The sequence below is a fragment of the Barbus barbus genome (assembly GCF_936440315.1).
Source record: "Barbus barbus genome assembly, chromosome: 13".
Lineage (NCBI taxonomy): Eukaryota > Metazoa > Chordata > Actinopteri > Cypriniformes > Cyprinidae > Barbus > Barbus barbus.
Genome location: NC_136741.1, coordinates 13,615,012 through 13,736,907, shown reverse-complemented (window position 1 = coordinate 13,736,907; position 121,896 = coordinate 13,615,012). Strand labels below are relative to the sequence as shown.

Sequence of the window (121,896 nt, the reverse complement as noted above, 5' to 3'; positions counted from 1 at the left end):
GGGAGATCGCTGGAGATCGCTGGGAAGCGTGGATAGCATTAGCACGTAAGTGTCTCCACCCTTCTCTTGAATGTTTATGTGTGTTTATCATGTATTTGCAGCTTTTGTTTCATGTTAGCTGTTTTAGATTCTAAAAATGACAACGGAGAGGGATAATATGAGGGGATTACATGAGTTTTGTTCGTGTGTGTGTGTGTGTGTGTGTGTGTGTGTGTGTGTGTGTGTGTGTGTGTGTGTGTCTGTGTGTGTGTTCAAAATGTAAACAGTGTTGCAAGTTTGATTTGTTTTGCTTACACACTTTCTCACTCTTTTTCTCTCACTCTTTCCTGTCTTTCAGAGGTCTGGTGAATCCAGATGGTCAGAAAAAAAAACATTTTAGTGGCTGCTTGAGCGTCTTCCTCCACTGTAAATACTGTAAATAGTTTGTTTTTTGTTATTTAGTAATATTAGTAATAGTAATCTATTACTATATTAGTAAAATAGTAATATTCATAATATTTACCATATAAAATTAAAAAAAATTACAAATGTTGTAAAAAAATGTATTTTGCATGTTTTGTGTTTTCACTAGTTCAAAAATGATCAAATCTGTTTTGGTTCACTGTTTTCATTATTGGAATTGTTCAGAATAAAGACTGTTTAGTTATGTTCAAATTCTGAAATAGTTTTGTGTTTTTTTTTGTGGTTTCATTGCTAGAGCAGTTCTGAATTGATATACATATGTAGTATGCAGTGTCTTATGGAGTCTCTAAATAGCATTTTTGAAAGGATTCCTAGACTTTTCTTGAAATAAAATATCCAGATGACTTTTCCAAAGCTTTTCTTGAAATGAAATACCATAAAGATGTACTTTCTGTAAGTCTTTACCTATAAAAAATGTATTATTTCATATTTTATTTCAGGAAATATTTAGGCGTTTTTTTTCCAAAAATGCCATTTGTAGACAGTAACCAAATGACTAAATGAGTCAGCACTACAAATGCTGTTCAGAAATAGTTTTTTATTGTGTGTTTTGGTGGGCAGAGCAGTTCTGAATTGATATACATATATGTATTATGTAGTTTTGACTCATTTGGACATTTGTTTACAAAGTGTCTATTTGGGGTCTCCAAATGGCTTTTTTGAAAGAACGCCTAGATTTTTTTTAAATAAAAGCTTACAGAAACTACATTTTTGGGAGTATCATCCTCAAATTTGAATCAAAACATGGTCAGATGTTCAGCTTTATCTTTATGGTGTTTTCAGGCCTTTGGCATGAAAGTCTCATCCATTTTTCCCTTAGTGAGCTTCATTAAAACATATCGCGAGTCAATTTCATGTATATTTTACCTTGTTTTACTCTATTGCTATACTAATTTTGAGTTATTATGACTCTAGAGTAACAAAGGTTCAAGTGTCTAGTTTCAAACAACACCAGATTTTTAAATATAGACCTTAGGGTTCAAGAGCTACAGACATTTTTATTTGGTTATATCGTTTTTCACAAAATGCTCAAAAATAGGGGCGCAGGTTAACAGGTTAAGATCAGTCAGTGCAAGTTTATTTCTGCTGAAACAGCTAAGACTTACATTTTAGTCTAGGACTAGGCTTAAGCCTTGTCTGTGAAACCGGGGGTAAATGTATTAAAATAATATCTAATGTATTTTATAAACATTATAGGCCTAAAAATATTTTTTATTATAAAATTATTGCTAGCTACAGTATATTTGACAGAGTTTTAAAAGTTCTGTTTTAAAGGTTTTGTGTTTTTCTTGACAAATTCTCTTCGACATTTTTACAACATTTTTTAAACACAATATTTCCTTTATTTCCACTAATTTTCACACATAGCATATTCCATGAAGTCCTTTTCATGTAGCATATTCCTCTTCAATAGAGGATTATTATGAGGTCATACAATTATGATAAAGCTAATTGTTAGAACAATGGCGTTTTACACACATCTTGTTCTGTTTGACACAATAAACACTTGCCATAAACAGTATGACCTCAATCACAATCTAAAATGTCTCAATGTCATCTACACCAAGTACCATACAAGAGACCTACATTCATCTGAATATGTGGTTCCACAACCCGAAGCATCTACAGGGGGCAAAAAAATTATAATAATTTGGATTCTATAATTCTAAAACACCTCGTCTGCATTTTTCCTTCTTATACATTTAAATCAGCATTTTCCTGATGTGAAGCAATTTAAGACATGGAAATTTGTCATGATTCAAAATAATTAAGGGTGAAATCGTAAGTGAAATTTTTATAATTTCTCTGATATTATAGATATACAGTAGTAGTAAATCAGATCTTCTGTAGTGTGTGTCTTATCTGTTAAATGTTTTAGCGATAGCAGTATCAGTTTGTCATTGCCAACTGATTTGATTCAAGGCAAAGAGCATGCCGACCTGATTTTAGACTGGCCTTTCCTTAGACACTAACCTCTTTCTGGACCAAAAACTGGCTTTTGGGCCGTAAACATTTGCTTACAAGAATTTGATTGTGGGATTAACTAATTAATAATCCACTGGCAATAAATAATTAATTTATTGCAATTGCAATGTTTTGACCCAAGCAAGGTCTTGTTGTTGTTTGCACTGCCTGACAAAGGCATTGTTTGAGTCGTAGTATATTAAAGTTACATGAGAGCAGATAAAACAGTGTGCTGTTTTTTATTTCTTTAATTTTGATTCTTTTCGACTGAGCACCTGTTCTAGTTACGTTGGGATATGTGCACACTACTTTAAATACTTTAAATAATTCACTGCCCTAAAGGAAGTGGCCAACGAGGTAGTCTAAAATATATACGCAAGCATTGGTTCTGATATTTTCCATTTGCAATTGCATTTGGTCAGACATGCTTAGTTTAGTTCAAAACACAAGCGAAGAAAAAATGCAACATCCTTTGTATGGTTGTTTGTGAGTTAAACTCATGCACAGATGTTTGTGTCTGTTTGTTTTTGCAGGATATATTTGTTTACTTTTGATTAGCATTTTCATTTTTTTTTTTTTTTTTATTAGGAGCCTCTGCCTCCTCTCCTGGCTTGTTTTCTCGAACAAACAGACTTATGTTGTTTGACTGAAATGTTCCGCTCCGTTCTAAAAGAAATGGAAATGCTTTACCACTGCTTACAGTGTAAATGTCAGAGTCGTGATTTGCCACTAATGAGACAGCACCCTTGCAAGATAGAAAACTTTGTTTTGGAGCTTCTTGCTGTCTTGAAAACATTGATATGCTGCTTTTGAGTGTCAATGAAGATGTACTCAGAGGCTTCATGTCATTTTTCACTTCTCATGCATATGTATGCCTCAGAACCAGGCCTACTCAAAGCATCGGCACAGACGGGGAGAAAGATGCAACAAAATCTAGTCCTGAATGTGAATCCCCGCCTGCCCTAATTCTTTGATTTCCTTTGTTTTGCTCACATTTATGATCTTTGTCAAACCCTTTGAATTAAATTGTTTTTCTTTAAAGCATGAAGGAAATTGGTAAAATTATAAAGAAAACCATCTGTAAAATAACAGAGAATTTGGCAACACTTAACAAAAAGGTCCCATTTGTTAACATTAGATAACCACATTAGTTAACATAAACAATGAAAAATACTTCTAAAGCATTTGTTAATCTTAGTCAATGTTAATTTCAGCTTTTACTAATACATTATTTTAAAAAATTTGTATCTATTAAAATGATTTAATGGCCCTAATTGTAAATGTTAGCTAATGCATTCATTAACCTTAACTAATGTGACCTTATTGTAAAGTGTTACCAAGATTATTAATTGCAATACATCTAATAGAGCTTAGTAGTGCTTAACAATATATACTCTGGTGATGATACTGCATTTAATAATGAAAGGGCTCACCGTATCTTCTACATACATAACAGCTGCATGAATACATATATCTCTTCTCCCATCATGACCATATCTCTCTCTTTCCATAGATGTGAAAGTGTTTTCCTAAACAACACTTTCACAAATTTGAGAAGTGACCCTGTGGAATGTCGGGTTCTGAACACTTGACCTTGGAGCCACATGGCGTAATGAAGCCTTTCATCTGATGTAAGAGCAAATATAGGGGATGTTTATGTACGGCTCCTTAGAGGTTCCCTTAAAGTTGCCTTAAAGACAAAAATGAGAATAAAAAACAAACATGACAACGTGAATCAACATGAATGACATAAGCTATGTCATATAGCTCTCTCTAAATATTTATAAAAGCAAAGTTAAGCTGAGGACACTGCTAATCCATTCCTTTTAGTAAATGTGCAATTACAAGTGTAAGCCTATTTAAAAATACATGTGGTTATTTTGTAAGTTTCGTATAGCAGCACTGCAAGGTAGAAAACATTAGTAAAAGCGTTTTCCATTCAAAATAGGGCTGATGATGCCCTCTTGTGGAAAGTGTCTCAAATGTTGTTGCTGAATAAGTGAAACGGAATAAAGGGATAGATTGACCAAAATGAAAATGGTCATCACCTTTGTGTTGTTCGAAATCCGTATTATTTTTATTTCTATCGTAGAATATAATAGGAAATGTTAGTTAGAGTGACTCAGTCACCATTTCCTTTCGTTGTACGGATAAAATATAAATGAAAGTGAATGGTGACTGAGGACGTCATACTAGCTAAAATCCCCTGTTGTATTTCACAGAAGACAAAAAGGAAACCGGATTGCAGCAACACGGATAAATGATAACAAAATTTTCATTTTGGAGAAAACTTATATTTTATATAGTTTTATTACAAAACGCGTATTTTCAATCAGAAAGTATAATGCACATAGATTTCCTTGCTCCACGTTTCGATTAAAAAATGTTAAATTTATTTTGTTATATTGTCTCCCTCTTTCTATGTCTTGGGATGTGTTTAACAGTTACTGATGAAGCTTGCTTGAAGAGGTTTAATGAAGGTTGTACGGCGTTTCAACACAAAAGATGAGTACGGCGTCAATTGAGCGTCAACTGAGAAGCCAATCGCTGTCAAGAAAGTGCGCATGCGCATAAGTTTGCGTTCGCCTCCTTTCAGCATTGCTCAGTGCTCTATCATATCATAGTTCTCTTTGTGAGATTTTTCAAGCTGCAGGGATGACCGGTGTCCAAGCTGAGAACCAAAGCCACGGAAAAGAGCCACAATGTAATCATTTAACAGACACTAAAGAGGGGATTCGAGCTATAGCGATGGACAGAATGTTCTAGAATGGTCATGTGATGTCCGGAGACCAGTTATGTCGCACTTTTAAAAAAATACTCTGACGTACGTGTCTGTTTCTTATAGGAGCTCGTCCGCCGTCGTAAAAAATAAACAGGTATAATTGTAAAACAGCGTTTCGGGGTTATTTAGGCTATAAAATAGAGGGAGGTTTCGATGCGATACGTTTTAAGGGAATATTTTCTCGGTGTTGAAGCAGAGAGGGGGAAGAAGGGAGCACGTGAGGGGTCTTGTCCAATGGGATCGGGCGCTTTCAGCAGGAGGGTATAAATACCAGGCGGTTACCGTGAGAGACGCCCGCCATTGATGACTAACCTTTCAAAGAAACCGCGTTATTTCATACGTATTCATGTATATGATGTTAATTTGTTCTGTTGGCGTTGAAAACTAAGCTCAAAAATCTTTAAGTCGTTTTCAAAGAGGGTTTTTCGGGCGCAAAGCATCAACAAGATCCTTCGGTCGGTGAAGTTTTCCAGCAGAGCTCATCCTGCACTGCATCGTCTGTCTCAGTTCGGCAGTTTAAACTTTCATTGTTGTTCCCGAGACGGAAAGGTAAAATTTTGGATCCAGGTTGAGCTAGCTTCATTTAGCTGGCGGAATGGTTAGGGGAGGGACTGCTAACTGAGCTCAATGTCAGCATCTGACGGGGCGGGGTAATGTGTGGCTAGCTGTGCTAAAGCTAGCCGGCGCCATTTTGTGGCTCGAGGCTTGCTAGCACGATTATTCATGGGATTCATTTAAACCAGTCTCTAATTATCTGTATTGTGTTTTATGCTTGTATAAGTTAACGTTTGTCCCTAAAACTGGTTATTTAAGCAGAGGCAACACTAAAATGGCAGTAATATTGTGCCGGAAGTTCGTGTTGCGTCATCCATAGGAGGTCGTCGGGTTTATATAACGCATGGCCCTGGATTATGTAACTAAAGAAACAAATATTTCTTGCATATACACGCAATAAGTATAGGGAGCGTTTTCTAGTTCAGTATTAAATTGCTCGTCTGTTTTATTGACCTACAAAGCTTCTCTTTGTTCTGAGTAACGTTAGATAAACGTCTTTCTCCCATGTGCAGTCTGTAATTTGACAAATTGGCACGTGTTTGTCCACAACAAACGAGAAAAAATTGTCCCAACGTGGCTATGTTTGTATAGACAAATTGTGTACCTGTTAAACTTGTAGGTGTAAAAAAAAAACATGAATCTTCATCTTTGAAGGGGACTTCATCGATGATGGACAATACTTCCTTATCCCCTCCAAAAACAAAAATATTCCCTTCCCAATCATAAGCAAACCAGTGTGAAACTAAGTGTTTTATATAGCTTGCAAAAATAAAACAGTAACATTTTAACTTTTTTTCGAATTGTTTTTCTTGTGTAAATAAATTTTGTAAGTTCATAGGCTTCTTGTACAGTGATTCTTTTACATTTATTTAAATAAAGTACACATAATGATCAATATAATTTGTAAATGTTTTTGAGTATGAGAAAAATACAATTTTACCGAGCAGGACGATGACCTTTTAGTTTGGGGTAAGTGTGATGAAGGATAACCTCTGTAGCAGAGCTAAATAAAGCTCGAGAGCTTCAGAGACAATTGAAAGGAATTCTTTGACTTTTTAAGCATGTTTTCACTGTCCAAAGTTTTGAAAGTAATTATTGCTTTTATTGATCTGAGTAACTTGCACCTACAGTAGTTTAAATCAGTGTTACGCATATAAATTAGGGCTACATTTAAAGTTTTACCTTGAAACAAATGGTTGGAAGAAACCAAGTAATATAAATTTCTGCTTTTTGTTTTTATTTTAAGATTTAATTTTAGATTAGTCTGTTGAAAAAATGTCACATTGGCAGTTTTCATCTAGACAGCAATGATAAAAAAAATTTTGGAAGAAAAGAAAGGTCAGCATATTCAGACTTTTAAGCGGGCAAGTTTGCTTCCACATACCTGTTTTTGTTTTTTTAAGGTTGTTTTGGGTGGGGTATTTCAGATACTGTATTTTCAATTTATAAAGATGCCTTTTATCGGGAATGGAGCTGAAACGCGTTGTAGTTTTCATTTATTAGGCAGTAGAGGGCGGTGCATACTGCATGAAACCTGCAGTAGTCCTGAGGACTACAGTGCAGTATGTCATAAACTAGGAATTTACACAGCATGTGTGTATTACTAAAAAGCTATTACTCTTGCATTTAAATTTGTCATAAAAGGACTGTTTGTGCTCTAATCTGCTTTTTCTGATTTGCCTAAAAATAAACAGCAGTGCAGAATGGCACGAGTACGCTGACACTGCTCTCCCTGTTTACAGTGGCACAGACAGTGGATGTGTAATGCTCACTGAGCTGCCTAGGCGTAGTTGCAAAAGCCCTTTCCATACTGGTCACCACTCCCTGGATCGGCTCAGACTATGTCTGATGTGAAACCCCTACAGAACTTCACCATGAATGGGAATCCCCCTCCCCCTGAGTTCAAGAACCCCAAAAGGCCTGGGCGCCTCACCAATCAGTTGCAGTATCTAGAAAAAGTGGTGATTAAGTCCCTGTGGAGACATCATTTCTCCTGGCCTTTCAGACAGCCTGTGGATGCAGCCCGACTCAATTTGCCAGTAAGTCTCGGCGTGCTTTGTCATTTAAAGCTATTACACAGTTTGTAGGTGCGAACCATTATTAATTTTGTTTTAAAATGTGCTTGCTCAAGGTTATTTATCAATATTTCCACTTAATTTAGGATTATTATAAAATCATCAAGAACCCTATGGACTTGAGCACGCTTAAAAAGCGTCTTGAAAACAATTACTACTGGAAGGCAATGGAGTGTATTGAAGACTTTAACACCATGTTCACAAACTGTTACGTGTACAATCGGGTGAGGACTCTGCTGTTTTATGTAATGTTGCTAAAAAATTGAAGATTTGATGCGCAACATTTGGTTTCAAACTTTTTGTGTGTGTGGTTTCAGCCAGGAGATGACATTGTTCAGATGGCTCAAGCCCTTGAGAAGATGTTTTTGGAGAAGGTGGCAAAGATGCCTCAAGATGAGTTTGAGATCTCTTCTCTGACAACTAAAGCTCCTGTGAAAGGAGGAAGGAAGTCAACTGCAGGTATTCAGGCCATTTAAATTAATGACAAATTACTACATGTTTCAGGTTCCTGTGTTGTGTATGGCAGTGTTGAGTGAAAATCAAGTTAATATTTGCTGCTTCTTTTTTTTGCAGTGTTAAAGAGGCCACCGTCTCCTGTGTCTGAGGTGGTTTTCCAGCAAACAGTGACCGTCATCCCTCCGGATGCTCTCCACACAATTCCCTCTGCTCCCCTGTCTGCACAACTCACAGCCAAAGTCAGTTCCTCTTAAACCACCTGCACTTGCACTTTTGACATGAGTCTCAGCAGTATCGTAAGTCTCTAGTACCACGTGAACTTGGTTATTACTCATTGTACGCCTGGTAATTACAGTGATTTGATAGGAACATTTATTTATTTATTTTTTCCTGAATTTCACAATCAGTACGTTTACATGGGCATACCTTTAATGTATAAAGAATCTACCATGTAAACAGATTTTGAATGACCGTAATCCAGCTAAAGTCATACTCGAAGTAAACCGAAATCAAATTAAGATGTGGAGTATTTCTATTTTAGTCGCATTATCGAAGTGCAGTATAGACATGTACTCACCTTAATCACAGTATTACCGTGGTGTAGGACTTTTCGCTGCGTATTGCGACAGAATACAAACAGTAGTGGTCAAACGTTTGATGGCAAATAAAAAATTCCATGAAAACAACTCTCTCCCACCAGTCCTTACTTCATATCCTCATCCAGTAGCTCTGAGTTTGTCATGGGGTTATGAACAAAACGTTGCTGAATGAAAGAGTAGAGGAGTACTGTTGCTGGAGAATTTGTATCTGAAGTCATCTGTTTGCGCACAGCGTGACAATAACTGCACTTGAACTGTAAGTTGATACGTGAAATTCTGGAGGGAACATCGGAAGGCATCATGTGGGGCCGTAATGACGTGTGCCATTAATCGATATGTACTATAACATGGGGAACAATGGGAACATGAAAGGAATATTCTAAAAGCAACTCATGTAAACACCTTAATCATAATATTGTCTTATTCAGAAAAAGGTAAATAGGTTTCCGGTTACGCCACCAAGAGGATGGCAGCCTAATTTTCGAGCTCCCTGACGGTTTTCTAAAATAACCTCCAAAAATCAGTTTTTGTGAAACCTTGTAAATATTTTACACAATAATGGAGAAAGGGGTTACTACTAGAAGTAGGACAACGGCAAATGTAGTAGAAAATTACCCAGAAACAAGGCAAGGTAGCAGAAGCAGCTCACCAACATAATCTCCACATGGCGAAGACAGTTCTGAAGTTAGCCTGCGACGCATCCTCAACAAACTCAGAGAATTCAGAAGGTATAATAAGGTACAGCTTTCTGACATTAAACAAGAACTGAAGAGAACAAACGACAGACTGGGGGAGGTAGAGGAAAGAATTGAGTTGCGCTTCAAGCAGCATCAACGCTAATCAAGCGGCTAACACAGCACCAAGCTAATCTGGAAGCCAGACTCAGGAAGGCTGAGCTCGCAGAGATAATTTAAGGATTTACGGAATACCTGAAGATAAAGAAGGAATGGACATGGTTGACTTCACTAGATGACTTGTTAAAAAGCACATTAGACCGAGAGCTCGGGATTGAACGAGCACACTGTGCATTAGTACCGAAACCCAACAATCCGCACGCAAAGCCACGGTCTATTGTGGTAAAATTCGGCAGTTACCGGACAAAGGAGGAGGTGTTCCAAGAGCTTTGCAGAAAAAAGAAGTATTCTGCAACGACGCTCTCTTCTTCGTTGACCATGGTTTCCCTCCTGAAGTGCTTAAAGGTGCCATAGAATGAAAAACTGTCTTTACCCTGGCATATTTAAATAATAACAGTTCTGTACATGGAAATGACATACAGTGAGCCTCAAACACCATAGTTTTCTCCTTCATATGTAAATCTCGTGATTAAAAAAGACCACTGAAAAACAGGCGAATCAGAACATAACACCGACTGTGACGCAACAGTCAGGATCACTACGCCCCCAACATTTGCATAAACCCGTCCTTGTTCTAAGCCGGCCGAACCATCAGAAGCTCTGCAGGTATTGTAAATAAACAAGCGCGGACAACAGCGGAAATAACAAAATAAATGTTATGTTCCAGGCCGTGCAGGGGGTGTGAAGTGCACGGATGGGTTGGTGTCTGTATTCAGAAAGGCACAGAAAGCAAATAACGCGAGCCACTAAAGGGACATGGTTAGCTCCTTGCTAGCGGTAGCCTGTTACAGTACATAAGATTTCACTCTCAGTAAGGAGAGATGAGGATGATGGCGAATGACTTACAGATCCTGAGCACCACTGACAAGCATCTGATCTTGTGAAATGTGTGGTAAGTACTGTTGCTCCATAATGTAAACATAGTTTGTGTGATCGCGTCTCTTGAAAGTGAACTATAACGTGATCGATGGATCGTTCAAAAGCAGTTTCAATGCCTCGCATATTAATAACGGCTCCCTGATGCCCGCGTTTTATATACAGTATAATTACCTGACGATATAACTGCGAGAGAAAGTATTTAAATATATATTTTCCTCCCTGTGCGTCCTTCTTGCTGATGAGCCGTACTGTGAAACAGCCAATCAGAGCAGAGCTCAACATCGAGCAGCACTGTGAAACAGCCAATCAGAGCAGAGCTCATTATTATTCATGACCCTGCCAAATAAGCCAATAACAGACCGTTTCATTCTAGGCAGAAATCCTAGGGTTGTAAATGGACATGTAAAATCGTTTCTGGATATTTTTTGCCCTTACCTAAGCCACATACCTTCTGTGTAGATATCAGAGAACAATTTAAAATACTGTATCAAATGCATTCTATGGCACCTTTAAGAGACGAGGGGAGTACACCAAGGTCAAGAAAGCTTTAAAAGAAAAACAAATAAAGTTCCAGACACCGTACCCGGCAAGGATGCACGTATTTTGCGATGACTGCACTCAAATGTACCAGGATGCTGCAGAGGCAACGAGAGACATGGCTTCACGAGGATTCTCCGTTACCGTGGTGAGGCCACCCACTACTACGGACCAGGAGGAAATCGGACAACTATCTACTTGGCAAGTAGCGAGGAGAAGACGAAACCGGGGCGGAGATTAGGAGTCTGGAACGTTGGGCGGTTACACACAACCCAAGAAAACTCCTCACCCACAATACAAAGAAAAACTAAAGTATAGCCATATAGTAGGGCCCCACCTGTGGCTCTCAAGGCTCTTTTGAACAAAGCCTCAACACCGGAAACAACCGCTCCTATTTGTTACGGTGGCATTTTTTTGTTTGAAGTTGTTCTACTTTGGTTCTTGTTTAATGTTTGTAATTTGGGAGAGGCACTGTCAATGTATAAATTGAACAACAACAGAGTGTGGTTAAGCTTGTTAGCCAACAATGACAAATACGAATATGAAGAAACGCATCCTTAAAGTTATTACATTTAATGTAAATGGGATTTTGAACCCAGCTAAGAGAAGTCAAATTCTATTAAAAATGAAACGGGGAAAATGCAGATTGTGCTCCTACAAGAGACGCATCTCACTCCAGAAGAACATGAAAAACTAAAGAGAATGGGATTCACTAAGGTGTACTATTCATCTTATAAGTCAGGCCACAGAAGGGGTGTAGCAATTTTAATATCACAAATCTTATTTGAGCACCTCTCCGAGATCTCAGATAAGGAAGGAAGGAAGATACATAATAGTTTCAGGGAAAATAGACCATGCTATCGTAACAATATGTAATATTTATGCCCCCCTGGAAGTGATTTCGCTTTTTATAGGAAAATATTTGATTTTATGATAGGAGCCAAAGGAATTGTCATAAGTGACGGAGACTTGAACATTCGTCTTGATCCAAAATTAGATTAATCAAGAAACTCAAATGTTACATCATTACATAGAAAAATTAATGTTCTAATGATAGAGCTGGGTAAACTAGATCTCTGGAGAGATTTTTATCCATCAGGTCGTGACAATACTTTTTATTCATGCCCGCATGACGTATCCTCAAGGATAGACTTTTTTTGTTTTAAAGAAAGATCGCCGTAGAATTCAAAGCTGTGATATTGGATCTATTGATTTGTCTGCTCATGCACCCCTCTCTTGTACTATACATATTAGAGATAACCCGGGAAGAACGCTTTGGAGGTTAAATACAAGCATTCTAAATAACCAACCATTTCAAACTCGAAGGAGGATATAGAGGATAATAAAGAATAAAGAAAATTAGAAATGAAATTAATATAATGTATTCACAAGAAATTGAAAGAAAGTTTATATTTACGGCAGAAATATTATGAATTGTGCTCTAAATCAACTAAACTTTTGGCAAGGAAGCTAGAAAAACAACAAACGGGTAATACAATACATAAAATAAGGGTTTTGAATTCTAAAATCAGACAATACAAAAAACGAAAATACAAAAAACATTTAAAAAATATTACAAATTACTATATACACAACCACCCTTAGAAGATGAGCAACAGATTGGACAATTCCTTGACTCCCTCAATTTACCAGTTATAACGGAGGAACAAAATCAAACATTATCAGCTGCGATAACTGAGACAGAACTAAATAACACCATCTCCAGACTCAAGACAAAAGTCTCCCGGCCTGAAGACTTTTCGTTCTGAATTAATACCAAGTCTTCTTCTGGCTTGCAATACATCGTTAAAGGAGTCCAAAATGCCTCCATCATGGACTGAGGCGTGATCTCAGTTATCCCAAAAGAGGGAAAAGATAAATTAGAATGTAGTTCATATAGAACAAATTCGATCCTGAACGTTGATAACAAATTATGTACAAGCAGCATCCTTGTCAAAAGACTGGAAAAGATTCTCCCCCAACTAATACATAACGATCAGACTGGGTTTATCTCTCAAAGACAAACGCATGATAATATTAAACGATCTCTACATATATTAAACCGAATTCAACAGGACAAACTTGAAGCTCTTAATTAGTTTAGATGCGGAAAAGGCTTTTGATTCCATTAGTTGGCCTTTCTTATAAAAAGCCCTTGAAAGATTTGGCATGCACAAAATTTTTGTTAGGGGCATCCGTAAGCTATATAATAAACCATCCGCCCGGATAAAAATAAATGGGTACCTTTCAGATACCATTATATTAGAACGTGGATCAAGACAAGGATGTCCAGTCTCAGCACTGCTTTTTGTGCTTTATATAGAACCTCTCGCACAGTGGATAAGGCAGACTGGAAACATCAAAGGCATCTGTATAAATGGAGAAGATCACACATTGGCATAAACATACAAAAAACACAAATGTTGACTTAATTATACACCGCCAAAATATATTAAAGATAAATTCAACCTTAATTTGAATCTGAATTCGCTGAAATATTTAGGAATATACTTAACGAAAGAAACTTCGACACTAGCAGAGGCTAATTTTGACCCACTTTTAATAAAAAATTAAAGATGATATACACGGGTGGAATGCCGTCTCTTTCCTTGGCCTTAGTCATAGAATTGACTCGATAAAGATGAACATTCTTCCACGATATCTCTATTTATTTCAAGCACTACCTGTAGAAATTCCCCTAAAAATTGGTCTGAATTAAATGAGATAATTTCCAGATTTATTTGGCAAAGGAAAAAACCCAGGATTAAATTCAAAACATTACAGCTCCCAATGGAGGAAGGAGGTATGGCATTACCCCATATTAGGGATTAATTATATGCAGCCTACATATGAAACCCAACGTACCAAGCTATGGCTGACCCCACAATTCAAGCATTATTAGTACATAAAAGTTTGGGAAGATTTATAGAAAAGGTGCAAAACCCATGGATTAAAGCCCAATAAAAAATCTGGAATACAATAAAAGAGGAATATAAATTGGATCGTAAATTACAAAAAATTCAATGGTGTGCCTATGACCCTGAATTTAAGCCATTAATTATAGATTCAAATCATGAATTTCCACGGCAGTTTAACATGTGACTGAAATTTATTACTCTTGTATTACTTTTGTACTGTATAATGTGCGTCTTGAGATATTCCATTTACTGTCAAATTTAAATAAATCAATTAGATTATGAAAATTATTATTATAACCACATTAAAAATTTAATTGTAGAAAAAATTATTTTTTAAGAGCCCTTACACAGAGATTTAGGCATGTTACTAACTTTGGGTATGCGGTTGCTCATTTGGAATACTCCAAATTCATTAACATTACAACATGGTTAGGAATAAATGTATGTGCATATCCATGTGTTGGGGTTTAGGCAAAAAAAAAATTCTCCTGTTTGTATAAATGTGAGTAATCTGTGTAATTATTAGTAAATGAGACCTAGTGTTTGCCAAGGATTAATAAATATAGTTTTGCCTTTTTGACAAAGATAAGGGCTGTTTGGTTGTCTCATACTGAATTATGGAGATAGTATTTTCTGAAGGTGGAATAGTATGGGATAAAACATGGTTTGCATATAATTTTTTGTTTAACTGTAATCTACATTTTCTTTCAGTTGAAAAATGGTGTGAAAAGAAAAGCAGACACTACGACCCCTTCTGCCTCTTCCATCACCAGCTGTGAGTCATCCCCATGTGTAAAAGAACCAAAAGTCCTTAAATTATTCTCCAGGCGAGGCAGCGGCCGACCCATCAAACCTCCCTGTAAAGACCTTCCTGAATCACCACCACAGCATCAGGTGGGAAGAAGGACCAAACTCTCAGAGAGACTCAAATACTGCAATGCCATCCTGAAAGAGATGTTTGCCAAAAAGCATTCTTCTTACGCCTGGCCCTTTTATAAGCCTGTGGATGCTAAGGCACTGGGCCTTCTTGATTATCATGAAATCATTCACCAACCTATGGATATGAGTTCCATCAAAGTGAGTACCATGGTTGTTAATTTTACTGGATAAGCTTTGCTCACTGTTATTGTTTTATATGTAATGGGCTTATTTTTTTTCTAATAGAAAAAGATGGAAGCTCGTGAGTACACCGATGCATTGCAATTTGCTGCAGATGTGCGACTCATGTTCTCAAACTGCTACAAATACAATCCACCCAGCCATGAGGTAGTGGCCATGGCAAGAAAACTTCAGGTGTGTCTTTAGGTGGTTTGATCATCTTTCAAAATCCATTGTTTTTCTTATTTTCCTATGGGTAAATGCGGAATATTTAAATTTTTTACCCAGGATGTTTTTGAGTTTCGCTTCTCCAAGATTCCCGACGAGCCGAGAAATTCAGCCCCATCCTCTAGTCAGAACAGAGTAAAGAAGGAGAGAGCACACAGTCCATCCAGTTCTGAGAGCAGTGACAACGAATCATCGTCTCCATCAGAAAACTCCTCAGACACAGAAGAGGATGAAGAGGAGAGAGTGCAGAGGCTTGCCAGCCTGGAGGAACAGGTAGGACTTGCATATAGACGTTTGAGTCCTTTCACAGATACACACATCCTCTGTTCCAAAACCGTCACGACATCATAGTCACACCCAATGTGATGACTCTTCCTCCTTCTGCAAATTCTATGGCAGTATTGCATGTGTTCTTGCAGCGAAAACAATTCCAGAATGTTCTTTGCCAAGAAGCGAGAGGGGCCTCGTTTATTAACATACTTGGGAGGACTTAAGTCTGAGCAATTACAAATTGATTTTACTTGGGTGTCATTGTAGTCTTTTGCTTAAGCATGTTAACATGTTGCCAAGTCGAATCTTCTATGAGTATTTAAAATCAGCCTGCTGCGAGGGTTTGGATACTCCCGTTTGTACACTATGCAGTAAAAAAAAAAAAATAGCTTGCTAAGTTTTGAGCTATAGATTGACAGTATTAATATGTGTACTCTTATATAATGTAATTTCTGTCTTTACTCACCAGCTGAAAGCAGTACGAGATCAACTGCAGTTACTGACCCAAACACCTCTCTTGAAACCAAAGAAAAGGGAAAAGTCCAAGAAAAAGAGGAAGAAAGAGAGGGAGTCCAGTAAGCAAAAAGGTGAAGAAATGAAGAAACCGGCAAAAATACAGAGGAGGTCCAACAGCAAGTCATCAGGGTAAGAAAATGTGTGGCGCTTGTGAGTGCACATCATGCCCATTTCTACCCTAAGTATCCACCTTATTTTTACTGTAAGAGCGGTCACAGCCATTTTTAAATTTAATGTCTGGCTTCTGGTCTCATCCACTTCCAGCTATATTTAGCAGTACAACAGAGCTCGTTTTGCTGACTGATATTGCAAACTGGTGTGTCTTACCATATTATTTTAATGTACTAGCCCTATCTTAACTATGCACACACTGGTTTGTAGTACAAACACATTTACCATTTACTGGACTTTGTTATTCTTACCATTATTTCCCTGCAGCGGCTAATGAACCGCAAGTAGGGCTGCACAATTAATTGAATTTCTAATCGCGACTATGATTATGGATGCCACGATTACATAATCGTTCAAAGCCGCAATTACAAAAATAAATAAACAATTAAAAATGCTCATTTGCATTATTCTGTGTGTTTAAGAGGTGTTTGCGGGTCGTTAGTCGTTGTCATAGTCGTTGTCACTCTGTTGTGCGTGATAGATATGCTAAACGTGTCAAAAGCGGAACAAAATAGCGGTACTCGTTTGAACTGCGCGCCACACACAGACCTTTTATCTACGCGCCTCAAAAGAAAACAGCGCAGCGTGAGCTTAGAGTGTATGCCTTTATTACAGTGGCCAGTCGCGATCATGCGCTAAACAACGCTGTGAAATCCAGTAAGAAGCACTCGAGTTCAGCGCAGAGCTCTCCAATACAAATCATGTCTCTTTCATGTAAACTAGTTTAAAGCCAAATAAATCAGAGCTGTCATTCTCATCAACACTGATGCAGAAAGTATGGTAATGAGGTGCTGTACTTTTGGTTATGTATAAAAGATGAGGCTGTTACAGTTTTCACAACGGTACTGTCACTAGAGATCGACCGATTTATCGATTTACCGATATTTTTCCCGATATTTAAGCATTTTTTCATAATCGAATATCGGTTTTGTAATATCGGATTCCCCGATAAACACCGCCATCTTGTGGACGTTTTCAGAATTGCGCGCAGGATCGCAATTGCAGCGCATCTGAGGGGAGACAAGACAGCAACGGCGTGCAGGTACTTGATTTGCTGTAGTTAGTAAACTATTTAATATTACAGGCACAAATAATATTAATTACACAAATTAGATGTATTACATAAATGCCTGATATATAGTTTAAATGCAACTTGGCTCTAAGAAATATGATAAATAAGATACTCTGTCAAGCCCTGTCCCTATAAAGATAGGCTATAACTTTGCCTGAAATAACCCAGCCATGAATTAGCACATGGTGGAAATAAAAGCGCTGAATTTAATTCTCTCTGTGGTCTATTAGTCTCGTGAAGTCGGAGTCACATAGATAATCAGTCAAGTCCTCTCCCAATAAAGACGTAACTTTGCATGAATTAAATAATACAGCCATGAATGATTGCATGTTGGAAAGAAAAGCATTGAATGTAATTCTCTCTCTGTTGTCTATATGCTCATCATTAGTCTCGTGAAGCCGCTTTCATATTGCAGTTCACTCAGCGTGTTGATGCTCAAGAAATGCTCCAGCTCGGACACCGCATGTATCTTTTAACAAGATTAACTTTTTTGAAGCACCCTAAATTGTATTAACACTTACTATATAACCATTATTTCGTTTATAAACATCTAAATTAATACAACTCTATGGAAATTAATTATTTATTATCTCCGCGATCGATCGCAGTTTGAGTAGCCTATAGTTCTGTGTAAATGCATAGATAAACTGCGCTATCAGCAGCATAATTTAGAGCATGCCAGTTGAGAAATGCAATAAAATACAATGCTTGTTATATTCCAATATTCCAGAGAATATTATTCCGTGAATTAACATTATCCAGTGAATTATTCTTCACTCTTTATCCTATTAAACAGCTTAAAAAACTGCTTTTAAAAATGAAGTTAAAAATGAAGTTGATATGACTCCTTTCCTTTATTTTCTCCATTTGAAAACATTAGACTTTCTATGTTCATTTTGCTTACTGCTAATATTAGTGTTGCTGCTAAAGCTTTTTATAAATAAAATGTTTTTCATTGTTGTAATACGAAGATTACATTTAACATGATAGGGCTCTAGACTGCGACCAAAATGGTAATTGTTTGCGAGTTAAAATTTGACGTGGTCGCATTTGTACGAGTGCCAGGTCTGCGCTACTCCAAAGCGTCTGCTTCATACAGCGCGCGCTGCCAGCCGCAGCACATTATAGCAGGAGTCAGATTTCACTGATCACGTGAAGAGAGGTGCTTTCAGCACTAGCGCTTAGTGGGTAGAGCCTGGTTTATACTCGCCGCGTCAGCACGAGCGTGAAGGTGCGCGTCGCGGATGGAGCGCAACGGATGGATTTGTTTTCAAACTAAAGTAAAAGACCGCTTCTTAAACCAGAGAAGGTGAACGTGGTGGTATTCTTGTAGAAAAAACATGCAAGTCCTGTCAGCTACAGCCAGTTTAGTTTTACTTTTCTTTTTGTTTTCGTTTTGAGAAGCTTGTTATCTTTGCTGTTTACCTCAGGTTATACTGCTTTCCTTAAAAAAATATATATATATATATATTAATATTTATTTGCTTCCTCAGAGTTTGCTAAACATTCTGTAATATACTAGGTATATAGTACAGCATGTGGTGTGTCCTATGCCATGCCTAGTCTTATTCGTTTTTGTTAATAAATGTTATGTAAGAGTTTGTCATTGTCAACTTACTGTTTTATTGTTGTTGCGCTTTTTAATTAAGAATAACAATGAATCCATCTTTTGTTTTAGTCTTAAAAAGTTAAAGGTGTATAGATATAAGCAAAACAGACAATGATCTTTTCTTGTAAAATGTGACACCAAGATCGCAAATTTGAAAGTAAAAAGCGCACGAAAAAAGGAATTCCTGTTCACAAAATTTAAATCACAAATAATACAGATGAAAAAGAACGAGTTGAATGTTTCGTTACCATATAACTATAAACTATGCTAAAAGTTCATCAGCATGCATTGATTAATCAAATGTTGTAGCAAAAACAAATTGCAACCAAATTATGTGCTCGTGCGCAAAAGTGAGATCAGTGGGAAGAATGAGTCTAGAGCCCTGCATGAAAGACTGCTAATTCTCAAAACATTTTTTGTTAAGATGACTGAAAGGAGGAAAAACCAAAGTGAAGTATGGACTTACTTCACGCAGTAATTTATTTACTTTATAAAAGTAAATAAATATCGGTTCTGCATATCGGTTATCGGGCACATAGACATGCCAATAATTGGTATCGGTATCGGTTATAAAAAATCAATATCGGTCGATCACTAACTGTCACATGTACATCTGCATCCCAACTCAAGCTCCTGCTACTCTGAAATCAAGCTCCTGTTAATGTGCATTTCTAAGAGACAAAACTTGTAATATTACATGTTCAGTGCTACCAAATCAGGAGCTGTTGCCACTGCTCTCCAATGTTAGTCTGGAACCCTGATAATATAAATTGTATTGTAAAATGTTACTGTAACTTTGAAATTTCGTCTGTTTAATTGTAAACTAAATATATAGCTTTCTATTTTTTTTCTTTTAATTTTAGTATAACATTATTATACCATGCATAATTTTACCTTTTTTTTGTTTAAAGAAGAAACCAAACCAATGTACAATTGACATTTGAGGCTCAATGCTATAGAAAACCAATAAAAGTTCAGGAAGAGTGGTTTCAGCCTTTTTTTAAATATATATTTTATATAAAAATATGGCATGCAGCTTCAAACAATGGCATAAATCTGTTCAAAATCGTTATTAATAATCGCAATTATAATCTCAAGGGAATAATCGACAATTATGATTTTTGTCATAATCATCCAGCCCTAACTGTAAGTCTCGCACATTCACATAAAACGACTTGCTTTCGCATTGAAAAATAAGGTGAATAATAGGGCTGTCATAAAAATTGAATTCTGAATATCTGTCGAATTTAAAATAAAAATCCACAATTTTAGGTGTGCGTCAGGCAGCCTTATCAGTGGTGCACAAGATGCAATGATTATGTAGGTGTCATTGCATTTTAATGTTTTTTTTTTTTAGCCTATCCTGTTGAACCCACTCGATGCGGCGCTGCTATGTTGTTTATTCAAAATATTGCAGAAAAAGAGAACATCAGTGCGGAGATGATGCTGTTTATGGCGAAACTGAAACCAAGCCATTCACACAGAACACATATTTATCGCATTTTCTACAGGGACATCTATCACCGTTGCACTTGCGTCTTGCACGAGAGCTGCTTGTTTAGAAAGCCATGTAAAATTAATGTAAGTTCAACTTTAAAAAAAAAAAAAAATGTCTCGAATTTATGGAAGTTTTTTCCTCATCCCACTGCATCTCATGTTTTTAAATAGAAAAAGTGCTCTTTGTGACTGGTCTTCGGTCCTTTGTATTAAACTATACATACATGTATACATGATGCAGTTTTGTTTCTAATTATTTAAGCAACTTAATTATATATGGTTTATAAACATTATTTTAAATTTTTTTTATTTTTTTTAAAGATAGTCAGTCATTTTATTTTATTGCTTTGAAGAAACGTGCATTAGTAATCAGGGCTCGCAAAATTTCTAAATCCCTGGTAGCCCTTCGGGCAAGTACTCTTCAGATTGTGGTAGCCCGAAAATTAATTTAACTAGCCCAAATAAAATAAAGACCATAAATGTCAATCAAAAACATTTTCAATACACAAATATCAACGAATATCAAGGAAAGAGTTTTATTTTACTATTTACAAGGTATCTTCAGAATTCTTAAATATCTATTTAAGGCAATTTGAAAAAATATTTCTTAGACAGTTTTAAATACGTTAAATGGTATAAGGCCTTAAACTCTTCAATATATTTGTATCAAATTTAAGGACCCGTGGGAGCAAAACCTTTCTCTATTGGGCGGACATTTCGGGCACCTGAGCAAAAGCATTCTTTATACCAGACCTGTACAGCATTCACACAAATAAAGTGTGTAACTTAACTTTAATGTGCTATTTATATTTGATTTGACCCTTGATGTAACTAAATGATGTACATTTTAGGTTACCTGAAAACACATTTTTACTGTACAATACACTGCAGTTCAAAAGTTTGTATCAATAAAGTTTTTTAAAGAAGTTTCTTTTGCTCATCAAGGCTGTATCTATTTGATAAAAAATACTGAATATTATTTCACAAAATTATATCGTGAAATATTATTGCAATTTAAAATGTGTTTTCTATTTTAATATACTTTAAAATGTAATTAATTCCTGTGAAGCAAAGCAGTATTTTCAGAGTCACATGATCCTTTAGAAATCATTCTAATACGCTGATTTTTTAATCAATGTTGGAAACAGTTGTACTGCTTTTTTATTTATTTTTTTATACTGTATTTTTTGGGACCTCTGATATTTATAAAAAAAAAAGTTAAAAAGAACAGTGTTTAGTCAAAATAGAGATTTTGTAAATCAAAAGATTTTGATTTATTCAAAAGTTTGGGGTCAGAATTTTTTTTTTTTTTTTTTTTTTTTTTAAAGAAAGTTAAATAAACTTTATTCAGCAAAGGATGTGTTAAATGGATAAAATTGATAGTAAAGACTTCTATTTTTAGAAAATATTTCTATTTTGAATAAATGCTGTTCTTTTAAACTTTTTATTAAATCAAAAATTCAAAGAAAAAAGTAACAGGTTCCAAAAAAATATTAAGCAGCACAACAGTTTCAACACTGATAATAAATCAGCGTATTGGAATGATTTCTGAAGGATCTCGGGACACTGAAGACTGGAGTTATGATGCTGAAAATTCAGCTTTGATCACAGGAATAAATGCTATTTTAAAGTATAGGTATTAAAATGGGAAACCAATTTTAGAAATTGCAATAATATTTCACTATCACTGTTTTTTTCTGTATTTTTGAAATGAATTGATGAGCCAGAGACTCAAAAACAAGGGCAATTACTTATCAGGTTTATAATATAGCCCTAACATAATATATTATCAAAACAAACTATTTAAACTGATAGAATGGAATAGAATAGAAACTGAAGCAAAACTTAAGCTGAGATCTGTAATTTAAATATAAAAAATATTCGTCAACATATGAATTCTTCTATAGCTGTCTAAACATCGTTATGAAGTACAGTTTGTACAATACTCTTGTGTGGGACTGTACATGTCTCAGAGTTTTGTTACCGTTCTTTGCCCGTTCATCCTCCGCTATTTCCAGCACTTAGTCAAGCCACTCTTCTTTACTACATGAGGACGTTTTATTTCACATGTCATTGCGTTTGTGTTGTCTCTCGTGTTGAGCGCACTGCAACCATTGAAGTATTGAGTTTCTACACCGACTCATTTGGTGCATATCGTTCTCTTTCTATGAAACCTGTAAACCGCATTCACCGGCTCTAAATCTGTCGTGACATCAGCTCTATAACGGTTTGCCCGAGCATTGCTATTCTTTCCCTTTTTACTTGCGGCATTCAATCAAATGGCTTCCCAACTCATTTTTGTGTGCGCGAGGCACATTATTTCTTCTGCGCGGCCGCGGTGGAAGAAGAGCGCGGTCACGCACGCGCTCAGCTTAGAGGGAACATTGTGTGGGAGCCCTGTATTTAAGATAGCCCGTCGGGCAGGGCAGTGATACATTTTGGTAGCCCCACTGGAAAACACAATAGCCCCGGGACGTCGGGCTAGCGATTTTGCGAGCCCTGGTAATATTTTGCTCGATGCGCCCACTTGTGGCCTCAGGAGTGAAGCCAAAAGCTTTTTCCCCCCTAACTGAAATTATGCCTTTTAAATTAGAATATAATTTGAATATTGATAATATTTTAAGTACAAAATTCGAATTTAGTTTTTCAGCCATTTTGACAGCCCTAGTGGATAATGTATAGAGTTTTTATGGCAAGACAAATTCTCAATGAAATCAAAATTGTCAACTTTGTTCTCAGGCGGAAGGAGAGCAGAGCATATGACTCCGAGGAAGAGATGAATACATTACCCATGTCTTATGAGGAGAAACGGCAACTGAGTCTGGACATTAACAAGCTTCCTGGAGACAAGCTTGGCAAAGTAGTGAGCATCATCAAGGCGCGAGAACCCTTGCTTAGGGACACCGACCCTGAGGAGATCGAGATCGACTTTGAGACTCTCAAACCTTCAACTCTTCGAGCTCTCGAGTGTTATGTTGTCGCTTGCCTCCAAAAGAAGCCAAAAGAAACTGACAGTAAGTACTGTTTTGTCAATATTAAGAGCTTTTCGTGTTGAGATACAGTATATATGAAAGATGGTACTAAAAGCTTTTCACACCACGTGCAATACAACAATGGCATGCAAATCTGAAATATGTTTTTCATATTACAACTACATACACCAAGTCAGGGGACACTTTTCATCATTATCTGGAAAAAATAGAATACCTGCAGTATAGCAGTACATTATTTTTGCTTCGGTGTGAAGGTGTTCATAAAGTGTTATTTTTTTTTTAATTTTTTTTTTTAAGGGTATGCTTTACCTAAAAGACTAGTTGAATATTCTTATTCATATTATTTATTATTTAGAGCTTCAACACGATTAGTGCTTAAAATTGCCATTTTCTAAACAAAAGATACATGCTCTACAACTCTTTTTAAAAAAAAATCGGCGTGTAAAATAATTTTTATCTTATATTTATTGTGACCTTTTTACATTATTAGAAAAGAAGCCCCAGAAGAAGTCTAAAATCAAGGAAATGGACAAAGAGCTGCAACACACAAATGGAGAATCAAATAATAAAAAGGCCAAAAGTATAGGTATTTATTTGTTCATTCCTCTTTTTTTTATATGTAGTCATATAAATGCAGTATGTTTCCCCTTCTGTGTGCAGTTGAAGCGGAAGGGGAGTTTAAAGACATGAGCCGTCCGTCTCGTCTGAGTGACAGCAGTAGCTCGTCCAGCTCTGACAGCAGTAGTAGTGACTCTAGCTCCTCTGATAGCTGTGACTCTGATTCAGGTTAGCTGCTTCACACCTACCCACCAACCCTTTTATTCACTCACTGTCTCAGGCCAGTCTGTTCCCCCTGCTATCAATCTGGCCACTGATGCAGAAAACAAATAGAAAATTGTAAAGCTTACTCGGACATGTCCCCAGCATTACAAAATTTTGCTTATTTCATCTTAACACCTTCTGGACAACAAATATTTGAAACATTACACTGTTCAACTTTTTTTCCCAATTAAAAAAATGGTGTAAAAATGTTTTATTCGTGTTCACTTCTTGTCTTTTACACTTTTTCACTTTTGTAATTGTGCACTTTTGGCTCTAAATTAGTAAAAGACCAAGTCATCTCATTTTCTCTCTCAGACTCTTTCTGTAGTTTTTGTTGGGTGCTATTATTTATTTGTTGTTTTCCAATGTTTGATATTTTGTTCTTGTTTCATCACAATCACTTATGTTGTTGCTGTAGTTTAAGACCAGTTGGCTCTTGGTGTGGGGTTTTCTTTGTTTTATACACCATCAGCACTTTCAAGTTCAAAATAGTGGTAAGGGCTTAGAAAAAACGCCGTTTTCCTTTGGACCTTCACCAAACATACCTGAGAGCACAACAGTTTGTGTCATATGCTATTGTCCCTGTTAAGAGTTACAGCTGGTCTGTTTTAAACTGCTGCTTTGAATCATTACTATGTGGTTCCCCTGTTGCATTACATTGTATTTCCACCTTTTGTACTTGTGTGAGGTTATGCAGAGATGTATATGTAATGATAATCTAAAGTAGATTGTATAAGCATACATCGATATGTTGTATGTGAGATACTTAGATTGTAAACTATAGTTGTAACATGGAAGCTAGGACCAAAAGAAGCTGTCATAAGAGGCAACCACTTGTCCTGCTTAAAGTCTGTTGCATATTTTGTAGTTGTGTGAATTTTATTGACCTAAACGGGTATGAAGCTTATCCTTTGAGCTTGGTGTTTAAAACCCAGAGATTTAAATAAAACACATTTTCATAGACAACTGTTATATGTTAAGATAAGTGTTGTGTTTTTCTTTCCCTTTGATTTGTCATTTCACATTGTTTTTTTTAATTTTTTTTATTTTCAAATTGTTTACTCTCGTCACAAAACACTTTCACAATTTGTGCACACTATTTAGGGGAAAAAAATTGACCACTTGTAATGAAACTTGATTTTTTTTTTTTATAGTACTTAAATTGCATACACAGTTCATATTGTATTACTGGAGTTCAGATAAACTGAGTAAATCAGCAGGAATGCCCACGGGATGGGGTTGGCCTTTTCCGCAGTCATGGCTGAAGTGAAATGACCTCAGTGTGCATTGTGCGTGTCTTACAGAACAGAAAGCTAAGAGGAAGCAAAGCAAAGCCCCTGGCCATGCCCACAAAATTAAAAACAAGGTAAAAAAAAAAACACACAAGCCAATAAGAGACAACCAATATTAAATGGCCTACTCCCACTCCTTTAATGTTTGGCACATGGAGCATTTCACTTCATGTAGTGCCAGATTTTTCCTGAGTGAAATATTGCCCCCTTGTCACCCTCCCCAAACAGGCATCGCGGCAGGCCGTTGCTGAGGTAAAGGACTCTTCTGCCTCAGTCGTGACGTGCCAGTCTCGTCCATTGTCACTAGTCTCAGAGGCAGACTCTAAAGACCTGTTTGCATCACAACGAGCAAAGCATCCTGCCGAGGACGACATCATGGCAATCCCAGGTTAGGCTTGGTGCCATTGTTCATACTTCTGTTCACGTTGATGTGTTTTCTGTGGCCACATCATGATGTACAAAACAAATGAAGTGACCTCCAAAAATGATAAAGATTTCTTTATTACACATCAAAATCTGCATTTGGAGAACAGATTGCAGCTTTTGATTTATCACCTAAACCCTTTTCTGTCCATCCCTCTACCCTCCTCCTGTAACAGCGTTACACAGCCGGCTGCCTCCTCAGCCTACCAGACCTAGTGGCAAAGCTGCCCCACTACTTCGTAAAACCTGGACTGCCCCTTTACCGCTCAGCCTACCTCCAGACCAGGCCATCAACCCTTTATGTAACACTTCTTCCACCTCCCCCTGTAAAGACAACACAACCACCCCACTCAAATCTTCCCATGTGTCGATCCCCCCACACACACCAACCTCACTCCTTTCAGACCCGTCGTTCCCCCATAGTCCCTCACTTGACCCGCAGGCCTCTCAGGTTGGCCCTCCATCGCCTGCTGCTGCAGAGAAGCCTCCGCTTAAATCGGAGCAGGAAGGTAAGAGGTCTCTTGATGTGACTCCTCCAACCACCCGCCGATCTCCGTCCCTCGCTCGCTCCCCTCGCTCTGTTAACATTGTGCATCTGCAACTTTTCTTTTCCATTGTGGTTTAACATTGTATGTTCATCATAACTGGTGGTTTGTTATTGATTTTTGATGATCTCTTCCCAGCTGCATGTCATTGCTGTCTCTCACATATAGTGCCGCTTTAATTCATGTGTTAAACAGGATATCAATTCAAAGTGAACTCCATCTTTCTCTTCCTCCCCTCAATCTTGCAGGTGTTCCTCCTCTTCTGTCACCACTGAACTCACCTTCTGCAGCCATGCCTGTCACAGGATGCCAGCCTACCTCCAGCTCTCAGTTTGAGGTAACTTATATTTCTGTTAAACTTGTCTTCGTATGGAGAAAAAACTATACAAAAGACTTGAACTTGTTAATTTTATTCGATTAAGTTTTCGATTAATTTAAAATGGATTGTTAGAATAGTTTGTTGCAAAAACATTCTTTCAGCAAAGAAACACTGCAGTGTTGCTCTGAGATGCACAAATGTTCTTCTCCACCTTTTTTTGTGGAACTGTTTTTAAACAGAAAAAAAGACAATTGTGTCTAAACTCACTCAATGTTAACTTCTTGTGTTAAACTCCTTTAAAAATGTATATAAAGTTTGTGACAGAAGTTCAGTGAAGTAGGGCTGCCTCCTAATAGTCGACTAATCGTTATTTGACCAGAAGAGGCTTGGTCGACCAAAATTGTATTAGTCGCTTAGTCGTTAAAAAAACGTAAACGGCAGCGTGCTTACTGCAGGACAGATGGCGGTGCGGTTATTTGCTCTTAAAATACTCCATCATTTTTGGTCATACAGATAAGAGTAATACATCTTCCAAATCTGTAAAGACCGTTTATTTGTGCACTCACAACAAAACACGCTTTTGTAAAATAATGAAAGCAAACTAGGGGTGCAAGAAAATATCAATACACGTGAGTATCGCAATATTTTGTTTGGCGATACTGTATCAATTCTCAAACTGAATATCGATATAAAAAAAAAAAAATTATAATAATCATACAGGATTCATGGTAGTTGTTTCGTTTTGAGTTCATATCCCGACCGCTAGATAGCAGTCTTCAACTCTGAACTTAAACAGTGACAGGAAATACTAGCATTAGAGCACACCACTAATGTTAGCGTTAATATAGTTCGCTGCCAGTAATGGAGGATGAAAGAATTGTTCCAGCTCTCGTTTCGGTGTACAAAGCTAAAGTGTGGCACCATTTGGGCTTTTGTGGTAACGTCCGCTCCGGGAACGCGGCGCGGGTGCCACCTCGGTCCCGCCACGTCCCATGTGAAAAGCCTTCGCAGGCGACAGGGTTGCTGCGCGGCTGCACCTTTCTCTCGTGTTGGGGGTGTTTTGTACAGTTGGGTTGTTCGCGTCGCGGTCTCGGCGATTCCACGCAGAACATAGATACAAACTGAAAAACCTGTGAAATTCGAGTTAAAAGGTTCTGAGAATGTTCAACATCTGTATTTGTTTTATTGTTTTACAATTGTTTTATTTTAAGAATCCAGCAAGCACTTTATTTTTCATTAATACTATGCAGATGTAATTTTTAGTTCAGATCAAAATGTTATGACATAGTATATTACAATTGTAAACTTAAACTGTGAACCTTTTAAAGCAAGTCTAAAAATATATATGGTCTTTTTTTATAAAATACATTTTATACATTTAACTAAAGAATACTGCAAGCACTTTAATTTTTCCCCCTTGACTCGTAGTACTGCACAAAAAGTGGTTCAATAGCGTTGAATGTTGCAGGGACTAATAATTGCAAATGCAGATCCCAGTGTGTTCTAGTTAAACAGTTTTTATTTATTTATTTATTGCTAAGGTTTGCATATAGTGGTGTGATCTTAATGACAGCTTTCCTAAAAATATATTCTATTCCTAAAATAAGAAATATCCCAATATATTGCCTTGCTTACAGTATGTCAATGTATCACAATATATCGTATCGCAACCCCTGTATTGTGATGCGTATCGTATCACCAGATTCTTGCAAATACACAGCCCTAAAGCAAACAGGATGTGCTTAAATTTCTGCCGTCTCTGTGAACTTGAGCGGGAAACTCCGTGTATGTCTTTGCCTTACAGACATTTAAAATTTATAGAGAGTGAAATGTCTACTTTCAAATGAACCAATTCAAATGGAAAACAAATATTCTCAGATTATGTAATCCGTATGAACCGTATGTGCGCTGTGGCAAGCTTTATGCGTGTGCTTGAGCGCGTATTAGGCTAGGCAATTCAAGGCTCATTATTATGATTTAAATGGTTTATTAAAAAACGTGCGATTAGTCGACTAATGCTTAAAATGAACGACTGCTGGTCGACCAGAAAAATCCTTAGTCGAGGGCAGCCCTACAGTGAAGAAACCGGGTTTAGATCCAGATGGATGGTGTTCGGCCTGGTTGTTGTTGGTGACACATCACTTTTTGTAATTGCTTTTTCTCTCTGCAGCAGTGTAAATTGTTGTCACCTCTGCATGAGAGTCCATTAACCAACATGACGGATGAGCAGAGCTGCCCAGAGACACTGGAAGAGCCCTCCGTTCAGCTGCAGAAAATGCATGGTCAGCATTTCTCCTGCTGTTTTCTTCCAGAGTCCTCTCCTTTTTCCTCAACGGTTTCTTGAAATTCTCTTGAAATGGGTTGTTCTTCACGTTTTCTAGGAACGAAGTACGATGGCAGTGAACTATGCAAGCCCATTCAAGATGCCAAATCCAATCTGCCTAAAAAGGTACCAATGCTTTATTTGGGGAGCAAATGAAAAATGCACTCTTTGGTGTTTTCTTCGATAACCTGAACCTGTTTGCGTGTGTTTAAAGGATATTGTATTAAAGCATGCAGACTCCTGGACAAGCTTGGGGAAGATGGCTACTCAAACTCCTTGCCCAATCAAATCATCCAAGGAAAGTTTCCAGCAGTTTCGCAGAGTTGCCATGGAGAAAGAGGAACGAGAGAGAGCTCGTAAACTGCAGATGGAAGCTGGTCGAGAGAAGAGCAGCACAGACCAAAGCGGGTATAAAAATAATCTTATTTTTAAGGCAACAGTATATAAAGCTGTTATGTAAGTTTCATTTTGGAGAAGTTTCAATCTCTGCATGGCTGAAGACGTGATTCCAGCTGACCACAGCTTCCCATGGCTCCATTTCAAAACCTAGTGCGTTTGACAAATGCATTCGAAGTTTCTACTCTATTAATTTGCAGTTATATCCCTTTGGCCCACATGTGATGATTATATGACTCTTCTCGCTGATCTAGCTAACAGTGTGGCCTTTTAATGATTTCTAGCCTGACGCAGCAGCTTCAAAAAACCAAGCTGGACAGCCCACCTTCAAAGCCAGAAGTGGAGTTAGCAGAGCTGCCTCTGATGGCAGCCATCTTCGATACCCCCAAAGCTCCTGAGCCCTCCTCTCTTACACAGAGCTCTGTAGACAGAGAACGAGAGATGGCCCGCAAGAGAGAGCAGGAGCGCCGCAGGAGAGAGGCTGTAAGTACTTTGCACACCCAAGTATTTTAGAAATTAACTTTAAAATGTTGATATTTAAAGGGATAGATCACCCAAAAAATAACAATTCTGTCATTACTTTGATTATATTTCATTATTGTACATTATTATGACCCTCTTTTCGTTACAAACCCTCAAGTTCATCTAACAAACACAAATTAAGATTTTTTTTTGTTGAAATCCGAAAGCTTTCTGACACTGCATAGACAGCAACGCAACTACCACATTCAAGACCCAGAAAGGTAGTAAGGACAACTAACAGTTTTTTGAAGCAACGAGAATACTTTGTGTGCAAAGAAAACCAAAATAACTTGCGTCAACTGGCACAGAAGAGAAGAAATTGTTGAATAAAGTCGTTAATCGAACCATCAAGATTCAAGATTTGTATTCGTCACATACACAAGTATACAGAGTATAACCAGCAGTGAAATGTCCCAGTGTGTTTAAAACATTTAATCCAAATTAGTGATGTTCTTCTGGAGTTATAATAACTATAAACATTGTTACTTATTTATTAGATAATTAGATAATAATATTTATTATAATGTTTAATAACATATCTGTTATGCTGTTTATTAGCATTAATATATGTTGTGGTTTTACTAAAATCAACAGTTAACATTGTTACTTTTGTTGTTCTTACCATGTAATTGTTGATTTTTGATGATGATGATGATAATAATAATAATAATAATAATTATTATTGTTGTAAACATAACTGATATTTAATTATTTTTGTTATTTTACTATTGTTATTATTATTAATAATAATAGTTATTATTATTAATAGTAAAACAACAAAAATAATTAACAAATATCAGTTATGTTTACAACCAGTAATAATATACCTTATGGTTTTTTATTATTATCATTAATAACCACAAACAACATAACTGTTAGTATTACAATATAAAGATGATTTACTAATCAGGTTTATTATTATATTATACTATAAATTATTCATATAAAACAAATACAATTATAATAACGTTATATAGTTTATTAACATTCATAACAAATATTATACTTTATGGTTTTATTAATAACCACAATAAATATTACTCATGTTATTATTGTTGCTGCTGTTGTTGTTAAAATGTTTTGTTACTAGTCTAGTAGTATTCATAATAATAATAATAATAATAATATAAAGAATGTTTTTATGATGTTGTTAATATTTGTTTTTTGTTATTTTTCTTAGATGTCCGGAATCATTGATATGACCATGCAGAGTGACATAATGGCAACCTTTGAGAAGAACTTGGACTGAGATTAACAAACAAATAAAAAATACGTTTGCTTGTGTTTATTGCGCTACTGTTCGTTGAACAGTGGAGGCCGTCTTTTCCCTTCCCCTACTTGCTCCATGAGTCCTAGCGACTGAAACGGGTCTTTAGTCTTTTGATGGGCAAAAATACTGCAATACAGCTGCATCACTTTACATTTGTACTAAGTTGGCTCTTGTAAAAATAAGAAAACCGTTGTTGACAGCATATGATGTTGTAATACCAATATTTGCACCAATAATAGTGAGTGTATATTCTTGAGTTTTTGTTATTTTGATACGTTTGATGCTTGGATTCAGAAATGCCTGCACTGAAACGCTGTCAATTGTCTGTAGCAGTTTGGAAAAAGAAACATGTCTGTCATTTCACAACAGTTTTTGTTCCTTAAGTTTTTTTTGTTTGTTTTTTAATCCTGAAGAATGTTTGCTTCTCTCATTATTGCAATCAGATTCTTTGACACATTCCATCATCTCTTCTGCTGTATGAATATTGCATAGCTGGTCATCTTGCGCTAGCTGTTGTCAGTACTGTAAGGGATATTCCTGTGCAGGGCCCCGACCCTGTTTATCCTACTAGCTGGTATTTCATGTATTTGACGTAAAGCAGCAATTTAAACACAAAATATGCTGGCTGCGTTAAACTTGTCCTGTTTAATTTGTATATATCAAAAATATATTTCCGTAGTGTCAGAAATGAAACCTAAGCATGCGTATATAAATATTTAGCATTTTGTTACAGGACAGCCTTTTTTTTTCTTTTTTTTTTTTTCTTTTTAAGTGTCCGCCTATGAAGAATCAGACTTATTTAGAGCAGTTATTGCTCTTCCTGTATTTCTATTTGTATCCATTTGGAAGTGCAGTGCCATAAAGTTTCTCTCTTGGCGATGATAGGCAGTTCTCTGTGCCTAAAGTCAGTGGCTTCTCCAGAGCCGTGTTGATTCCAAGGTGTGGTCTGGTGATTGTACTGCACTGAAGATATGTTCAAAATCCTTTCTGACTATATTGTGTGGCAGTTTTCATCACAAGCACTTTATTCATTACACCACCATGCTGAGGTGTCACATGCTATTGAGGGGAGGAATAATATATTATTTCAAAGAAATCGCATTCTAAAAGTTAAATCAATAAATAAGTATTTTCAGTAAAGTTTGTGCATTGTGGTCCCTTTCATTTAAACTAAATGGGTCAGTACATAGTGATGTCACCATTTATATGCTTAACTTTAGGGTGTTGTTAAAATTAATACTTTTAGCACATTAAATTGATCAAAAATGACATTGAAGGCATTACTGTAACTCTTGTTACAAAAAATATATATATGTCAAATCGTTGTTTTTCGGACCATTTATAATATTAAGAATCACGCTTTCCACAAAAAAATAAAAATATGAAATATTTTTTGAGCACCAAATCAGCATATTACAGTTTCCGAAGGATCATGTGACACTGAAGACTGCAGTAATGATACTGTAATTAGCTTTGCCATCACAGGAATAAATTACGTTTTACTATTTAGGCTATAAATTGTATTTTCCCACAATATTGCCGTTTTTATACTTTAATGAAATAAATGCAGTCTTGGTAAGAGACCGTATTAAAAACCCCACCCAAATTTCTGAGCTGTATATGGAGTAAATGTTAAATGGAAATCATTTTAGTTTTCAAGGCTATGCTATATTCTTTTTGTATTTCAAGTTTGTCTGACGTGTAAGGTTTTGTCCATTCTGTGAAGTTTTGTGCCATTATTAGGTGGTTTGGTTCATTTAAAGCATTATATTAGATTAATTGAAATCACAAACGTTGGTATATTCGTTTTTGAAATAGTTGAGAAATTTCTAAATCAATGTTAAGTGACGCCTTCATAAACGCACCCTTATTATAATATTAGGTTCCATCCTATTTATTTAAATAATCATCGAGCTGTAATGAATAAAACGTAAATACCTATGCCCGAAAGTTATTTGAATCTCTTTGTCTTTAATGATCATTTATGTTTCCCAGTTATGAGTTAGTAAATCTGTAGCCTACATTATGAATATCGCATGAGCTCTAGGCGGAGCTTAAGGTCTCGGAAATCATTATTTTAATGCGCCATGATGAGGCACAGTATTTTTTATTGTTGTATCCAAGGTAAACTGTCCAATATCAGCTACACCTCACCTACACTGCGATCGCGACAGAAACCCGAGCTCTCCCGTGATCGATGTTATTACCGGACGCGTTCGCGAGAGTGCGGTCTGTGAGTACGCGGTGGGCCCAGACAGCTGCCTGGACTATAATGGGAGGGAGCCTTCTAGTTGTGTCAGTGTAGATGGGGCGTAATGGTTCAGTCCGAGGTGCGAACACCTTTGGGACTGAGCATCTCTTCAGTGACTGTCATGCATAAGCGTGACTCCGTAGCGTCTACACAGGGATGAGGGATCCTCCCCGGTCAGGATGCGCTCGTTGACGGCGCGACGGAGCTATTAAGATGCGCTGAGTAAACAAATCAATACAAGCCGCGATCAACAAGCGTATTCCCGCAGTAATGTAAAGATGGCGAGACTGCTTCATAACTTGCTGTTGTTGACAGTCGGGCTGACGCTGAAGATCAGAGTTATGGGATACTGGTCTCTCATCTATGGATATTGCGCGCTATGCACGGGCGTAGCGCTGCTCAAACTTGGCTGGAATATCATCCTTAGACCGTCAACAACCTTTCAGTGGACGGTTCGTGAGACACCCCCTGCGTGCCTGAATGACACGTCCTTGGGAACCCACTGTTATGTTAGAATCAAGGTAAGAGATCGGTGGAAGATGGATGGATGGTTGACAGTAGCCTATATGAAAGCATATAGGCTACTTAAATATAACTCTGCTTTTTTTAATGCTCAGATGTTACTCTTTCACTTTTTTTCTTTGAAATGTGAACTTTGCATCAGCTGTTTCTCTCAGATTCTTGAGAAACAAAGGAGACGATTGCTGAGTGACTATAAACATAAATGCAGGTAGCTCACATAGCCTAATTTCATCTTGAAAGAATTTGATGACAAATAGCCTATTAGTGCACTAAGATGTTATCTCGCCAAACCTGAGAACAATGTTGAGATTGTTGAGGAGATGCATTAAATCACTTGGTGTTTCACTAGAAGCAGAAGATCAAGTAAAAGTAGGCGATCAATTTGAACTCATTTTAGCCTCATTGGTGTCTAAGAGAAAAATGAAATGCATAGATCACCCAAAATGAAAATTCTCTCATAATTTTACTCTTCCTCGTGCCATTCCAAACGTTCTTGCTTGCTTTCTGTAAAAGAAGATTTACATTTATGCTTTGGCAGATGTTTTTATTCAAAGCGACTTACATTGCTTTCCCTGGGAATTGAACCCATGACCTTGGTAGCATAACACAATGCTTTATAGGAATGGGAAAGCCCTAAAGATATTTAAGGAAATGTTTTTTGGAGGAATGCAAGCCAGCGGTAACTCCTTTGTGTTCAGCACAAGAAAGAAAGTCATACAGATTTGAAACGTGAGGGTAATATGATTTTGTTTGGGTGAGCTATGTTTTTTCTTAAGGGAACTACCCCTTTAAAGAGGTCTCATTTGTGATTTTTCTTTCCCATGGGGTTGCTCCCAGAAGCAAGTAGTTTCCATCAATGAGCATGAACTGAGCAATGTCCTGCAGCAGACAGAGTAATCAGTTTCCCTCAAAATCATAGTTATTGCCTGGACTTCGCTGTCCACTTGAGTGGTGCTGAAAACAGCTTAGGCAATCTCAGGATAGATGTGATGTGTATATACCTGCAGAGTTTTGAACATAACGTTCAAACATTAGGTATTCTGAATCTACACTTTTTCTGTAGCATCCTTCGAAGTCTCAGACTTGAAAACAGCCACTTTAAGTTTTGTTCCTGAGTATATAACTGTTTTGTGACGTGGGATATACAAATGTTTCTAAAGAAAAATATCGTAAAAGTCTCTGCAACTGCTGGAATTGAGGGATTTGGTAAAAAGAAAAAAAAACTGGCATCAACTGTGATCTGAAAGTAAAATAGCAAGTGACCTTGAGGAAATAAACTCATCTTTTCACGCCTAGTGAAAAACATTACATATTATTAGATATTTTTTGAGGTGAGATGTTTTCCACCCCTACAACTTGTTTGTATTCAAAAGGAAAATTTTGCATTGCAAACAATGTTCTCGAAATATCCAGACAACCCGAGGATACTATCACATGCAATTTGATGCAGGCTGTCTTTTAACAGGGTATGAATTTTCCCATAAATGTCAATGGAAGATATGGCTTCAATATTAGCTGAAGCCTGCAGACACGACTCCCTCTCTCTGGTGCATTTTATAGCTCTATCAAGCAGAGAGTGATGTGAGAAGGGATTTTACATCAGGATGGACAGGCCCTTGTGATTAAAGAGAACGGACTGCTTTTATCATATCCCCTGTTTATGGTGAAGAATAACTGCTTCTGGTCTCTGTATGGTTTTAGGAGTCTGGACTCAGATTTCACTATGTTGCTGCTGGAGAACGAGGAAAGCCACTTATGCTGTTTCTGCATGGATTCCCTGAGTTTTGGTAAGACTCAAACACACTCGCACACACAAGGGAAACACTTCTCTACTGGGATGCTGCCAGGCACAGATCGGAAATATGTTGTTGTGGAATCAGTCCACAAATTTACACATGGAGTCATAGATAATATTTGAGACTCAAACCTTCCCCATCAACACAACTCTTCAGTCAGAGTCAGAGATGTGTGTATTATTGTTATGAAATGTAAAATGGGCGATATAATGTATCACACAGTTCTGAAATGTGATATGGAGTGTCGTGACATTCGGACTGTCTTGGGACCAGTGAAGCTGTCGTTTCAGTGAGCTGCCAGACTGCAGAACTGCGATCAGGACAGGACTGTGCCTAATTAATGTGGCATGGCTCCTTTCTGCTTCACTGGCCAATCTACTGCTCCAGAATCAGTGATGAACTCTTGGACAAGTAGAGGAGACCTGGAGGACGCTCTTTTCTTCTGGCTTCTGCTCCACTTTAGTTTGGTGCATTCAAAAAGTGCAAGTCAAAGATTTCTCTGACTGCTGAGCAATAGAGAAACGTGGAGGATGTGTGTGTGTGTGTGTGTGTGTGTGTGCTAATTTAATGCTCATCTATATTCTAACATATTGGGTTTGGGTCCTTAGAGCCTCTGCTGCACTGACTCATCAGAATCATATTAGGCTTCCTTCTGCTTGTCCTCAACTTTCTTTCTCTCTCTTTCTTCTCATTCTTTAAAGACACAATCGCTAGTTAGGAAATACTATCACTGTGGTAGAGTTTACTAATACAATTCAACTAAAATGCATATGTCGAATCATTGGGTACTCCATAAAAGTGTTTTTTCCTTTTCAGTTAAAGCGCTAGCCAGTGGCACAATCAGATTTTTGCCAAAATATATTTCAGTGCAAATCATTATAATTTGTATCATTATTGTAGATAAAAAATTGTTGCAGAAATCATCCATTCCGGTGTCTAAATTTTGTCAGTCCAAAAAGAATAGTAAAAAAAAAGTCCTTCATTCATTCATTTTTATTGACTTTTCCATGGTTTTCAACCTTGCCATGGTTCTATACCATCTTAGGAATAAAATAAAAAAAGGTAACACTTTATTTTAAGGTGTCCTTGTTACACGTTACATGTACTTACTATTATAATAAATAATAAATAAATAATGCATAATTACATGCAAGTAACCCTAAACCAAACCCTAATCATAACCGTACCCATATAGTAAGTGCATGTAGTTAATTAATATTACTCAGTTCTTAAATGTGTAACCAAAAAAATAAAAAAACAATGTAGAACAGAGCTGATCTAAATTGAACAAAAATGTGTTCCATGTGTAACCTGTAGAATTAATTTGAAATATTTATCAAAGATCTACCCCTTGTTTTGCCAGGTTCTCCTGGCGTCACCAGCTGAGGGAATTTAAGAGCGAGTTCCGTGTTGTTGCTGTGGATATGCGAGGCTACGGGGAATCTGACCTGCCCTCCTCCACTGAAAGCTACAGACTAGACTACCTTGTCGCTGACATCAAGGACATTGTGGAGTATCTGGGTAAGAACAGACTGCCTCTATTATCTCAACCCTATTTCCATTTCACATTCCAGCCTGTCTAGAGGTTTTGATAAGGCTGTTGTAGTGGTGAATGCTAATGTAGCACTTTTCCCAATAGTCTGTAATGTGAAGGTGACCCCTTCACAGATGCCCTTGGCTTTTTAGATTTGTATTGTCAGTTTAGGCTGCTTGAAATGAAGTCTAATTGTCTGCCTCTAGATTTCAAATGAGACACAATCACTAGTTGAGCTATGCTACAATGTGACTCAAGGACAAGTGTAGATGAACACTGTATATCATGTCGTAGTTAAAATCATCTGCCTGCTTGCACAGAGTGGCATGTGTGTAAGCGGCTGGCGGTGTATTGTGACAGGCCGTCAATGACACATTATTAGGATTCATGATGGTGTCTTGCTCCAGGGTCTCAGCTCCTTGACATTGGAATCACTCTATTGCAGACGGTGGAAACTTCCACCCTGGCTCACAGCAATGGTGTCATTCATCCTGAGTCAGTCCTTGATATGACACTAAATGAACTGCAGCATGATATTATTATTGCAAAAGAAGACGACTTACACTCAAACCAGTGTAAACAGTAGTTACTGTGCAGTAAAATGCAAGGCTCAACATAATATAATTATTTTCTGTTATATATTGTTGAATAAAATTAATTCTTGAGATTAAACAGAAACAGTTCTGATTTTGAAGTTTACTTAAGTGGCTTTCTGTACCATTTTTTATATTATTTTATTTGTTTTGTATGGCACCCTGAACATGACATGCAGGGACAAGATGAACAAGATAAAGTGGCCATGAATTAATAATTAGTTTATTAATAGGATTGGAAAATGACGCAAGTCAAACTCAAACTCATATTGTCCAAATGTGTCTAACTACTATGCCACAGTTCCAACTTAAAACTTAATGTTGAATGTGAATTAAAAATTCTGACATTTAAATGGAAAATTATGGAGCTCTGCACATGACGGGAAAAAGTAATTTGTGTTTTAAAAATATGTTTAAATAGTGGCTACATCGTACTCATAAATTTCCTCATTTTAATTTAGTTAAAACATGGCAGTGTTTGAACTAATATGAGGAAACAAATTCATAAAAAGTGGCCATGGATTAATAAGTGGGAACTAATTTCTTTTTTTTTTTCTTCGCATGTCATATGCGAATTAAAGGTCAAAATTTTACCTCAACTCTTCCCTGCCATTGACAGAATTTTCCATTATTTACGAGATGGAATTGTTCAGTTTTCCATGTTCTGGCTTTCCAGTTTCCATCACATCTGAAAGATTACTGAATGTCTGGATCAAAACACAGTGGAAAAAGCAAAGACAGGAGTTTGCATATGTAAGCAGCTGCATATGTAAAATAACGTGATCATCAACTGCTGGCTTTTAAAGTACCCTTATTATAGATTTTTGAAAATGACCTTTTCATGCAGTGTGTAACACAGCTCTAAGTGAATGAAAATATCCAGCAAAGGTTTAAATCTGAAAGTGCACTGTGTATAAAGTTATTGTCTCTCAAAAGAAAGAGTCGACTCTGAATCATTGAAAAACAAATCCCAAACCGTTTCATGTTGACGTCAGCATGAAACATTAACATATTGCCCGCCCACTTGTTGCGCGCGTAGACCTGGGAAAACTTGATTTTCGCGTTGGTCTGAATGAAAATGCAAATTCATTCTTTGCCACTAGGTGCCGCTTTTGGAGCAAAATAGCTGCTTTAAATGAAATCGACCAAAGGGACCAATCACCGCAGATAAGCGTCATGCAAAGGAGGGGTTTAGAAAAAATAAATCATTGAGCGAATCGTTTGGGAGTCGTTGAGCAAATAAGGTAAAAATAAATGCATATTATAAGAAAATGAAAGTGTTCTTTTGACCTTGCATGCATGTTAACCTGTTGTTGGGGACTCCCAGAACCAAAATATGAACCTTTCATAACCCATAATAGGGGCACTTTAAAAAAATACATAAAAAAATAAACGGTTGGAACAGTGGTTAGACACATTGTGCTATGGTGCTTATTTGGAAAATATGAGTTTGAGTTTGGCTTGCGTCATTTCTTGATCCTGTTCCCTCTGTATTTGCTACAATTTTACTGTCTTGTCTCTCACTTTCCCTATTAATTGTGTAGCATGCATACATAGCACAACAAACACAAACATGCCAGCTTCCTCCTTCTGATCCTCTCCTCAGGATACAACAGATGTTTTCTCGTGGGGCATGACTGGGGTGGCATCATCGCATGGCTCTGTGCAATTCACTACCCTGAAATGGTGACAAAACTCATAGTGCTGAACAGCCCTCACCCCTGTGTGTTCACTGGTAAGTGCCCTAAACATCTGACAACCAAATTTCCTGTTCTATCATGCCTGCCCCAGAGACTCTGTTTTGGTTTTAGGGATCATTAGTATTATCTGCATCATTCACAATGACATATTGTGGTTAGGCCCAGGGAATCATGGGGCTTTGCCCTCCATCTGTCTCGTGCGCTCCAGCCTGGAGGAGGAGGTAATTACAGGCAGACTTCTGGCAGAGACACGGGACCCTCTTCTAATAACACCTGACGAGAGTGACACGTACACGACTACACCTTTTGCTTTTCCTGTTCTTTTGAAATGTATCTCTGCTTAATGGGCTGTCTTCCGTTTTAACCCTCTATCGCATGTGTTATGAAACATGTTTTGATTCAATTTTCTTACATAACATGGATCTCATTACTGAAATCAAAAAGGTATGTTGCCTGGAAACAACACTGTGAAAAAAAAAATATCAAACACTGATAATAAAACTAAGATTGGGGAGAAAAACTGTAATACAAGGAAAGTAGACATTCTTTATATTCATTGCAATCATGTCCTATCCAGTGTTGCACATTTTCTTATAGGCAACAAACACATTTATTAGCATGCAGATAATGTATAAGACTATAAATGTTTTAGAGTTAGGTTTATTGACTTAAAAGTGAATCAATCAATAAAATCAACAAAATTAGCTTTTCTGAGGGCAGTTCTCCTGAACAAAAATGTGTCCCATGCTAGATTTTAAATGACTTTAAAACGACTGCCAGGATGTACAGTAGTGTGACCAAAAAATCTTTATCTCTTCATTATTAACCATTTTATTGCCAATTTATATGTGAGTCATGTGCTTAAAAGTGAAGCAAATAGGTTTGTTACCTTGGGGCCACACCGTACAATGTTGGGTTAAGTTTCCTTTTGCTGTCTCCCTTCTCTGTCCAGATTATGCCCTTCATCACCCCAGTCAGATGCTCAAGTCAAGTTACTTCTTTTTTTTCCAGTTGCCATATTTCCCAGAGCTAATGCTCTCCATCAATGATTTCAAGGTGAGCTTGACTCAATATACTACAATTTTTAAAGAAATTAGTACTTTTATTCAGTGAAGATGCAAGAAATTGATCAGAAGTGACAGTCTAGGCTTTTACATTGTTACTAAAAAATAAAAAAATAAATTATGTTCTTTTGAATTTTCTATTCATTAAACATCAACAACACACATGATAATAAAAAGAAATGTTTCTCCAAATCAACATATTAGAATGATTTCTGAAAATTGGAGTAATGGCTGCTAAAAATTCAGTTTTCAGGAATTACATTTTAAAATCTATTAAAATAGAAAAGAGTTATTTTAAATAGTAATATTTCAAAATATTACTGTTTTTACTATATTTTTGGTGGGCATAAGAGACTACTTTTAAAATCTTAGCAACAATGTATATACTTTTGTTACCTACTGTATTTAAAGAATTAAAGACATGAATGTACATATGCATAAACTAAAAAAATACTTAATTACTAGAATGTGGAATGATAACATCATCCTCTCTTGTTTTAATTACCCATCATTTTACATAACTGACCAGCTTTTGAGTCCAGCATGTGAATTTGTTTGTGTAAGAATTATGAAAACAGAGTGAATCATTAGGCCAAGATTATCCATCTGTCTTCAGCACACACAGCTTAGTCATTATGAACCAGCTCTGGATAGACACTCATTTTAGTGTGCCGATTACTTTATGCTTATTATGCATTCTAATTGCCCAGCTATAGTAAGTACTATTGTTGAAATACAGTATATTTAAATAATCCAGCATGAAGCATGAAGGACATTTATGACAGTCAAGTAAAATTATAACTTGTTCGCTATTTGTAAAATGAAACATTTTTATTTTGCATATCATGTATAAAATTAATGTTTTTCTTTTTAGTTTTATTTTGAGGGACCAGATTGAATTATGGAACCCACTTTATATAAAGTGTCTTTTATTTAAATTTGATGCAGTGCACTTATTGTATATGTTTAAAAATGCCTGTAACTACGTCTGTAATCTTCAGTTACATCTTGATTACATTGTATATTGTACCTAACAATGTATGTACAGTGGGGATCGAAAGTTTGGGAACCCCTTGCAGAATCTGTGAAAATGTGGATAATTTTACCAAAATAAGAGAGATCATACAAAATGCATGTTATTTTTTATTTAGTACTGTCCTGAGTAATATATTTTCCATAAAAGATGTTTACATATAGTCCACAAGACAAAAAAATAGCTGAAATTATTAAAATAACCACATTCAAAAGTTTGGGAACCCTTGGTTCTTAATACTGTGTGTGGTTACCTGGATGATCTACGACTGTTTTTTTGTTTTGTGATGGTTGTTCATGAGTCCCTTGTTTGTTCTGAACAGTTCAACTGAGCACTGTTAGTGTTACCCTTTCCAGCAGTAACTGTATGATTTTGAGATCCACCTTTTCACGCTGAGGATGATTGAGGGACTCAAACACAACAATTAAAAAAGGTTCAAACATCCACTGATGCTCCAGAAGGAAACACGATGCATTAAGAGCCGGGGGGTGAAAACTTTTTGAATTTGAAGATCAAGGTAAATTGTACTTCATTTGTCTTCCAGGAAACATGCAAGTATCTTCTGTCGCGTCATAAGGGCAGTACTAAATGGAAAAATATGATATTTCAACAAAATAAGAAAAATTTGGACATCTTCATCCTGTTCAAAAGTTTTCACCCCCCGGTTCTTAATGCATTGTGTTTCCTTCTGGAGCATCAGTGGATGTTTGAACCTTTTTTAATTGTTGTGTTTGAGTCCCTCAATCATCCTCAGCGTGAAAAGGTGGATCTCAAAATCGTACAGTTACTGCTGGAAAGGGTTCAAATATGCAAAAGTTTGCTGGAAAACTGAAGATTCTGCAGGACCTGGAGGATTTTTCTGAAGAACAGTGCTCAGTTGAACTGTTCAGAACAAACAAGGGACTCATGAACAACATCACAAAACAAAAAAACAGTCGTAGATCATCCAGGTAACCACACACAGTATTAAGAACCAAGGGTGCATGCCACTGTATTTATTTAGACATAGTGGTTAAAGACATCTAATATATAATAGTACCGAATTCTTCAAGCTCATTCTGTTTTTTAATGTGGATTTACAGGCGCTGAAGAGTCTATTTACCAGCCGCAGCACAGGCATCAGTTGCAAGGACCACTGGCTCACCACAGAAGACCTCGAAGCATACCTGCATGCCCTCTCACAGCCAGGGGCCCTTACTGGGGCCCTTAATTACTTCAGAAATGTCTTCAGGTACCTGTGTGTCTCATTTAAAATCTGTGTATTTTTTTATACAGCTTTGTTGGTGTCTTGAATCCCCAAAAAAAGCTGCTTAGCTAATTTGACAGAAAATATCGCCCTCTAGTGTCTTAAATGGATATTTATGTTTATTTAATATTATATATTTAGCAACTTTTTGAGAAGTAGCTGATACTTCTGAAGAAGCTGTTTGCTTCTGCTATTGCAGCAGTAATGCTTATAACACATTTGTTTTATCGCTTATAAAGAAAAAAGTGATGTATGTATTTCAAAATATTATGGACATAACATCAAAGAAATCTATCACATCATGACTTAGTCAGACAAGATGAGAACTAAATTCATAAGTGCATGTGTCCCTGTCAAGATGGAGAGAGATTGATTTCATGCTCTCTGAGCTGTGCACGAACAGCCGTTAATTCACTGCCTATGCTGTAAAGATATTCTTTCAGAATGAGTTCATGAGAATGCTGGGTGTCTCTGAGAATATTAAATGATTAAAAGGGATATTTCAGTTAATTTTTTCATATACTCCAAGCAATTGTGGACACCCTGGTATAAATACTCTGCTTTAATTTGCTTGCGGAGTGCATGTGTTAGGAGCATGTGAGATGTGCATGCATGACTGAGCCCTCCATCTGCTCCTGCAGCACACTTTGATTATGTCTCAGGGCAGAGCTGCGCTGACTGTCTCTGTGCGTGTGTGTGCACGAGTGGGGGGGGGTGTAGGTGTGCAGGTGGGTGTGTGTAGGAGGGCGCTGACATAACAGTTTCTACAGAAACTAGGTACACATAAGTCCATATCAGAACTGAGGAGAGGAGGGTGTCCAAACCTTTTAACATGTTCTAACATCTGTTCAACTAACTTGTCTGTCAATAATGGAGTTTTTAGGGCTGTCAGAGAGAAATATTATAGAAACAAAAAGATTTACTTGTATTTTTGTTAGCACCGTCAATGAATTATATTCATTGTGAGAAACAGTACACAAAAATTTAACTGAATAAGACTGCTATGCATCATCTAAAAGTGGGTAGAAGAAGGTACATCTATGTAAAGTTAATATTGGTTTCAGTGCAGTAATAAAAAAAAGTTAATATATTTTTTTTTTATTAGTTGTTTAGTTAAATATTTTCTTAAACAACCTTTTCATAGTGATGGATGTCGTAATTAAATATTTGTATGGATTTCTATATTTCCCGACCAGATATCTGTATTTTCCAACCCATGTAAATTGTAAAATGGCCTCTCAACCAGGTTCCTAAACAGCAACATGCCAGTACAAATTTCATTTTGCTAGTATTTTAAACTGTTATTTGCCAGCTAATGCGATTATGAAATCGCAATGCTAGCAATTTAATTATATCTATAGTCTGACAAGGAATGTGTTTCTGAGTGAAGCATGGCAGCAGTGTTGGGGGTAACACATTACAAGAAACGTGAGTTATGTAATGTGATTACTTTTTTAAGTAACTAGTAAAGTAACGCATAACTTTTTAATTTAGAAGGAAATATCTGAGTTACTTTTTCAAATAAGTAATGCCAGCTACTTTGTTTCCCATGTCTTGACTGACAGCTCTCGTGTTGCCATGTTGAGAGAAATTGTGAGTAAGTGCAGAGGGGTTGTGTGCGCTGTGTGAAAAGGATGCTTACTGTAGTTCTAGACTAAATATGAACATGTATTTACTCATCTCACCTGCACAAAAACAGATTCAGTGTTCCTCAAAATGAATAAAAACAGTCAAATGCAAACTCAGAATGTTATACAAATCTGCAATAATTAAATATGTTAAATAAGACAAATATAATTTATGTAATTAATCCCATTTATTAACTAATGTCTTTGCTACTGACCTTCAATGATCTAATTCAACCATACTAAGCAAAAATTGCCCATTTGTGTTTCATTTGTGTTATTGCCGAATAGTGTTGAACTTTCTTCTCCTGCGTCGTACTCTTCATGCAATTTGTTTGAGCTGCGCCCTCTACTGTACAGACATGCATTTACATTTCCTTCAGCCTGGGCATATTCATTTGACTTTTGCAGTAAATTGTTACAGTAAATTCTTTGTATGTTAAGCATATTTGGCCAATAAAAGCTGAACTGAATTAAATTTTGTTGTGAAAGGATTTTACATTTGTAAAAGAAGATTTGTTTATATTAAAAACAAACAAGCCCTGCCTAGATTTAAAAAGTAGCTCAAAAGTACCGTAACGGATTACCTTCCATAAAAAGCAACTGAGTAACGTAATTAGTTACTTTTTTAACGCAATATTGTAATGCATTACTTTTAAAAGTAACCTTCCCCAACACTGCATGGCATGATCCAGTGTTTTCAGTGTCTCAGAATGACTCAGTTCACAAGAAATAAATCCTAACTGTAAACTAAAAATATAATGTTCATTCAATGCTTTACTCGTCTACAACAATAATATAATATATTCATTGGCAAGATTTGTTCAGCAATTATTTGAGAAATTTTGAATCAGCCTTAATTTTAGTATTATTTGTATTCTGCAGTGTCCTCCCACTGAGTCAGAGTGAGGTGAAGGCTCCTGTATTGCTGCTGTGGGGAGAGCGAGATGCCTTTCTGGAGCAGGACATGGCCGAGGCCTGCCGCCTGTACATCAGAAACCATTTCCGCCTCAACATCATCTCTGGAGCCAGTCACTGGCTTCAACAAGACCAGCCCGACATCGTCAACACACTCATATGGACTTTCATTAAGGAGGGAGAAGGCCGGAAAAACTACAGGAACTTATAATGGGTCCTTGTCCCTCTGAGCTCGCCTGAAGAGGGGACCAGGGAAATGCCTGAAATGATAAATGCAATCACATCTAAGATATAGAAACAAATCAAACTTCAGTGATGCGGAAAAAGAACAAAAGCACATTTTAATCGGAGGGATTGCATAGTGTGTTTAATCTATTTTTTTCAAGTTTGCACATGACATTCGCCTTAAGGTTTCTTGGTGACAGTGTTTAAAAGTGTGTTGCAAAATATCTGTGAGTAAGTTGTATTGTGTGGTGCCTTTCGACATACCATTTTGCAGCATAAAAGATGTGCCATGTCTTTTTGAGACTGAGCTGTGGGGTTGTCAGTCGTTTGTATCACTGGGTTTGCTACTCTCTGCACTCTCTGTCTTATGGGAGTCCTAAACCCCTCCACCTCTTTATCAGGTAGTGTTGTCTTAGTGGAATATATTCTTTTTTGTATCTTTGAATATATTTGGCTTAAACGTTTGAGAATGTCATTATTTTGATCTTCCTGTATGATAAAACAAAGTGATGTTTCAATATTGTACACTTTTTTGTATTTTCTCCTAAACACTGCATCTAAGACAGTAGAACCAGCTCTGCACCATTTTGATTTTCTAAGCAAATAAATAATCGCATAAACTCACTGACTTGAATTCATAATTTGCTCTACTGCTCTCTCTGTTCATATACAAGAAGGTTCTGCAAAGTTAGTATAAATTTAAAACATTTTTTAAACAACAGTTTTTGATATTGTGCATTAAATAAGATGCGTGCAAATTTGAAGATATGTGGAACATTTGAAGTTTGAATAAATGGCAAATTTTCATTTCAAATAAAGTAACGGACAAAGGGAAGAAATAAATGTTATTAATTTAATACTTATTTTAACATTGGGACGAGGTCAATAAGTATCTTCACACAGAATTAAATTCATGTAAATTATATTTTATGTAAAAAAAAAAAACTTTCACACTCACGCTTTGTAATTTGATTACTGGTAACACTTTAAAATATAAATAATTAAATAAAATAAGTTAACTACATTAGTTAACTAAGTAAACAATGAAAAATACGTAAAAAGAATTTATTAATCTTAATTTCAGCATATATTTTTTGTTAGGGTTCAGGAAACTGCCTCACTCTCCCACTAAATGTTGAAATCAGCTTAAAGGCAAAGCAGCAGCACAGATTGAAGAGTGTGACAAATGTTGTTTTAATTAGTTTTAATTAGTACAAAATGTAAACACATATGACTTTTGAAATATATCATAAAAGGATTGCTTGCAAAACATAGGACTAGCTTAGTTAAAGGCAGTATTTAGTTTTTTGAATAAAGCTAAATAAGAAAAAAATGAGATAGGAAGCACTAACTGAAGCTCCCTTGCTTCAGGGCACGGGTGTTGTCTGTGGAAAAAGAGGTGGCACAGGTGCTGCCTGCATGTGGAAAGGAGGTGGACACAGGTGTTCCCTCGGGGGGGAAAGTACAGGAACGAGTGTGCCATGTGGAAACAAGTCAGGCTGGGGCACTCCCTGTGGAAAACAAATGGGTGCTCCCTGTGGAAAAGAAGCTTGAGGGAGAAGAAGTCTCTGCTTTTGCATCTTCTGCTTAAGGATACTGAGTTTTGTTTCAGAGAGTGTTTTTCACACTGCTAATCAGTGGTGGATCATGGTACTGTATAGTATGACATATTAGCTTATATTCCAATAAACAGATTTCTGACACAGACTAAAATTCACTAGATAAAACTGTATTCCCCAACCCTAAAAAATGCAAAATTGGGCATCTATTAATCCAAAAACTTTAGTCACTCAGAACAATAGCTTATCAAACAAACAAACAAAAACACTCCCCATTTTTATATCTCATAAGCCAAGATTAACCATCAATAGAACACTGTCCCAGTGAATGTCAGCAGTATATAAAATGTAAAGCCTGCATTTCTAAAATTTCTAGATTTTCGTCAAGAGAACTGTCAGGATAAACCCACAAACTTGTGCATTTAAACATTTCAAATTTTTAATATTAAAATACTGAAAACATTTATCTAGAAAAGCAAGGCACAACAAAGGGCTATGATCTTATATTGGCATTCAGAAGGTCATGAAGGTTTATGTTTGTTAAAGCTGGATATTTTCAACAAAAGCATCATATTCATTACCTTCAACTACTGAGCATTTGTATGAAATCACTGACATCAAAAGCAGAAAACAACATCCATTTAACAAAAGTGGTCCTGGGTTCATATGTTGTGTAACCCTCTATTGTTCATTTGGGCATCACACTTGTGTTGTTTGCAGTCAAAAATGACCAGAGGCCATATTCGTGTAATCATTTTATTTTTAGGAAACTAATATATTATATTTCACTTCAATAATGTTTTTTTCTTTAATATTTAGAATTTTGAGTGTATGTCATTTTACTAATATTCATAGCCTATCTAAATTATGGACTAAGAAATATATTTTAAACAATTATATAATTTTTCATTTAATGCAGCATTTAATAGAGCTGGTTAGAGCAAGTTAAAAATAGAGCAAAAATATTTCAAATCTATTGAATTGAGGCAGATTTGTTCCACATTGTGGAAAAAATAAATAAAGAATATAGCTGTGATTACCGGTGTTCAAGCACTTAAGGCATTTAAGCACATAAGAAAAAAGACATTGTGTTAACATGGCTCTTACCACCTAAATTAATGATTAAAAAAAAATAATAATTCCAGGTAATTTACCATAGAAATATGATGATTTATGACTACTATAGCGCCACCTATCGAATTTCCATACAATGTTGCATGCTTGTTTAGAATCATCTGTCGCGTGCTCACCTACTTTCATCAAGTTTTGAGTTTTCGTTTAGGATTTATAGATTTTTGGGTACAATTGGATAATGTCTTTAAAAGTGACCCTGTTGTGGCTTAACAAAGTTTAAAGTTCAATGTTTGGTTGATAATTATTGACCTAGAGACTATAAATTGCGATTTTTAGAATTTAATTTTTTTTTTTTTTGGTCTGAACAACACCAGAGGGTTAATGGTTGCTCTGAGGCCTTTTAGTCCTTAACAATCTTGATAGTTGCTTTTATGAAAGTACAGAAGCTGACAAAAGCATCTTCACAGTCTAGAATGAAAACAAAGCACACTTTGAAACAAGGAAAATACCTGTAAACTAGGTCTAGATTTGACATTCATTCATTAGAGAGTTTTTACAATTTCTCAGTTTATATTTGGTTTGTTGTTTGAAAACTTTCGTTCAACTACATTGGGCACAAATCTAATTACTTGACAATCTTCACCTACTTCTCATGTCATGCAGTTCACACTTGCACCGCACGAGAGCAGCAAAACAAAGCCAGAAATATTCACAACTCCCAGGCAGCACTCCCCATGTAAACTGTGAAGGTTGCGTTAGCTGTCAGTTTCGCGTGGACTGCTAAAACTCACTTTCGCTATGAGAATCATTTGTGGACATTTAAGTGCAGATGTGGATGTTGAACTAAGCGGTTTTCGGTGTGATAGTGCGTGAGGTAAGTCTCCTCATCCAGCCTCACTGACGCTTTTGAAAAGTCATTGTGCCTCAGTGGTCTGGATTTACCATCAGCAGGGCGATATGAATATTCCTCTTTTTGTAGATGAATGTAACGTTATAGATAAGAATAATATAAATATGATCTCTTTTTGGTTAATGACAGTTTAAAGGCTAATGGCTAGCATCAATGAATACACATTCACACCCTTTATTTAAACATTTAGCACAACGGTGGGGGATTTTTGGAGTGATTTTGTGTAAAAAAAATATTATTTTACGATTGATTTATTCAAGCAGGCTTGTTTTGATAGCTCTCTGATATGGTAACTCAAAGGTGTGAATGCTAATCTTGCTAACAGTGAGAAAACCTTGATCAGATTTGTCCATCTAAGCTTTATAATATTGGCAAGACATTCGTCTCTTAAGAGCAAATAAGCCAGATGAGTCTACCCTTTAATAATAAATAATTTATTTTATTGTTAAAATGCATAGCCTACTCTTAGCTTAACCATCTTTAACTTAGTTGTCTATACAAATGTTTCAAATACATTTTTGAAGGAATTTTAAATATTGTTTCATATAAATATTAATTAAATTGTGTTTGTTGTATACCATAGAGAGAGAAAGAAAGTGAGAGTGGAACTATATTTAATCTGTTAAAGTTTTTTTTTTCATATCACGTCCAGAATTAAGATCTAATCATAGCCTTCATCAACATTCAAGTGGATTTTGGTACAATATAGTGCCGATATTTGATGATATATATGATAGTAATACACATCTGACTAAGATGTGCTACTCTCCTAATGTTTCATTTCTATAATAACATCAACATTATTTGGAAAACTATTACGTGTGATGAGGAATATTGAGGATAGCATTTCTATAGGACATAAAAACTTAATTGTACACATAAATAATAAATAATTAAAATATCATTTATATTACATGTAATATTTATTTTCTAGATTTCTCCCCAGTGGATATATATTGGTGTACATTTCACATGGGCAATATCTTTTGTCCCCTATAGAGTAGGATTTTTATATAACCCCTCTAAGCTAAAACTAAACGATGACAAAATAAATAAACAAATAAAACAAAACCCAGATTGATTGACCACTAAGACGGTTTTTGTTATAAATGTACTTTAGGACACTTTTGACAAAAGCATCATTAAATAGTGAATTTGTGATCACCATCATAATTTATTGTTGTAGAATAAATATAGTAAAGTTGTGGTTTAAAGATTTAATTGTGTTTCCTGTTTCTCTCATCAGATGTTTATCATCACAGAAATGTGCTGACGTATGGGCTCAGCAGTTTGGCAATAACATGTTGTCCACTGAGGCTGCCAGGGAGTTCCAAGCTAAAGAGCGCAAATGCAGAAATCAGCTGAAGAAGCGACTGGCAAATGCTCTGTCAAGAGATCTGAACCGGTAATTATCACCTTTAACATGAAAGAGCTTGGTTATTCTTTTTCAAAACTTGTCTGAAGTGGTCAGAGCCTGGAATATCAGTGTTGTTATATGATGCACTCTTAGCAACCAATGTAGCCAAATCTCACTAACCTGCTCTAGTGTTTGCACAGCTCATACCACTCCCTCCGGTGATTTCATATGCAAACTCTGACCATTTGCTTTATGTGTACATGTATTCTACCAATTAAAAGTTTGGAATTAAAAAAATAGAGATCTTTTTATTCAAAACATTTCAGACATTTTTTTATTAGGACATTTTTATATAAGTAATTCTGTTCACCAGTGTAACATTAAAAACATTTAAAAAGACGTTTTTTAAAGGTGCCATAGAATGCATTGATACAATATTTTAAATTGTTCTCTGATATCTACATAGAAGGTATGTGGCTTGGGTAAGGGCAAAAATTCTCCAGAAACGGTCTTGCATGTTCATATAAAACCTTAGTATTTCTCCCTAGAATTAAATGGTCTGTTATTACCTTATTTGGAAGAGGGTCATGAATAATAATGTTGAGCTCTGCTCTGATTGGCTGTTTCACTGTGCGTCTCAATGACTGTTTACATGCGCACGGATAATGCGATTATTTCTAATAATCAGAGTAAGGACTTAATCGCATTATGTTTACATGTCAAGAGCAAATCTCTTACTCCCGTTTACATGCAATTTCCATTATTCTTATTGTTCACTCAGAATTGTGGTTAATTTTTTTACTGCCATTATTCACATACCCCACTGGACAGCACAAATGATGGACTCAGAAAGAGCAGGTGTGTTACTGGCCGCTGTTTTAATTTATTTGTCTAATGCAAAACACTTTTTTATGATTGTATTTAGGGCTGGACAATAATAATTTTTTATTCTTTTTTTAATAACGGTGGTATGATTTTTTTTTAATGATTTTTTTATGATTTCCGATATTTCGATATACATTACCAGTGTTTCCCATACATTGATTTATTTGTGGCGTTTGACTTAGTTGAATAAACATGAGCACTGCATGTTTCAAAATCAAAACGCGGCGCGGGTAAGTTATATGAATGTATCTCTGAAGGGAACCGACTGTCTTCAGAATAGTTTTGATGGCATTTTCATTTTATCGGATAAAGTAGCGTTCATGAGCAGAACTGCTTAGATTACAGCCATTACTGAGGAAACCGCTAGCTTGTGTCAACAAGACTTATAGGCTGATGAATTGTCTTTATCATCTTCGTCAAAGACTACAGAATACCCTTAAGTCCCTTATTATTATTATTATTATTATTATTATTATTATTATATAAACTTTAGTCCATTATGCCACATTAAGCGTTTTGCGGTATGACAAGTTAAAATTTGCGTATTGTCTTCATGGCCGTCTGCTTGCCTTGTAGTACATTTAATAATAACTATACATTGAATTTTATCTTTTAATTGCACTTAATGTATTTTAATAGATTAAGCCATATTAAGTGTTTATGGTTTTCTATGGGAGGAAAACGCTTAACGAAAAACTTTGCGCATTGCATTCATATTCTGCTGTTCTGTAGCCACGGATTTGCGGGTCTTTTCTCTTTCTCCTACAGATAACTTGCAGGACCCTGTTCGTTATTGTACTAAATTAGTTTTAATCGCTTAAGCACCACAGCGTCTCGTCTCCATTGGCAACGCAAGTGACGTCGCAGATAGCGGCGATTGCAAGTGACATTGCAATTTAGTTTTTTTTCTTGTCTTCACCACCTGGCTACTGTTGTAAAATGTTGAGAGATTCAAACAAAAAATTATCAATAAATAGAACAAAATAAAAAAATAAAAAAGACTGCAAGTGATGTCACCCGCGGAAGTGCAAGTGTCTGAGAGTGCAAGTCTGAGAGTGCAAGTGCAAGTCTGCAGCCAGACCCTATTGCCTTCTCCAGCAACGTTTTTGTTGTTGCTCTTTTTTTCTTCTTTCTTTTTCCTGCAGCAACTCACTTGGAGTAAGTATCTTTTTTTTCGGGGGGGATTATAGAAATGAATACTTTTATTTAGCAAGCATGCTTTAAATTGATCATTGATGATAAAGACATTTATACTGTTACAAAAGATTTATGTTTCAGATAGATGCTGTTCTTCTGAACTTTCTATTCATCAAAGAAACCTAATGTAAATTCGCTGTTTTCAACATAATTATAAAATAACAAAATAATTTTGAGCAGCAAATCATTATATTAGAATGATTTCCGAAGAATCATGTGACTGGAGAATGATGCTAAAAATAAATTCAGCTTTGAAATCACAGGAATAACTTGCATTTTAAAATATTTTAAAATAGAAAACAGTTATTTTAAATGGTAAATATTTCAAAATGTTACTGTTTTTGCTGTATTTTGGATAAAATAAATGAAGGCTTGGTGAGCATAAGAGACAGAAAAAACAAAAATCTCACTGTTTAAAAACTTTTGACTGGTAGTGTATGTTAGCGGTTTGCCTACGCTGCCGTCGCGTTCTACTCGCCGTTTCTGGATGAGGGTAAGGAACAGAGACTGGTGGCAGCAAGTTGTGTTTTCCCCAGAAATGCAATGCTTTCTTCACCGCCATCGTTTCTAATCTCCGTATAGGTGCGTGTCACGTCATTCATGTATGTCACAAGCGCATGCGCACTTTGGTCAGAGCGGCTATACTGCGATTAAGGTGTTTACATGCCTGTATATTTCGATTAAAATCGGCGTACGCCACCTATGTTAATACGATTATGCTTGCTGCAATTATGAGCTTAATCGCATTATTTAAATCAAAGTATTGCTTTTACATGAGGTAAAGATTAATCGCAATATTGTCAAAATCTCATTATAATCGCATTAAGAGCCCATGTAAACGCACTCAATGTTGAGCTCTGCTCTGATTGGCTGTTTCACAGTGCGGCTCATTTCAGTAGCTCACATAGCAGGAAGGAAACACAGGGAAAATATATATTTCAATACTTTCTCGCGCAGTTATATCATTGGGTAATTATACTGTAAATAAAATGCGGGCATCAGGGAGCCGCTATTAATATGCTGGGCATTGAAACTGCTTTCAAATGCACGATCGCTTTTTAGGTTCACTTTCACTTTCAAGATTTGCGATCACACGTACTCTGTTTATACTATGGAGCGGCAGTACTTACCACACATTTTACAAGATCAGATGCTTGCCAGTGGTGCTCAGGATATGTAAATCATTCGCCATTATCCTCAGTCATCTCTCCTTACTCTGTTTATGTGGTAAGTGAAATCTTATGTACTGTAATGTAACAAGCTACCGCTAGCAAGGAGCTAACCATATCCCTTTAGCGGCTCGCATTATTTTATTAGAACGCGTTATTTGCTTTCCTTGCCTTTCTGAATACAGACACCAACCCATCCCTGCACTTAACATCCCCCTGCACAGCCATTTTCGCTGTTGTCCTCGCTTGTTTCTTCACAGTACTTACAGAACTTCTGATGGTTCGGCTGACTGCTGGCCTAGAACATGGACAGATATATGCAAATGTTGGGGGCGTAACTATTAGTGATGTGCCTGTAATGGCACAGTCAGTGTTATGTTCTGATTCGCCTATTTTTCAGTGGTCTTTTGCATTCACAAGATTTACATAAGAAGGAGTAAACAATGGTGTTTGAGGCTCACGGTATGTCATTTCCATGTACAGAACTGTTATTATTCAACTATGCCAAGCTAAATACAGTTTTCCATTCTATGGCACCTTTAAGGAAAAACTGAATCGTTTATGGATGCACAATACAGTGGTGTGAAAAAGTGTTGGCCCCCTTCCTGATTTTTTATTTTTTTGCATGTTTGTCACACTTTAATGTTTCAGATCAAACAAATTTAAATATTAATCAGAGATGACACAAGTAAACACAACATGCAGTTTTTGAATGAAGTTTTTTTTATTATGAAGGGAAAACAAAATCCAAACCCACATGGCCCTGTGTGAAAAAGTGCTTGCCCCCTAAACCTAATAACTGGTTGGGCCACCCTTAGCAGCAACAACTGCAATCAAGCGTTTGCGATAACTTCCGATGAGTCTGTTACAGCTCTGTGGAGGCATTTTGGCCCACTCATCTTGGCAGAATTGTTGTAATTCAGCCACATTGGAGGGTTTGAGCATGAACCGCCTTTTTAAGGTCATGCCACAGCATCTCGATAGGATTCAGGTCAGGACTTTGACTAGGCCACTCCAAAGTCTTCATTTTGCTTTTCTTCAGCCATTCAGAGGTGGATTTGCTGGTGTGTTTTGGATCATTGTCCTGCTGCAGAACCCAAGTTCGCTTCAGCTTGAGGTCACGAACAGATGGCCGGACATTGTCCTTCAGGATTTTTTGGTAGACAGCTGAATTCATGGTTCCATTTATCACAGCAAGTCTTCCAGGTCCTGAAGCAGCAAAACAGCCCCAGACCATCACACTACCACCACCATATTTTACTCTTGGTATGATGTTCTTTTTCTGAAATGCTGTGTTACTTTTACGCCAGATGTAATGGGACACGCACCTTCCAAAAAGTTCAACTTTTGTCTCGTCAGTCCACAGAGTATTTTCCTAAAAGTCTTGGGGATCGTCAAGATGTCTGGCAAAACTGAGACAAGCCTTTATGTTCTTTTTGCTCAGCAGCGGTTTTCGTCTTGGAACTCTGCCATGCAGGCCATTTTTGCCCCGTCTCTTTCTTATGGTGGAGTCATGAACACTGACCTTAACTGAGGCAAGTGAGGCCTGCAGTTCTTTAGATGTTGTTGTGGGGTCTTTTGTGACCTCTTGGATGAGTCGTCGTTGCGCTCTTGGGGTAATTTTGGTCGGCCTGCCACTCCTGGGAAGGTTCACCACTGTTCCATGTTTTCGCCATTTGTGGATAATGGCTCTCACTGTGGTTCGCTGGAGTCCCAAAGCTTTAGAAATGGCTTTATAACCTTTTCCAGACTGATAGATCTCAATTACTTTCTTTCTCATTTGTTCCTGAATTTCTTTGGATCTCAACATGATGTGTAGCTTTTGAGGACACTTTTTCACACAGGGCCATGTGGGTTTGGATTTTGTTTTCCCTTCATAAAAAAACTCTTCATTTAAAAACTGCATGTTTTGTTTACTTGTGTTGTCTTTGATTAATATTTAAATTAGTTTGATGATCTGAAACATTAAAGCATGACAAACATGCAAAAAAATAAAAAATTGTTCTTATATTGTTCTTTTGAGAGATGCTGACTGTTCCATGCACCACTAGTCTTGAAAGAAGAAAACATGTTTTCATAGTGATTCCCAACTGTTTAAAGGCATATCCTCTTTTTCATTCCAAACTCAGTGTTTCCCCTACCATTATTTTAGGGGGGCAGCCGACCCCCCCAACGGCAGAGTCACTTCATGAGCATTTGACAGTTTAATTTGAGTAAAACTATCCTCATCATATCATATACACACAGAAATGTAAAGGTATTCATGGCAACCCGTCAAAATAAAATTTCGAAAAAGTTCAAAACAAAAATTATTAAAACCTTATTTTTAAGGGATAATCATACAATATTTCTTCAATGTTTTTAATTGTAATTTTAAATCCCCTTTATTTTCCAAAAAATAAAATTTGTTTCATTTTCATTAATTAAAAGATAAATTAAATGAATGTTTTATGCCTTAAAAATTGCAATACACAACACAGAATTTCTGAGGGAAAAAAAACATAGGGCTATTGTAAGAATAAATGAAACTTGTTTTTTATGCTTTCAAATAATTAGACATGCAAAACACTAAATTTGGTAACAATTAAACAAAAGGTTGGAAAAAATAAAACATTTCATAGGGCCCTAAACATGTAATTTTTGTTAAACTTTTAATAAATTGATGTTAAATTGTTCAAGTTTCATGATTTTAATTTGCTAGACATGCTTTTTGATGAATAAAATTGAATTTCACCATTATAAAGGAATCCAGAAAAATTTAATTAAATTAAATCCCCCAGTTAGGATGGAAATGCAACTCCATTCTCCTCTTCTTCTTCATCTATCTATGCTTGCATTGGAGGAGAGAGGACTGCAGTCACACCAACACCCAACACAAAGGCCTAGGGCTACTTTGGATTCTGGGTCACCTAAATTCTTCACACTGCAGCAGAAGATGCCAAAATGATGCTGACAATGTTGATGTGGATGTGAAGTTGAAGGAAGAGATTTAGTACCGCAGTAAATGTGATTCTTAGTAATAGTTACTAAGTGGTGCTGTTTTAATGTGTAGTAAGTCAGCCTGTTACTACACAATGAAAGCCTGTTTCAGTAAAATATAAAGTGGCCAACTGAGATATAAAGTTGAAAATAAGATATATTATATCATAGTTACAAGAAATATTAATTTACTTTTTCAAGCTCCATAGAATACTACCAATACCACTGGTTAGTCTTTTTTTTAATTTATTTTTTCCTTCTTCCTTTTTACACCTTTTTATGCTGAAGCACTATAGAAGCTTGTCTATGCCTAAGAGTACAAAGAATAATTAAAAGGTAATTGCGGCTTTATATCTCACAATTGTGATTTCTCACAGAGTGACTTTTTCATTTTTTAAACTTAAAAAAATAGGCTTCCGTTACACTATAGAACCTTAGAATAGAAATGTATGTGTGTTTATATAACAGTTCTAGTCAAAGTGTTGATAGGTGGTGTTAGATGAACATTTTTAGTTTTCAACTCATATTTTCAACCATTAGGCTACAATATTTTTGCCTAGTTTACTTGTGTATTGACACCTATTTTTAATATTAAAAATCTGTTATGTAGCATCAAAAAATCTCAGCAGTGTTTTGCCGATTGCAGCAAAAGTAACAGAACTGCTGCATTTGTTTTTTTTTTATATTATTTTGATGAATATCTCTTTCTCCAACAGGCTGCTGCAGGAGGAGCAGGAGACTGACGTCACTCTGTGTGTGAGTTCTGCTGTTCGGCTGAAGGCCCACAGGGCGGTGCTGCTGGCCCGAGCTCCTCACCTCCTGCAGGGAACTGAATCAACTACACCTGTCATCCACCTGCAGGGGATTGAACCTGCATCCCTCAAGGACTTTATGCAGTACATAATGGCATTTTCTGTACTATTACTATAATTAATAGCATTTAAAAATGTAAAATGAAACTATAGATCAGTCCTGTTCCATTCTGTAAAAGACTTATGCTATATGTGTTTGATAACATGTTATATGTTGCACTTTCTGTAACAGAAAAGTGTACACAGAAGACAAGTGCCTGGTGAAGGAGAATAGCGCCTTAAATATACACAACGGCCACTCGCTGGTAGAGAACGGCACTGCTGCAGACAGCCATGATGTTGACTCTCAGGTCAGCTCTGACCCAGGTAAGGACAACTTTTCCAGATATAATTTACATACTTTTTTCTCTTCTGATTTGATCCAGAAATCGTATTATTCTTTATTGATCAGTTCTGCCCACTGGAGCTGCATTTGTGCTAATGTCTGTTTGTGAATAGTAGAGCCAGCATTACATGTTGTGGCCTTGTTACTCATTCTGATTAATTTTTGTTTGTTTGTCAGGTTCAGAGCATTTAGAGCCAGCATCAGGGCTTGGGGCAGATCTTTTGGCTCTGTATCAGAGGGCTGATATGTCTGACATCAGTATCCAGGTGGCAGATAGAGTCTTTTCAGCACACAGGTAAAATCATCTTGACCAGCTTTCTGCAGCTTTTGCATAGATTTAGTCATTTTCTTGTAAATCTAGTATTTATTTTAAAAAGAAGTTTTAGAATTTTGGAAAATTTAAAACAAACCTATGGCATAAAATCATGAAGTAATCAAATCTGTGACATTGTAACCTTATACAGTGTAAAAAAGACAGATTTTCTTTCTTCCATTGAAGCACAGAATTCTCTTTGAAACATTCTCAAATCACGTTGGATAACATGATCCTCGGGCTTTACACAAGTTCATGCAGCTCAAGCAGGGGTGCCTTTGGATAACCAGAGGTCCTTGGGCTACAGAGTTGCAGTAGGCCTCCCTACCCCAAGTAAAAATGCCACTAGGCCATTAGTCATTTCATAGACATTTTAATTTGTGCTAAAGTACGAATTAATTCAAATTGCATGACCTTCCTTCCTTGTTTTTCCATCTGAAAAGTCCTTGATAACATCAGCAAAATGCAATTTTTAGAGAATGTCACTTTCGGTAGAGATAAGCATCTCAAATTCTGTCTGAATTAATAGGATCTATCAACTGTAATCATAGTGATAGTGATTAAAGTAATATGATACTCTAAAGTCTTATCACATTTTAATTGACAAAGGTCTATGCTTAAGTTTGTGCGTCACATTAACTGACAACAGAGTGAGAGCGGAGAAACAGCTCCGGTGGAAGACAAAATCTTCAGATGACACGGATTATATCCACACCTTTGTAAGTTACTCTACCCCTGTTCAACAAAGAGTGTCTCTCTCGTACTGTATCACTTTACAGAAAACTTTTTGTTCAGTTCTGTTCACACAGCAGAGCTTAGCTAAAATTAGCTTGTTAGTCTTGAAAATGTACGGATGTGAGTTTGTTTATAGAATGCAGTTGTTTCTACTGTAAATTCTTATATATAAAATAATTTTTGCAGCATGGTGCATCATGCAGCAGTGTGGGCCCCTGAGCTTCAGCCCATGGAAGTCTGGGCATTAATTTGTCCCTGAGCTTAATTAAGCAAATGATGAACATTAGTTCATCTGAAATACATCTGAAACTTTTTAAAAAGGAAATTAATGTGAAAATATAAACCTTTCTAATATTTTCATGCTTATAGTATCATTTGTAAGGGGAAAAATTGAAAGAATTCAAAATTTAGTGGTCTGATACATTTGGCCCTTGTTACATGGAGATTTACAGATTTCAAGTTTATCATTTAATCAGCTGTGACATTATTTCACTTCCACTGCTTTGGTTTTTTGTGAGAATTAACCACTCAACTGTGGCACTCAAACCCATTGCTTCATGCAGAGATTCAACACTCTGTTGTTAATGGAAACAGAACTGTTACAAAAGTTGAACTAAAACTAGCAGCACCAAATAAAAATTGCACACAAGCAAGTTTGCCAAACACCCAAATTATGGTCTACCATTATTTTAGACAAACAAGTCCCACTCCAAACTCGATATAATGTATCAAAAATAAATATTAATGTTGATATTAATTTTTTCTTTTCTTTTTTTATTATCACACTTTTAGAGAGCTAACAGTAGGTCTAATCATAACAGTGTAGGTAAAATTAGAATGCACATTTTATCAGTAAATGTATATGCAGTATAGATCATATGCAATAATATACCGATACCGAAAAAAAAAATCTCGAATATCAGTCAATACCTGGTCCTGTGCATCCCTAATTTTCAGTTTATGCTAGATTGTCTGACTTCAATGGAGCAAGTTAATGTTGCTAAATCATAAATGCCCAGAAGGTGGCAGACTTACAGTTTACTCCATGATGCAGTAAAGGCGAAGCTAATCAGAAGGAAACTGTATTAAGTAATTTATTCTAATCTAGCACTGAAAACCAATATACAAAACATCACATTTTGCATACACACTAACCTGTAGTAATTAATCTCTAATGATATGCGTGAGCAACACGGGTGATGTTCTGAAGATGAATTACAACACTGTGTATCTGTGTAGTTTCCTGTCATTGAGTAAGTCTTGTTAGCACCTTTGTTTGGTGCTGCAGAGGTTAGAGCAGTTGCCATGACCTGTTACTATAGCAACAGGCTCTCCCTCATCATCAGCCGGTAGCAGCATCTCTGCGGGTTTGGGTTGTATGGATGGAGAAAGACGTCTGCAGTCCTGATCAGTATGTCAGGCTTGAGGTGACTGCTGCAGATCTGTCAGTCTCACTGCAGGATACACACACAAAAACAGCACTGCTAATCCCCGTCTCATCTCTTATTCACTTTCATCAACCCTCCCTCATCTGTCCATACATCTCCCAGGAGATGAGGATCATCTTTTATCACTCACAAACAGTATGTGCCTCTTGCAGACACACACACATTCAGAATGAAATGCTATATACAGTTTTGGGATGGTTTGCACAGATGTACTCGTTGGAACTTCACACATGGCTAGCTTATGAATATTAAATGAATCATGTACAAATAATTTAAAATGACTCTTGAGTAGATTAATTAATAATATGCATTTTTTATCTAAAAATGAAATAACCTTACAATTAAAAATGTTTAGAAATCATGTTAATAAATAAAAATAATTGTTTAACATAAAACAACATAAAAATATTTTAGAGAGAGCAGTAAATCTTATTTCCCTGTTAAAGTATTTGACTTTTATGCATGGATAGCTTATGAATATTAATTAGATCATGTACAAATAATTGAAAATGCCAGATAATTTATTACTATTATTCTAATTTGAAACTAAAATGGCAACATTACAAATAGAAATGTCCAAAAAGCATTTCTCTGGCAAATTGAATTGCAAATTGAATGAATAATAAATCTAATTAGCCAGTTATACCTGTGTCATATCTAATCTGACACTATCATCCACAGCTGTTGACAGTTGCTGAATTTTGTAGGTCAGTGGATAAATGTGTGTATCATCTATTATACAGTTTGATTACCATTGGTCGGGTCCATTTTTTGAGTGTGACACTTTCAGGCTTCTAATCTACCTTAATGTAACCAGTAAATAGAACCCACAATAGCAGTTCTACGAATTTGTGTGAAAAGTGGGATTTTGTTTTATCATTTCACTGGAATGGAAATCAAGCTGTGAAAAAGGAATAGAGTGGAGTGCACATCTGAGGGCTTTCTGACAAATGAATGAAATGGATAACAATTGGAGATGCTTCCTCTGAAATAGATCCATGGCTGCCACAATCCATTTCATCAAATGAGGACAAAATTGGCCTAGGCAAAAAATTTTAGACAATTTTTTGGAAGTATTATTTTTAGCCTCCCTCAGTCACTCATCACTGTAAGAGCTGCAGTTTGTTCTGAGAGGAGACCAGGAGCAAGTGAAAAAAAAGAGTATATTTATAGTGAATATTTATGACAGATGGAGAATAATAGGGCTGCTGGTTGAGAAAGAGATAAAGGACAACTGGGAGGGAGAAGATGTGGGACATAAGAGCATATGAAGTGTCACCGGCTGTATCTAATGCTGCCTTCAGGCAAGTGCATACTTATGGCTTCAGAAATCGTAATTATGATTCGGTGCAACAAATGAAGAGCAAAGGATGTGCATTAAGTATGTAATGTATGCATTATCTATGCATTTTATGTTCTTGTGCTGTTGTAAAGGATGGTGGGAAATGTAGTTTTATAATACAAGCCTGTTGCCTCATAAACTGGTTAGATTAGAACAGTTTTTATGAAAAGTTTATGCTATTCTTCATGAACACTACCAAAAATGCACACTTGATCTCAAAGAAAATGTGGAAATTTTTCATAGGTAAGTGTGTCAAATAATTTTTTGTCTAGGTCTATTCATTTATTTAAAAAGTACATAAAAAATTTGATTTGTACTTCAATAAACATTGGAATTACTTTAATACACCTGCTAAATTTATATATAAGTGCTGTCAAAGTTAATAACTCGTTAACGCAAATTCATTTTAACGACACTAATTATATTAACGCAGCGCACATTTTCTGTTTGACCCGTGGCAAAGCCCGTGGTTGGAGAAATGGAGATGCACAGTGTTGCCAACTTTTCGACTTTGCAGACCCCTGTAGCGACTTTTTTCCCCCCTCTTCAAAAAAGCGCCTAGCGACAAATTTTTAGGGTCAGCCCAAATCTTATTTAGTTACTGAGTCTCGCTGGTACTGTTGCGCGAACGCGAGGTCTTGCTCCCAGCACGCACACACCTCTCTCTCTCTCTCTTTCTCTGTCTGCATTGTTCAGCGAGCGACGGAGAGAAGCGGCACTTTCAGTTAAACAGATATTATGTTGCTTCTCTAATTTTGCATGCAAGTATAGCTGAAATCACAGCACAGTTATTGTCATTATCTTTTTTTTTTGTGAACAATTATTTTTTTATTTTATTTAAAGGCAGACTCAAATACACTAAAAGAAAAAAAATACATGAATACAAAAACTACACATCAAAGAGAAGAAATAAGATCGTAGAAGACCAGATAGTTGATATGGACAATGGTCTTCATGATTGTTCGAGGAGAAAAGAGCAAACAACTGAAGCAGAAACAACAGAATTATCAGTGGGGAGAATTACTTTTCACAAAGGATGTACAGGCAATTCTGTCAGCATTATCACCATTTCTGTCCAAAATTAAAACATTCATATCTATTCAAACAGTTATCAATACACCCCTAGTTCCACTATCAGTCGCAGCAAAAGAGACCACCTTGCAATATTTACCATTACATCCATGAACACCACCCTTCCACAAATGGGCCTCCTGGACCAAAGCAATGTCAACCCTCTTTAGCCACAATAGTTCTGAAAAACTTGAACATTTAAGGGGCCATTTAAACCATTGACATTACAACTTAGTATATTAATTTCAGTCATTACTATCAAATAAGTGAACTGAACAAATGAGGGAAAGTTATACCACTGCAAATGAATTAACTCAAGTCTGCCTTTAAAAACAATTAGCATAAAGAAAACCCACCCCATAAAACTTTACAGACTGGGGTGAAAACCCCAGGCTGCCGCCCTCCCCTGTCTTAATCAGTGACCGTAACATGACAGCCAGTACCATTCTTTAGAACACTGCCATTAGCCCTATTATAAGAGAACAGAATAACTTTGAATTCACACGAGTAATAAAGAAAAAAAGAAAAGAGCATGTATACTCTCTATAACAAGGAAACAAACATAAATAAATGCATCATGTACACTGAAAACTGTACATTAGTGATACCAAGTTTCCTAGCTTACATGAAGAACTCCCAGTAGCCGATTGTCACATGCAGTTCTAGATTAGTAAATCAGAAGTCGAGTCACTCTGTATTATCAAACCCTTATGCCATGTTCATCCCAGGAGAATGAGGAGCTTTGTCCGGTGAGTGCATTAGTGAGTGCTTCATTAAGAATCAAATTCCTGTCATTGTAGCGTAACAGTTTGAAGAGAAACACTCATGGTTTGGAGTGATCCGTTGAAGCTCTGGTTTAAACTCGATGCGCGCGTTCGATCTCGATATCTCTGCCCGCAAGTGATGGGACCCAGATCGGCAGAGACCGTTTCAGAAAGCCAATCGGGTCATCCTTCTCGGCCTCTTAAGGTAGTCCCAGCAGGCGGAGATTACTGCGTCTGCTGCAGTCTTGTAAATCAGTCACTTGTTGCTCTAGGGCATCCAAACTCATAGTGTGTTCGCAGATCACTTTTTTCTGCTCTCTCTGTTCCCCGATTAAAAAGTCAACTTTAGAGCATATACTTTGGATTGTAGTCATGTGAGAGGCGAATTCGGTGCGAATCGCTGCTACATCAGCCTTCAAAATGTCCTCAAATCGCTTTATAGTGATCACCATCTTCTCAGCCTGCCCCGGCCGCTGGTTTTGTTTTCTTCATACTTGGCGAGGATGATGGTAAAAGATAAGCGAGTTTCCGACTGTGTGACATCTCCAGATAACCGGCAAACGAAAAAAACTACCCCAAATGTAAGAAAAGAAGACGAATAACAGTACAAAACGGGTTATATACACGGAGCTCAGCTAATGTGCTTCTTGGCTCATGAAAGCATCACGTGATCCCTCTTATTGTCATTATCTTATGTGTTTTTGATTTCATCAGATGACGGCTCGATTATTAAGATTTTTGTGCAGATTAACATCTGGGAGAGCTGGTTATGTAGTCTTAATGGGTCGCGTTTCAATCACTATTTCATATTCATTCCGTTGTCTGACAACAGAAACAGTAAAATGTATAAATGAAAACAGTTTTATTGAGAATTTAGCTGCATCAAAATACAGTATGTGGGCACAGAGAGAGAGGCAAACAAATCTAATAATAAATAATAAATGTACATTTTGCATTTTCAGAAGAAGTGAGCTGCCCTGTCTGCAAAAATATAAACAGGTTTGTGTAAGTAAATTGCTCAGTGCAAAGAAAGAGAAGTAATGGGAACCTGGTATTTATTTTTTTCATGTGTTTAATAGACATGAACAAGTTCTTTGAAAAACATCTATGACCTTTGATACATGTCTAGTCTTCATGATCTATGTTGACTATGGTTTCAATAACGATAAACCATAAAGCATAAAAGGATGCATAGAATATCCATATTTGTCCATGCCATGTTGATTAGAGTATTAAAACTAATTTAAGGTACATTGAGAACAAATGAAACTGTGCGATTAAGTCACGATTAATCGCGAGTTAACTCATGAAAATCATGCGATTAATCGTGATTAAATATTTTTAATCGAATGACAGCCCTAATATATATTTATATATATACAGGCTATATATATATAATATGTATATATGTGTGTGTGTATGTATATATATATTTATATATATATATATTTTTGTTTACTAGGATGAGAGTTGCTGAAATCGCGTTTGGTCTCGTACTGTATCGTGTATCTTGTCAGTGTGTGCACTTGCTTGGCCATTTGTAGTTGATAAACAGGAAAGTGGGTCCAGCTGAATTGAAACGATCATTTGTTGGATTGGTATAATAAAGGTTATTATACCGCGGCAGCGGTCGCGGCAGTCGTCGTGTGAAGCCCTCTTAGTGTGAAGACCAAAGAGTGTAAAGACCATCGACTCTACCGTGCGACTCCACCGGGCAGGGACACCGGCAAGGGATAGTAGTAGCTTTTTATTTAATTTTTTCATTGATATGTTTATTATTGAAATGTTGTTGTTATATGCATGTGTTAATTTTATTTAATTTCTTTATTTTCTTAAATATGTGGGTAGATAGTATTTATAGAGTTGTAACTTTTTAGTTTTAGTTACTTTTTCTTATTTGTAAGTCGCTTTGGACAAAAGCGTCTGCTAAATGACAAAAGTAAGTAAGTATATATACACACACATACAGTATCTCACAGAAGTGAGTGCACCCCTCACATTTTTGTAAATATTTTATTATATCTTTTCATGTGACGCCACAGAAGAAATTACACTTTGCTACAATTTAAAGTAGTGAGTGTACAGCTTGTATAACAGTGTAAATTTGCTGTCCCCTCAAAATAACTCAACACATAGCCATTAATGTATAAACCGCTGGCCACAAATGTGAGTACACCCCTAAGTGAAGATGTCGAAATTGGGCCCAATTAGCCATTTTCTCTCCCCGGTGTCATGTGGCTTGTTAGTGTTACAAGGTCTCCGGTGTGAATGGGGAGCAGGTGTGTTAAATTTGGTGTTATCGCTCTCACGCTCTCATACTGGTCACTGGAAGTTCAACATGGCACCTCATGGCAAAGAAGTCTCTGAGGATCTGAAAAAAAGAATTGTTGCTCTACATAAAGATAGCGTAGGCTATAAGAAGATTGCCAAGACCCTGAAACTGAGCTACAGCACGGTGGCCAAGACCATACAGCGGTTTAACAGGACAGGTTCCACTCAGAACAGGCATCGCCATGGTCGACCAAAGAAGTTGAATGCACATGCTCAGCGTCATATCCAGAGGTTGTGTTTGGGAAATAGACGTATGAGTGCTGCCAGCATTGCTGCAGAGGTTGAAAGGGTGGGGGGTCAGCCTGTCATTGCTCAGACCATACGCCGCACACTGCATCAAATTGGTCTGCATGGCTGTCATCCCAGAAGGAAGCCTCTTCTAAAGATGATGCACAAGAAAGCCGTTTGCTGAAGACAAGCAGACTAAGGACGTGGATTACTGGAACCATGTCCTGTGGTCTGATGAGACCAAGATAAACTTATTTGGTTCAGATGGTGTCAGGCGTGTGTGGTGGCAACCAGGTGAGGAGTACAAAGACAAGTGTGTCTTGCCTACAGTCAAGCATGGTGGTGGGAGTGTCATGGTCTGGGGCTGCATGAGTGCTGCCGGCACTGGGGAGTTACAGTTCATTGAGGGAGCCATGAATGCCAACATGTACTGTGACAAACTGAAGCAGAGACTGGGCCGCAGGGCAGTATTCCAACATGATAATGACCCCAAACACACCTCCAAGACAACCACTGCCTTGCTAAAGAAGCTGAGGGTAAAGGTGATGGACTGGCCAAGCATGTCTCCAGACCTAAACCCTATTGAGCATCTGTGGGGCATCCTCAAACGGAAGGTGGAGGAGCGCAAGGTCTCTTAACATCCACCAGCTCCGTGATGTCGTCATGGAGGAGTGGAAGAGGACTCCAGCGGCAACCTGTGAAGCTCTGGTGAACTCCATGCCCAAGAGGGTTAAGGCAGTGCTGGAAAATAATGGTGGCCACACAAAATATTGACACTTTGGGCCCAATTTGGACATTTTCACTTAGGGGTGCACTCATTTTTGTGGCCAGCGGTTTAGTCATTAATGGCTGTGTTTTGAGTTATTTTGAGGGGACGGCAAATTTACACTGTTATACAAGCTGTACACTCACTACTTTACATTGTAGCAAAGTACAATTTCTTCAGTGGTGTCACATGAAAAGATATAATAAAATATTTACAAAACTGTGAGGGGTGTACTCACTTCTGTGAGATACTGTATATAGTAAAATATGTCATTTAGTATATATCAGGGTGATGGAACTGTCTTGTCATAATGAAGAAAAAAGCTTTAGGATGAAATACTCGATAGAGAAACCATATTAATTCCGCCAAGACCAAATAATTAATGTTGTCATTTCCATACCATGCTAAAGTATTCTTGTCATGTTGCCATGATAGAAATATATTTTAACAAAAATGCTGCTTAATAATATTTGAAATGGTATACAGTAAAAGTTTTTCAAACCCATATGAAGTCCACAAAAATATAAAATAGTACATTTCTAAGAACTTGGAATGTTTGAACTAGAATTTTAAATGATTTTTATCTTCAGGACAATGTTTAAAACCTAGCTAATCAGCTCAGACAGAGCCACAGTCATCATCATTTTCTAAAATAATACTGAAATAAACATTACATCTCCCTTCCCCAATTTCATGAGGTCATCTTTATTTTCTTGATTTTTTTTTTCCTACATGAACAAGCATATCAGTCAGTGAATAATACATACAAATACACACATGCACATACATCTCCCAGGGCTGTTTTAGCTGGGGTAATGTGGTGTGAAGCGTTTGCAAGTGATAGGGGAAGCTGACGTTGTCTGTGTGTATGTGTATTTCTCCTTTCCCACAGGGCCATTCTGTGTGTGCGCTCAGAGTATTTCCGAGCGATGTTGTGTGGCAGCTGGATGGAGAGTTTACGTCAATGTATCACTCTGCAGGGGTAGGTTATGCAGGACACCCATCAACATGGGATACATGACTGAAATATAGTATAAATACAAATATCAAATACTCTCTCATGCTTAGAAGGTAAAGTATGTGTAAAAGTACTGTACAGCCAGCCAGTTATTTAAACAAAAACTCTATGTAGCTCTTGTCGGATCCTCTTTTACCGATTTCTCTTACTAGGAACTCTTGAGGTTCAGGGCACCTATAAAAGATTCTTTTTGCTCACCATATGTATTCAACTTGATACTGCAGGCCACTTTTACAAGAGTTGATAACCATTTATATTCACAAAACCCGTTAAGTTGAGAGGTCATGTGTGTGATCTCCCATGTCCCACAGTTAAGCATGAGTTCTCAGACAGATCTCCTACCTGATGAGGATCTTCCAGCCTACTAGCTATCAATTATTCATAGCTCAGTCTGTGTCTGGGAAAACCAGGGTACTTCGTGTAGTGTTTCATGCCAGGCAGTTCAATCCATGATGTGTATAAAAATGAGACTTTTGTGTCCATGTATGAGATCAGAGCTGATTTTATTCTAAAACCACACTTAGCATTTACTGTAACAGAACAGGAGAACATAATACTAGTTGCTGATTTCCTGAGCTCAGTGACACAGTGTCTGGAAAAAGTATTTTTCTTTTTTTTTTAATGTTGGTAGTATGGCCCTCCTCATCAGATCTTCAGAAGAGCTTGTTCTGATCTCTGATTCTGGCTGGTCTGCAAGTATAGGTGAAGATGTAGGTGGTGGCCAGAAATCCTCAAAGGTTGAATTTTGGTTTTGCCAGGCTGTGACATAAACTAAATTCTGTCAGGACCACTATTGGCAAAGATGATTGACAATTAGCATATAGTTTGGATTGGCGGTATGGTTCTGTTCTGGGCAAGAACTCCCTGCGCATCCGTGCAGTCTAGCATGGATGAGAGCAGGAAGATCATCGAGAATCAGAATCAAAATTAGCTTTATTGCCAGGTATGTTTACACATACAAGGAATTTGTTTTCATGACAGAAGCTACCGCAGTGCAACAGAATGACAGTGACAGAACAAAAAACCCAGATAATAAAAAGAAGAATTAAAAAGAACAATAAGGAATAACAATATACAAATTGACAATTGTATGTACAGGTATATAACAGTAGACAGTTTTGTATGTACAGGTATATTATGTGCAGTTGAAATGTAGACCAAGTATGTGTGTTAGATAAATAAGTATAACGATCGGTCATTTAAAAAATAAATAAAAAAGTTTAAGTTTTATGAGCACAAATGCTCGCCTTGCTCTGTTCTGTGATGCGCGTTCGTGACGTCACGTAATACGCAATTACGTGGAAAAGGTCACGGTTGACTTAGGCGGAAGTACCGAGTCAGTAGGCTTTTTAATATTAAAACACCCAGGATACGCACACGAAATGGGCATTTTAAACGATAAACTGACACAAAGACATTTGAATATGTGTATATGGTCCTCCTTCCGCACATTTGTAAACACTGACTCGGTACTTCCGCCTAAGTCAACCGTGACTTTTTCAACGTCATTGCGTATTACGTGACGTCACGAACGCGCATCACAGAACAGAGCAAGGCGAGCATTTGTGCTTATAAAACTTAAACTTTTTCATTTATTTTTTAAATGACCGATCGTTTCGCTAGATAAGACCCTTATTCATCGTCTGGTATTGTTTAAAGCCCTTTGAAGCTGCACTGAAACTGTCATTTGGACCTTGAACCGTTTGGGTCCCATTGAAATTCATTATATGGAGAAATGTTTTCATCAAAAACCTTAATTTCTTTTCGACTGAAGAAAGAAAGACATGGACATCTTGGATGACATGGGGGTGAGTAAATTATCAGCAAAGGTTTTTTTAAAAGTGAACTAATCCTTTAAGTGAGTCCTGGTAGGAATGCACATATCCTCACAGAAACTGATATATGATGTTACAGTCTCTGTGAGCTTGTCCAGATCGTTTGCAGACGCCTCAAAAACACTCCAATCAGTAAGGTCGAGACAGGCTTGTAAAACCCGCTCGATCTCGTTGGTCCAGGGCCGGAGTGGGACTCCTTTTCAGCCCTGGAGTTTCAAGCCTTAGACCAGCCCACTTTAGTTCACGACTGACGATATTAAAATGACGTCATTTCCAATTCAGTGCAAATACAGTAGCCTAAGTTTTGCTTCACAGTGAAGATTTATTTGAACAGTTAACACAATGTAATGTTTAACAGTATCAGAATTTTCTGTAAGAATTAGTGCTCATAAATATCTGAGCCATGAAATGAAAAAAATAAAAATCTAATAAATACAAATATAAATTAAGATATTCAGTCCTTAAACACAAATAAAGAATAAAACAAGTATTGCACTGTTATCTGCAAGACTTTTTTAACCACAATATTACTTTCAATGATGGCTTCATCTTTTTTCTTCAAGGAAACATGGCCAACCCTAAAACATTAATAAACGCCTGAGCAGTGTACTGGTCTCTGCAACTTTGTTTATCACAGTGTCATTGTCCAAAGACATGAGAATTTCTTTCTCAGTGCACATGAGCATGAATGCCTCAAGATTCTTCTGGGTTAAAGTGCTTCTGAGCCTGTTTTTTACGAATTTCAATATTGAAAGACTTCTCTCACATGCTACTTGTGTGATGGACAGAGTTAATAGCAACTTGTAGGCGAGTCCAATCACATGGTAGGCGTCAGTTAGAAGATTGTACTGAGAGAGAATGAGATGGACACAAATGACACAGTTTTTACAGGAGGAACAAGTTTTGCTCTCTAGTTCAACATCCTGCTGTTCCATGGAAGGATCAACATCACTTCCTTGTGGCATTTCACTAGCTGTCCTGACAAGGTAACCCTCCAGAGGGGACATCTTTAGTCTGTCCCACTGAGATGCAAGGCTACACAGTTCACCACATAATGTGCCAACTGTAGCTCTTTCGTCAAATTTAAGCAGACATTTGCTTATTTCTTCCAGAGCTGAGCTTTGGAGTCCATTTTCCCTCACGTGAGCAAAGTTTCTAGGGTCTAAACAGGCAAAATCTGAGCAAAGTTTTGCATTAGCAGAAAACCGCCTGTGCATACTGTCTATTACTGTGTCTATGATGACATTGTGTACTTTTACCCTGAAGTCAGCATCTGCTGATGCCAGCTGCTCATCTTCTGCAATCTCTCCTGGCATCTTTTTCTTCTTTCTGATCCTTCTCTCAGAAAGGGCAGCCTGAACTACAAGCTCACACTCTTCCTCCTCTTGCAACTTTCCATTAGCCCACTTCACAAACTCATCAGCTGCACACTTAACTCCTTCAAAGTCCCTGGCACACTTGCTGAGACCCTCCTCTGTCCCCTCAACCAGACGTTGAGCTGTCATGATATCCATTCCCCTTGTCTGTAGGTATTTTGAAAGGGGGGATGTAAGCTCAAAAATGCGAAGGAAGAGTTGAGCAGTGAGCACTGTCTCATATTTCAAAAGGACTTCTATGAATCCCTTTGCCTTGGCCCTCACGGTTGGCTTTTGGATGCGTGTCCTGACTCTTCTCTTCCCACTTCTGCATGCGCTTGTACGATTCTCTTAAAAAAACTGCTATATCATTAAGCAGTGAAAACAGAGATGCACTTTCCACAACACTGCCTGTTGTGTCTACCAGTACAAGATTCAAAAGATGTGAATAACACCAAATATGAACCTGATTGGGGGAATGCTCAGAGAAGAGTGTAGAAAACCCCCTAAACTGTCCCTGCATATTAGCTGCACCATCTGTTGAGTTGCCCACACATGTGCCTATGTCAATATTAAGGTTCAGCAGCACTTTTTTCAGAAGCTCTACAAAACTCTGGCCAGTAGATGACTCACAGTCCACCACAGCAATCAGTCTTTCTTGAATGACATCTGTTACATATCGAAGTATGATTGAACACTGGTCTTTGGAGCTGATATCCTGGGTTGTGTCAAGCTGGACAGAAAACATGCCAGCTTGTCTCACTTCTTCTGCTATAGTCAATTTTATCAGCTGGCCGATGACATCCACAACTTTATTAAATGTTTCTTTTGACAGCAGAGTAACTAGAGCGCCTCTGCCTTTTGCACCAGTTTCATGTTGCTTTTTGCTGTTTTCAATGCAAGTGTTAACATGCTGTTGGAGGCAAATGTCATATCTACTTAAGAGTAGAATCAACTCCAGGATGTTACCATGATTAACAGGAATGTTTTCTAAGCTATAACCTGCCTCTTCTTTATCTCCCCTGTAGCTTAGGCCACATTTGCCTTTGACTTTAATAACGTCCACTATGCGCTCCATCACCTGGCGTTTCTTTTTCACTTGCTCAGCACGCAGTGACATTTGGTTGCTAGTCAACAGGCTTTTCACATCTGCCTTTTGCACTTTCATAAAGTAAGCATCTGCACTATCTCTGTGAGTCTTACTTTTTTCATGTTCCACTATCCTTTGGTGAATGTGTTTCCAGTCTTTCATGCCTCCCTTTATGAAAGGGCCATCACTTACCAAAGGAGTAAATGCCAAACAAACAGAACAGTACAAAGATTGTTTTTTTTCACAGTAAGTCAGCCACTTGCGGTTTGTTCCATCTTTGCTATTGAAAACCTTTGGTATAGGAACATTTGGGGTTTGTTGAGGATGATAAGAAAAAAATGTATCTATATCCTGTGACTGAGGTCGAGCAAAGTAATCAAAACTATCAACAGAATCATCTTCATCTGCCTTGTTCCTAGCTTGTGGTTCTGGGTTCTGCTGCTGAGTTGCTGCCTCTGTTATCTGTCCCTGAGTAGACTCTACTCTCCCTTTCACACTTCCTTCTGTATCCCTAAACTCGAGTGCGCCTGTATTTAATCACAATAAAAAGCATTCTGTAAGCTTTAACGTATGTGGAAAGCATCTTAAGTTGAATTAAAACTAAGCAAATTAAATATTTCAAATGGCAAAACATGCAGGCTTTCATATGACTTTTATTCCCTTTCAATCGTAGGCTTTGTACATTTACTATCTTTTAATAAAAACATAATAGGTCACTAGTAACACTTGAGCATAGAATGTTGTTATAGTTTAACTAATGTCATCATGTTTGCTTATTCACAGACTGTGGTACAACAGCTTACCTGTGGTTTCCACATTGAGAGCATCAGTCTCTTGCCTGATGATACAACTGGGTCCTGGCTCTGTGTTTGTCACTAAATGAAATTTTAAAAATGGTCATATTTCTCACTACAAATTTCCCCTTTTTAGCTTTCTGATCAAGTTAAGTCAGATTTATTAATGTAGTGAATCATCTGATGTCATTAATTATCTCAGGGCATTTTTCATTGAGCAGGTGTAATGTTCATTAATATTAATATTAATTATTCGAATTCTCATATTCATTCAATGACAATCCTACCTGCCCATTCTAGCGTGTTGGGCTCATGACTGGTGCTTGGTTCTGTTACTGGCTCTTCACTGTTAGCATCAAACTGGGCTAGAGGCTGCTGCTGCTGAAGAGCTACAGTACAAGAAAAAGTTTGATACATAAACATGAACGGTGGTTTGCAGACGTTTTGCACACAACGAAAAATGTACTCAGCTTAGTACATTTGGCCGCGTCAGTTTCTAGAGCTTTCTTTTTTTTAATTCTGGCCTTTTCAGCGCCACCTTTTCGCTTTTTATTATCCATTTTGCTTTTGCATCTCTCGCATTTCTCTTGCTGTTGAGCAAGGTGCCGCTGTCGGGGGAGTCAAATGATAATTACGTCATCATTAACCTGCAGACTGCATTCTGCTCATGGGGCTGCGAGAAACTAAATAAAAAGAGTGGACCTGCGCTAAAATAATGAATAAAATGAGTGAGGCTATGGTAAAAAAAATAAAAATAAAATAAAATAAAAGTGCGACTGCTGACACCGGCCCTCGCGGCCAAAAAACGGACCGGCCCACCGGGAATTCTCCCGGTCCTCCCGATTAGCCAATCCGGGCCTGCGTTGGTCCATCTCTTTACAGTCTTTACCACAGGTTTAGCAGATTTCAGTTTCTGCCTGTAGGTTAGTATAAGATGAACCAGGCAGTGATCAGAGAGCCCCAAAGCTGCCCACGGAACAGAGTGAAATGCATTCTTTATTGTTGTGTAACAGTGATCCAATATATTACTGTCTCTGGTGGGACATGTAGCAAGCTGTCTGCTGTCTGCTTTATTAAAGTCCCCAAGAATGATTAAAACAGAGTCTGGGTGTTTTTGTTCTGTGTCTGTGATCAGATCAGTGAGTTTCTGTAAAGCTGATCTTGCATGCGCTTGTGGAGGAATGTAGACACTCACGAGAATGAACGAGCAGAACTCCCGCAGCGAGTAGAAAGGTTTACAGTTGATGAAAAGCGTTTCTAGATCTGAACAGCATATCTTCTTTAACACTGTTACGTCTGTACACCACCTCTCATTGATGTAGAAGCACATTGTAGATGCCCCGTTGATTCTGCTTCGCGATCTGCTCTGATCAGCTGAAAGTTCGGAAGATGAAGCGCGCTGTCTGGAATGGCGCCGTTCAGCCAGGTTTCCGTGAAGCACAGAGCAGCAAGAGTTTGAAAAATCCTTGTTTAACCGGGAAAGCAGAAAGAGTTTGTCTGTTTTGTTGGGTAGAGAGCGGAGATTTGCTAGATGGATGCTAGGCAGTGCTGTCCGGAATCCACACTGTCTGAGCTTCACGAATGCGCCATCTTGTGTGTAGACAACCCCCCAGGGTAAAAAGAACAGAACCAACAAAAGTATTGCAGATTTGTTAAAGTTCAGTAATTTTATGTACACATTTTTGAATTTGTCTGATTCAAAAGAGAATCAGAAGGCTGGATCCTGACTGACAGAGAAGGAGTTGGGAATGGAGGAGGGTAATTAGCTATTGACCAATGCAAAAACGGCTGATAATACTGACGACCTTATATACGGATGCTTAGATAGGTGTCATATTCCTATAGGTAGATGGGGATCAGCTGCGAGTCGGCTGATGCGAGCTTGACTAACGTGACCTGCCAGAACTAACGCTACACTTGATTGTCCACCCCAACTTCCTTTTTCAATTGGAAATTTGTCAACACAGAACTGAAAATTGTGTTGTGCAAATAATTTAATGGGGTCTTTAACAGCACATTTTGAAAAAACAAAACAAAAAAAAAACATTTATTTTTTAATAAGGTCTCTTTTGTTTTGTATGCAAGTTAACTACAAACTACACAGTTTTACTATGTAACATTAACAAAGGTAGATAAATGTTATTAAAAATATATTAGGAAATGCATTAATGTTAACAAATGAGAATTTTGTAGAGCTTGTAAAATGTCATGATCTGAATGTTGTTTTTTTTCGTTGTTTTTGGTTTTTTTAATCAATCAGTCTGGGTCCAGATGAAATGGAAATTCTGCTTCATTTCATGTACGGTGCCATCCTAGACTTCCCACCAGGAACAAATATCAGGTAAACACCCTCTCTAGTGACATTTCCTTTCTTCCAATGTGGTAAATGCAAAAAATGCAATGGCTTTAGTCACATTCCACAGAAATGTCAAGACATATGTGTTTGTCTTTGATTTCAGTCAGGTTGTGTTAGCAGCAGACATGCTGGGCCTGGAGGGGCTGAAAGACGTGGCCGAGATGGTTCTGACTCGGGACTATTGCCGCTTTTTTCCCAAGGTAAGAGAGAGGATGGGGTTACGGCACACACATTCAGTCAATTAGAGGTGAGGAGTGTAAATAGTCTTTTTAAGCAGTGAGTCTGTTGTCAGGTAGCCCCAATAGTACTATCATCTTGTTGTTTATTAGCCTTTAGGGACACATTATGTGATTTGTATTTGTGAGCCAGGAAATCTGGCATTGGTTCAGCTTTTGTAGAGCATTTAATTTGTCAGCCAAAATGGCCTTATCCCTGTGTTGTGGCTCCAGACGAGGATTCCTCTCATTTAAGTTGTCTGATATGGGTGTAACATCTCTTTCTTCAGCCGTATTTTGCCATTTTTTTTTCTCCATCATTTACTGGTAAGTGCTTTGTAATAGTAATTTCTCAAGAAATTTGGAAAGTTGTAGCTTTCATGAAGTTCTTCAGCGTAAGTATGATTTAAGTTGAATAAAATATAATTAAACACCAGATTCAGACAGCTGAACTCTATACTGTATATTAGCCTATGGCAGGCTTCAGGCTATTTATCCACTGAAGTGTCTGAGATGAGGAGTGAATATCAAGAGTCAGTCCTTCTTCTCATTTTCTGCAGCCCATTGATGGAGTTCAGAGATCTGTACTGGACTGCCTCGCTATTACCCATTCTATAGACCTGCAGGATCTCTACTGCACCTGTGTGAGGTGAGGCATTTTCTGCACTTCTGTGGATGCTACTGCTTTAAATAATGTCTTTTAAAATGACTCTCCCTTCTTTTCTGATTGTACTGCTCCATTAAGAGTAATATGCAGTGCACTGTACAGTGCAAATTAATCACTAAATAATAAATGACTAAATGAATCAATAAATAATACGTGTTTCAAAATGCTTTTCATTTCTGAAGTTTTGCTGCTGTCCAAATGTGGATGCAATCGGTTTTGCAGATATTTATTAAACATTTAAAACAAACCCATTTTCACATCAAATGTTAATGTTTGGCACAATTGTTAAACCAAAAATCCCCCCAAAAGAGTCCCCCCATAATCCCTATCAATATTGTTTGTCTCTGTTATTATACATGTGCTTACTCTTAAATCAGTTTGCTATATCAGTGTATTTTCATTGCATTTGCACCTTTGCCTTTGCATAAAATATCTTTTAATAGTTAATAATCAATTCAGTAATAATCAGTCACAATTTACTTGTTAGCAATTAGCTTGTTGATAACATACTTTTAAGGATAGAAAAAACTGTGTACATGCTGGGTACATTTGTAGTAAAGTATATGTGCAAGACACTAGACAGAAGTAGATTTTGTGAAAGTGACGTGGCATACGGCCAAGTTGGGTGACCCATACTTGGCATTCCCTGCACCCTGCATTTAACCCATCCAAAGTGCACACACACAGCCGGAGCAGTGGGCAGCCATTAATGCTGCGGCGGGGGAGAGAGTCGGACTCGTGGTTAGAGAGTCGGACTCGTAATCCAAAGGTTGCAGGTTCGAATCTCAGGCCGGTAGGGATTGTAGGTGGAGGGAGTGAATGTACAGCGCTCTCTCCACCCTCAATACCATGACTGAGGTGCCCTTGAGGAAGGCACCGAACCCCCAGCTGCTCCAGGTGTGTGAACACACTTCATACCACAGGCTCATTCTGGCTACAGAAGGCCCTGATCTTCTTGCAAGATTTCCTTAAGTACTCAGCCCAAGACCAACATCCCCCGAAATGGAGACAGGAACTAACAATTGGAATTTGTATTGATCGAGTTAACACCTTTTGGGACAAAAGGTAATTTTACATGAAAAGTACTGGGAACTGACCCGCCCTCTACAGCGTGTAAAATATTTCTAAACTCTTAGGATCTGTATTACCTTTTAGTGTACTTCTTGTAAGAATGAGACCATTGCACCAGACTCCCTGAGACAATTCAAATTATACCAAACATGACTGTAAATATCACTTGCATTCATGTAGAACATTATATTCTACTATTGACCATTCTGAGTGAGCTGAGTTAAGGGAAGGATGGGTGTGAGGAAGGAAGGGGATGAAAAGGAACTGATGCATATGTGAGAGAGGCGTTGTGATTAGACAAGTCGTCAGCAATGTGTTTGTTCCACATTGGGTATAAAAGGGCCTCTAGGCAGTACAAAAAGCCTGATTTTAATGAAAAATTCTTTCCATCTTTAGATTGTGGTAGCCATGTAGGGGTAAATAGATCGATAGAAATATTAACAAGTATATGTCCCAAGATTTTTTGACTGACAACATGGACGACAGAAAAAAAAAATTGACCTTTAATCATTTCGTACCATCACCATTACTTAATTAGTCAGTTCTGTCATTGAATTGTCTTTGCTGTAAACTCAGCGCACTGCGGTAAAGCAGCTCAGAGAGGCGTGTGAATGTAGGTCGGGATTTTTCCAGTGCCTTATAGATAGAAAGAGAGAGACTGTGTGCGTGTGTTGTTTCTGTGATGTTTTGGTTCTGCCTCCGCCGTGGGTAGGAGGGTGTAGAGTCAAGCATCAGGATGAGAGGCTCTCAGTACAGCATCAATGATCTGATGGTAAAAGATCAGTGCAGCACTGCTGCTTTCAGTTCAGTGCCAGTCCAGTGCCTGCTGAACCTACTGCCCTAGTGTTACTAACCTAGATCATTGGGATAGCTCTTCCAGAAATAACTTTTTATTTGTATAGAGCTTTTCACAATACACATACAGTAGTTTCAAAGCAGCTTCTTTCATTCATAATGTTAATGTTTTTAATACCTAAATGCCTCATGTAGTCCACATTTAGAAGGTTTGAGCAGTTTAAATTTGACACTGACAAATTATCAAGCAGTTAAAATTTTCTATTAGTATATAATGCTTTATAAGTATGTGTATGTATAAAGTTGGATATATACATATAATAGTTTGTTTATCACAGTCATGATTAAAATTATGCATATTAGGATTTAAAGGAATAGTTTACGCATTTCCTCACCCTCAAGTCGTTTTAAACATGTACTGTATGTTTCTTTCTTATGCTGAACACAAAAGAAGATATTTTGAAGAACCAAACAGTTGTTGGTCCCCATTGACTTCCATAGCAGGGAAAGAAAGTCAATGGGGACTATCAACTCTTTGATTACCAGCATTCTTCAAAATAACTTCTGTTATGTTCAACATAAGAAAGAGACTTATACAGGTTTGGAACAACATGAGGGTGAGGAAATGTTGTCATCATTTTTGGGTGAACTATCCCTTAGTAAGATTTTGGTTGTTTCGCCCAAACTAAGCTGTTCTATCGTCGTTTTCACATGCTGTTTGAAATGTTTTTCTTTTCTTGTTTGAACACAGATGTTTGGCATGAATATTTAACAGAATTTTTTATATTGACAGATTAATGCTGACAAGATCCAAAAAAGAGAAAAAGACTATAAAACAATAAAAGTTCTACAAAAATACTCCATATGACTAGTGCACTATATTCAAGTTTTCTAAGGATGTACAATAGCTTTTATGTGAGGAACATGAAGTTTTACTTATATCCTTTGCACTTTTATGGTACAGTTTTTTGCTTTTTGAAGTCTGACAGAATAAATTATTACTGTACCATCCTGGATTTATGGAGTAGACAGGACATTCTTCAAAATGTCTCCTTTTGTGAAAAATATACAGGCTTGGAATGACACAAAAGTGGGTAAATTATGAAGGATTTTTTTGGGCTGAACTGTTTCATTTTACTGTAACTTAAAAGACAGGGGTTTGTTTTACTGTTTTAAGGTACAGTGGCAAAAAGCTAATTTTGTAGCTTAGCAGGAATTGTGCAGGAAGTTTGAAATTTTACTTATTTGTAATTAAAAATGAAGATAAAAGCTTATGCTCTTGATGTTTGTTTCAATCCTCAGATGGGTAGCTGAGCACTTTGTGAAGTGCTGGTCAGAAAGAAATTTTGCCCTCCTCCCTCCAGAGCTACAGAGAGATTGCCTTAATACGGTCACCAAAAACATGGTGTGTAACAGACACATATTTGATTTCACTTGTGGTGGGGACTTCCCTTTGACTTTGTTTGTATACTGATCTAATGATACTGAATTAAGATATTGTTCAATTTGTTTGTATGCCATTTTTTCTAGTGGGAAACAGTATAGACAACAACCCATGTTTCCTTTCATTCCTTACTGTCCTTCTGCTTCTGTCTGCATACTATAGGACAATAAGACATTGATGAGAGGAGCTGTGGCCTCTGTTTTGAGGATGGCTATTGACTAAAGAGCAATTAGAGGTCTTGATTGAGTGGCTTTGTGTGTGTGTGTGTGTGTGTGCGTTAAAGCCACAAACAGCTCATTCACTTAACTCATAGTCTGGCAGTCCCCTAAAATTCTCTCACGCACACACACAGACACACAGACCCAGAACTTCAACAGCTGCAGTCAGCCAAGTGTAGTTGTATAACACTGGGTTTTCCCCCTCCTGATTTCCAGCCTTGATGTAAACCACTGCTGAAGCATATTGGATTACACTAGGAAATTGGCTGTCACTAACAGTGCAACCAGCATGAGAAGCAGGGAAGATGGATTCCATGAAGATGGTGCAGAGTATGTGTGTAACATTGTGATGTGTTTCAGACGGTGCAGAGTGTAGTATCTGTGCTGTCTAGCAGCGAGCAGCTGATTGGCAGCCTGCCGGAGGTGAAATGGGCCAAGCAGGTGCTGAGTCTGGCTAGTGAACTGCAAGAACAGTGTCTGCAGATGATTGTCACACACCTGCCCCAGGTCACACACACCGCTGCCTTCCACGATCTCCGAAGGGTACGACCAATCGATAATATTTAAGCATAAGGTATAAGATTTCTTGTCAGCTATGACAGTCAGGCGTGTACTGTTTCAGAGAGAGGAGTTCACACGTGACCCCACTCTCCTGAGGAAGGTGTGCGTAGCCGTGCGGGAGGGCATTACTGTGGAGAACTGCTGTGACCTGTTCATTGCTGTGAACCGACTAAGCGGTGACCCGAATGACATAGATGTTATCACAGAAGACCAAGCCTATCAGGAGGAAGTGGAGGTAAACAAAGAAACAGAACACTACAAGCTAGCATTTAATTACAACTCAGATCATTTAGTAAATTAATCTTTTTTTATTTTTTTTTATTATTGATCCAAACAAGACGGCTGTTATATATCCACACAAAAATATGGACATCTAATATATTTGAAAGAAAAGCATAGTAGGTTTTCATAAATAATTATGTATTTATTCTAAAATAATTATTTTGTATATAATTACTTCTTTACAAAAATAATTTTTTACATAATTCTGTAGAAATAGTGTTTAAAAAATACAGTTTTAGTGCAAAAGTATTGGTTATTTTCTCCTTGCAGTCATATTTTGATTTGAATACATCACAGTCACAATACAGAATTGAATAATTGAATACAATACAGTCAGACAGTCACATGTGGTGTAGCTGCAAATCTGATCTGAAATTTCTGTATGCGCATTTGGTCAGAACTTTACACAGCTCCCATACTACTCTCCATTGAAACAAAATGACTTCCGGACTGTCGTTTGTCAGAGATTAGGGAAAACCTGCAGTGGAATACCTGCAACCCCTTCAGTGTTAACTATATTAAAAATACAGCACAGCTCCGGATGCCTTATTTTATAACATGTTTATACAGGTTTTCATTTAAACGTTATTTTATTTAGCAATCTGGATCAGAACTGTCTGTTCTATTTTGGTCAATATAAAGTAAATCTGAGGAATACATAATTAAATTGAATCTGCATTCTTTGTTTTCAGTATGTGCATACAGTTACTGTATGTTTTTATTTTTGTAATCTGACTTCCAAATGAAACAGGATATTAAAAAGCATGGTGGCATTACTGTCCAATGGGCATTACATACCAGAATACTGGTGGGAGGAAAGTTGTAGTAAAAGTTAGCAGGGTTTTTGACACCAACTATTTCAGACGTTTTCATAAAGAATCAAAAACATTTCTTAAAGAATTGAAAACATGCATGAATTTACAAAGTACATTATGACTTCATGTTGATTTTAATATGTTAACTGCATAAGTGGTGTACAGTAATTATTGTAATACTTGATGTATAGATTTTCTGTGCTTCATCAAGTAGTGCACACCTGCAGCAACAGTCTGCTGAGCACATTCTCTGTATTTAATGGCACGTGTACAAAGCGCTTCATTTGATCCTGGGATTTAAACTCGCCTGTAATGTACATGGCCAGGCCGGATTACTGTAAAGTGACACTACAAATAGAAAAGGTCATGGTAAACAACTCCACCTCTCATACTTACAGTACTCGCGCTGTCATTTTCTGTTTTTCTATATTTCTCTCTGGCCATCTCTCTGTCACTTCCTGTCTCGTTGTGAGTTAATTCACATCCCAGGGGAAATGGCAGAATGGATTAGTCTGAGAAAGACCAAGAGTCGTGGGTGTGGCCATGTCAAATCTGGTTCCATTTCCATTATAGAGGAAAGCAGGGAGGGACGTGGGAGAAATGAACTGTGGATGGAAAGGCTGAGGCAGAATTTGAAAAAACAGGTCTTTTTTTTTTATGAACATTCAGTGCAGAAGGCGGGAACACAAGCCTCTGCTACTGACATCATCCATTTAGCTGGAGAGGATCCTGTTAAGGGTAAAGGCAGGCAACGGCGATCGGTTGCCAAGACAACCAGCCTTTGAAGCAGCTGCTGATTCGTTCCTGTTCTCCTGCTGTTGTATCCACCCTCCCTCCTTCTCTCTTTCTTTTTCTCTGACTCGCTCACCCTCTCTCACTCATTCTGTCCCTCCGTTAGCCATTCAGGCGTGAGCTGTGTTCACTGCGCACGAAGCTCTGGACCTTCCTGCTTCAGTCCTTCTTTGCAGTGCGGCACACACAAGGATGGGATGCACTACAACCCAGATATCGAGAAAAAATACTCGCAGGTAAGGAGAGGAAGAAGAAAAGGTAAGAATGTAGCAATAGCAAAATAAAGGGGAATGGAACTTAAACGTAAATAATGTGGAAAGATGGTAAAGTATAAATTAGAGGAGGATAAGAGAGAACTTAAGAAATGAACAGCTCTCAATGGAAGCTCAGTGTTCAAACCATGCAGCAGTCAGAATGCGCTTGTGTACATGTGTGGAGGAGGAGGGGGGTGTTTTTTATTTTTTTTTAGTGGTCCAGTGCAGTGATTAAGAGCCCTCCTTTGGGTAGCCAGTGCTGGGAAGAGAAACCCTGCTGGATAACCTCCAGCTCCTGTCAGTCCTTCAACAACAGTCCTTTAATATGACCTAGTGATGCTTTGAACATTGAGAGCTAGAATACAGTCACATCAAAACATTAAGCATTTCCAGAGGGGGTTAGAGAACGGGGTCCACAATGAGATCCAGTGGATTTTGTGTTGTTCTGTTCTGCAGGTGGAAACATATATGCTAGTGCATAAATTATGCATTGCTTTAGGTGTCGAGAGTGATAGTGCTTTCTAAAGATTCCCTCGCATATGTAAAGGCATGCAAATGCGGTGGCTAATTTGCAAAGCATTCATTGTGCAACAGCAAACACAAACACTCCAGCTGCATTCCTTTACAGCAGCTATTTGATCCATGATTTGGATTGATTTCGTGGATGACAGCAGATAAATCAGAGCTCAGTTGTATTGCTAGGAAGGAAACCTAGATCTTTGTTTTTTTTTTTTCTTCTGATGATTTAAAGAATGCTCTGGATAAGGTATGAGATGATCAAAGACTAGATCTGTGCTGTCTCTGTCTGAGATGGAGTAGGAAATCGGGTTCTCTGCACTGCCGCTTTTACTGATTGGGGTTGTGACTGATTGCAAGTCTGCAAGTATTTGCTTGTCTGATTGAGGAAATGTTTGGCAAATGTTGATTATGCAGGAGTGGATGTTCTAATTAAACTGAAGCTGTCTGTAATCTAAAATTAGTCTTTATTTTCTTCCTTCTTCCACCAACCCTCTCAGCTGCTCTTGATAAAGGAGACTGTAGACGGCTTGGGAAAAAACCTGTGCTCACTAGCTCTCAGGTAATTTTTATTCTGTTGCTTATTTTGGTAAAACTGAAAAATGATGGGATACATACAGATATTTTGGCCCAGGTTGATTAATTAGCCAATATTTGGTCATTTTGAGATTGTCTCCATCACAAATAAACAGAAGTAGTCTTTTTTTATTATTATTGAGTAAATATTGTGTAAAATATATTCTTTACTGTAAATTCAACAGTCCTGTTTGCTTTCATTAAATTGTAAAGTGTATCTATCTGCATTATTTCAGCCAATCTGCTTTCTAGATATCTATCTATATCAGCATAAGCCATAAAAAAAACTCAATATTGGTTGACCACTAGAAATAAAGTAATTTACAGGCATAGGCTCTGTTAGAACTGTAAGTTCTGATTTTATAAGGTTTTCTTTTACTGAAAGACAAGCTGATTGAACTGAAATTAAATGGCTGTTAAATGAGAGCGGTCTCATCACAACAATGTTAAGGTTGATTCAGGGAATGTGCTGCAGAATTACTGATCCTGAAAACATAGCTGGATTCCCTTGTGAGAAATATTTTCTTAAAGAAAAGGTACATATTTGTGACCCTGGACCACAAAAGGGTCAATTTTTCGAAACTGAGATATATACATCATGGCCGACATACAACTATTTGAAAATCTAGAATATTAGATTTTAATACTAAAATATTAAGAAAATTGCCTTTAAAGTTGTCCAAATTAAGTTCTTAGCAATGCTTATTACTAATCAAAAATTAAGTTTTGATATATTTACAGTAGAATATTTACAAAATATCTTCATGGAACATGATCTTTATTTAATGTCCTAATGATTTTTGGCATAAAAGAAAAATCAATCATTTTGATCCATACAGTGTATTTTTGGCTATTTCTACCAAAATACCCTAGCGACTTAAGACTGGTTTTGTGGTCCAGGGTCACATTTGTTTGCTTTTTTTAGTCTTTACAAAAGTTCTGTTCTTTAAAGATGACAGAATCGTATCAGCTGTATTATGAGTTTTGAAGCTGATGTTGTCCGGGCTCAACAATAAGGACGGCCTGACAGCCCATAGAAAGTTGAATATGTGAATGTTTCTCTTTCTGAAACACATAAATATGCATGTGTTCTGGTGTCAAAATATAAACAGGGACTACTGGCTTGACAAGGGCAGATGAAAAAAACACCTCATTATTGAGCTTTAAATAACCATTATGTATATATGACCAAAGTGATATAGATACAGAGACCGTGGGCTAACGAAACAGCTGTCCTTTTTTTTTTTTTTTTTTTTTTTTTTTTTTTTGAAGAATGTGCTTTTTAGCCTTTAATCCAAAGATCGTGGTTTTGTGCTCTTTGGTTTTATACATCTGAGATTACTGTGTCAAATGGGTTGCTGATCTGATTAACAATGAGCAAAGCCATCATGATCTTTCGTTCTCTCTCCGTCTCTCTTCCTTCTCCAACAGAAACCTAGAAAATGCCTCTCGGGCACTTCATCTCCATGTGATAGCCCTACTCATCCTCCTGTTAAAGTATCACAAGGTCCACGTGCTTCCCCTGCAAGATCTGTAGCTGCAGCATCAGGCACCATGAAGTCTGATGCTCTGGGGCCTACAACTCACACGGCTCCTTCTGGCAAAACAAAAGCTAGTAACAACGCCTCACTCAGAAGTAAAAATGATAAGGTTAAACCAACTCAAATGCCAGCTAAAACCAAGACTACGTCTACTGTTAAACCAGTGTTGAATGGCACTGGTGGCGGGGCTCAACGGGAGAATTCCACTGCTTCAGGTGCACGTGGTTCACCCACAGGGAAGACGGAGATGGACAGGAAGCCAAACCCAGGAGCAAGGCCAAAGTCTTCCCCTGCTGGGTCTGATCTCTCGGGAGGCCAGGCTAAAGGAGGAAAAGTGCAGAAGAACGCAATGTCAGGGAAAGATCTGCCTCAGGAATCAGTCAGCAATGCTCAGAATACTCCATCTAACTCTGGCAGTACCTCACCAGACAACAGCGCTGGGAGTCCTCGCAAGAATGGCCACAGTACACCAACAGGTGAATTTACCTTCATTCATAATTACCTTTAGACAAATTTAAACTCTACTACTTCTCAAGCTAGTCCTTGTTTTACTGTGAAGTGTGGAGCAGCAAAGCCAGAGACAGTGACATTTCGAGCAGAAATTCAGATCTGAAAACAGCTGTAAGTCCATGGAAGTCAAGAAGCTATCCTTAGTTCCCCATGTTAGCTGCTGATATTAGAGATTGCCACCTCAGGTTCACTCTTCTGCCCCTGAAAGTAAAAGTTAATTAATAGTATGATTGTGCTTCTGAGTTTCAATAAAAGTTAGAAAATTAGAACAGGAAAGGAAGGCTAGGGAGAGAAGGAATGTACTGCAGTTGAGAGGGAGAGAAAATTCTCAATCTTGAAATCCAGAGGTAAAAATATAGATACAGTATCTCTTCCTTTTTCCCTGCTCATTAGCTGGTGTTTGGCTGGTACTGACTTCTCTGTGACTCAGAGAGTCTTTGCTCAGCAGAGTAGGTTTTAGCTCATCACTAAGCTGCTTAGCACCACTAAAATTGTACATGCCTATTACCTTGTTCACAGTTCTTAAGGAATGTAGGTTTAGATAGCACAGAGGTTCTGCAGGACAAATACCAGTTTACAATAAGGTACAAAAAAAATCACAATTAATTTTTTTCCTTGTGCAGACAATGTTGAGACCAGGATTTTGATGGATAGTGCTCTGTTTAATTAGATTAATGGGCTATTTCGTTAAAAAAATGTTTGAAATGATTAGCTTGAAATTGTTTTAAAATAACTACCATATTGTCAACATGCAATGTCATTTATAAAAATGTTGTGTTGTTGTTAAACGTAATAATCCTTTTTACATTGTAGGTCTCAGGTCAAAACTTCAAGCCAAGGCAACAACAAAATCTCCTCTGACCAAACCTGCTCAAAAACCAGACACTGACAAGACTAGCAGGTGAGTTAATTGAACAACCAGGCTGTGATCCTCACACTTGCACTACTATTTTTACTATCTACACTTTATTCCAATTGATAGTCTTTTGATCCTTCATTGTGTTTACAGCCCCACTAATAAATCAACCAAGACTAAACCTTCCACAACCAGTCGTGCGGTACCTGGAGTTCCTGCATCCCGCTTAGATCCAAAGAGCAAAAACACTGTGTCAGAGAACCTTGGTAAGAAATACTCAAGCTTCAGAATGGATCTAAAAGTATTTTGTTATTAACAGTAATGAGTTCAAGTCTGTTTCCTCTTTTAAACAGCTTCATCCAGACCTGGTTCAGCCCTTAGCTCTAGAAAGCCTGCTTCCCCAAGAAAAGATATAGAGAGAGAGATATCTAAACCTGCAACTACAAAGAAGACCACAAAGGCCATCCCTGAGTCAAGGCCCAGTGTCAAAGCTTCCACGTCTTCCTCCAGGCAGTCTCCTTCTGCCCCAAACAAAACAGGACCTAAACAGAAGGCTCCAGAAACACTTTCAACAAAATCATCTCTGAAATCCTCAGGGGCTGTCAAAACTCCTGTTGGCTCTAAAAAGCCAGGCAGTGCTGTGAAAGATTCAGTATCTAGCCCTAAACATTCAGACTTTAAAAAGGTCACTCAGCAGTTGAATCCAGATTCTACCGAAGGGAAGACAAGAAGCAAGGAACTGGTCACATCTTGTCTGGAGAGTTCCAAAGTTCCTTCTTCCCTGGAGCAGCATTCACTAGTCAGCCCAGCTGTACTAGACCAGCAAGAAGCGGTTCCCGAGGGTATATCAGTAACTTCCACTAAGGTTGAAGATATGGAGAAAAGCAGTGATCTAGTGAGTAAATTAAGTAGCACAGAAGTGAAGACTCAGTCAGTAACTCCGGACATGCATACATGTACTTCTGGGCAGAGTAAGATATGCGGAAGTAAACTGGCCACAGGCCATGCCATTCCACCCCATGTCACAGGACCAGAACAAGGCCTCAATTCCATGAACTCCTCAAAGGACTCAGACCTCCCTCCTGATACAGCTTGCAGTCTAGGGAGCATTGAGACACCCCTAGAGGACTCATGGAATGGGCTTCATCCCCAAGTTAGCCCAGAGTCAGAGACTGGCAGTGCCACTACTTCTTCTGATGACATAAAGCCACGGTCAGAGGATTATGATGCTGGTGGCTCGCAAGATGACGACTGTTGTTCCCATGAGCGTGGTGTTTCAAAGTGTGGGACCATGCGTTGCCCTGACTTCCTGGGTCGCAGCAGCAGTGACACCAGCACACCTGAGGAGCTCAAGATGTACGAAAGTGGGGCTGGACTGCGTGTGGAGGTACGGCTGAGAGGACGAGAGGCAGAGACTACAAGTGAAGAAGAGGTAGGGCGTCAAAGAACACGTTCTTGGATTAGAAAGGATGAGGTGCCAGTGGAGGAGGAACCTTGTGAAATGGATACTACGTTAAAAAACTTGAAGGGCGTGCAGGACCACCAACTTTTCTCCTCTGAAGAAGAAGAGGAAGAGGAAGAAGAGGAGGAGACTGAAGATGAAAGATCAGAAGTTGAGGTGTTACCGAGGGGAATGGCTCCACCAATTGCCGAGCCACCTCCACAGTTTCAAGGTATTGTCAATCTTGCATTTGAAGATCCTGGGGAACAAGAGAATGAGCAACCAGAGTACCAGTCAGCTTCTAACTTCCGTCGCTCTGTTTTACTCTCGGTGGATGAGTGTGAAGAACTTGGATGTGAAGAAGGAGGTGCCCAGACTCCGACACACCAGTCAAATGATTCTTTTGCACATGGTGATGTCTTCGATGGTGAACCTCACAATTCTCAGACAGACTACTGCTCCCAGCAGTCCACAAGCACAGTGAGGGGCAACCATATCTCCAACCACCAGGAAAATGAACAGGAGCCCAAACCTGCAGTATTCCTGATAGAGATCCAGAGATCTCCACAGGAGGATTGTGCATATAATCAATCAGATGCCCCTGTGCAAGACAAAGACACCAGTGACGTTCCTTCTCAGGAGCGCCCTAGTCACCTGGACCTCCGGCTTGTGGAACAGTATGGCAATCTCCAGTCCAAACATATAGACAGCAGAAAAGCTGACTTGCGGCTAGACTTACCTGAGCCGCAGCTGACTGCGAGCTCACCCGCACACTCTCCAGCAGGTAATGTATAACATTAGAGCCCATCCCCCCTGACTGCAGCCTCAGAAACATTTACTCACAGTCTCCCATCTTGACCCATTCAACCTAAATGTTCAGACAATTCCTTTGACCTCCAATCATCTTCAATGGGCTAAACCTTGATAGCTCATTGATTTAGATAGTAGCACACTACTGCCTCCTTTTCCCCTTCTTTTAATTCTCTTATTTAGATGTCTGTCCTTTGCAATCTAATATTTCAATAAGCTATACACACAACTGAATTGCCTTCTCTGAGGCGCTATGCCCTAAATAACTCTACTAACAAGTTGTACCAGTACACTCAAGTCCTCAGTCGTTTTTGTTTGTTATTATCCATACTAAATAGTGAGCTTCTTCCTCATAGGCCAAGTCATTTATACGTTGACTTTTCCATAAGAGATCTTTATGCAAAAGACAAGCTCCATGTGACTTGGCCAGCAAATATATACATAGAAATATTTATATATATATATGCACAAATATACAGTGAGCTAAGCTTCCTTTTAATACTGCACGGACCACACCTTCTGCAGAGACCATGATGCTTTGAATGTGTTAGAACAACCTAGATGTTTTTTATACTCAACATCAATGTTGAGTCTGTTGCTGTCTTATTTTTCAAGACTCTGTCTGTTAAGTCACCCAAACCAGAAAACCTTGCATGCCATTACTAGGTTTCATAATTGATTTTGTTCATTTATGAAATTCCATGTTTGTATCCATTTTTTTTTTTTTTTTTTTATTTGTTTTATTTCTCATTCACAATATATCACACCATCTGTAGTTCTGTAGTAGGTAACATTTTCTCAGCTCTAGATGTGTATGTTGTAGATTTAATTTAGTGTATTTCTGTAGATATAGTATTTTTTATTTTTTTGTATGTTGTGTTTCTAGAAAAACAATCTCAAGGTCCTCCTCGTGTCTCTTTTTTTTCACACTTGTATCATGATTCTAATCACTGTTAATTTTTTGGGGGGAGTTTTATCTTTACAAAAAGCACATCTTGCCAAGAAAAGCAATAAGCACTCTTTTGCCAGCATGTCCCTCATATTTTCAGTGCATCGTTAAGTTAAGAAGTATAAGTGCTTGCTTGCATTTCGATGTGTATATTGAAGGACAACAAATGCTCAGTTTGATCAGAACTAGAGAATTCATATCTTTATGAATTATGCTGGAGATACAGTGGCTGGCAAAACATGCCTTTTACTGTTACAGCACTTGTGAACAAAAGAGACACATTCAGTGTAGGCTTTCTTCTGTGCATCACCTTTATGGCAGCTGTCCATCCTTATCCTAAATTCAGAAGTTGCTCCATGGAAAACTTTGGATTTGCACATCTGCTTAATTTTAATGCATGTGTCATTGAATCAGATCTTGATTAATGACAATAAAAAGTGAAAACTGCCTAAGACAAAGTATATATTTTTTTCATCTAGTCCTTAAAAGGATTGATATCTCAAGCTTAACTGCTTCACAGTTGCACTAGGGGTGATTTTTTACATCATGTGGAGCTAGAAACAACGCATGTCTTCAAGAAAATTCCTGTGTTTAAAAAAAAAAAAAAAAAGCCCAGGTTGGGATAAAACACTTGGTCATTGTGCAGTATTGTCAATTATTTTTAGGGGACATTGATGGTTGTGACACATTGGATCAAACCTGCACACATGACCGGAGGCCGTCTAAAGCCCTGTCCCCCATTTACGAGATGGACCTGGGAGAAGCCCTCGAACAAAGCATGGATGCTGACAGAAGCAATGGTCCCCAAGAGGAGGAGTCACGTCAGGAGGGTAAAGGAGTAGAGGCAGAGGACGTTAAAGAGGAAGTGGACAGCGAAGACAGTAAGTTTGCAGAGAAAGACTGGAGTCTGCTTCGACAGCTACTGTCTGACCAAGAATCCAATCTAGGCGTCATAAACTCAGTCCCAGAGGATTTAAACCTTGCACAGTATCTGATCAAGCAGACGCTGTCCTTGTCTCGAGACTGTTTGAATGAACAGGACTACTTGTATCACGAAAAGGACACATTTAAGCGCTGGGCCGAGCTTATTTCTCCACTGGAGGACTCCACCACCAGCATCACTGTAACCAGCTTCTCTCCTGAGGACGCTGCATCTCCACAGGGCGAGTGGACCATCGTGGAGTTGGAGACACATCACTGATGGCCTCCTGGACTGGAATACAGCAAATGTTTTCATCCAAGGACTCTTTGGATTACTGGATCCTGTCTGTGCTTATTTATTTTGGGGAGAAAGACCAATCAGTTGCAGCTTAAGTTGACTGAAGTCACATGTCATTTTTTCTCATCATACAGGTACTATATAAAGGACTGGAACTATGACCTCTGTGCAGTTGTTTTGCATGTGGGCAGTTTTCTAAGCTCTATTGTTTACTTGATGGGTGTTGCTTGAATCTTTGTAGAATACCAAAAATGCATTTTCTTGTTGCTTTTTTTGTCTCTGAATGATGATGCTTCTAAAAAGTTTTGAACAGAGTGTAGAGAGTAAGTTGTTCTGGTTTACATTCATTGTTGTATTTAAGACAATAAAAGCTGTGTTGAATTTTGCTGTCTTTTTTATATTTTAACTAAATAAATAAAAAAGGTTATTGCAGGCACTTAGAATGGAAGTACAGTAAATGAGGCCAAGTTTTAGAGGATTAAAATGCAGAAATCTAATATTTTATAAAAGCACTGATGCTATTTTAGAATGGCAAGAAAAAGTACTGGAATGTCTGGTTTCTGCAACTTTTTGAACAGGATGACGATTTTCTTCTAATTGTCTTTAAACATTAATTTTTCAGAAGCAACAGAAGATTGCTGCATTTCAAAGAAGACAAAATAAGTACAATTTGACCTTATTTTAATGTTCAAAAAGTTTACACCCCCCTAAAGTTTCCTTCTTGAGCACCAGTAAATGTTTTCACCCTTTGTAATAGTTGTGTATTAGTCCATCAGTTGTCCTCAGTTTGAAAAAATAGATTTTAAAATCTTACCGTTACTGTTGTTTAAATATGCAGAATATGCTGGAAGCAAAACAATGTGCAGGAACTGAAGGATTTTTCTGAAGAACACTGGCTTAGAACAAACTATGGACTCATGAACAAAAAGTTTACTTACTAAAGTATACACATCTCTTTCACATCACTGTGAATGTGTTCAGTAAAGACATGAACGATTATAACTGTTTGTGTGTTGTAAGCATAAGCACATTGTGCTTGTCTATACTTGTAACTTGAAGATCAGTAATGATACAAATGCAGAAAACCAACCAATTCCAATGGGTTCACATACTTGTTCTTGCAACTGTATCTTGCACATGTATTAAACGTATTGAGTTGAAAAACTGTTCTAGTGAATTATGCGATTAATTTATTCAGTAAATTTGTAAAATTGTATATAACTTTACACAAAAAGGTAGTAATTTTTTTTTCCCAACCTAAAATTATGATAACAATTATGGTTGAAACATAGTATTTTTTATATTTATAGACTGACCCCATTCACTTCCATTCTACATGCCTCTCTGTAACTCAGATTTTTTTCTTTTAAGAATGGATAGATAGATAGATAGATATTGTATTTATTGTATGTATTTTGATGGTTGAAGCCCTATGTATTTCTTTATCTTCTGAACAGTTAAATAAGGACACTGTAGACTTTAAGGACAGAAGAAAAGTTGCCCATGCTATAAATTAGTCTGTTCTCCAGTGCTGAGGCGGACAGGAAGCTTTGAAGGGAAAATCATTCATCAGTGCCCTTGCAAAGTAAAAGTAAAGTGTCTTGAGAAGAATAAGCACACACACACACACACACACACTGCAGAGCAGGCCAGCAGTTCGTCCTCAAAACCCTGCTTCTCCAGGAAGTCTACAACAAACTATAATAAGTTTTTCCATATCAACAGTTCTGATTCTGTATCCTTTTCTACATAATCCTTGAAATGAGTGTGGGAAACTGTGCAGTTCTTATTCACTTCATTTGTTACCGGAGGTGCCAGACCACGTCAGCTAAAAATCTGGGCCGGGTGACAATAAACAAAACATCAAACAGGATCTGCCTCTATACAGCTAATTACTCACAACATAATCAGGTCAGCGTGACGAGCAGAGTAAGACTTGCTGGAATGTCTCCTACCGAATTTGTCTGGATGTGCACGAGCAAACACTGCTGGTGCACCGTACATAGACATAAACGATACCTCTGCAATAATACTCATAGAAAGCTAGCCTTCTTATTCATTTCAATGGCACTTGTTCTGTTTAATGTTGGAATCGGTGTTTATTTTATAAGTAAGCCTAAAATTCACTTGCGATTAGCTGGTGCTGGTCTTATCTATCTTTGTCTCCACCTAGTGGAGATTGCTCCTCACAGTTCAACTAAAACCACAAGAATGGCAAACTATTTGGAGAAAATGCTCTGACTATACACTGGTTGTGGAAAAAAATCCATGTGCTTAACCAAAATGTAGTGTAATGACTCGAAATGTTATGCTAGGAGATCCATTGAGACTTTCCCATGTAATTTTGCAAGGTATTTTTTTCAGTTAGCCTAACTTTATCCACAATTTTCTTGATGAGAAAAGCAGTGATTATCAGTGGAATCGTTTACACAGTGGGTTTCAGTGTAAAATGCTGGAATATTGTATTACTTATTATATACATAATCTAGTAATCCTCTTCAGGACTGTGAAACCCGCTGCCATTCATCTTAACTCGTTTGTCTTTTCAAATACAAGTGAAGTTTCTGGAGTCCACATTGTTTTGCTGTCAGGAGTCTCAATTTCAGTCTGAAGCAGATGAACTCAAGGTCAGGCCTGCAGCAGCTGCAGATGTATCATATAAAGTGGACATCCTTATTTATTCCTCATTTCCTGTGAGAGATAGCCACACAAAGTCCTTCATGAAGTTGCCAAATGCCAAAATAATAAACCAGCCCATAAACCCTTCAAGTCCCAACGATATTTCAGCTGCGATGTTGACAATGATGAGAAATTAAGTGTGTGGGCTGCAATGAAGACCCCAAGATGATTTTTTTCTATGGGTTTCCATCATCTCTTAATAATTTGCCTTGTATGTCTATTTTAACTAACCTAATAAAACAAGATGATCAAAGTAAATAAAAGCAGCTTTTTACAAGGGAACACAAGCCTGAGGCCCTGAGTCAAAATGAGTCTTTTTTTCTTTTAATCAGTAGATCTCATTTGTGATGTTATAATACTCCCAGTGTTCAGCTGAAGAGTCAAGTGTGGGTTCAGTGGGTGTAATCAAATGAATAGAAATGTTTTATTGGTTCACTCTCTCAACATTCTGTTATATGAACAACAATATTAATGTCATCATAAAGTATGTTATTTTATGGAAATGATTATGATATTTGATCATATGAGGACTCTGTGTGGTTATATGTGGCTTTAAAGATAAAGCTATGTGTGTTTCAGTCACATAACTGTAAGCCACAAGCACATACATAAATGCTATTCATATCAGAAAAACCCAGAATAACCCACAGTTCTGGCAGGGCTAAAATATTTTGACTATTATTAAATGTGCATATTTTAAATTAATATTTTTTAAATAATATATTTTTAGGTTAATGATTCTGCATAGCTGTAATTAAGTTTTTTATTCAGTTTTAGTTTAGACTTAAATGTCAACTGTTTTATGTTAGTTAGCTGCCAAGGCAACATGTCTAATCTTCATTTCATTTTTTTTTTAAGCTTAATTTTTTTTTTTAAAGTTTTATTTATTTTATTTTATTGCCAAAAATAAATAATTATTTAGTTAGTTAACCATAACAATGCTGTCTAACTATCACCACAGTGAGTAAATATCTATGTTCACATTACTAAAAGTATAGCAGAGCTCAATAATCTGATCCCTGCTTATTAAACTGCATTATTCATCCTGCATACTTAAGCCTATAAGTGGTGATGCTGTCCCAGATATCGAAACTCTTGTGCCAGCATGTTAGAAGGACACCCATCTTCTGTCTCCTGCTGACCATGCATGCTACCAACAAAGTGTTCGTGACTCATCACAAGACTGACTAAACTGTCCTCAATATGAGATCGAACAGGGAAGGAAGTGCTTCTGACAGAGCTAGGGCTTCTTTAATAAATAGCCTATGATTAATACATTTATTTTTAAAATCACATTTAACATCTTGGTGTTGACAAAACTGTTTTTAATGTTGTTACCGAGAAAGCCTGGCTGTATTGTCCATTAGTGTGTGGCGAAGTGTACAAGGCCACATTGCTGATGGCTGTGAATCAGGCTGGTCTCATGACTGCCATAACTCTTTTCACTCTTTGTTTGTTTGCCTGCAGGCTAAGTTTGCTCTCGATAACAAGTATAAAAGACGACCATCTTCTCCTTTCTAGCAGAGAGACTATTTAGAGTTACAGATCTGCTTCGGTTGATACAGAATACTTTAGATTAACTAAAAGACAGGGGAAATAGGCAAGCATTAGAAAAAAACACAATGGGAGATTATTACAGGCAAAAGAATGACAAGGTAGTGTTTGGTTGAACATCATAGATTTGTCTTTCTTGTAATATTTTGTTCAAAGTAGCAGGAAAATCAGGGTTGGAAGGTCAAAATTCAGTTTTAAGCCATCTGGAGTTGTTTTCTTTCTTCAAGCATTGTCAAGTGTTTGACCTTGTGCTTTTACGAAGATGAGTAAGTGTGAGAAAGAGAGAGAACGGCTGCTCATCCGCAGGGCCAGCGGAGCCAACGCCTCTCAGCTGGCTCATATGGAAAAGATGCTACAAGAAACCAGAGGCCTACTGGAGAAGAAGACAGAGACGGAATCAGAAAGCAAAGCCTGTGGCGACACTATGGGTCTGTATCTGAATCTTCAGATTTAATGTCTGGGAATCTGCATTATCAATTCACAATAGTGATCTGCACTTTACTTAGACTTCTTGCTTGTTTTACAGTAAAAAAAAAATCTAAAAATCTAGACATTAAAACTTTGGTAACCAAAATGACAAGACTTAATAGTCTTTCTCTTTCAGATAAAATCTACAATTAAAAGAAAAACCTAATGAACAAAGAAAAACTTACAATGTAACATAATTATGAAATATTAGGTTTTGTTGGAAATAGTATTTATTTATTTATTTATTTATTTATTTATTTTCAGTGAACTTAAATATATAAGTCTTGTGAGAATATATGTAGAATTAAGCTTATTGTTCTTGCAGTTGATTTTTTTTCTCATTTTAAACATAAAACGTCAGTGTTTTATACACTTTTTAATTCTTTCCTGTGTTTAAAAAAAGACAAAACGACAAATGGGTAATGAATTCAAAACATTACAAGACTTATTGTTCTCGCCCAATTGACTTTTTTCTCATTTTAAACAAAGCACTTCACTTTATTTATAAATTTGATAAAATCTGATATATATATATATATATATATATATATATATATATATATATATATATATATATATATATATATATATATATATAAATCTGTGTTTAAAAAAAGACAAAAACACAAATGAGTAGCTAATGAATTCAAAACAAAACAAAAAAAATCTCAGCAGTTCTAAGTAGGCCTACTGATGTGGTCTAATTTCTAATAGCCTATTATTTTACTTCTTATGTACATTCCACAAATTAATCCTTATAGTGGTAAAAATCAACGCAATCTCACGACCAATTCGTACGTAGCTATTTTACGACCTCACTCGTACGATTTTATACGATTTGTCTAAACCCCAGTGACGGGTAGGTTTAGGGGCGGGGTTTGGTGTTGGTCATTAGTACACATTTTGTAACGTCTTTTTAAAGGTAGCTAACACATTTTTTTATTTATTTTTTATAAAGGCCTAAAGGCTATTTCATGGTTTTCATGTTGACAAATGTATCGGTATGAATGAACTGAAGAATTAATGTTTAGAGTCATTTGTCTGTATGCTCTGGTCTTAGTGTCTGATCTGGAGCAGAAGGTCAAGCGCAGCAAGCGAGACCGTCGTAACTCCCTCCACCGCACACAGCTGCTGGAGAGTCAGATGAAGACGGTTCGCGGTGAGCTCGTGGGCACGCTTGACCACCTGCAGGAGCTGCGCAACATATTGCGCCGCTCGCAGCAGAAGCAAGAAGAGCGAGAAGCAGCCATGCAAAAACTGGCCGCAGGGCTGAGGTGAGACGCCACCTGTCTGCCTGCAGTTAATGTGGGACCACATTCATTCATCTCACCGTAAACACTTTAAAGCGCTGTTCCTCTGAAATATCTATTTAACTGCACATTCTGAATTATGCCGTTTTTCACACTGGCTCATATACATTCCTGTGAAACCAGATGCTGTTGTAATATCTATGTTAAATGATTAAATCATGCCACAAATATTTTAAAGGCATGTTTTAACTCCAAAATAGAAGCAGTTCTGCCATTTTGGTTGATGAGAGCTCTGATGTCTCTGGTAGCATCCTGTTTTTATTTCCTGTTGTCAGCGTAATGCAGCCTTACACCATAATGTTCAATTATATATGTGACCCTGGACCAAACCAGTCACAGGGGTAAAATTTTCGAAATTGAGATTTATACATAATCTGAAAACTGAATAAATAAGCTTTCCATTGATGTATGGTTTATTAGGATATAGGATAATATTTGGCCGAGATACAACTACTTGAAAATCTGTAATCTAAATAAAAAATCTAAATACTGAGAAAATCACCTTTAAAATTGTCCAAATGAAGTTCTTAGCAATGCATATTACTAATAAAAAAATAAGTTTTGATACATTTACAGTAGAAAATTTACAAAATATATTAATGGAACATGATCTTTACTATGAGTTTTGGCATAAAAGAAAAATCAATAGACTAATTTTGACCCATACAATGTATTTTTGGCTATCACTATAAATATACCCCTGCGACTTAAGACTGGTTTTGTGGTCCAGGCTCACATATAGCCATATAGACATCCACTGAATGCCTTATTAACTTGTGAAATAAATTTCACACCCTGTCGCATCTTGTGCCAATTTAGCCTATGTATAGCAGCTTCAGGCAACTGTTTATTTGGGTTTATGTCTTCACAGGATTTGTTTTGTAAGACCACAGACTGTGCAATTTCTTGTAGAGTTGTTTCATATGTGATATCTGCAAAGTCCAACATTTCATGATATGGATGCTTTATTCCCTTGTATTCATAGTTGCAGCTGCTTTTGTCATTTAATTTGTTAAAACGTTTATTCCTGTAAACTTTTACATGATGATTACAACATTAATATTAATCACCCATTCACTAATGCAGGTGAACTTTGAAGAATGTGTGTGTCTGGGCACTCCATGATTTTGTTCATTAAAATATTGATATGTCCTCCAGGTTTTACTTTATGAAAAGAAAACAGAAATATTATATCCATTTCAGTTGTGGATTTCCTCCCCATATCCTAAAGATCACTTTTTCATGTTGCTTTCGGGAGCTTTAGTATAAGATTCAATTCTAAATCTGCTTTTCAGATCCTCCGCTTTGAGTGAAGTTCTCTCATACTTTGCCTCTTCATGCCACCCTTGCTAGCGAGGTATAACACCACTGATCTGTCCTCACTTCTGCTTGCATTAAAACGCCTTACATGCAGTAAAGTCTACCATACTTATGAAGTTGTCAGTCATTTCTTCAGTCATCAGTAGCAAGGTACCCTTTTAAAAGGTACTAGTATGTATTATTTAGGTATTAATATATACTTCTAATGTACTAATATGTATCTTTTAGGGCTAAAAAAAAGGGTACAAAAGTGTACATTTTGAAAAGATACCGTCCTAGTGCCAGCTTTTGTACCTTTTTTTTCTGAATGTGTGAAGTGGGTGACCTTATGGGGGGCATATTGAGATAGAACACCTTTGCTTATGGACTAAATTAATCTTGACTTTGAAAAGAAGCAGGTTGAATTTGAAAAATGCATTTCTACAATGGTGTTGGGAACTGAAAACTGTTGCTTTTGCATACATCCACACCACAAGGTATCAGTATACATCAAAGTAGATTCCCATTGTGCTCAGGGCAACATAAACAAAAAGAGTGTACCTTTAAGCCATGATTACTTCATCACACAGTTCAATATGACCCTAAACATTTCCTATACATACTAATAATACATTTACAGTAACTTACAGTACAGTATAATTTGTTTTTCCCCTTATATGTTATTGTGGAATATTACTCCAAAACTTCCATGTACTTTCAGCAGTACCAGACACCACTATTCATGCTGATACATGTTGAAAATCACACAGGAAACATGCAAGAAATTTACTCATTGTGAAAGACTGTATTTTCAGTGGAGGAGAGCACTAAATGCAACATCACAACACACATATATGGGATGTTTTGTTTATTTTTTTGCTGTATTTAATGTTGATCTAAAGGGCTTCTTATGTGTATTCTATAGAAAATATATTTTATTAACAGCAATGCATTTTAAAAAAGGTTATTTTTAATTTAAAAATCATATGTGATGACGTTATACATAAGTGTTCAAATAGGGGCCAGGATATGAGCATGTTTGTTGTTTGACTTTGTAATTTCTACTTCTAGTCAGGACACAGAATGACTTCTGTGTGGCCATTTGTAAACGCCCAAGACAACTCTAAATTTTAGACCCAAGGCATTTTGCTTATGTGACTTCATATGATCACAATCAGGCTATTGTTGCGCGTTTTCTTCAAATTAGACCCACAATTGTTCCGTAGCAGTCCAAAAAAATAGATTTCGTGCTCTCCTATAGACTGCACTTGTGTCTTTCATCAAAACAAACCACACAATCTGTCATGAGCATCCTTTTCCCAGCCTGTTTGATTAAGTTAGCATGGTTTGCTTTGTTGAAATCAGACTGCATTGTAATGGTTAAATTATTCACAGATGTTTTATTAAAGAGGTTAAAGAGTAGTAAATACAATCCTGTTTTGTTTGACCGAATATCTCGTAAAAAGAGAACCAATTACCTGTAAATTGATGAAAATGTAGTGTTTTCCTTTTCTAGTCCTAGTTGATTGAAGCACATTATCTGTTTGAACATGTCTGAATGGTGGTCGTGTGAGTGAGACGTGGCATAGCACTTTAATTCTCTTGCCATGAAGTCTGGTGGCATTAGTATGGATGTACAGTAAGATCCCAGAAATCAGCAACAGGAAATGAAAGTGCTGGACTGGAACATCTGTTGGCCATTCCGCACACGTGTTGTTCCCAAATCTCTTTGAGATCAAGGTTCACAAGGACACAAGGAATTTTACAGGAAAAATTTACAGGTTAGCCATTAGTGGCACAGTTGGACTGATATAAGGAAGGGCATTTTATTTGGAAAAAACTTCATTTTACATGAAATTGATAACATAACCATCAAATCCAACAGTACAGTGGCAGTATGAGATATGTTCAGTTTTTTTCTTTTTTTTTGGAATGCTGTGAGATTTGGGAAGGGGAGCCAGAGTAAATTTCCACTGGCACAGGAACAAATCTAGAGCTGCAGAGAGAATAAAGGTTGTCTTCGGGGATTCACATCCAATCCTTCTGAAAGCTTTAATGAAATGGGACATTTAGTCAGTTGACAGGCCAGTTTGTGATATAATAATCTGAGACTGGTACATCTACCAAGATTTGAAATGATTTTGTAACAGCATCCATCAGACTTTGGCTGGAATTGTTGGATAAGCCTATTTATCCACATTCCTGATGGCACACTCTGCTCATACCCCTCCGGTCAGAAGACAATAGCATTATATCCCTGTCTTTTGTTGCATGTGAGCACTAAAGCACAGTTTTGAATTTGTGAATATGTGCGTGAAAGAGGTTTGTTTAAGTTTCGACAACTGAAGTGTGTTACTGACCACATCAGAAGGTGTGTGTGCGTGTGTGTCGATGTCTGCGAGTGTATATATACACATGTGTGCAGGTATGTATGTCTGTGTGTGCGGGATCGTGTATTAAGGGCGTGTGTTTAAAAGGCAGACAATAGCAGAAAATGCTGAGGTAGCGATGAAGGGTTTAGGGATTCTGCAGCCCTCCCTTAGTCATGAGAGGCTCCACACAGGTGCATTAAATCCTCTGCCAAACAGCCATGTGAAAAGTGACAAATACAGACAAGTCAGACAGCTAGTGATTTGAAAAACTAAAAGCAATAAACTAAAAACTTTTAAGATTGCTAAGAAATAGTCTGTTTTCTGCATTATTTCTATTTCTATCAAAGCATTTGTCATGAAAACCTTTACATTTTTTAATCATAAAATTTAAATTATATTGTTAATGTATTACATATTACAGAATACACATTTTCAACATTCTCATTTAACATTCAGACATTATTGCTGTCAAGTGTTCTATTCACTGAAACAAAGTGCAACATAATGTACTAAAGAGTGCAGTTATACCGGTAGGTTTACTATTAAATATGCAGCAACAGCTTTGTGTTTACACCCTCTATTGTTGTCATTGGAAACGTTTGTTTGTGCTTGTGGTTAGTTTTTATCATGGCAGTAGCAGCTTCAAGATACATTTGTTACAGCTTCCTTGAACAGGAAGTTACAACGATACGTCTAAAAACAGTCTTGATACACATTCAGAGATGTAGTTTCGTTTCGAGGCTCTATACTCAAACTAGGCAGCAATGTGTTTCAACACTGAAATATTAAGAAACAAAGTAGTTTCTGTATTAAACAGTACATTTTTAAACCTTTGATAATCTAAACAAAGACTAATGTTTGAATATTGTTTGAAAGGATGGCATCAATTTTTTACACATATGAGGACAGTCTCTCAGTTGTGGTACCATTTCCACCACAACCAACAGTTGCGTCATCAATGCCTTTTTTAAAATTAGTGTGTTTGGTTACCAATGAGGAACATACCTGAGATTAAATATTAGACATGGGATGCATGAAGAAAATATGTAAAACTTGAAAAAAGCATGAAGTATTATTAAAATGTATATTTAGGACACACAAAATGCTAGCTAATAAGTAAGCCATAAAAAAAATCTAAAATAAGTCTAAAATAATTACATGAATACACTGTAATACACAGCTGTGGTTGCCAGAATAATTTTGTAAAAAATACAGAAAAACTGTAAACACATTTACAGAAACATTTACAGTATACAACTGTAATTTACAAACATGGACATTTTAATGTGAACCAGTAAATTCAACAACACACACTGCTATTAAACTTTGTTTTGTACCTTTAACATACTAACAACCACCATAATAAAGCAGGTGATCAAAGAGAAAGCTCATCACAAGTAGCTTTGCCACAAGCAGAAGTATATGTACATATAGAAGGTGCACAGAGTCATTCATGCAAACACAAAACACCATCATGGTAACACACATGATACTTAAATAATGCAATAAACTTTCATTAAACAACAGAATATGTAACAAAGCCCAAATGCACATAACTGATAACAAACATGATTATTTAAACAAAACACTTTCAAATGTAAAGTGTAATGCAGGGAATTCTGGGAATATCAGTTTACAGTTTTTGACTGTAAATTATACATTGATTTGTTATTTTTTTACTTCTAAAAACTATACAATTAACAGCATTTTGCTTTAAAATTACATGAACTGTCTGGTTAGATTTTTTTACAGTTTTCCCCTGTATATAGTACGGGAACTTACCGTTAACCTTTTAACAGTTTTTTTTCCGTAGCATTTTTACAACATTTTACAGTTAAAATTACACTTATTTTTTACAGTGTAGTTAACCCAAGAATGAAAATTAGCTGAAAATGTAACATTTTAATCACCCTCAGGCCATACAAGATGTAGATGAGTTTGTTTCAACATTGCAACAGATCCGGAAAAAATTTGCATCTATTGCTCAGGATCCTATGCAGTGAATGGGTGCCGTCAGAATGAGAGTCCAAACAACTGTTTTTCACCTGTAAATGGTGCTTGATCTGTGCGTATTTCTCTTCTGATTCAGACGAGACTGCTTTTTCACTGGAAAAAGTAATGTTTTAGAAAGATGACTCATATTAGCCAGAAGCAACAGTTTGAAGTCAACAGTTAAAAGTCTTAATGATGGATTTGTTTATTACAAGCATGCTTGTACATTTGCTTTACAAGGTGATATTGATTTATTCATGTCGATTACTTTGGATTATTGTGATGCTTTTATAATATCTGTTGTTTGTTCAGAATGGCAACAATTGCAGAAGTCTAGACATAAACTAGTGAGGGTGTTAAAGCAGACAGTGCTCCAAATGTGCTCATAGATTTATTCAAACAGTGAGCACACGTTAATGCAATGGAAAACAGTCATAGACAGTTGAGGAAACACCACTACTAGGCTAAGTTTAGCATGTAGAGCCTGTGACTCTGACTCACTCTGACTCACACACTCCACTCCATCTCATGCCACTCCTCACTGTTATTCTCTCATTGCACAGTCCTCATGTTTTAAATCCACAGGCCTCGATCTGAGCAAATCTTTAGATAGATTTTGCCTTAAGAGTTGCACCTATGATTTCTTTACCCTTCACTTTATGGAAATCCTGCTTGGTAGCTTTAGAACCCTAAGGCATATTCAAATAAAGCAGTGCGCTCAGGGAATTACATGATGGATCTGATGAGAATATTAAATAGAAAGATTGGACGTTCCTAAGACGGCTGGTGTCTTGATGGAATATTTCAGATTCTCCAGAATATTACAGTAAATCTTAGAGTCTTGTGTTGCCAAAGGTTTCTGCCAGCTGCCGTGAGGCATATTCTCAGGTCTGCAGGTGTAGCAGAGCTCAGCAAAAGCCTTGAAATTGTAATGACATTGGAGAGCCATGAGGGCTGGGTGGAGCAATGTAGGAAAATGCGAGATCAGGGAAGGGCGGCACAAGTAGTCAGAGAGCGTTATGAAGGGAATGACTGACATGGGGAAGAGTGAATTGTTAGCTGGACTGTGAATCTAATGTGCATGAAGCACAAACAAACAGACCTGACTGGAGCTGTAATTACACGAAAGGTGTGGTCTCACCTTCACACATGACAGAATGCCATCTCACTGGAAATGTGAGCTCAATGTGCTTAACCTTAAATGTAGGAACAATGCTTTACTTGAACGACCAGCTGCAAAAAATAATTTTAAATGATACTGTACAATGAATGCATAACAAACATTATATCAATAAATCAAAAGAAAATAGGAGTGGTGAACACCTTTCTTTGTCCTTTGCATGCACTAAAATGTTTGTTATTTGTTATTTTTCCACAGTCTTTCAGACATTTACCCTTCTGTACCTCAGACTCACATTATTACACTCATTATGAATAATGCATTTGACATGCACAAGAAAAAAAAAAACATTTGATCTATGCCTATGAACTATTTAATGTGTGGAACATTTGATCACATTTACTTGTATATGAGTGCACATGTACTTTACATATGAGGATGCTGAAATACACCGAATATGAAAACCTTTTTGGAAGCTGACATGTTCTGCAATGTGCATCTAACAGTATTTCTCAAAAGCATTTAGCAAATTCTTTTATATTTATTTTAGTAGCCTATTTTCTCATAATTATAATTAGTGCTGGACAATGATTAATCACGATTAATCGCATCTAGAATAAAAGTTTTGGTTTATATAATATATGCATGTGTACTGTGTATATTTATTATGCAACCTTAAAAGACACACATACAGTATACATTTTCAAAATATTTGCATGCATTTACAAGTATATTTTTATATTCATATAATTTATATTATATATAAACATAGTGTGATTTGGTTTTTTGGATATGTGCCATAAAGTTGCATAATGTGGTTTAGAGAACATCAGCCTGAGGGGGAAGAGAAACGGAGAGAGTCATTGGCTGAGGACTCACATCTGCCTCTCCCTGAAAAAACGGCTGATCATTTAAAGTCTGCCCGCATCTGTTGAAACCTGTGAAACTGAGTCTGGACTAAACCAGGAGCAGCTTCTCAAACCAGATCAGTCTTCATCGCCTTCTGTGCATTTCTTTGACCAGGAAGGTAAGAAAACTGAACTCGCTTTACTTTTAGTCTCATACTTCATTGAGCCTCTGAAAGACAGCTGAGTGCAAAAGAAACTGTTATTATATCTCTGGGTTATCACTTTATATCTGTTACTTTCTGGTGACTTTCTTTCTTGAGATGCTTGAGGTAGCGGATTTTATTTCTTTGTTTGCATTTAATAGTCTATCCAGTTCCCCGCTTTATGACGGAAAATGAAGTACAGGAAATAACAGTTTCATTATAAACGTAGACGTGGTGTAGCTGCAGACCGCTTTATACTATTGCAAACTCTGTATCTATATTTGCACACATTGCTATAATTGTTTGTGCTTTGCAGACATTTATGATCATGCGCATTTTTTTTAGAGCATAACAGGAAAAAAACGCGTTTAAATGATCGGAAAAAATCTGAGAATGATATGAAAAAAAACAAAAAAACATTTGTGTGCTTTATATGCATATGGACTTTTATTGGTTCTTATTCAATAGAAACTGTCAAAAGTTCTTATTTAACCGATTTGTTTCTTTAAAATCTCGGTTAGAACTTCAGTATGTGGGCGTGTCCATTGAAACATGAAACACTTACATGAATTACTGTGGTAACCATACTTTGCATCAAAATATTTAGGCATAAGTAATTGTTTTAAGAATTTAAGGTTTATCTAATTAAATTCTTAATGGTTGAAAAGATGCTATTAGTTTATAATTGCAGGGTGTAGGCAATATTTACACCACTTTGATTTTGCTTAAAGGCAATGGTAATTATGAGTTAGGCCTATTTTATCAGTGCTGAAGAGTGAAATTAGATGAATGTAATCTAGCTATGTATTGTGTGAAAAGTAGTTGCCTGGCTGATGAGTACATTCAAAATTGGTTAATGTTTCTGTTATCTTTTATAGTTTATGGTAAATCTCACTGTCAGGTATTTCCTCTAATACTATGAATCTGTAAATGGCAGATCTCATGTACATGCAAAGTGTGTTCTTTGCATAAAACTTTTTCCTGGTAAACTGAAAGGAATGGGCATGCATGTCTGCCCACAGCAGTAATCATGCAGCATGACTCATTTGTTGACATCCTCACCCGGCTGGGTTGTACCCACCCTTTCAACAGCCGAAAAGCCCTTTTTCTCCATATGACTTGAAAATGCAATTAATATGCTTACTTATGAAGTGCAGGTACAGTAATGCAGGGAGCACATAAACAGTCTCATATTGTCCTCCGAGAATGAATGCATCTGAGTTCCTGCATTATTATCCATGCAAATGTTTTACCATGTCCATCCACACGTTTTTCTTATATTTAAATAAAATTGGATGTCACTTTGTTTGTTTATATATTTATAAATTTATTGATAAAATATTCCAGTGTTTTCCTTTATAAGATCCATTCTGCACATCACACTTCCAGTAGTTTTCACCTTCAGAGAATTAGGTCTTCGAAATGTATGGATGTTCATAGTTCAGTCCAAGCATTTTTGTATGTTCCAGGAATCATGGTTTTCCATAAGGAGTTTCAGAATGCAGGCAAGGAGCCTGGTCTGCAGATTTGGAGGATAGAGAAGATGGATCTGAAACCTGTCCCCAAACAACTGCTTGGAAACTTCTTCACTGGAGATGCCTATGTTGTCCTTTACACCACTTCTGCTCCATCCTACAATGTCCACATGTGGTTGGGTGAGTGAAAATGACCACATTTACAATTCAGTGCCCTTTCAAAGACGTGGCACTGTTTTTTTTTTTTTCTTGTCGGATATGTAGGTTAATACAAAACACACCTTAACATTGTTTATTTTGAGTATTTGCATTACTAAACTGCAGGTAGTGAGTGCTCTCAAGATGAAGGTGGAGCTGCTGCCATCTTTGCGATGCAGCTGGATGATCATCTGGGTGGAGCACCAGTCCAGTACCGTGAGGTTCAGAACAATGAATCTGTCACCTTCCTTGGATACTTTAAAACTGGAATTAAGTACAAGGTAATAATGTCCTAAAGAGAGCTGAATGGAAAAAAAAATCAATTCTTTTAGTTTTTTTGTTGTTAAATTTGACAAACTCATGCTTTTTTTTTTTTTTTTTGCTTTTTTTACATTTAATGCTCCATATAATCCCACCCTTTTAATTATTGGAGATGTATTATGCCAAAAATATGCTGTCAAAAGAACATTATTTAATCTCTGCTAGCATCACTATACATGACATTTCAGTAATTTCTATAATTAAAGCCTGTTTGATTGAACGGTAATTAGAGATGATAGGTAAAATTTCAAAATTGGGAGTCTAAGAATCTGTAGAAGTAAAAGAATCTGTCATTGAAATCCTATATTGACAGACCACTAATCTAAAAAAAAAAAAATGTTGATTTGTCAACATCAATGAATATGTGGGCTAAGGCCCTGGGTAGTAGGGAATAATAATTATTATTCCTCAAATAATAAATGTTTATGAAGAAAGGTGTCAAAAACCACATTCAAATCAATAGCAGAAACTTCCTGAATGATTTTCCCTTGCACATTTATGGTATATTATGGCAGCTTTAGTCTGAGATAATATATAAGAATTAGAATTATAAATTAGAATTATAAATAAAAATTAATCCAGCAGAACAAATCACAGTGTATTGCTGTGATGAATATTTCTCAGCTCCCTTTCACATGTGCAGTTTTCCCTCTCAAATTAAGTGCATTTTGCATTTGTATAATCTCATCTGCAATCAATTTTTGTGTATCATCATAAGAAAATCTTTTTTGTTTTAATTGTAACTCGAGAGCCACGAGACATCTTGGTATATTTTGTTCTTTTCCCCCTACACAGCAAGGTGGTGTGGCCTCTGGATTCCAGCATGTGGTGACTAATGACATGAATGTGAAGCGTCTGCTTCACATTAAGGGGCGACGTGCCATTCGTGCCACAGAGGTGAATATGTCTTGGGCCAGCTTCAATCGCGGAGACTGCTTCATCATTGATCTCGGCAAGGTCAGAAACACATAGGGTGAAGTAATGAATGAAACTGCCGTCCTTTTGAGAAATTCAAAACCTCACAAATCATATTCTGATATTCCTAGGACATCTACCAATGGTGTGGGAGTGACTGCAACCGTTTTGAGCGGTTGAAAGCCTCCGAGGTAGCTATTGGCATTCGTGATAATGAGAGAAATGGGCGTGCCAGTCTGCAGATGGTTGAGGATGGCACTGAGCCAGAGGCTGTCATTGCTGTAAGTCTTATCTCCTTCTACAAAACAAAAAAAAACTAAATTATGGTGCAAGTTTAAGCATGCTGTGCAAAGAATAAGCATGTCTTAAGTGAAAGAATAAGTTATTAGGTCAGTGGTGGCACGCCTCATTGAGGTGTTTATTTAATGAAACACAAATAAAAGACAGCAAAATAGCGAGACCAGTAACAGCACTGGTTTTCTTGATCAGTTTGTTCTGGCTTTTTTTTAAGTTGTAAACCACCTGAGCTCCCTCAAAACACAGTATATACAAGATATTGTGACTATAAACTGGTAGAACATCAGGCTATGCACACTCCATCGTTTTTCAAAATTTTCATTTATGCATTTGGCAAACACTTTTATACAAAGCTACTTGAATAGCATTCAAGGTACACATTTTATCAGTGCATGCATTCCCTGGGAATCGATCTCATGACCTTGGCGTGATTAGTGGAATGCTGTACTGTTCGAGCTACAGAAATGTAGCTCAAAGCAGGTTACTGATCTTAATGTGAACAATTTATCCATGCATCTTTCTTCCTTTCTTTCTTTCTTGACCATGTCATTTTTATTTTAAGTGTCATAAATCAATCTTCCAGTGAAACAACCAACTTTTCTGGTGACTTATCCTGGAATTCCGCATAAAACCATCACTTAACTGGAGTCCCAGCCCTACATTTTTTTCTTATGTATGATCTAATTAGACACTATCTGTAGCTAATGGGTTTAGCATGATATAGTTAGCTTCTGCTGTTAGATGCTGTAACCATCATCTTATTCCAAAAAGCAGAAGTGAGCTGAGCAACTGCCATTGAAATGAATGGGAATGCTAACGGATAGCTTTCTCCAGATATTGTAGACCATCTTTGTAGCTACAAAAACATATTCCAGTAATACAAGCAAGAAATCAACACAACATGGAATCAGACACACTAGATAAATTCAGACAAAACAAATCTGTAAACATTCACATGGTAGTCACATTAATCCCAAGTGATTTACTGTATATTCGAAATCATGAATTCTCTGGGAACTGATCTCATGACCTTAGCATTGTTAGCACAATGCAGTGTGTAAAGGTTCAAAAACACTAAAAGAAAGATGGAATCCGTTTGTCACAGTAGGCTAAATAGTAAATATTTAATACAACTGGAGTTGCAATCAGCAAAGAGAGAATCCCAGTCCATCTGGTATTGATTTTTAGTACTTCTTGGTTGAGGTTCTGTATAATAGTCTTTTCTTGTGTCCTGAGTTGACTGCTGCCATGGAGAAAACTGGTGGAAACTCTTATTGTGTTTGTTTATTTTTAGGCTCTTGGGCCCAAGCCCAACATCCCAGCAGGAAGCCCTGACGATGAGACGACTGACAGGAGCAATCAGAAAAAGGGCACACTCTACATGGTAAATTTATGTATTCTGCACACACTACAAACACTATATTATGGTAACTGGGTTAATGTATGCATTCATGTGTTCTGGATGGGTTAGGTGTCTGATGCTGCAGGCTCTATGAAGACATCTCTGGTGGCCCAGAGCAGCCCTTTCAAACAGGAAATTCTCTCTTCCACCGAGTGCTACATCCTAGACAATGGAGGGGACAGCAAGATCTTTCTTTGGAAAGGTATGGTCAAAATAGTTTTGTCGTTCTCATATTACACATATTGACCATTTCATCTGTTTTAACAACTCAGGACCAAACGCAAACACTGAAGAACGTAAGGCATCCATGAAGGTAGCTGAGCAGTTTATCAAAGAAAAGAACTACCCCAAAAACACACAGGTATAAGACTTAGATCCAGCATATTAATGAAAGTAAGTCAAGTGAAAGCCAAATTCTAACCAGCCTAACTTTTTGTGACCAGATCCAGGTTATGCCAGCCGGAGGTGAGACCACACTGTTCAAGCAGTTCTTCAGTAACTGGAAGGATAAGGACCAAACCACAGGTCCAGGCCAGGCCTACAGCATTGGCCGCATTGCCAAAGTTTCACAGGTTCCATTTGATGCCTCCAGTCTGCATTCCAACAAAACAATGGCTGCCCAGCATGGCATGGTGGATGACGGCTCTGGCAAGGTCCAGGTAAAAATATTGAAGCTAATAACACCAAGGAACTTACTTAGAACTGTTCCGTCTGGTCTGAAAACCCAGAAGAGAATTAGCTTTTTCAAGCCATGGGTTGCCTCAGCAACTGGTAATGGGTTTTAAAGGTGTGGTGAAAAGAGAAAATTCTGCCAAATCTTGCATGCAAAAATGTTCATTGTCCATTGTCTGTAGTGTAGCAATGTATGAAGCACAGCTCACATAGAAATCATCAACACAGCAAATTCTCATGACCGACTTAAACCTGTAACAGAATCTATGAGTAGAAATCTTTCACACTCACAGAAAAATCGTAAATGTAAACTTTATCTTTGGCTAACATTACTCAAATTGTTTTTACGTAATTTGTTCTACAACATATATAACACACAGTCAAATGTCAAACCTGATTTTTGCTGCTAAATTCTAAACTGCTAATGCTACTATAGCATTTAATTTATGTTAACTACAAATTCAAAAATGAAGCTCTATTCTCTATATATTATTCTTATAATACGTAAAAATTCAATAATGAGGTTGAGTTTATTGTTAACTACAATGCTGCACTGGTATGAAGCCCTTTGCTATAACTTCGGCAGATATGGCGCGTAGAAGGTGGGGATAAAGTTCCTGTGGACTCTTCCAGCTATGGGCAGTTCTATGGAGGAGACTGTTACCTGATTCTCTACACCTATCGCCAGGGAAGCAGAGAGCAACACATTATCTACACCTGGTAAGTCAAGAGAGCCACAGGTTGACATGCTGGAACATGTGCTCATTAACCACCCACCTAGCCAATATTTACCCAATTAAGTCAATATTTAACAATCTAATTAAATGTATTCATTTTTACATCAGGCAAGGACTAAAGTGTACACAAGATGAGCTGGCTGCCTCAGCCTTTCTAACAGTCAAGCTGGATGATTCCATGGGAGGTTCACCTGTCCAGGTATTACCAAACACAAGTCTGTCTATGCCTATGCCTGTTGACAATAGGTTTTGTTGTTTGGTCATGCTGCTCTACACTACATGTCTAAATTTTAGGTGACTGGAGCTAGCAAATTCTTTTCACTTTGATTCTAGTGCACAGTATATCGGTGCCATATCAATTGATATTAGAGATTCTTCATTGATATTAATCAATATGGGATATGTACACTTCCCTTCAAAATTGTGGGGTCTGTAAGATGTTTTTATGTTTTTGAAAGAAGTCTCTTATGCTCTTAAGGCTACATTTATTTGATCAAAACATAATAATATAAGTATACATAAGTATAAACAGTACTATTGACAAATATTATTACAATTTAAAATAGCTCTTTGATTGCAAAGCTGAATTTTCAGCTTTCTAAAATGTTGATAAATATTTCTATTATCAGTATCGAAAACAGCTGTGCTGCTTAAAGTTTTTGTAGAAACAGTGACTTTTTTCAATATCCTTTGATTCATAGAAAGTAAAAAAAAAAAACAGTATTCATTTGAATTTAAAATCTTTTGTAAGAATATACAATCCTTTATAGTCACTTTTGCTAAATAAACGTCCCTTTAAAAAAAACCTTCTGATCCAAAAACTGTAAAGAGTGGTGTATATGGGTTGAAGCTGAATGTGTTAAGTTTGCATGATACTATCATCTAACACTCATTTACAGTTCATCTTTAAAAAAATATATAAAAAGGTTAGTTACAATTACAGACTACTGAAAAAATTATAATGCTATGGTAGTACATGGAATGCTACAATCAACAAATGTGGCAGCTGTAATTGTAATCTTAAATATTTTTTGGATAAATTGTGCATCTCTAGTTTCCATTTTATAAGGCATTTCTGTTTATTTACTGCTGTTGTCATGTCTAATATGATGCAGAGAAGAGCTTAGTTTATAGGAAATAAAAAGATCTACAGGATTTAGAATTCACTGTTGTGTCGCTCTGAAGGTACGTGTCACTCAAGGCCAGGAACCGGCCCATTTGATGAGCATATTCAAGGGGAAACCCATGATCATCCACATGGGTGGGACTTCACGTAAAGGTGGTCAGAGTCAGACTGGCAATACACGCCTTTTCCATATCCGCCAGAGCTCCACCCGTGCAACACGCGCTGTGGAGGTCAGTAATGATGGCAGGCACATACATGGACACAGTCAGCAATGACCATCAGGCAATAATCTTCCTCTCTGACTCTTTCTCTCTCTCTCTCTTCTCAACCAGGTGGAACCCACTGCATCTCAACTGAACACTAATGATGTGTTGGTGCTGAAGTGTCCTAGCGGCCTGTTTCTGTGGAAAGGAGTGGCCGCTTCAGAGGAAGAAATGGCTGCTGCTAAACACGTCTGCAGCTTCCTTGGAGGCAGTACCACAGAAATTTCAGAGGGCAAAGAGCCGGGTGGGTGTCTGTCTTTTATAAACGTTCAAACATTGTAATTTATACAGTTAAAAGGCATTCCTAAACTTATCACGTTTCCTGTTCTTTTGAACTAATTGGTACTTATCTGTATCTTTGCTTCGCTCAGCTGGGTTTTGGTCCGCTTTGGGTGGAAAGAAGGACTATCAAACCTCTAAAAGTCTGCAGAAGTCTGTTAAACCTCCACGTCTCTTTGGCTGCTCCAACAAGACTGGACGTCTAATTGTGAGTTAACATAAATGGAATTTGCAGCTTATTTAAATTTCTTTGTTAAATGAATGCATATAATTTACTATACCTCTCCTATTCCATTTCAGGCTGAGGAAGTGCCTGGAGATTTCACTCAGTCTGATTTGGCCAGTGATGATGTTATGCTGCTGGACACCTGGGATCAGGTTAGCATTTCAAGTACCGATAATGACTTAAAGTCAACATGAAATCATGTTTGCAACACATTTTACTTCTGTAATCTAAAAAACTTCTGAGTGAAACAGAATTTTCAAGCAGAAAATACAGAATGAATATAGATTTTATCCGTAATTATTTGAATGGTTCTTGAAAATTGGGCATTACATACCAGAAGTTGAGTTATAGAACTTAGTCAGGGTAGCGCCTATTCACTTATTTTTTCACAGGTATGAAAATGAGGCTGTGATGTTATAGAAATACAGTGCGTTCAATGGATTGTACTGTTGTTCAGCAACATACCAACTGTCGATGTGCTGACAAACTGTCCAATCTGTGTCCATTCATTACAGCCTTGTTATCATTCCTGTCAAAAACTGAATAGAAATGTAATCTGACTTAGGTCTAATGTCAACTTTTTCTTCTTTTAGGTCTTTGTTTGGATTGGTAATGATGCCAACGAGGTGGAGCGGAATGGAGCAGATAAAATAGGCAAGTTAAGATGCTAAAGCACTCACTAACTTTAACACTTACATTTAAACAGTTAAGATACCAAAAAGCAAAATCCCAACTAGCAGTCCATAATAGAGGATTAAATTTGATTAACATTGCCATTGAATGCAATTCCTGATTATTAATGTACATGTTTCTTTACCGATAGCCAAAGATTATGTGGATTCTGACCCCTCTGGTCGCCATGGCACCCCGGTCATCACTGTAAAGCAAGGCTTTGAGCCCCCAACCTTCACTGGCTGGTTCCAGGCTTGGGACGCAAAGATGTGGGACACAGACCCACTGGATCGCATCCGTGGTCGTTTCTAAAAGCACACGCATTCAGACACGCAAACCTTTTTATACATTTGCATAGCTTCCAGATAATCACCTCTTGTGTTTTATGCATTGATGGTCTGTAAAGGATGCAGATGGGAACACAGTATGCAATAATGCTGCATGTTAAGCCACTATGTACTGTATTTTGCTACTATTAATGACTTTTTGCCTTGCTTCTGTATTCTGTACTCAAGTGATGTTTTCGACTACATGGTCTTTATGATTTTTTAAAATGAAAATGAAAAGAAATGGAAAAGGAAAATGTTGTTTTTTATATAAGCAAGATAATAACATGTGTCTGTATTCGACAACTTGGTGCCATTGGATTGTTAAAAACTGTACACGTGTATGGATAATGCCTCATAAATTTGCAAATTGAAATATCTGAGAGAATATATTGTAGTTGCTGAAAAAGATTTTAATGTATCTTAATGTATCACAATTATTCTGAATCCCAGTATATAATAGTAAATAAAAAGACCTTTATAAAATAGTACTGAGTTATGGGTTTGTTGATGTGGGGACTTACTGACTGACCCCAGACTTTTGAAAAATATGCATTTGATGTTGTGTTTTTTTCAGATATTTCTTTTAGACCACATTGGTGTATAGACCTTGCATCTCAACAGTCGTAATGTTACGTATTGTCCACCACATGTCTAGCCTGTAGTGACACGTGGGTCATTCTGCTGGGTCTTTATGCTGTGGATTAGCAGGTGTTTTAGCTCATCTCTCAAGCTCGTTCTCATTCTGTCTCTTTATCTTCTTTCCAGTTCTCCTTAGCCTTCATTTACTTCTTGTTCTCTCGTCCCACCGTATCATCAGAGAAAGAGCCATGAATCAGAAGGCTGTACTGATCACTGGTTGTTCTTCTGGCATTGGATTGGCACTTGCTGTTCGTCTTGCCAAAGATGAGAAAAAGAGGTTTATGGGTAAGGCCCATAGGATATCTATAGTCGTATAATAGTGGTGTAGACCAAGTACAGTTGTAAAAAGTTTGCTTGTTGTACTGCACAAATACTGTGCAGAATTAACATAGATTTGTTTTTCTTCAAAAGACACCATTTTCTGTTTATCAACCAAATGTCAAAAACTTAGATGGGGCAGTTGTGACACTAATTAGTCTGCTAAATTAGATAGGTCTAAATTTAAGTGAAACAGACTGACACATTTTATACTCTGACTGTTTTGAATCATTTTGAATCAATTATGCATATATGCAAATGTGTCACTTTAGTATTTTTGTTATGTTCTTGACTACAGTGGTGACAGATGTACATTGTCCCACCTTTAGTGCTGTCAACACAGGCATGTCCCAAAACAATTATTTCTAAAAGGACAAAATGTGAATGTGCACATTATGACAGAAGGGAATGTATAATATTCACAGTGTTACTCCAATGTAAGCAACTGAGAAGCACTAATCCATTAGTCATTAAATAACGACTGTGACCACAATCTGTTATTTGGAAATGTTATCAGATTAGTTCAAATGAAAGTTAGCCTATATATATTTTGAGCTAAGCAGTGTATGCCATGGGGAACCGTTTTAAATGAAAAACAAGCAGGTTGTACTTTGGTCTGCACAGAGATGTATGTGAAACTGCACATGGATGATGACAGTCCAAACTTTAACGAGAAGGGAAATATGCACGGTTTTAAAACTGTATGCTGTCTGCAACTGCACTGCTTTTACTAAAAATGCAGATAAAAATGTTTCTTCATGTGTAACTTGTGTATCGACTTTGCTTGAAGATTTTCTCAAAATAAGTAGCTGAGTAGTTTTATTAGTTATTAAATGATGTCTAGTCTCCATCTGTTAGCTGAAATTTTAGCAGACTAGTTCAAATGAAAGTTAAGCTAAATGTTTTGGCTTTGGCAGTGTATGCGACCATGAGGAACCTGGCTAAATGTGAAGCTCTGGAGGAGGCAGCAGGTCGTACCTTGGGCAGCACACTGGAGATCAAGCTGCTTGACGTTTGTGATGAGAATTCTATCAAAGCCTGTGTGGACAGCCTGCCCATGCGCAGAGTTGACATTCTCAGTAAGGGTTTCCTAGATGTATTTGTTACATCAGTAGTTTTCAAACCTGTCCTGGAGGACCCCCTTAGTTCTTGCAGTCTCTACTAATGAGCTGTTGAGTGGAATCAGGTGTGTTAGATGAGGGAGACATACAAAATGTGCAGGGCAAACCTCCAGGACAGGTTTGAAAACCCATGTCTTACATCAAAGCACAAATGCATGCTTTAACTTGGTGACCATAATATCTCATTTTTCCCGCATAGACGGACATCATCGTAACACACAGGACTTTTTTACACTGCCCTTAACCCCGGATTATCTTAAATCTTAACCCCGCATTTAACCCCGGGTAAAGGGACGTTTCATTCTTGTAATTAAAAAGTGGGTTAGCACCACTTTTTTTACCGAGGGTTATAAGACCCTGCTTTGGTGCAAAGTTAGCATATTTTTTCCGAAGTACAGTGTGAAATGATAGCGCTACACTTGAAATGGTTAACCCATTCTAAACCTTGTGTAAAAGGAATCCAGGGTTGCTTCACGTTTCACACTGTTCATCATTAATAATAATATGAAGGGGTTAATAATAAATAATGGGTATTTATAAGATAGCATTTTACACTGTACTAAACCTGACCATGGTTTTATCATAGTAAAAGTGTAGTAACCATGTTTTTTGTTTGTTTTTTTGGTACAATGATTACCATTTCTATAACCACGGTTGTACTACAAATACCATGGTTAATGTAGCAAAACAGGTTAATTTGTGGTTACCATGGTTTTACTATAATAACCATGGATTTTTGGTTTATTTGTAGTAAATCCATGGTTCATTTCATTAAAAGTTCATATTTGTGGTATCAGTGCTATTGATTGGATGAATGCAGAATGCAACGCTAGAGCCATGTAGACATAAACCTGGGGTTTATATAAAGTAGGAAACGTCAGCTACTGAACACCCCAGATTAATTTAACCCCAGTTAAAGTACGAGTAGTGTGAAACATGAAACAAGATAACCCATTATTCTATTTATCTGGTGTTTTAGAATGACCCAGGGTACTGAAAAGCCCTAATGTTGTAATAGGCCTATGTTGGATAAACGGAAGTCCTGCTTTCAATTAAAAGAGCAGTCTGCTTAGAAAACAGCCGCAATTCTTTGTGGCATGGATATAACAAGAACCTGAGGAAATCACAGATTCTGGTCAGAGCAGACTTTATAATATAATACAGTTGCTGTATATTTGGCCATTAGAGTACATTCAGTTTGCCATTCTAAAAGAGTAGAAGTGAATTTGGGCTTCTGCTGCCGCAATCTATACACTTCAAGATTCAATATTTTGCATTCAGCATTGTTCTACTTCAGCACTGTTGTAATACAACATTATTTAATTCCTTCCTGTCACCGTTAATCTGTCTGATCATTCACCTCTGGTCTCTCTCAGAAAATGTACAATTGCTGCTTACAGGATGTGTGAACTGTGCATGAAAATCCCAGCAGTTTATGAGCTACTACTAAACAATATACTTTTGCAGCTCTAGATAAGATAAAACTGAAAGAATTTTTTTTGAATATTTAAGAAAACTTCATGATTTTCTTCATTTGTCTTCTGTGAGTCAGCATTGTTGATGCTACCCTTCCATTATCTGTGTTTCAGTTAGTAATGCTGGAATGGGAATGATTGGCCCCATTGAGTGTCAGACCATTGATGAGATGAAATCTGTCATGGACACTAACTTCTTTGGGCTTATGCGACTGTTGAAGGAGATTCTGCCTGATATGAAGAAGAGAAAAAGTGGCCACATAGTGGTAATCAGCAGTGTAATCGGGATTCAGGGTGAGTTGTTAAAAATGGACAACAACTAGCTTTTATTAATGACTGGTTTTCTTAAGCTGATATTTGCATTTGAGCTCTTTATACCAGGGGGTGAGAGGTCCAACTTAGATACTTAAAGGATTAACATCAATGATTAAAGGATCTCTGAGAGGATTCAATCAGGGTTTAACATCTCTAATCACCGTCGTGTTCACGTACACAGGTATTTTGTTTAATGACATTTATGCTGCTTCCAAGTTCGCTGTTGAAGGATTCTGTGAGAGTCTGGCAGTTCAAGCTCTGAGATTCAATCTGAAGTAAGTGATCACACGCATATGTAGGGGTCCAAGCATTGAATAGTCCCAAATACCCCACCACCCAGGAGTGCATTTACATTTATTCACTTGAACATGAATCTAGACAGAGCGGACATGAACCACATTGCCTCATCACATACTATGGTTACTTTGTATGACTAGAAATACTCAAATTTAAAAGTTTATAAGAGCTCAGTTTTCTAGTTCTTGCAGATTTTTGATGTGTTTTGAAAGCTTTGACCCCCACATTTAAGTTGTAATTGTATGTATATTGTATTTGCATCTGTGCAGTATCAGCTTTATTGAACCAGGACCTGTCATCTCAGAGTTTGAGCATAAGGTGTATGAGGACGGCTTGAAGATAGATCTCTCCAAAGCTGATAAAGTGACAGCAGATATGTTTACCAACATCTACTTGAAGAATTACAACCAGATATTACAGAGTCTTGGACAAACTCCAGAGGATGTTGCAGAGGTACTTGCACAACCCAAGAGCTTGAGAAATTTTAATTTATCTATCTTTCCAATGCTCTGACGTTTTTGTTTTGTCTCTGAATTACTAACAGTCCATATGTTGTTTCTTTTATAACCAGCACACATTTAAAATGATTACCATGGACAACCCACCATTTCGCCATCAGACTAACCATCTGTACACACCCATGACCACCCTAAAATATGCGGATCCAAATGGTGACCTTCCCATTGAAACCTTCTATAAAATGGTGTTTGAACATGACAAGGTGTTCAATGCAAGTCTCAATTTTCTCAAGCTCCTGTGCTGGAGAAGCCGTAAGAGCTTCTGTTTGGATAAAGACACGAAAGCCTCTTAAAGAATATTCTGCTGGAGACCTGAGGGTATTCCAGAAAACAATTTAACAATTTAGTTAAGCAACTTAACTGGTTAAGTTTACCAAAAAAGTAAATGGACAACCTCAACTTTCGGTTCCAAAAACTGAGGAAATTCTGTGGTATGTAAGTAGCCATACAACAAATTACTCTCTGAACCTAACTTGCTCCGGAGCAGGATATGTTACAGGGTTGGTTTACTTCAGATAAATGCCTCTCAGCCTCATAGATATTCAGCAAATTCTTGCCTTTTTTGAGGCTCCAGTGGGCGTGACAACAAAGATAAAGCATAATATTTATAATTTTAAGGCATTATAATACTAAATATTTCTACATAATATAATTTATTAATAAAACAATACAACTAATGTACACATGAGAAAAATGGCTATGCCTAAAAAATCTATACTGTATGGGATTGTCTAGTTTTGCTCCTTGAGGGCTGCTGTCCTGCAGAATTTATCGCCAACACATCTCCCAAGAAATTTCTAGTGATCCTGAGGATCTTTATTAGCTGGTTCAGATGCGTTTAAGGCTGTTTTTTAAAGGATGTCAGTGGAGGAAAGGCTTCCATATGCTGAATAAACTGCTTTTGTGAGGAAACAGCTTATCGTGGACAACCTATTGACTAATCTTCAAGATGTTTACCAATAAACATCCATTTTGGATTTTTTTCTTTTTAGAACAAAAAGTCACAGACTATTTTGCAACAGATTCTAGTCTGTTCTATAGTATCTCCAATCCCTGCTTCTGGAGAGTTATCATCCTCGGGTGCGTTTCCCAAAAGCAACTATGGTCACAGGGTTCAACAGAAATATACTTGGGAAATTTTGGGAAACACACCCCTGCAGACTTCAGTTCCAATTATCAATTAACGCTCAACACCTTGATTAGCTGGTTTAGGTGTGTTTAATTGGGGTTGGAGCTGAACTCTGTAGGATGGTAGCCCTCTGGGTTGCAGACCCCTGTGATAATGTGATAATGGTAAAATGGTTGCAAATGGTAGATATACAGAGGTTGGTATCTCCTCAAAATAAAAAGGAATATCTCTGCTAGATGGTAGCCCTCCAGGAGCACCCTCCACACCCCTGAACATAATACAGCCATAATATCTTTATTTAGCATCAGTTCTGCATCACTGAAATACAGTAGCCTACCAAGAAAGAAAAGAATGATAAATTATGTTTAAAAATAGACTGCATAATAGGTACCGATATGTGCTTCTTCTTAGAGCTTGTTTCAGGTATTCGACGCACGGTTGAGAATATATTTGTGTTTGTGTTTGAATTTTAACAAAAACACCAGGCATCATACACTTGTTGACTTGTAAATGCTACAGAGAAAACCTGAGCATCATACACTAAATAACTGAGCATGTTAAAAGTGTGTCTCATTACTAGAACATACTACATTTAAAAAAATCTGTTCTCAAAAAAAAACTAAAAAAAAAAAAACTTGATGAACATATACTATGTGTGGAGAGCATTCATTCAGTATAGTGATCTCATTTTTTGACCAAGATGGCTTTTAGAGGCTTTTGCATTGGAACTCTTCATATACATCATGTTTGATATCCTCCAGCTGGGTGGAATTATAGTCTGAAGCCAAATAAAAAAACAGAGTCTGTGCTCATCATATGCTATGTCATTTTCTGCAAAATCTGTCAACATTGACTGCCGAAAACCTACAGGCTGGCTCTGACTTTCAGCATCTAGCATCAGTGTGTCCAGACCGAAAAAGTCTGGCCCTGGGCAAAAGCCATGTTGTGTATTCCAGCCTTAACTCTAGACCGCCTTTCTTTTCTTAATCGCACGTTCTACAAGTGAATCAACTGAGAGTTCAGGATTTATATGGCATTAAGTTAACCTTGTTTTCTGTAATACTTCCAAGGACAGCTGACCTGTTTTCATTATTTCAGAATTTCATTAAATGTGAATAAATGCAATTATGCATAATACCAAATATCGTACAATCTTTTATTATAAATCACAGAGTTACAGTGGGGCAAATAAGTATTTGATACACTGCCGATTTTTCAAGTTTTCCCACTTACAAAGAATGGAGAGATCTGTAATTTTCATTGTAGGTACACCTCAACTGTGAGAGACAGAATCTAAAAAAAAAATCCAGAAAATCACATTGTATGATTTTTAAATAATTAACTTCCATTTTATTGCATGAAATAAGTATTTGATCACCTACCAGCAAGAATTCTGGCTCTCACAGACCTGTTAGTTTGTCTTTAAGAAGCCCTCCTATCTTCCATTCATTACCTGTATTAACTGCACCTGTTTGAACTCGTTACCTGTATAAAAGACACCTGTTCACACACTCAATCAATCAGACTCCAACCGCTCCACTGTAGGCAAGACCAAAGAGCTGTCTAAGGACACAATTGTAGACCTGCACAAGGCTGGGATGGGCTACAGGACAATAGGCAAACAGCTTGGTGAGAAGGCAACAACTGTTGGTGCAATTATTAGAAAATGGAAGAAATTCAAGATCACTGTCAATCTCCCTCGGACTGGGGCTCCATGCAAGATCTCGCCTTGTGGAGTATCAATGATCCTGAGAAAGGTGAGGGATCAGCCTAGAACTACATGGGAGGACCTGGTCAATGACCTGAAGAGAGCTGGGACCATAGTCTCAACGGTTACCATTAGTAACACACTACACCGTCATGGATTAAAATCCTGCAGCGCGCACAAGGTCCCCCTGCTCAAGCCAGCACACGTCCAGGCCCATCTGAAGTTTGCCAAAGTCCATCTGGATGATCCAGAGGAAGCATGGGAGAAGGTCATGTGGTCAGATGAGACCAAAATATAACTTTTTGGTATAAACTCCACTCACCGTGTTTGGAGGAAGAAGGATGAGTACAATCCCAAGA

General features: G+C 37.3%; 6 protein-coding genes across 14 annotated transcripts; all 6 read left to right on the top strand.

The window, feature by feature from the left end:
• The first annotated feature begins 4,989 nt into the window (after positions 1 to 4,989).
• On the top strand, positions 4,990 to 32,590 carry LOC306879160 (bromodomain testis-specific protein-like). 8 transcript variants are annotated; one of them, XM_079431941.1, is made up of 21 exons: positions 4,990 to 5,131; positions 7,507 to 7,803; positions 7,926 to 8,063; positions 8,157 to 8,298; positions 8,413 to 8,534; positions 14,794 to 15,159; positions 15,247 to 15,375; positions 15,469 to 15,681; positions 16,148 to 16,323; positions 23,283 to 23,557; positions 24,027 to 24,122; positions 24,197 to 24,322; positions 25,663 to 25,724; positions 25,879 to 26,038; positions 26,250 to 26,582; positions 26,867 to 26,955; positions 29,108 to 29,219; positions 29,319 to 29,386; positions 29,475 to 29,668; positions 29,941 to 30,139; positions 31,359 to 32,590. In XM_079431941.1, exons 2-21 carry the CDS (start codon positions 7,606 to 7,608, stop codon positions 31,425 to 31,427), a joined length of 3,267 nt encoding a protein of 1,088 aa, XP_079288067.1. In that variant the 5' UTR covers positions 4,990 to 5,131; positions 7,507 to 7,605; the 3' UTR covers positions 31,428 to 32,590. The 8 variants fall into 8 exon arrangements, with proteins under 8 accessions (XP_079288067.1, XP_079288072.1, XP_079288070.1 ...); XM_079431942.1 differs by having other exon boundaries at positions 5,012 to 5,758; positions 24,027 to 24,116; XM_079431940.1 differs by having other exon boundaries at positions 5,012 to 5,758.
• A 903-nt stretch (positions 32,591 to 33,493) lies between these two features.
• LOC306878846 (epoxide hydrolase 4-like) lies at positions 33,494 to 46,580 on the top strand. 2 transcript variants are annotated; one of them, XM_079431410.1, is made up of 7 exons: positions 33,494 to 34,220; positions 35,923 to 36,008; positions 37,381 to 37,538; positions 39,751 to 39,879; positions 40,797 to 40,900; positions 43,024 to 43,172; positions 45,698 to 46,580. In XM_079431410.1, exons 1-7 carry the CDS (start codon positions 33,978 to 33,980, stop codon positions 45,939 to 45,941), a joined length of 1,113 nt encoding a protein of 370 aa, XP_079287536.1. In that variant the 5' UTR covers positions 33,494 to 33,977; the 3' UTR covers positions 45,942 to 46,580. The 2 variants fall into 2 exon arrangements, with proteins under 2 accessions (XP_079287536.1, XP_079287537.1); XM_079431411.1 differs by lacking the exon at positions 39,751 to 39,879 and having other exon boundaries at positions 33,738 to 34,220.
• Positions 46,581 to 49,367: 2,787 nt separating this feature from the next.
• LOC306878766 (BTB/POZ domain-containing protein 8-like) lies at positions 49,368 to 91,645 on the top strand. Its single transcript, XM_079431289.1, has 19 exons — positions 49,368 to 49,462; positions 50,745 to 50,903; positions 57,802 to 57,981; positions 58,130 to 58,263; positions 58,460 to 58,577; positions 68,173 to 68,262; positions 75,633 to 75,713; positions 75,832 to 75,928; positions 76,504 to 76,592; positions 79,779 to 79,881; positions 80,499 to 80,681; positions 80,761 to 80,934; positions 82,695 to 82,824; positions 83,859 to 83,920; positions 85,366 to 85,951; positions 86,799 to 86,886; positions 86,995 to 87,107; positions 87,195 to 89,066; positions 90,707 to 91,645. Exons 2-19 carry the CDS (start codon positions 50,800 to 50,802, stop codon positions 91,240 to 91,242), a joined length of 4,740 nt encoding a protein of 1,579 aa, XP_079287415.1. The 5' UTR covers positions 49,368 to 49,462; positions 50,745 to 50,799; the 3' UTR covers positions 91,243 to 91,645.
• A 3,816-nt stretch (positions 91,646 to 95,461) lies between these two features.
• On the top strand, positions 95,462 to 98,702 carry LOC306879080 (uncharacterized protein). Its single transcript, XM_079431785.1, has 2 exons — positions 95,462 to 95,921; positions 97,022 to 98,702. The coding sequence occupies exons 1-2, from the start codon at positions 95,756 to 95,758 to the stop codon at positions 97,237 to 97,239; spliced, it is 384 nt and encodes a 127-aa protein (XP_079287911.1). The 5' UTR covers positions 95,462 to 95,755; the 3' UTR covers positions 97,240 to 98,702.
• A 6,180-nt stretch (positions 98,703 to 104,882) lies between these two features.
• On the top strand, positions 104,883 to 114,530 carry LOC306879633 (gelsolin-like). Its single transcript, XM_079432759.1, has 17 exons — positions 104,883 to 105,081; positions 106,575 to 106,760; positions 106,905 to 107,059; positions 107,895 to 108,056; positions 108,146 to 108,295; positions 109,606 to 109,695; positions 109,783 to 109,915; positions 109,986 to 110,074; positions 110,157 to 110,372; positions 110,972 to 111,105; positions 111,231 to 111,321; positions 112,308 to 112,478; positions 112,581 to 112,755; positions 112,883 to 112,998; positions 113,091 to 113,168; positions 113,610 to 113,670; positions 113,840 to 114,530. Exons 2-17 carry the CDS (start codon positions 106,580 to 106,582, stop codon positions 113,998 to 114,000), a joined length of 2,163 nt encoding a protein of 720 aa, XP_079288885.1. The 5' UTR covers positions 104,883 to 105,081; positions 106,575 to 106,579; the 3' UTR covers positions 114,001 to 114,530.
• Positions 114,531 to 114,844: 314 nt separating this feature from the next.
• Positions 114,845 to 118,993, top strand: LOC306879009 (retinol dehydrogenase 8-like; the record flags this gene model as incomplete). The annotated part of the gene is made up of 6 exons (XM_079431667.1): positions 114,845 to 114,941; positions 115,892 to 116,053; positions 117,685 to 117,864; positions 118,067 to 118,160; positions 118,452 to 118,635; positions 118,754 to 118,993. 6 exons carry the CDS (start codon positions 114,845 to 114,847, stop codon positions 118,991 to 118,993), a joined length of 957 nt encoding a protein of 318 aa, XP_079287793.1.
• Between the last annotated feature and the right edge of the window lie 2,903 nt (positions 118,994 to 121,896).

Bases quoted from the DNA above. Each gene is read 5' to 3' on its own strand.
- LOC306879160 (XM_079431941.1), top strand. From the start codon at position 7,606: ATGTCTGATGTGAAACCCCTACAGAACTTCACCATGAATGGGAATCCC. The intron at 29,387-29,474 runs GTACCAATGCTT...GTGTGTTTAAAG, and splicing joins AATCCAATCTGCCTAAAAAG to GATATTGTATTAAAGCATGC. The intron at 30,140-31,358 runs GTAAGTACTTTG...TATTTTTCTTAG, and splicing joins AGCGCCGCAGGAGAGAGGCT to ATGTCCGGAATCATTGATAT.
- LOC306878846 (XM_079431410.1), top strand. From the start codon at position 33,978: ATGGCGAGACTGCTTCATAACTTGCTGTTGTTGACAGTCGGGCTGACG. The intron at 34,221-35,922 runs GTAAGAGATCGG...GTATGGTTTTAG, and splicing joins ACTGTTATGTTAGAATCAAG to GAGTCTGGACTCAGATTTCA. The intron at 43,173-45,697 runs GTACCTGTGTGT...TGTATTCTGCAG, and splicing joins TACTTCAGAAATGTCTTCAG to TGTCCTCCCACTGAGTCAGA.
- LOC306878766 (XM_079431289.1), top strand. From the start codon at position 50,800: ATGTTGTCCACTGAGGCTGCCAGGGAGTTCCAAGCTAAAGAGCGCAAA. The intron at 50,904-57,801 runs GTAATTATCACC...TTTCTCCAACAG, and splicing joins CTGTCAAGAGATCTGAACCG to GCTGCTGCAGGAGGAGCAGG. The intron at 57,982-58,129 runs GTACATAATGGC...TTTCTGTAACAG, and splicing joins TCCCTCAAGGACTTTATGCA to AAAAGTGTACACAGAAGACA.
- LOC306879080 (XM_079431785.1), top strand. From the start codon at position 95,756: ATGAGTAAGTGTGAGAAAGAGAGAGAACGGCTGCTCATCCGCAGGGCC. The intron at 95,922-97,021 runs GTCTGTATCTGA...CTCTGGTCTTAG, and splicing joins AGCCTGTGGCGACACTATGG to TGTCTGATCTGGAGCAGAAG.
- LOC306879633 (XM_079432759.1), top strand. From the start codon at position 106,580: ATGGTTTTCCATAAGGAGTTTCAGAATGCAGGCAAGGAGCCTGGTCTG. The intron at 106,761-106,904 runs GTGAGTGAAAAT...ACTAAACTGCAG, and splicing joins CAATGTCCACATGTGGTTGG to GTAGTGAGTGCTCTCAAGAT. The intron at 111,106-111,230 runs GTAAGTCAAGAG...TTTTTACATCAG, and splicing joins CAACACATTATCTACACCTG to GCAAGGACTAAAGTGTACAC.